This window comes from Apteryx mantelli, chromosome 6 (genome assembly GCF_036417845.1).
Source record: "Apteryx mantelli isolate bAptMan1 chromosome 6, bAptMan1.hap1, whole genome shotgun sequence".
In the NCBI taxonomy this organism is placed as follows: Eukaryota; Metazoa; Chordata; class Aves; order Apterygiformes; family Apterygidae; genus Apteryx; species Apteryx mantelli.
This window is the reverse complement of record NC_089983.1, coordinates 19,406,384-19,547,738: the sequence shown is the minus strand read 5'-3', so window position 1 is coordinate 19,547,738 and position 141,355 is coordinate 19,406,384. Positions and strand designations below refer to the sequence as shown.

Genomic DNA, 141,355 nt, shown 5'->3' with positions numbered 1-141,355 from the left:
CTGCAAAGGGGCTGCCAAAGCAAGGTGTGTGCTGCCAAGACACCTGTCCTGGCAGGACTTTCTCGTCTGGCACACAAATGGGCTTCTCAGGCACAGAGCTCGCCGCAATTTCCTGCTAGGGTTAGGGTTAGGGTTAGGGTTGGTCTTGGGAGAAAGAGAAAGCCTAGAGGCAGCGTTGCAGTGCCTCTGCAAAGGGGCTGCCAAAGCAAGGTGTGTGCTGCCAAGACACCTGTCCTAAGAGGACTTTCTCGTCTGGCACACAAATGGGCTTCCCAGGCACAGAGCTCGCCGCAATTACTTTCTAGGGTTAGGGTTAGGGTTAGGGTTGGGCTTGGGAGAAAGAGAAAGCCTAGAGGCAGCGTTGCAGTGCCTCTGCAAAGGGGCTGCCAAAGCAAGGTGTGTGCTGCCAAGACACCTGTCCTGGCAGGACTTTCTCGTCTGGCACACAAATGGGCTTCTCAGGCACAGAGCTCGCCGCAATTTCTTGCTAGGGTTAGGGTTAGGGTTAGGGTTGGGCTTGGGAGAAAGAGAAAGCCTAGAGGCAGCGTTGCAGTGCCTCTGCAAAGGGGCTGCCAAAGGAAGGTGTGTGCTGCCAAAACACCTGTCCTGGCAGGACTTTCTCGTCTGGCACACAAATGGGCTTCTCAGGCACAGAGCTCGCCGCAATTTCCTGCTAGGGTTAGGGTTAGGGTTAGGGTTGGGCTTGGGAGAAAGAGAAAGCCTAGAGGCAGCGTTGCAGTGCCTCTGCAAAGGGGCTGCCAAAGGAAGGTGTGTGCTGCCAAGACACCTGTCCTAAGAGGACTTTCTCGTCTGGCACACAAATGGGCTTCTCAGGCACAGAGCTCGCCGCAATTTCCTGCTAGGGTTAGGGTTAGGGTTAGGGTTGGGCTTGGGAGAAAGAGAAAGCCTAGAGGCAGCGTTGCAGTGCCTCTGCAAAGGGGCTGCCAAAGCAAGGTGTGTGCTGCCAAGACACCTGTCCTGGCAGGACTTTCTCGTCTGGCACACAAATGGGCTTCTCAGGCACAGAGCTCGCCGCAATTTCCTGCTAGGGTTAGGGTTAGGGTTAGGGTTGGGCTTGGGAGAAAGAGAAAGCCTAGAGGCAGCGTTGCAGTGCCTCTGCAAAGGGGCTGCCAAAGCAAGGTGTGTGCTGCCAAGACACCTGTCCTGGCAGGACTTTCTCGTCTGGCACACAAATGGGCTTCTCAGGCACAGAGCTCGCCGCAATTTCTTGCTAGGGTTAGGGTTAGGGTTAGGGTTGGGCTTGGGAGAAAGAGAAAGCCTAGAGGCAGCATTGCAGTGCCTCTGCAAAGGGGCTGCCAAAGGAAGGTGTGTGCTGCCAAGACACCTGTCCTGGCAGGACTTTCTCGTCTGGCACACAAATGGGCTTCTCAGGCACAGAGCTCGCCGCAATTTCCTGCTAGGGTTAGGGTTAGGGTTAGGGTTGGTCTTGGGAGAAAGAGAAAGCCTAGAGGCAGCGTTGCAGTGCCTCTGCAAAGGGGCTGCCAAAGGAAGGTGTGTGCTGCCAAGACACCTGTCCTGGGAGGACTGTCTCGTCTGGCACACAAATGGGCTTCTCAGGCCCAGAGCTCGCCGCAATTTCCTGCTAGGGTTAGGGTTAGGGTTAGGGTTGGGCTTGGGAGAAAGAGAAAGCCTAGAGGCAGCGTTGCAGTGCCTCTGCAAAGGGGCTGCCAAAGGAAGGTGTGTGCTGCCAAGACACCTGTCCTGGCAGGACTTTCTCGTCTGGCACACAAATGGGCTTCTCAGGCACAGAGCTCGCCGCAGTTTCTTGCTAGGGTTAGGGTTAGGGTTAGGGTTGGTCTTGGGAGAAAGAGAAAGCCTAGAGGCAGCGTTGCAGTGCCTCTGCAAAGGGGCTGCCAAAGGAAGGTGTGTGCTGCCAAGACACCTGTCCTAAGAGGACTTTCTCGTCTGGCACACAAATGGGCTTCTCAGGCACAGAGCTCACCGCAATTTCTTGCTAGGGTTAGGGTTAGGGTTAGGGTTGGGCTTGGGAGAAAGAGAAAGCCTAGAGGCAGCGTTGCAGTGCCTCTGCAAAGGGGCTGCCAAAGCAAGGTGTGTGCTGCCAAGACACCTGTCCTGGGAGGACTTTCTCGTCTGGCACACAAATGGGCTTCTCAGGCACAGAGCTCACCGCAATTTCCTGCTAGGGTTAGGGTTAGGGTTAGGGTTGGGCTTGGGAGAAAGAGAAAGCCTAGAGGCAGCGTTGCAGTGCCTCTGCAAAGGGGCTGCCAAAGGAAGGTGTGTGCTGCCAAAACACCTGTCCTGGCAGGACTTTCTCGTCTGGCACACAAATGGGCTTCTCAGGCACAGAGCTCGCCGCAATTTCCTGCTAGGGTTAGGGTTAGGGTTAGGGTTGGTCTTGGGAGAAAGAGAAAGCCTAGAGGCAGCGTTGCAGTGCCTCTGCAAAGGGGCTGCCAAAGCAAGGTGTGTGCTGCCAAGACACCTGTCCTGGCAGGACTTTCTCGTCTGGCACACAAATGGGCTTCTCAGGCACAGAGCTCGCCGCAGTTTCTTGCTAGGGTTAGGGTTAGGGTTAGGGTTGGGCTTGGGAGAAAGAGAAAGCCTAGAGGCAGCGTTGCAGTGCCTCTGCAAAGGGGCTGCCAAAGGAAGGTGTGTGCTGCCAAGACACCTGTCCTGGGAGGACTTTCTCGTCTGGCACACAAATGGGCTTCTCAGGCACAGAGCTCGCCGCAATTTCCTGCTAGGGTTAGGGTTAGGGTTAGGGTTGGGCTTGGGAGAAAGAGAAAGCCTGGAGGCAGCGTTGCAGTGCCTCTGCAAAGGGGCTGCCAAAGGAAGGTGTGTGCTGCCAAGACACCTGTCCTGGCAGGACTTTCTCGTCTGGCACACAAATGGGCTTCTCAGGCACAGAGCTCGCCGCAATTTCCTGCTAGGGTTAGGGTTAGGGTTAGGGTTGGTCTTGGGAGAAAGAGAAAGCCTAGAGGCAGCGTTGCAGTGCCTCTGCAAAGGGGCTGCCAAAGCAAGGTGTGTGCTGCCAAGACACCTGTCCTGGGAGGACTTTCTCATCTGGCACACAAATGGGCTTCTCAGGCACAGAGCTCGCCGCAATTTCCTGCTAGGGTTAGGGTTAGGGTTGGGCTTGGGAGAAAGAGAAAGCCTAGAGGCAGCGTTGCAGTGCCTCTGCAAAGGGGCTGCCAAAGCAAGGTGTGTGCTGCCAAGACACCTGTCCTGGCAGGACTTTCTCGTCTGGCACACAAATGGGCTTCTCAGGCACAGAGCTCGCTGCAATTTCCTGCTAGGGTTAGGGTTAGGGTTAGGGTTGGTCTTGGGAGAAAGAGAAAGCCTAGAGGCAGCGTTGCAGTGCCTCTGCAAAGGGGCTGCCAAAGCAAGGTGTGTGCTGCCAAGACACCTGTCCTAAGAGGACTTTCTCGTCTGGCACACAAATGGGCTTCTCAGGCACAGAGCTCGCCGCAATTTCCTGCTAGGGTTAGGGTTAGGGTTAGGGTTGGTCTTGGGAGAAAGAGAAAGCCTAGAGGCAGCGTTGCAGTGCCTCTGCAAAGGGGCTGCCAAAGCAAGGTGTGTGCTGCCAAGACACCTGTCCTGGCAGGACTTTCTCGTCTGGCACACAAATGGGATTCTCAGGCCCAGAGCTCGCCGCAATTTTTTGCTAGGGTTAGGGTTAGGGTTAGGGTTGGGCTTGGGAGAAAGAGAAAGCCTAGAGGCAGCGTTGCAGTGCCTCTGCAAAGGGGCTGCCAAAGGAAGGTGTGTGCTGCCAAGACACCTGTCCTGGCAGGACTTTCTCGTCTGGCACACAAATGGGCTTCTCAGGCACAGAGCTCGCCGCAATTTCCTGCTAGGGTTAGGGTTAGGGTTAGGGTTGGGCTTGGGAGAAAGAGAAAGCCTAGAGGCAGCGTTGCAGTGCCTCTGCAAAGGGGCTGCCAAAGCAAGGTGTGTGCTGCCAAGACACCTGTCCTGGCAGGACTTTCTCGTCTGGCACACAAATGGGCTTCTCAGGCACAGAGCTCGCCGCAATTTCCTGCTAGGGTTAGGGTTAGGGTTAGGGTTAGGGTTGGGAGAAAGAGAAAGCCTAGAGGCAGTGTTGCAGTGCCTCTGCAAAGGGGCTGCCAAAGGAAGGTGTGTGCTGCCAAGACACCTGTCCTAAGAGGACTTTCTCGTCTGGCACACAAATGGGCTTCTCAGGCACAGAGCTCGCCGCAATTTCCTGCTAGGGTTAGGGTTAGGGTTAGGGTTGGGCTTGGGAGAAAGAGAAAGCCTAGAGGCAGCGTTGCAGTGCCTCTGCAAAGGGGCTGCCAAAGGAAGGTGTGTGCTGCCAAGACACCTGTCCTGGGAGGACTTTCTCGTCTGGCACACAAATGGGCTTCTCAGGCACAGAGCTCGCCGCAATTTCTTGCTAGGGTTAGCGTTAGGGTTGGGCTTGGGAGAAAGAGAAAGCCTAGAGGCAGCGTTGCAGTGCCTCTGCAAAGGGGCTGCCAAAGGAAGGTGTGTGCTGCCAAGACACCTGTCCTGGCAGGACTTTCTCGTCTGGCACACAAATGGGCTTCTCAGGCCCAGAGCTCGCCGCAGTTTCCTGCTAGGGTTAGGGTTAGGGTTAGGGTTGGTCTTGGGAGAAAGAGAAAGCCTAGAGGCAGCGTTGCAGTGCCTCTGCAAAGGGGCTGCCAAAGCAAGGTGTGTGCTGCCAAGACACCTGTCCTGGCAGGACTTTCTCGTCTGGCACACAAATGGGCTTCTCAGGCCCAGAGCTCGCCGCAGTTTCTTGCTAGGGTTAGGGTTAGGGTTAGGGTTGGGCTTGGGAGAAAGAGAAAGCCTAGAGGCAGCGTTGCAGTGCCTCTGCAAAGGGGCTGCCAAAGGAAGGTGTGTGCTGCCAAAACACCTGTCCTGGCAGGACTTTCTCGTCTGGCACACAAATGGGCTTCTCAGGCACAGAGCTCGCCGCAATTTCCTGCTAGGGTTAGGGTTAGGGTTAGGGTTGGTCTTGGGAGAAAGAGAAAGCCTAGAGGCAGCGTTGCAGTGCCTCTGCAAAGGGGCTGCAAAAGGAAGGTGTGTGCTGCCAAGACACCTGTCCTGGCAGGACTGTCTCGTCTGGCACACAAATGGGCTTCTCAGGCACAGAGCTCGCCGCAATTTCCTGCTAGGGTTAGGGTTAGGGTTAGGGTTGGGCTTGGGAGAAAGAGAAAGCCTGGAGGCAGCGTTGCAGTGCCTCTGCAAAGGGGCTGCCAAAGCAAGGTGTGTGCTGCCAAGACACCTGTCCTGGCAGGACTTTCTCGTCTGGCACACAAATGGGCTTCTCAGGCACAGAGCTCGCCACAGTTTCTTGCTAGGGTTAGGGTTAGGGTTAGGGTTGGGCTTGGGAGAAAGAGAAAGCCTAGAGGCAGCGTTGCAGTGCCTCTGCAAAGGGGCTGCCAAAGGAAGGTGTGTGCTGCCAAGACACCTGTCCTGGGAGGACTGTCTCGTCTGGCACACAAATGGGATTCTCAGGCACAGAGCTCGCCGCAATTTCCTGCTAGGGTTAGGGTTAGGGTTAGGGTTGGTCTTGGGAGAAAGAGAAAGCCTAGAGGCAGCGTTGCAGTGCCTCTGCAAAGGGGCTGCCAAAGGAAGGTGTGTGCTGCCAAGACACCTGTCCTGGGAGGACTGTCTCGTCTGGCACACAAATGGGATTCTCAGGCACAGAGCTCGCCGCAATTTCCTGCTAGGGTTAGGGTTAGGGTTAGGGTTGGTCTTGGGAGAAAGAGAAAGCCTAGAGGCAGCGTTGCAGTGCCTCTGCAAAGGGGCTGCCAAAGGAAGGTGTGTGCTGCCAAGACACCTGTCCTAAGAGGACTTTCTCGTCTGGCACACAAATGGGCTTCTCAGGCACAGAGCTCGCCACAGTTTCTTGCTAGGGTTAGGGTTAGGGTTAGGGTTGGGCTTGGGAGAAAGAGAAAGCCTAGAGGCAGCGTTGCAGTGCCTCTGCAAAGGGGCTGCCAAAGCAAGGTGTGTGCTGCCAAGACACCTGTCCTAAGAGGACTTTCTCGTCTGGCACACAAATGGGCTTCTCAGGCACAGAGCTCGCCGCAATTTCCTGCTAGGGTTAGGGTTAGGGTTAGGGTTGGGCTTGGGAGAAAGAGAAAGCCTGGAGGCAGCGTTGCAGTGCCTCTGCAAAGGGGCTGCCAAAGCAAGGTGTGTGCTGCCAAGACACCTGTCCTGGCAGGACTTTCTTGTCTGGCACACAAATGGGCTTCTCAGGCCCAGAGCTCGCCGCAATTTCCTGCTAGGGTTAGGGTTAGGGTTAGGGTTGGTCTTGGGAGAAAGAGAAAGCCTAGAGGCAGCGTTGCAGTGCCTCTGCAAAGGGGCTGCCAAAGCAAGGTGTGTGCTGCCAAGACAGCTGTCCTGGCAGGACTTTCTCGTCTGGCACACAAATGGGCTTCTCAGGCACAGAGCTCGCCGCAATTTCCTGCTAGGGTTTGGGTTAGGGTTAGGGTTGGGCTTGGGAGAAAGAGAAAGCCTAGAGGCAGCGTTGCAGTGCCTCTGCAAAGGGGCTGCCAAAGGAAGGTGTGTGCTGCCAAGACACCTGTCCTGGGAGGACTTTCTCGTCTGGCACACAAATGGGCTTCTCAGGCACAGAGCTCGCCGCAATTTCTTGCTAGGGTTACGGTTAGGGTTAGGGTTGGTCTTGGGAGAAAGAGAAAGCCTAGAGGCATCGTTGCAGTGCCTCTGCAAAGGGGCTGCCAAAGGAAGGTGTGTGCTGCCAAGACAGCTGTCCTGGCAGGACTGTCTTGTCTGGCACACAAATGGGCTTCTCAGGCACAGAGCTCGCCGCAATTTCCTGCTAGGGTTAGGGTTAGGGTTAGGGTTGGTCTTGGGAGAAAGAGAAAGCCTAGAGGCAGCGTTGCAGTGCCTCTGCAAAGGGGCTGCCAAAGCAAGGTGTGTGCTGCCAAGACACCTGTCCTGGCAGGACTTTCTCGTCTGGCACACAAATGGGATTCTCAGGCCCAGAGCTCGCCGCAATTTTTTGCTAGGGTTAGGGTTAGGGTTAGGGTTGGGCTTGGGAGAAAGAGAAAGCCTAGAGGCAGCGTTGCAGTGCCTCTGCAAAGGGGCTGCCAAAGCAAGGTGTGTGCTGCCAAGACACCTGTCCTAAGAGGACTTTCTCGTCTGGCACACAAATGGGCTTCTCAGGCCCAGAGCTCGCCGCAATTTCCTGCTAGGGTTAGGGTTAGGGTTAGGGTTGGGCTTGGGAGAAAGAGAAAGCCTAGAGGCAGCATTGCAGTGCCTCTGCAAAGGGGCTGCCAAAGGAAGGTGTGTGCTGCCAAGACAGCTGTCCTGGCAGGACTTTCTCGTCTGGCACACAAATGGGCTTCTCAGGCACAGAGCTCGCCGCAATTTCCTGCTAGGGTTAGGGTTAGGGTTAGGGTTGGGCTTGGGAGAAAGAGAAAGCCTAGAGGCAGCGTTGCAGTGCCTCTGCAAAGGGGCTGCCAAAGGAAGGTGTGTGCTGCCAAGACACCTGTCCTAAGAGGACTTTCTCGTCTGGCACACAAATGGGCTTCTCAGGCACAGAGCTCGCCGCAATTTCCTGCTAGGGTTAGGGTTAGGGTTAGGGTTGGGCTTGGGAGAAAGAGAAAGCCTAGAGGCAGCGTTGCAGTGCCTCTGCAAAGGGGCTGCCAAAGCAAGGTGTGTGCTGCCAAGACACCTGTCCTGGGAGGACTTTCTCATCTGGCACACAAATGGGCTTCTCAGGCACAGAGCTCGCCGCAATTTCCTGCTAGGGTTAGGGTTAGGGTTAGGGTTAGGGTTGGGAGAAAGAGAAAGCCTAGAGGCAGCGTTGCAGTGCCTCTGCAAAGGGGCTGCCAAAGGAAGGTGTGTGCTGCCAAGACACCTGTCCTAAGAGGACTTTCTCGTCTGGCACACAAATGGGCTTCTCAGGCCCAGAGCTCGCCGCAATTTTTTGCTAGGGTTAGGGTTAGGGTTAGGGTTGGGCTTGGGAAAAAGAGAAAGCCTAGAGGCAGCGTTGCAGTGCCTCTGCAAAGGGGCTGCCAAAGCAAGGTGTGTGCTGCCAAGACACCTGTCCTGGCAGGACTTTCTCGTCTGGCACACAAATGGGCTTCTCAGGCACAGAGCTCGCCGCAATTTTTTGCTAGGGTTAGGGTTAGGGTTAGGGTTGGTCTTGGGAGAAAGAGAAAGCCTAGAGGCAGCGTTGCAGTGCCTCTGCAAAGGGGCTGCCAAAGGAAGGTGTGTGCTGCCAAGACACCTGTCCTGGGAGGACTTTCTCGTCTGGCACACAAATGGGCTTCTCAGGCACAGAGCTCGCCGCAATTTCTTGCTAGGGTTACGGTTAGGGTTAGGGTTGGTCTTGGGAGAAAGAGAAAGCCTAGAGGCATCGTTGCAGTGCCTCTGCAAAGGGGCTGCCAAAGGAAGGTGTGTGCTGCCAAGACACCTGTCCTAAGAGGACTTTCTCGTCTGGCACACAAATGGGCTTCTCAGGCACAGAGCTCGCCGCAATTTCTTGCTAGGGTTAGGGTTAGGGTTAGGGTTGGGCTTGGGAGAAAGAGAAAGCCTAGAGGCAGCGTTGCAGTGCCTCTGCAAAGGGGCTGCCAAAGGAAGGTGTGTGCTGCCAAGACAGCTGTCCTGGCAGGACTTTCTCGTCTGGCACACAAATGGGCTTCTCAGGCACAGAGCTCGCCGCAATTTCCTGCTAGGGTTAGGGTTAGGGTTAGGGTTGGGCTTGGGAGAAAGAGAAAGCCTAGAGGCAGCGTTGCAGTGCCTCTGCAAAGGGGCTGCCAAAGCAAGGTGTGTGCTGCCAAGACACCTGTCCTGGGAGGACTGTCTCGTCTGGCACACAAATGGGCTTCTCAGGCACAGAGCTCGCCGCAATTTCTTGCTAGGGTTAGGGTTAGGGTTAGGGTTGGGCTTGGGAGAAAGAGAAAGCCTAGAGGCAGCGTTGCAGTGCCTCTGCAAAGGGGCTGCCAAAGGAAGGTGTGTGCTGCCAAGACACCTGTCCTGGGAGGACTTTCTCGTCTGGCACACAAATGGGCTTCTCAGGCACAGAGCTCGCCGCAATTTCTTGCTAGGGTTAGGGTTAGGGTTAGGGTTGGGCTTGGGAGAAAGAGAAAGCCTAGAGGCAGCGTTGCAGTGCCTCTGCAAAGGGGCTGCCAAAGGAAGGTGTGTGCTGCCAAGACAGCTGTCCTGGCAGGACTTTCTCGTCTGGCACACAAATGGGCTTCTCAGGCACAGAGCTCGCCGCAATTTCCTGCTAGGGTTAGGGTTAGGGTTGGTCTTGGGAGAAAGAGAAAGCCTAGAGGCATTGTTGCAGTGCCTCTGCAAAGGGGCTGCCAAAGCAAGGTGTGTGCTGCCAAGACACCTGTCCTAAGAGGACTTTCTCGTCTGGCACACAAATGGGCTTCTCAGGCACAGAGCTCGCCGCAATTTCCTGCTAGGGTTAGGGTTAGGGTTAGGGTTGGGCTTGGGAAAAAGAGAAAGCCTAGAGGCAGCGTTGCAGTGCCTCTGCAAAGGGGCTGCCAAAGCAAGGTGTGTGCTGCCAAGACACCTGTCCTAAGAGGACTTTCTCGTCTGGCACACAAATGGGCTTCTCAGGCACAGAGCTCGCCGCAATTTCCTGCTAGGGTTAGGGTTAGGGTTAGGGTTGGGCTTGGGAGAAAGAGAAAGCCTAGAGGCAGCGTTGCAGTGCCTCTGCAAAGGGGCTGCCAAAGGAAGGTGTGTGCTGCCAAGACACCTGTCCTGGGAGGACTTTCTCGTCTGGCACACAAATGGGCTTCTCAGGCACAGAGCTCGCCGCAATTTCCTGCTAGGGTTAGGGTTAGGGTTAGGGTTGGGCTTGGGAGAAAGAGAAAGCCTAGAGGCAGCGTTGCAGTGCCTCTGCAAAGGGGCTGCCAAAGGAAGGTGTGTGCTGCCAAGACACCTGTCCTGGCAGGACTTTCTTGTCTGGCACACAAATGGGCTTCTCAGGCACAGAGCTCGCCGCAATTTCCTGCTAGGGTTAGGGTTAGGGTTAGGGTTGGGCTTGGGAGAAAGAGAAAGCCTAGAGGCAGCGTTGCAGTGCCTCTGCAAAGGGGCTGCCAAAGGAAGGTGTGTGCTGCCAAGACACCTGTCCTGGCAGGACTTTCTCGTCTGGCACACAAATGGGCTTCTCAGGCACAGAGATCGCCGCAATTTCTTGCTAGGGTTAGGGTTAGGGTTAGGGTTGGGCTTGGGAGAAAGAGAAAGCCTAGAGGCAGCGTTGCAGTGCCTCTGCAAAGGGGCTGCCAAAGCAAGGTGTGTGCTGCCAAGACACCTGTCCTAAGAGGACTTTCTCGTCTGGCACACAAATGGGCTTCTCAGGCCCAGAGCTCGCCGCAATTTCCTGCTAGGGTTAGGGTTAGGGTTAGGGTTGGGCTTGGGAGAAAGAGAAAGCCTAGAGGCAGCGTTGCAGTGCCTCTGCAAAGGGGCTGCCAAAGCAAGGTGTGTGCTGCCAAGACACCTGTCCTGGCAGGACTTTCTCGTCTGGCACACAAATGGGCTTCTCAGGCACAGAGCTCGCCGCAATTTCCTGCTAGGGTTAGGGTTAGGGTTAGGGTTGGGCTTGCGAGAAAGAGAAAGCCTGGAGGCAGCGTTGCAGTGCCTCTGCAAAGGGGCTGCCAAAGCAAGGTGTGTGCTGCCAAGACACCTGTCCTGGGAGGACTTTCTCGTCTGGCACACAAATGGGCTTCTCAGGCACAGAGCTCGCCGCAATTTCTTGCTAGGGTTAGGGTTAGGGTTAGGGTTGGGCTTGGGAGAAAGAGAAAGCCTAGAGGCAGCGTTGCAGTGCCTCTGCAAAGGGGCTGCCAAAGCAAGGTGTGTGCTGCCAAGACACCTGTCCTGGCAGGACTGCCTCATCTGGCACACAAATGGGCTTCTCAGGCACAGAGCTCGCCGCAGTTTCTTGCTAGGGTTAGGGTTAGGGTTAGGGTTGGGCTTGGGAGAAAGAGAAAGCCTAGAGGCAGCGTTGCAGTGCCTCTGCAAAGGGGCTGCCAAAGGAAGGTGTGTGCTGCCAAGACACCTGTCCTGGGAGGACTTTCTCGTCTGGCACACAAATGGGCTTCTCAGGCACAGAGCTCGCCGCAGTTTCTTGCTAGGGTTAGGGTTAGGGTTAGGGTTGGGCTTGGGAGAAAGAGAAAGCCTAGAGGCAGTGTTGCAGTGCCTCTGCAAAGGGGCTGCCAAAGCAAGGTGTGTGCTGCCAAGACACCTGTCCTGGCAGGACTTTCTCGTCTGGCACACAAATGGGCTTCTCAGGCACAGAGCTCACCGCAATTTCCTGCTAGGGTTAGGGTTAGGGTTAGGGTTAGGGTTGGGAGAAAGAGAAAGCCTAGAGGCAGCGTTGCAGTGCCTCTGCAAAGGGGCTGCCAAAGCAAGGTGTGTGCTGCCAAGACACCTGTCCTGGGAGGACTTTCTCGTCTGGCACACAAATGGGCTTCTCAGGCACAGAGCTCGCCGCAATTTCCTGCTAGGGTTAGGGTTAGGGTTAGGGTTGGGCTTGGGAGAAAGAGAAAGCCTAGAGGCAGCGTTGCAGTGCCTCTGCAAAGGGGCTGCCAAAGCAAGGTGTGTGCTGCCAAGACACCTGTCCTGGCAGGACTTTCTCGTCTGGCACACAAATGGGCTTCTCAGGCACAGAGCTCGCCGCAATTTCTTGCTAGGGTTAGGGTTAGGGTTAGGGTTGGGCTTGGGAGAAAGAGAAAGCCTAGAGGCAGCGTTGCAGTGCCTCTGCAAAGGGGCTGCCAAAGCAAGGTGTGTGCTGCCAAGACACCTGTCCTAAGAGGACTTTCTCGTCTGGCACACAAATGGGCTTCTCAGGCACAGAGCTCGCCGCAATTTCTTGCTAGGGTTAGGGTTAGGGTTAGGGTTGGTCTTGGGAGAAAGAGAAAGCCTAGAGGCAGCGTTGCAGTGCCTCTGCAAAGGGGCTGCCAAAGCAAGGTGTGTGCTGCCAAGACACCTGTCCTGGGAGGACTTTCTCGTCTGGCACACAAATGGGCTTCTCAGGCACAGAGCTCACTGCAATTTCCTGCTAGGGTTAGGGTTAGGGTTAGGGTTGGTCTTGGGAGAAAGAGAAAGCCTAGAGGCAGCGTTGCAGTGCCTCTGCAAAGGGGCTGCCAAAGGAAGGTGTGTGCTGCCAAGACACCTGTCCTAAGAGGACTTTCTCGTCTGGCACACAAATGGGCTTCTCAGGCACAGAGCTCACCGCAATTTCCTGCTAGGGTTAGGGTTAGGGTTGGGCTTGGGAGAAAGAGAAAGCCTAGAGGCAGCGTTGCAGTGCCTCTGCAAAGGGGCTGCCAAAGGAAGGTGTGTGCTGCCAAGACACCTGTCCTGGCAGGACTTTCTCGTCTGGCACACAAATGGGCTTCTCAGGCACAGAGCTCGCCGCAATTTCCTGCTAGGGTTAGGGTTAGGGTTAGGGTTGGTCTTGGGAGAAAGAGAAAGCCTAGAGGCAGCGTTGCAGTGCCTCTGCAAAGGGGCTGCCAAAGGAAGGTGTGTGCTGCCAAGACAGCTGTCCTGGCAGGACTGTCTCGTCTGGCACACAAATGGGCTTCTCAGGCACAGAGCTCGCCGCAATTTCCTGCTAGGGTTAGGGTTAGGGTTAGGGTTGGGCTTGGGAGAAAGAGAAAGCCTAGAGGCAGCGTTGCAGTGCCTCTGCAAAGGGGCTGCCAAAGCAAGGTGTGTGCTGCCAAGACACCTGTCCTGGCAGGACTGTCTCGTCTGGCACACAAATGGGCTTCTCAGGCACAGAGCTCGCCGCAATTTCCTGCTAGGGTTAGGGTTAGGGTTAGGGTTGGGCTTGGGAGAAAGAGAAAGCCTAGAGGCAGCGTTGCAGTGCCTCTGCAAAGGGGCTGCCAAAGCAAGGTGTGTGCTGCCAAGACACCTGTCCTGGCAGGACTTTCTCATCTGGCACACAAATGGGCTTCTCAGGCACAGAGCTCGCCGCAATTTCCTGCTAGGGTTAGGGTTAGGGTTAGGGTTGGGCTTGGGAGAAAGAGAAAGCCTAGAGGCAGCGTTGCAGTGCCTCTGCAAAGGGGCTGCCAAAGGAAGGTGTGTGCTGCCAAGACACCTGTCCTGGCAGGACTTTCTCGTCTGGCACACAAATGGGCTTCTCAGGCACAGAGCTCGCTGCAATTTCCTGCTAGGGTTAGGGTTAGGGTTAGGGTTGGTCTTGGGAGAAAGAGAAAGCCTAGAGGCAGCGTTGCAGTGCCTCTGCAAAGGGGCTGCCAAAGCAAGGTGTGTGCTGCCAAGACACCTGTCCTGGCAGGACTTTCTCGTCTGGCACACAAATGGGCTTCTCAGGCACAGAGCTCGCCGCAATTTCCTGCTAGGGTTAGGGTTAGGGTTAGGGTTGGTCTTGGGAGAAAGAGAAAGCCTAGAGGCAGCGTTGCAGTGCCTCTGCAAAGGGGCTGCCAAAGCAAGGTGTGTGCTGCCAAGACACCTGTCCTGGCAGGACTTTCTCGTCTGGCACACAAATGGGATTCTCAGGCCCAGAGCTCGCCGCAATTTTTTGCTAGGGTTAGGGTTAGGGTTAGGGTTGGGCTTGGGAGAAAGAGAAAGCCTAGAGGCAGCGTTGCAGTGCCTCTGCAAAGGGGCTGCCAAAGCAAGGTGTGTGCTGCCAAGACACCTGTCCTGGCAGGACTTTCTCGTCTGGCACACAAATGGGCTTCTCAGGCACAGAGCTCGCCGCAATTTCCTGCTAGGGTTAGGGTTAGGGTTAGGGTTGGGCTTGGGAGAAAGAGAAAGCCTAGAGGCAGCGTTGCAGTGCCTCTGCAAAGGGGCTGCCAAAGGAAGGTGTGTGCTGCCAAGACACCTGTCCTGGCAGGACTTTCTCGTCTGGCACACAAATGGGCTTCTCAGGCACAGAGCTCGCCGCAATTTCCTGCTAGGGTTAGGGTTAGGGTTAGGGTTGGGCTTGGGAGAAAGAGAAAGCCTAGAGGCAGCGTTGCAGTGCCTCTGCAAAGGGGCTGCCAAAGCAAGGTGTGTGCTGCCAAGACACCTGTCCTGGGAGGACTTTCTCATCTGGCACACAAATGGGCTTCTCAGGCACAGAGCTCGCCGCAATTTCCTGCTAGGGTTAGGGTTAGGGTTAGGGTTAGGGTTGGGAGAAAGAGAAAGCCTAGAGGCAGCGTTGCAGTGCCTCTGCAAAGGGGCTGCCAAAGGAAGGTGTGTGCTGCCAAGACACCTGTCCTAAGAGGACTTTCTCGTCTGGCACACAAATGGGCTTCTCAGGCACAGAGCTCGCCGCAATTTCTTGCTAGGGTTAGGGTTAGGGTTAGGGTTGGGCTTGGGAGAAAGAGAAAGCCTAGAGGCAGCGTTGCAGTGCCTCTGCAAAGGGGCTGCCAAAGGAAGGTGTGTGCTGCCAAGACAGCTGTCCTGGCAGGACTTTCTCGTCTGGCACACAAATGGGCTTCTCAGGCACAGAGCTCGCCGCAATTTCCTGCTAGGGTTAGGGTTAGGGTTAGGGTTGGGCTTGGGAGAAAGAGAAAGCCTAGAGGCAGCGTTGCAGTGCCTCTGCAAAGGGGCTGCCAAAGCAAGGTGTGTGCTGCCAAGACACCTGTCCTGGGAGGACTGTCTCGTCTGGCACACAAATGGGCTTCTCAGGCCCAGAGCTCGCCGCAATTTCTTGCTAGGGTTAGGGTTAGGGTTAGGGTTGGGCTTGGGAGAAAGAGAAAGCCTAGAGGCAGCGTTGCAGTGCCTCTGCAAAGGGGCTGCCAAAGGAAGGTGTGTGCTGCCAAGACACCTGTCCTGGGAGGACTTTCTCGTCTGGCACACAAATGGGCTTCTCAGGCACAGAGCTCGCCGCAATTTCTTGCTAGGGTTAGGGTTAGGGTTAGGGTTGGGCTTGGGAGAAAGAGAAAGCCTAGAGGCAGCGTTGCAGTGCCTCTGCAAAGGGGCTGCCAAAGGAAGGTGTGTGCTGCCAAGACAGCTGTCCTAAGAGGACTTTCTCGTCTGGCACACAAATGGGCTTCTCAGGCACAGAGCTCGCCGCAATTTCCTGCTAGGGTTAGGGTTAGGGTTAGGGTTGGGCTTGGGAAAAAGAGAAAGCCTAGAGGCAGCGTTGCAGTGCCTCTGCAAAGGGGCTGCCAAAGCAAGGTGTGTGCTGCCAAGACACCTGTCCTAAGAGGACTTTCTCGTCTGGCACACAAATGGGCTTCTCAGGCACAGAGCTCGCCGCAATTTCCTGCTAGGGTTAGGGTTAGGGTTAGGGTTGGGCTTGGGAGAAAGAGAAAGCCTAGAGGCAGCGTTGCAGTGCCTCTGCAAAGGGGCTGCAAAAGGAAGGTGTGTGCTGCCAAGACACCTGTCCTGGGAGGACTTTCTCGTCTGGCACACAAATGGGCTTCTCAGGCACAGAGCTCGCCGCAATTTCCTGCTAGGGTTAGGGTTAGGGTTAGGGTTGGGCTTGGGAGAAAGAGAAAGCCTAGAGGCAGCGTTGCAGTGCCTCTGCAAAGGGGCTGCCAAAGGAAGGTGTGTGCTGCCAAGACACCTGTCCTGGCAGGACTTTCTTGTCTGGCACACAAATGGGCTTCTCAGGCACAGAGCTCGCCGCAATTTCCTGCTAGGGTTAGGGTTAGGGTTAGGGTTGGGCTTGGGAGAAAGAGAAAGCCTAGAGGCAGCGTTGCAGTGCCTCTGCAAAGGGGCTGCCAAAGGAAGGTGTGTGCTGCCAAGACACCTGTCCTGGCAGGACTTTCTCGTCTGGCACACAAATGGGCTTCTCAGGCACAGAGATCGCCGCAATTTCTTGCTAGGGTTAGGGTTAGGGTTAGGGTTGGGCTTGGGAGAAAGAGAAAGCCTAGAGGCAGCGTTGCAGTGCCTCTGCAAAGGGGCTGCCAAAGCAAGGTGTGTGCTGCCAAGACACCTGTCCTAAGAGGACTTTCTCGTCTGGCACACAAATGGGCTTCTCAGGCACAGAGCTCGCCGCAATTTCCTGCTAGGGTTAGGGTTAGGGTTAGGGTTGGGCTTGGGAGAAAGAGAAAGCCTAGAGGCAGCGTTGCAGTGCCTCTGCAAAGGGGCTGCCAAAGCAAGGTGTGTGCTGCCAAGACACCTGTCCTGGGAGGACTTTCTCGTCTGGCACACAAATGGGCTTCTCAGGCACAGAGCTCGCCGCAATTTCCTGCTAGGGTTAGGGTTAGGGTTAGGGTTGGGCTTGCGAGAAAGAGAAAGCCTGGAGGCAGCGTTGCAGTGCCTCTGCAAAGGGGCTGCCAAAGCAAGGTGTGTGCTGCCAAGACACCTGTCCTGGGAGGACTTTCTCGTCTGGCACACAAATGGGCTTCTCAGGCACAGAGCTCGCCGCAATTTCTTGCTAGGGTTAGGGTTAGGGTTAGGGTTGGGCTTGGGAGAAAGAGAAAGCCTAGAGGCAGCGTTGCAGTGCCTCTGCAAAGGGGCTGCCAAAGCAAGGTGTGTGCTGCCAAGACACCTGTCCTGGCAGGACTGCCTCATCTGGCACACAAATGGGCTTCTCAGGCACAGAGCTCGCCGCAGTTTCTTGCTAGGGTTAGGGTTAGGGTTAGGGTTGGGCTTGGGAGAAAGAGAAAGCCTAGAGGCAGCGTTGCAGTGCCTCTGCAAAGGGGCTGCCAAAGGAAGGTGTGTGCTGCCAAGACACCTGTCCTGGCAGGACTTTCTCGTCTGGCACACAAATGGGCTTCTCAGGCACAGAGCTCGCCGCAGTTTCTTGCTAGGGTTAGGGTTAGGGTTAGGGTTGGGCTTGGGAGAAAGAGAAAGCCTAGAGGCAGCGTTGCAGTGCCTCTGCAAAGGGGCTGCCAAAGCAAGGTGTGTGCTGCCAAGACACCTGTCCTGGCAGGACTTTCTCGTCTGGCACACAAATGGGCTTCTCAGGCACAGAGCTCGCCGCAATTTCCTGCTAGGGTTAGGGTTAGGGTTAGGGTTGGGCTTGGGAGAAAGAGAAAGCCTAGAGGCAGCGTTGCAGTGCCTCTGCAAAGGGGCTGCCAAAGCAAGGTGTGTGCTGCCAAGACAGCTGTCCTGGCAGGACTGTCTCGTCTGGCACACAAATGGGCTTCTCAGGCACAGAGCTCGCCGCAATTTCCTGCTAGGGTTAGGGTTAGGGTTAGGGTTGGGCTTGGGAGAAAGAGAAAGCCTAGAGGCAGTGTTGCAGTGCCTCTGCAAAGGGGCTGCCAAAGCAAGGTGTGTGCTGCCAAGACACCTGTCCTGGCAGGACTTTCTCGTCTGGCACACAAATGGGCTTCTCAGGCACAGAGCTCACCGCAATTTCCTGCTAGGGTTAGGGTTAGGGTTAGGGTTAGGGTTGGGAGAAAGAGAAAGCCTAGAGGCAGCGTTGCAGTGCCTCTGCAAAGGGGCTGCCAAAGCAAGGTGTGTGCTGCCAAGACACCTGTCCTGGGAGGACTTTCTCGTCTGGCACACAAATGGGCTTCTCAGGCACAGAGCTCGCCGCAATTTCCTGCTAGGGTTAGGGTTAGGGTTAGGGTTGGGCTTGGGAGAAAGAGAAAGCCTAGAGGCAGCGTTGCAGTGCCTCTGCAAAGGGGCTGCCAAAGGAAGGTGTGTGCTGCCAAGACACCTGTCCTGGCAGGACTTTCTCGTCTGGCACACAAATGGGCTTCTCAGGCACAGAGCTCGCCGCAATTTCCTGCTAGGGTTAGGGTTAGGGTTGGGCTTGGGAGAAAGAGAAAGCCTAGAGGCAGCGTTGCAGTGCCTCTGCAAAGGGGCTGCCAAAGGAAGGTGTGTGCTGCCAAGACACCTGTCCTGGCAGGACTTTCTCGTCTGGCACACAAATGGGCTTCTCAGGCACAGAGCTCGCCGCAATTTCCTGCTAGGGTTAGGGTTAGGGTTAGGGTTGGGCTTGGGAGAAAGAGAAAGCCTAGAGGCAGCGTTGCAGTGCCTCTGCAAAGGGGCTGCCAAAGCAAGGTGTGTGCTGCCAAGACACCTGTCCTGGCAGGACTTTCTCGTCTGGCACACAAATGGGCTTCTCAGGCACAGAGCTCGCCGCAATTTCTTGCTAGGGTTAGGGTTAGGGTTAGGGTTGGGCTTGGGAGAAAGAGAAAGCCTAGAGGCAGCGTTGCAGTGCCTCTGCAAAGGGGCTGCCAAAGCAAGGTGTGTGCTGCCAAGACACCTGTCCTAAGAGGACTTTCTCGTCTGGCACACAAATGGGCTTCTCAGGCACAGAGCTCGCCGCAATTTCTTGCTAGGGTTAGGGTTAGGGTTAGGGTTGGTCTTGGGAGAAAGAGAAAGCCTAGAGGCAGCGTTGCAGTGCCTCTGCAAAGGGGCTGCCAAAGGAAGGTGTGTGCTGCCAAGACACCTGTCCTGGGAGGACTTTCTCGTCTGGCACACAAATGGGCTTCTCAGGCACAGAGCTCACCGCAATTTTTTGCTAGGGTTAGGGTTAGGGTTAGGGTTAGGGTTGGGAGAAAGAGAAAGCCTAGAGGCAGCGTTGCAGTGCCTCTGCAAAGGGGCTGCCAAAGCAAGGTGTGTGCTGCCAAGACACCTGTCCTGGCAGGACTTTCTCGTCTGGCACACAAATGGGCTTCTCAGGCACAGAGCTCGCCGCAATTTCTTGCTAGGGTTAGGGTTAGGGTTAGGGTTGGGCTTGGGAGAAAGAGAAAGCCTAGAGGCAGCGTTGCAGTGCCTCTGCAAAGGGGCTGCCAAAGCAAGGTGTGTGCTGCCAAGACACCTGTCCTAAGAGGACTTTCTCGTCTGGCACACAAATGGGCTTCTCAGGCACAGAGCTCGCCGCAATTTCTTGCTAGGGTTAGGGTTAGGGTTAGGGTTGGTCTTGGGAGAAAGAGAAAGCCTAGAGGCAGCGTTGCAGTGCCTCTGCAAAGGGGCTGCCAAAGGAAGGTGTGTGCTGCCAAGACACCTGTCCTGGGAGGACTTTCTCGTCTGGCACACAAATGGGCTTCTCAGGCACAGAGCTCACTGCAATTTCCTGCTAGGGTTAGGGTTAGGGTTAGGGTTGGTCTTGGGAGAAAGAGAAAGCCTAGAGGCAGCGTTGCAGTGCCTCTGCAAAGGGGCTGCCAAAGGAAGGTGTGTGCTGCCAAGACACCTGTCCTAAGAGGACTTTCTCGTCTGGCACACAAATGGGCTTCTCAGGCACAGAGCTCACCGCAATTTCTTGCTAGGGTTAGGGTTAGGGTTAGGGTTGGGCTTGGGAGAAAGAGAAAGCCTAGAGGCAGCGTTGCAGTGCCTCTGCAAAGGGGCTGCCAAAGCAAGGTGTGTGCTGCCAAGACACCTGTCCTGGCAGGACTTTCTCGTCTGGCACACAAATGGGCTTCTCAGGCACAGAGCTCGCCGCAATTTCCTGCTAGGGTTAGGGTTAGGGTTAGGGTTGGTCTTGGGAGAAAGAGAAAGCCTAGAGGCAGCGTTGCAGTGCCTCTGCAAAGGGGCTGCCAAAGCAAGGTGTGTGCTGCCAAGACAGCTGTCCTGGCAGGACTGTCTCGTCTGGCACACAAATGGGCTTCTCAGGCACAGAGCTCGCCGCAATTTCCTGCTAGGGTTAGGGTTAGGGTTAGGGTTGGGCTTGGGAGAAAGAGAAAGCCTAGAGGCATCGTTGCAGTGCCTCTGCAAAGGGGCTGCCAAAGGAAGGTGTGTGCTGCCAAGACACCTGTCCTAAGAGGACTTTCTCGTCTGGCACACAAATGGGATTCTCAGGCCCAGAGCTCGCCGCAATTTTTTGCTAGGGTTAGGGTTAGGGTTAGGGTTGGGCTTGGGAGAAAGAGAAAGCCTAGAGGCAGCGTTGCAGTGCCTCTGCAAAGGGGCTGCCAAAGCAAGGTGTGTGCTGCCAAGACACCTGTCCTAAGAGGACTTTCTCGTCTGGCACACAAATGGGCTTCTCAGGCACAGAGCTCGCCGCAATTTCCTGCTAGGGTTAGGGTTAGGGTTAGGGTTGGGCTTGGGAGAAAGAGAAAGCCTAGAGGCAGCGTTGCAGTGCCTCTGCAAAGGGGCTGCCAAAGCAAGGTGTGTGCTGCCAAGACACCTGTCCTGGCAGGACTTTCTCGTCTGGCACACAAATGGGCTTCTCAGGCACAGAGCTCGCCGCAATTTCCTGCTAGGGTTAGGGTTAGGGTTAGGGTTGGGCTTGGGAGAAAGAGAAAGCCTAGAGGCAGCGTTGCAGTGCCTCTGCAAAGGGGCTGCCAAAGCAAGGTGTGTGCTGCCAAGACACCTGTCCTGGCAGGACTGCCTCATCTGGCACACAAATGGGCTTCTCAGGCACAGAGCTCGCCGCAGTTTCTTGCTAGGGTTAGGGTTAGGGTTAGGGTTGGGCTTGGGAGAAAGAGAAAGCCTAGAGGCAGCGTTGCAGTGCCTCTGCAAAGGGGCTGCCAAAGCAAGGTGTGTGCTGCCAAGACACCTGTCCTGGCAGGACTGTCTCGTCTGGCACACAAATGGCCTTCTCAGGCACAGAGCTCGCCGCAATTTCCTGCTAGGGTTAGGGTTAGGGTTGGGCTTGGGAGAAAGAGAAAGCCTAGAGGCAGCGTTGCAGTGCCTCTGCAAAGGGGCTGCCAAAGCAAGGTGTGTGCTGCCAAGACACCTGTCCTAAGAGGACTTTCTCGTCTGGCACACAAATGGGCTTCTCAGGCACAGAGCTCGCCGCAATTTCCTGCTAGGGTTAGGGTTAGGGTTAGGGTTGGGCTTGGGAGAAAGAGAAAGCCTAGAGGCATCGTTGCAGTGCCTCTGCAAAGGGGCTGCCAAAGCAAGGTGTGTGCTGCCAAGACACCTGTCCTGGCAGGACTTTCTCGTCTGGCACACAAATGGGCTTCTCAGGCACAGAGCTCGCCGCAATTTCTTGCTAGGGTTAGGGTTAGGGTTAGGGTTGGTCTTGGGAGAAAGAGAAAGCCTAGAGGCATCGTTGCAGTGCCTCTGCAAAGGGGCTGCCAAAGCAAGGTGTGTGCTGCCAAGACACCTGTCCTAAGAGGACTTTCTCGTCTGGCACACAAATGGGCTTCTCAGGCCCAGAGCTCGCCGCAATTTCCTGCTAGGGTTAGGGTTAGGGTTAGGGTTGGGCTTGGGAGAAAGAGAAAGCCTAGAGGCAGCGTTGCAGTGCCTCTGCAAAGGGGCTGCCAAAGCAAGGTGTGTGCTGCCAAGACACCTGTCCTGGCAGGACTTTCTCGTCTGGCACACAAATGGGCTTCTCAGGCACAGAGCTCGCCGCAATTTCCTGCTAGGGTTAGGGTTAGGGTTAGGGTTGGGCTTGGGAGAAAGAGAAAGCCTAGAGGCAGCGTTGCAGTGCCTCTGCAAAGGGGCTGCCAAAGCAAGGTGTGTGCTGCCAAGACACCTGTCCTGGCAGGACTGCCTCATCTGGCACACAAATGGGCTTCTCAGGCACAGAGCTCGCCGCAGTTTCTTGCTAGGGTTAGGGTTAGGGTTAGGGTTGGGCTTGGGAGAAAGAGAAAGCCTAGAGGCAGCGTTGCAGTGCCTCTGCAAAGGGGCTGCCAAAGCAAGGTGTGTGCTGCCAAGACAGCTGTCCTGGCAGGACTGTCTCGTCTGGCACACAAATGGCCTTCTCAGGCACAGAGCTCGCCGCAATTTCCTGCTAGGGTTAGGGTTAGGGTTGGGCTTGGGAGAAAGAGAAAGCCTAGAGGCAGCGTTGCAGTGCCTCTGCAAAGGGGCTGCCAAAGCAAGGTGTGTGCTGCCAAGACACCTGTCCTAAGAGGACTTTCTCGTCTGGCACACAAATGGGCTTCTCAGGCACAGAGCTCGCCGCAATTTCCTGCTAGGGTTAGGGTTAGGGTTAGGGTTGGGCTTGGGAGAAAGAGAAAGCCTAGAGGCATCGTTGCAGTGCCTCTGCAAAGGGGCTGCCAAAGCAAGGTGTGTGCTGCCAAGACACCTGTCCTGGCAGGACTTTCTCGTCTGGCACACAAATGGGCTTCTCAGGCACAGAGCTCGCCGCAATTTCTTGCTAGGGTTAGGGTTAGGGTTAGGGTTGGTCTTGGGAGAAAGAGAAAGCCTAGAGGCATCGTTGCAGTGCCTCTGCAAAGGGGCTGCCAAAGCAAGGTGTGTGCTGCCAAGACACCTGTCCTAAGAGGACTTTCTCGTCTGGCACACAAATGGGCTTCTCAGGCACAGAGCTCGCCGCAATTTCCTGCTAGGGTTAGGGTTAGGGTTAGGGTTGGGCTTGGGAGAAAGAGAAAGCCTAGAGGCAGCGTTGCAGTGCCTCTGCAAAGGGGCTGCCAAAGCAAGGTGTGTGCTGCCAAGACACCTGTCCTGGCAGGACTTTCTCGTCTGGCACACAAATGGGCTTCTCAGGCACAGAGCTCACCGCAGTTTCCTGCTAGGGTTAGGGTTAGGGTTAGGGTTGGGCTTGGGAGAAAGAGAAAGCCTAGAGGCAGCATTGCAGTGCCTCTGCAAAGGGGCTGCCAAAGCAAGGTGTGTGCTGCCAAGACACCTGTCCTGGGAGGACTTTCTCGTCTGGCACACAAATGGGCTTCTCAGGCACAGAGCTCGCCGCAATTTCTTGCTAGGGTTAGGGTTAGGGTTAGGGTTGGGCTTGGGAGAAAGAGAAAGCCTAGAGGCAGCGTTGCAGTGCCTCTGCAAAGGGGCTGCCAAAGGAAGGTGTGTGCTGCCAAGACAGCTGTCCTGGCAGGACTTTCTCGTCTGGCACACAAATGGGCTTCTCAGGCACAGAGCTCGCCGCAATTTCCTGCTAGGGTTAGGGTTAGGGTTAGGGTTGGGCTTGGGAGAAAGAGAAAGCCTAGAGGCAGCGTTGCAGTGCCTCTGCAAAGGGGCTGCCAAAGCAAGGTGTGTGCTGCCAAGACACCTGTCCTAAGAGGACTTTCTCGTCTGGCACACAAATGGGCTTCTCAGGCACAGAGCTCGCCGCAATCTCCTGCTAGGGTTAGGGTTAGGGTTAGGGTTGGGCTTGGGAGAAAGAGAAAGCCTAGAGGCAGCGTTGCAGTGCCTCTGCAAAGGGGCTGCCAAAGGAAGGTGTGTGCTGCCAAGACACCTGTCCTGGGAGGACTTTCTCGTCTGGCACACAAATGGGCTTCTCAGGCACAGAGCTCGCCGCAATTTCCTGCTAGGGTTAGGGTTAGGGTTGGGCTTGGGAGAAAGAGAAAGCCTAGAGGCAGCGTTGCAGTGCCTCTGCAAAGGGGCTGCCAAAGCAAGGTGTGTGCTGCCAAGACACCTGTCCTGGCAGGACTTTCTCGTCTGGCACACAAATGGGCTTCTCAGGCACAGAGCTCGCCGCAATTTCCTGCTAGGGTTAGGGTTAGGGTTGGGCTTGGGAGAAAGAGAAAGCCTAGAGGCATTGTTGCAGTGCCTCTGCAAAGGGGCTGCCAAAGCAAGGTGTGTGCTGCCAAGACACCTGTCCTGGCAGGACTTTCTCGTCTGGCACACAAATGGGCTTCTCAGGCACAGAGCTCGCCGCAATTTCTTGCTAGGGTTAGGGTTAGGGTTAGGGTTGGGCTTGGGAGAAAGAGAAAGCCTAGAGGCAGCGTTGCAGTGCCTCTGCAAAGGGGCTGCCAAAGGAAGCTGTGTGCTGCCAAGACACCTGTCCTGGGAGGACTGTCTCGTCTGGCACACAAATGGGCTTCTCAGGCACAGAGCTCGCCGCAATTTCTTGCTAGGGTTAGGGTTAGGGTTAGGGTTGGGCTTGGGAGAAAGAGAAAGCCTAGAGGCAGCGTTGCAGTGCCTCTGCAAAGGGGCTGCCAAAGCAAGGTGTGTGCTGCCAAGACACCTGTCCTAAGAGGACTTTCTCGTCTGGCACTCAAATGGGCTTCTCAGGCACAGAGCTCGCCGCAATTTCCTGCTAGGGTTAGGGTTAGGGTTAGGGTTGGGCTTGGGAGAAAGAGAAAGCCTAGAGGCATCGTTGCAGTGCCTCTGCAAAGGGGCTGCCAAAGCAAGGTGTGTGCTGCCAAGACACCTGTCCTGGCAGGACTTTCTCATCTGGCACACAAATGGGCTTCTCAGGCACAGAGCTCGCCGCAATTTCTTGCTAGGGTTAGGGTTAGGGTTAGGGTTGGGCTTGGGAGAAAGAGAAAGCCTAGAGGCAGCGTTGCAGTGCCTCTGCAAAGGGGCTGCCAAAGCAAGGTGTGTGCTGCCAAGACACCTGTCCTGGGAGGACTGTCTCATCTGGCACACAAATGGGCTTCTCAGGCACAGAGCTCGCCGCAATTTCTTGCTAGGGTTAGGGTTAGGGTTAGGGTTGGTCTTGGGAGAAAGAGAAAGCCTGGAGGCAGCGTTGCAGTGCCTCTGCAAAGGGGCTGCCAAAGGAAGGTGTGTGCTGCCAAGACACCTGTCCTAAGAGGACTTTCTCGTCTGGCACACAAATGGGCTTCTCAGGCACAGAGCTCGCCGCAATTTCCTGCTAGGGTTAGGGTTAGGGTTAGGGTTGGGCTTGGGAGAAAGAGAAAGCCTAGAGGCAGCGTTGCAGTGCCTCTGCAAAGGGGCTGCCAAAGCAAGGTGTGTGCTGCCAAGACACCTGTCCTGGAAGGACTTTCTCGTCTGGCACACAAATGGGCTTCTCAGGCACAGAGCTCGCCGAAATTTCTTGCTAGGGTTAGGGTTAGGGTTAGGGTTGGGCTTGGGAGAAAGAGAAAGCCTAGAGGCAGCGTTGCAGTGCCTCTGCAAAGGGGCTGCCAAAGGAAGGTGTGTGCTGCCAAGACACCTGTCCTGGGAGGACTTTCTCGTCTGGCACACAAATGGGCTTCTCAGGCACAGAGCTCGCCGCAATTTCCTGCTAGGGTTAGGGTTAGGGTTAGGGTTGGGCTTGGGAGAAAGAGAAAGCCTAGAGGCAGCGTTGCAGTGCCTCTGCAAAGGGGCTGCCAAAGGAAGGTGTGTGCTGCCAAGACACCTGTCCTGGGAGGACTTTCTCGTCTGGCACACAAATGGGCTTCTCAGGCACAGAGCTCGCCGCAGTTTCTTGCTAGGGTTAGGGTTAGGGTTAGGGTTGGTCTTGGGAGAAAGAGAAAGCCTAGAGGCATCGTTGCAGTGCCTCTGCAAAGGGGCTGCCAAAGCAAGGTGTGTGCTGCCAAGACACCTGTCCTGGGAGGACTTTCTCGTCTGGCACACAAATGGGCTTCTCAGGCACAGAGCTCGCCGCAATTTCTTGCTAGGGTTAGGGTTAGGGTTAGGGTTGGGCTTGGGAGAAAGAGAAAGCCTAGAGGCAGCGTTGCAGTGCCTCTGCAAAGGGGCTGCCAAAGGAAGGTGTGTGCTGCCAAGACACCTGTCCTGGCAGGACTTTCTCGTCTGGCACACAAATGGGCTTCTCAGGCACAGAGCTCGCCGCAATTTCTTGCTAGGGTTAGGGTTAGGGTTAGGGTTGGGCTTGGGAGAAAGAGAAAGCCTAGAGGCAGCGTTGCAGTGCCTCTGCAAAGGGGCTGCCAAAGCAAGGTGTGTGCTGCCAAGACACCTGTCCTGGGAGGACTTTCTCGTCTGGCACACAAATGGGCTTCTCAGGCACAGAGCTCGCCGCAATTACTTTCTAGGGTTAGGGTTAGGGTTAGGGTTGGGCTTGGGAGAAAGAGAAAGCCTAGAGGCAGCGTTGCAGTGCCTCTGCAAAGGGGCTGCCAAAGGAAGGTGTGTGCTGCCAAGACACCTGTCCTGGCAGGACTTTCTCGTCTGGCACACAAATGGGCTTCTCAGGCACAGAGCTCGCCGAAATTTCTTGCTAGGGTTAGGGTTAGGGTTAGGGTTGGGCTTGGGAGAAAGAGAAAGCCTAGAGGCAGCGTTGCAGTGCCTCTGCAAAGGGGCTGCCAAAGCAAGGTGTGTGCTGCCAAGACACCTGTCCTGGCAGGACTTTCTCGTCTGGCACACAAATGGGCTTCTCAGGCACAGAGCTCGCCGCAATTTCTTGCTAGGGTTAGGGTTAGGGTTAGGGTTAGGGTTAGGGTTGGGCTTGGCAGAAAGAGAAAGCTTAGAGGCATCGTTGCAGTGCCTCTGCACAGGGAGAGGAATAAGTCTTATGGATAAATGGGAACCCCTCAGCATAGCATAATGCACATAAAATCAAGTATTAAAATAAGTGAAGTTCGTCAAATTGTGAATTCACCTGATGTGTCCTCCAGCAAATTAGAATTTGACAACCTCAGTTTCCTTTCAAATCACTTTCCTTGCGACATCTGGAAAAAACAATTTTTTTCACCTTTGTGTCCAAGGGGCAGTATTTGCTCACCAGGAAGCATTAAGTCCAAATATTTGTAACAGAAAGAGGAAAGGGACAGAAAGCACTTTAGAACACCGAATTTTTTAAGTCCTTCTATGCAAGATCCTAATTCAACTGGGTGTCTTAGAAAAAGCCTTGCCTTCTCTCTTGCCTCGGAGAGCCTTGCAAAGGTATTAGCCATTCCCCTTCTCTCCACCCCACTCAGAATTGTTCTGGTTTGCCTAGGCTTACACTCCAGGCAGGTCCATTTTGTGTCTGAAGGAACGTGCTTTATGGGACCGTAACCTATCTCAGCTGAAATGACTGAGGCCGATTCTAGGAGACCTACATTAGAATACCAGAAGTAAGCTGCTACTTCTGTTCTTCAGCCCATCCTGCTCAGGTCTGGCTGCTCCTTCAAAGCAATCTAATCTGTGTGTTTTATCTTCAAGAAAATATCAGTAGTACATAATATTTCAGAGTACTTACTGTCAGGGAGGCACTCCCAACAGGAAATAGAAGCAAGCACATTATTATCTCCCTAATCTTCTCCAGGCTTCCTATCCCAACTTTGCACAAAACAGACTACTGATCAGGCTGACTCTTTTCTCTAAGTGTACTTGGTGCAGTTCTCTTTTCCTTTCATTACTAGACAGAAATATCAGCAGTGATCAGATTTGGAACCAAGATGCCCCAATCCAGGCCAATGCAAATGAGGCATAGGTCAATCTGGCATTCACAAGCAGTTCTAAGCTGCTCACACCCCTGTTCCTTAACAGCATCAGCAGAAGGGCTTCCAGCCCTTCCATGCTGACACCCCAAATCCTACAATTTCCCCCCCACCAACCCACAGTCCCTCTCCCGGGTGTGCCACAGCAGTGGGTAGCATTCCCAGTCCCATCTCCTCTCCAAAATTTGCTGTACCAGGCTTACATCTTCCTTCTTTAAACAAAATTTTGCTGTTGTAGGACTGCAGACTTGATTTTTCAAGACATCTGAACATCCACAGCTCAAAAGGTATACCTGGAAATCTGATCCCGCATTCAAACTAGACAGTTACTGTAATAAGCCTGTGTACTCATTATTCAATGTTCATGACATTGCCAGTTTTATAAACTTTGTATGGCAGAAAAGACAAAACAAAGTTTTTTGTTCTACCTTCTTAAGTACCATTCACATGAACTTCTCAACTCTTTTTTAAATTCAAGCACAGTGCACAACAAGGTGTTCTGCATTAAGGCAGGAAAGATTATGAGAATGAAAGGCCAAACTGTGTTATCAGCTACAGTGACAGCAACCTGGAGAAAGGCCACTGTATTCATTAGAGTTATTTCAATTTTACACTGTAAAATAGAGAGAGGACTTGAAAAAGATTATTTCTAAACCCTCTGTTATTTAAACTGTCAGCCAAAAGACTATGCTGAGAATGCCTTTACAAACAAGCTGCTTGGCCCATCACTCTCAGGTTTTAAGCAACTCAATCGGAATGTAGAAAGTATTAATAGGATCAATGCTATGCAAATTCTCAGCTATTTTCACAACAGTCTGAAAATCTTCCATGTAAAAGTATCAAAATTTTGCCTTTAATTAGAAAATTAAGAATTGTATACATCTGACCTATGCAGAAGTTTTGTGCAAAGGAGAAATTCTCTGACTGCTTTAAAAATATATCAAGAATAAATATTGAAAAAAGCGACTGTACCACAAGCTCATAAGAGTGCTTGGAGTTTCTGTTTTGTTTTTCAGTAGTAGAATTTTAAAGCAGAGTGACTAGAGGGTTTGCACTGCTTCTTATGCAATTGTTAATCCAGATACTTAGTCTAAGGAAACACAACACAACTTTACATAGATCCAGATCGCTGGGTTGTGTAAACTAACCTAACTCCCTTCAAATCCCAATTTCTCAATCAGATTAACAGATGATTACCATAGGGCAAAATGGATTGATTTCAGCAATTTGAATTTTCTTGGACTACCCTGGAATGAATTAATAAATTATTAAAATATAGATTCAACAGAGAAATTAACATAGAGATCATTGCATCTAAGAATTTAATCTCATGGATTCTGAAGTAACAAGGTCTGAATACAAAACCGCCCATGATTTGAATGGAAAATATTCCAGAAAAGACAAACATAAATGCAAACACCTTCTGACCATGCTCTCTCCCTTCTAGCCTTTTCTAGAGACCTCTTCCACCTGTTGTGTATCCCAGACTCCATTCTAACTTTGACTAGCTCTGGACTACCCTGGACAGCTGGCAAGGTTTCAGCTGCTCTCTTGTGGCCAACATTAGAGCTGCAATTGTCCTGGTACTGTTCAGTTCCAAGGACATTCAAGAGTGCTTCTTTTAAAGCACTACAAATTTCTTCAGATTACAATAATTTACAGTTGAATCCAGTAAATTATTCAAGTTCAAACTCCCAGTCATGTTATCATGGCTTAGCACGTTACCAAGCATCAGTTTAGACACAGAACTGAGTACATGTAGATTCTTAGCCCACAGTGAAGCATGGCAACTCAGCACAACTTAGCCCCGAAGGCAGAATCAATGCTAACCTGTACCTCTCACATCTGTAAAAACATCTGACACAAATGTACTGCCAATACCTTGAAAAGAGGACTTCAAGGTTGATAGCAGTTTTCAGAAGGATGACCCAAGATTCTCAGTATGCTTTTAACAGCAGCCTGTTGGAGCTGGAGTTTGTTCATTTGAGCATACTGTTCTGGTCAAGTGCTTGCTAATCAATATTGTCTGCTGACAGCATAATGGCAACTTCAAATATTTTCTGGCATCAGTAGTGACTGCTTGTTTTGTAACTGTTTACATTGTTGAGTAACGTGTGTTATTTTGTATATTTTTAAAGATCCTTTATGTGGAAAAGATGGGAACTTTGAAAGATTCTTAAATACTACTTAGTACTTAATTAAAATTGTGTCCAGGTATTATATTTTGTTTCCCTTGACCAAGTTTGTATCAACATTTCCCTTTTATTAAAAAACAAAAAACCCACAATGATAGAGTATCCTAAAGTGCAGAAGTCAAAACATTCATACATGCACAAAGCAGAACTTTGTCAGGAAATACACTCAAATGAAATTAAATTTAACTTCTCTTGGTTACTTCTCAAGGCTGCTCTTTGGGGATAAAATAATTACCTACAAACCCTTTGCTCAAAAAATCTGCATACCCCTGCCCCAGCTGAGTACTTCCTTTTCTCTTACACTTGTCTGCCCCACTCTCAGAACTGACTAAACTTTGAAAAAACAGATGAAAATTAACCTACCAAAAAAAGAAAACAGTTTTATGCTAGAAATAGTTTAGAGCACCTGAGCTGGCACAAGGGAAGTTCACATGCATAAGAATGCATAGATTGACCTAAGATATATCACTGAACTACAATTGCTAATTGTCAGCCAGATCAGCTCCTACCTCACCACCTATCTCATGAAGACCAGTACAAGGACATAGCAAATGGTGGGACTGCAGCAGCCCTGAGTAAAGTTGATTTAAGATGTCATAGACCTGCACCTGAGACATAAGGTGCAGACCTCTTCCCCTATTAAGCACAGCTACTCTTATGGGTATGAATGAAAGTAATTTCAGGTGTAATCATATGGTAGGAATCCATCCATTTTAAAGAAGACTTGTCAAAAGCACATTCCATATCAATAGAAATATCTGTAATTTGTGGTAAGACCAGAAGTTGAAAATAATGCTCACATTCACTATTATGCTGTAAAACCATTATCACCGCTCTTACAAACCGATCAATGAAACCTTCTCAGGAACACAGTGATGAATTGTTGATTCATAAACATTAACTGTATTTATTACTGAACATGAAAAGGATCATCAGTAAGGAAATTATACTTTGACTACTGGGTTACTTGATCATCAACCTTTGTAACACAGCAACAACAAATAAATTACTGAGGCGGCAGAGTGCTGGGAGGCACTCAGATTGAATGAATTGCTCCACAGAACATGAGTGACAAATTACAAAGTGTATTAATCAATAGCATCAAAACTGTTCTGTGTGATCCAGGTATGTGTATTTCTCACAGAATTTGAAGGACAAGGCCCAGAACCCCTCCAGTGCCAATTTCAGTTAAGCTGAGTTTGGGCTGCCAGGTTCATATAAGCACTGGTACACTACAGAGAAACCTGGATCAGCTGCCTAAACTGGCTCACCGCACAGTCCCACAAGCAGCTATGCCGAAGCAAGGGTGGAGGCAGGGAAGCGTGGCTGAAGATGGAGGGAAGTGTCAGACTGACCTTTTATGATTCTATATCCTCAGTTTCTTTTTCCGTTGAAGGTAAACATAGTAATGCTAACAGTGTAATGTTTGCAATTTATTGTATTGTTAAATATTCTTAAACACAAATTGGCTTTTCTCATACCTCTACTAGGAGCCAGAATCCTCGTTCTCCCTATTTCACTGCCAAAAATTCCAATGAACTTCAGAAAGGCTGATGGACACCATCAAAACAAGGTGCAATCTTGCTCACAAGCTGAAAGAATTATCAGAATACATAACATCTATCATTATGTGTGCTACAAACCATGAAGCAGGAAAAGTCAACATTCTTAGTTCACTTACTAAAGTAACAAACATTTCAGATAATTTATCAAAATTTGCACAATGTTTGCAGTGCAGTAAATAGCAAAAGGACTTGTGGATTTTTATGAGATTTCTATACAACTGAGCTGTCAGTAGCAGTTTGTAAGTTTGGAATAGCTCTCCTGAGTCTTTAGAATGAGGTACAATATTTAAAAAGAGGGAAAGGGATAAAATGAGACAAATAAAAACCCTGTAATGTTCCTACATTAACTTCCTTGATAACATCTTACCAAATTCCCCAGATACTTATCAATAAATATATGAACTAATTTCCTTGAAAATCAGCACCATCACTGACGTTGACTTGATTCCTAAGTAGTGCGTGTTACTTGCTTGAGTTGCCCAGTTAGGAATATAGGATTAGAAGAGGCTTCCTGGGATACCAAGTTCACTCAGCAGTTAGCTCAGGGATTAGAGCATACAATTCCTTTCATAACTAAATCAAACTCTATCTTAAAAGAAAGAAATTTTTTTTCTTCATTGGTGCTATAGGATGATATTTTCAGAACTTTCTTGTCATAATAACTTGGCTCCTTTTTCCATTTCTTAGCCTAAATTTATAATAGTGAATCATGTTTATATGTACTATCATCCTGCTTGAATACTCTTCTCTCCCCTGCCGTATTTGTAAAGAAGGGAGGACAGATGCATCACTATGATATATATAGTAGTAGGGAAGAGGCAGAGAAATATTACTACCATCATATAAAAGAGTAAACTAAATAATCTTAATATCTGTAATATTATATAATTCCTGTCTCCTCTGGAATACTTTTACACAAATGCATGGGCTTACAAGGGAAAGCACTCATCTATTTTTCTTCCTATCTTGTCAAAGTAAACAGTTGCTTTTCTTGCAGGAGAGACATTACATCGTCATGAATGAGAAGTGGATCTTCAGACAATCTGACTACTGAATTTAAATGAAAAATGTTTAGTGAATCCAGACCGAATTAAACTATTTCAGAGATATCTTAGGGAAATGATCACCATTTTAAAAATCACTTCCATCTTTTCACATCATATAAAAATCCCCTGAAAGCAAAATATTGAAATATTCATTTCCTAAAGTGTTCTTCTTAATTTTTTTCCCTCTCAGTTCTTTAACAAAAAGTTTTTAGAGTGCCAATGGATGCCGAGCTGCTTGCAACCCAACCTACTACATTTCAAGTAAATGTCCTTATGACACCAGCCTTGTGTTTCTGTTACAGGTAATAAAAGAAACAATAACAAGGGATCACCAACAGCACACATTTCATTCAAAATAACAGTAGCAGTGTCATCAAACTACAGAAACAGCATATAAATTCATCACGTCCATCTTCCCATGCCAATTACATCATCACAGTGACTAAGCACTCAAACTCCTCATCACTTCACTGATAAGATGTTGCACATTCAGAAGTATCCATGCTTTCATCTGTACTTCCTAAGTAACTAAAGTAAAGTATTACTTGAGAAACAAGAGACAAGCTAAGCTTTTTCTGGCACACATAACAGGTCATAATAAAGATTCTGTGATTGTCAGCTTTGATGTTGTATGTATCAGACTGGGATTCATCCTTCTCTCACAGCTCATACTCCCTATGCTATGGTAATAGAAACATAACAATAAAAACTATTTTGGTATTGAAGCATGAAAATATGACAGATAGTATTTGATGACCATACAGTCTGACTCTTTCTCACATAAATTTTACAATAGAAGTTAGGTCCAGTTATTCGAGTTATTCATGTTTTCAGGTGTGATAGCAGAACGAAGCCCCAAGCCTGTATCAATAGAATAATTTTTTTCTAATATCTTGTGTGCTTCTATTAGTTGACACATTCTAAGGCTCTTTAAAAAACAGGCAATCAGAAAATTCCTCTCCGTTGAGGCACGTTGTCAATACAATAAAACTACTTAATATTAAAATTTATTTAAACAATTTCATTTCTTTTTGTGGCAACACTGTTGCTGTGGCGCATTAACTGATCAGCAGCCTGAGAAAATACAAGATCAGTGCATAAAGAAACTGCTGAGAAATTTTGCTTGTGATAACTTGTGTCTATTTTAGCAACTGCTGGTCTAACCTGATAGGGCAGAAATTCCTCTGATGCATACATGGGCTGCAGTTTATTCTTTCCTTCCTCTTAGATGCTGAATAACAGAATCTACTTGTTTTATGGGCTTTGTTCTCTCCATCATAACATTGATTTTTATTCAACAAATTTGGGGTTTGTTAACATTCTTTCGCTTTCCTGGAATCTTTTCATATAGCCTGCAAGGTCGGGGGGGTGGGAACGCAGCACGACAAGGCAAGCAGGGCAGTGGCCTCACCAGCAAGGGTGCAGTCCCACTGTAACGCAGCAAGACGAGCAGGGCAGGCCCTGCAATGGTAACCTGGTTCGGTCAACAGTCCGGTCCACCAGACAAGTCCACGGTGAGGATGCAGGTCCAAGGTCAAAACAGGAGAACACAGAAAGCAACAGGAGCCAGACACAGCGCAGCGATGGCCCAGCAAGCTCCCTGCTGATGAGGCAGGTCTGAGGTCATGCCAGTAGGTTGAGTCAGCGGGTCAGGGTTGGAGTACACGGCCAGGCACAGGCATGGCCACAGCATCACGACAACAGCTCAGGTGCGAGCTATGCACCAGGTCCTTGGTTTAAAAGCAGCTCCCACGCAGAAGGGGAGGGAGCCCCCAGGCTGGCTCTGAGCAGAGCTGCTCAGGACAGGCACCACTGGAGCCTCCTCCGGGCTCTTTCCCAGGTGCTCCAAGACCAGCAGGGTTTCCCAAGCAGCTTTCTCTGTCAGGGAGCAGGCCTGGAGCACTCCTAGGGGATGGGGAGTGTGCTCAGGGGCCTCACAGCAGAGTCCAACAATGTAGTAATATACTACGCATTAAATACAGTTGGATTCCAGTCACTCGTTGCACAAATTTGGCACAGATCCACTAAATCACTGGACAAGCTGTCCTGGACAATTCTTTGGACTCCAACAGCCCTCACAATACAAGTAATTTACCGGCTCCCCTTCCTGTTTTGACTGTCAACAAAGCATGACTTGAGGTCAGAAAGAGATCTCCAGTGTCAGAATTTAAATAGCTACTTTTGTTTTATACAAGCTCAGCATATTGAACTTGCTGAAATGATTTTTACTTGGAATCACTGCAATCAGAAAAAGTTTCCCTATGAGCACAAAGCTTTCTAACCCATTCCCTCCAAAATCATCCATGTGGTATTTTCTCAGACCTCCATCTGCTACAGCACTTCATAGCATCTCAAACTCTTATTCCACATCTAATGATTTTGTTTTCAGCACAAAGAAATATGAAGACAGGCAAAATGCATTTTACTGTATCAGCCAACCCAACTGTTCTCCACACTCTTCACATAATATGGTTTTTAACAGCTTACTTCCTTGTCTGTCATTAACAAACTAGGCCAACTGTAGATGAAGTATTTCTCTATTTTATTTATGCTGTCTCCTTTGATTCAGGTGATCTTTGTCACGCTCTTTTAGTCCAATCACTTAAGAACTTTTTGAAATATTTAGTTTTAGTTGACCCCAGTTACTGGTTCCACCTCTGATTTAGCACCAAGATGACACACTTCTGCCACTTTTCAGGCATCTATTTTGAGGGCTGCTACTAGCAGCAGCAAAATAATTTTAACAGGCCTTGCAAAAGTTAAAGCATTATACCATTATTCTTAATTACTGAACCAAGTCATTTAGCCAAGAAAAGGAGACTTCAAAAACCCCACTTGCTTAGCAACCTCTAAAAGCACCTGCTAAATCCTGGCACCCAGCTCGAGCACAGGGCAGCCACCACCTCCACACAAACTTTCCCAAACGGCTCCTGAGCAAAGCCTTTCTTTCCTGCTTGTTTTTCCCCTCTCCGCACTCCGCGGGGCGCCGCTTCCCGCCTTTGCTCCAACGGCCGGGCCCCTCCCCCCGCGCCCCCCGCCGCCCGCGCGGCCCGCGCGTGCTCGCTCGCCCCACGTGCGGGGTGGGGGGAGGGGCAAGCAGCTTGGTGCTCGCCGCGCGCAGGCGCGCGCACCTCCTCCAGTGCGGTGTGCGCGTGCTCAGCGTCAGCAGCTGCGAGGGGGAAGGCGGCGGTTGGCGCGGCGGTTGGCGGCAGGGCCGCGGGATGTCGGGGCCCGCGCCGCGGCCGGGGGAGGAGAGCGCGAAGCTGCGCCACAAGGAGGAGCTGAGCCGGAGGGTGAGCTGCGGGGCGGCGCGGCGCGGCGGCCCCGCGAGGAACCGGCCCCGCTCCGCCTGGCGGCGCCGGCGGGGAGCCCGCGCCTGCGCGCGGCTCTGTGGGCGCCTCCCCGCGGTGCCCGCGGCTGCGTGCGCCAAGCGGAGGCGTCCCAGGCTGGGCCGGGCGGCGGGGCCTGGCGCCCTGCAAAGCCTCTAGCCCTGGTGGTGCCCTGCTTAGCGAAACGGAGGGCGAATCCTACCAGGAAACGGAGTGAAGACCCCCGTGATGCTTGTTCTCGGTTTTACAGCTCAGGATAGAGCTGTAAAAAAGCTCTAACGAGCTTTAACTGACGTCTTGGTTAGCTATTTTAATAAAGAACTGAGTCAATGAGGTTGTTATTTAGTCCTTGCTGCTCCTGGTTTAGCTTGAATTATCCAGTGAGTTGGTGGGGTTTTCCTCGTAGTATCTACTTGTCCTGTAGCTGCTCAGAGAGTCCAAGCAGATTTCGGTCTGATTGATATTCCTCGTAAATCTGCTCTGTTTTCAGAAGAGCCAATAACTTCATTTAGTCTGAAATCTATCAAGTTCTAGGGAACTGCTTTCCCAAAAATAACTGGTTTCCTTTTCATATGATCATATTACCTAAAGTCAGTGATATTTTTTGATTGCCCAGAAAGCTATGAAGAGGGCAGGGATTAGACATAAGAGGATTGCAGCTTCTAAATTCTATTATACTTAAGTTGCTGGTTCAGTCTCCAGCAAAAGATGACACTGCTGTTTTGTCAGATGTCCACATGTTTCAATAAACATAAGATATTGATGTAGCTGCTGGAAAAGTTTTCTATATGCCAAGTTTAGTTTGGGTAACCTAGCTTTATGGCATTTTTCTGCTGTTGTACTAATTCCGGGTGATGCAAAGAAAGAACAGAGAAACCCATGTTTGTTTCTAACAAAAAGAAACAAGTGCCTGCTGAACAGTTTTTGCTGATCTTTTTGGTTTTATGAAGCTCCTCCTGATTGCTCTCTAGCATCGATAGTTTCTATTGTAATGGAAAGTGGGAAGACCTGCCACATCTGTCAGTGCAGCTGAACAGACTGATAGATCTCACTAATGAAGTTTGTGCAAAAGTTCAGAGCAACTGAAAGGCTTCCATTGCTTTTAATACAGTGGTAGGGTTGTTTTTTTGTTTATTTTTCACTTACTTCATTTAGAATCTGAAGGATAACTGTGATTATAAAGTGTATTGCAGAGCTTATAAAATAATCTTATGGGAAAAAATTAGCATGTTTTCTTTATTAGTTGCTTGCTTTTCTTTTTTTCTTCCAGGGGAAAAACGTGATCTCTGACTGAAAATAGCTAGAGGTGGCTGGCTTCCCAGTAATGATTGTTTTGAGGGATAGCCAAAATACCACTCCATGCAGAATGGCTGCTTTCTAAAGCAGTTATTTAATAATGCTTCACCAGCTCATAGGTGTATTAATATTTTTAATTAGTAATTCAAAAGAAGTCTATGTAGGTAGTTCAGTTGCATGGCCCAAAGTATTGTAGTGTCAGTTTGGAATATTGAGCAGTCTTGGAATATTGAGCAGCCTGTGGCATTTTTTTCATTCTTACACTTGCTTTCACTTTCTTTTCATTGGTTCATTCAGAGAACAGCAACTATATATGTGTGTAGCTGCCTTAAAATAGGAGTAGGGGGAATCCCAATAGGATTGTAACTTACTGGTTTATTTTTAATAACTAACTTGAAGTATGTCTTTTATCTTCCAGATTAAAGAGCAGAAAGTTGTAGTTGATGAGCTTTCTAATTTAAAGAAGAACCGGGTAAGTACTTACAAATTTGCTTTTGGCTATTTCATTTTAGCATCAGAGAAATAAGCATACAGGCAAGAGGAGAAACAGAAAATTAGACCAGCAAATAAATTGTACAAGTCTATTTTTTTCAATACAGGCTAAAAACTGCCTGGCATAGACATGGTCTGCTGTTCTCAAAATAATTTGCTCTCCAGATGATTTTATCACGTACGCTTCTGCAATGTAACACAGTACAATGCTTTTTTTTCCTCTTAAAATCTGCCATCTTTTTTCTCACCGTTTCCCCTTGCTTTGAATTTGTTTCCATATCTTCATTAAGTATACAGTTACACAAAGTCTATTATATGTTTATAATAGAATTTTGCATGTAATCCATTTTTTTATACATTGTGCAAAGAATTAACTCTTTCTGACATTTCATATATCACGTGTGTTTTTTAGCATGATGACTTTTAATATTAAGGAGCTGGTGGGTACTTGTCATTTAGAACAGAGTGAAAGACAATTTTTTCTTCAAGATTTTATGGTGCTTGCCTTTGTTTTATCTGGGGGGGGGTTGTTAATATGTTTGAATTGGCCACAAGAATTCATAAAATATTTGTACATTTGATGTGTATATGTTTTTAAATAGAATGTGCTCCTTCATATATGATGAAAAGGAAAGTGCAGAAAAGAAATGCAATCATGAAAAGCTTTTGATAGTACATTAGAATGCTGCTGTAGGCAGGCCAGAGCGCTCTGTTCTGGGACAAAAGTAAAGGGTATCTCAATGGATCAATGTCAGCTTCTGCTGCAGTATGGTTGCCTGAGTTTGTTGTTTTGACTTAGTGCAGTTTTGTTTTTGTTTTACAGAAAGTTTATAGGCAGCAACCCAATAGCAACATATTCTTCCTTGTAGACCGAACAGAAACATTATCTCAGTGCAAAAGTAAGTTCTCAGTGTGAAAGTTAATCTAATAGTTAACTATTTTAAAATTGCTTTTGTAGTTCAGGATTTCAGAAGAATATTAAAATGAAAACAGGCAACTGTTCATTAAATACAAAGTAGACTTCAGACACATGCTTGTTTTTCTGAATTGGATAAACATGAAAGTAATTCCACTTGATCTATGGATGTCATAAAGCAGCAAGTGCTGAAGATACAGGAAGAGGGAGAATGTATGCCCTGTAGAGGGTTCACTATCTTTGGTGCCCTTTAGGAAGCTGTATAGCACTTGATTCCTTGTAAAGAAAAGTAGACTGTCTAAAAACTATGTGGGATGGGTAAGAAAATAATAAGCAGCTAACCTGGAAGCTAAGCTAGAAATCTTTAGATGTTTGAAAGAATGGATTTATGGGGTTGTGAAAATAGGAGAACAGAGTATAAATGAAAAGAGCTGATGATTGAACAAAGATCAGAAAAATAAAGTTGAGGTGTATAAATTTAGACGTATAAACTTATTTTACTTTCTGAAATGAACAATTGCTAGTTTCTTTTTTTCTTTTGATTAGAGCTATTTTTGCAGTTTGTAGTGTTGACATTTTAATTGATAGTGGGTTTTTTTTAATTATTGCAAATGTATATTGTACTGATTATATAGGCAATAGCTGGCCATTCCCTGAGTCCTTGTATTTGTACAGTGGTTTTCTTGGGGGGGGGGGGAACTATAATCTTTGTGTAATTCAAGAGGAATTGGCTACAGCAAACTATTTTTTGTTATATCAATATTATAACACTTTTGTTTCTTATCATTTCTTGTATATCTCTTTATTGAACAAGTGACTGGAGTTGTTTGTTCCTTAGATATCCTCTCAAACTTACCTAGTTCATGAAACTGATTATTTATTTTCTCTATTTTGTTACACAGATACGTTAGATGAATTGAAGAAGGCACATCAGGAGATAGAAAATTCAGAAAAGACCAAAATCAAGAAATAGTCCCTTTGAATTCAAATTAGCAATGTGTGGTATTTGTTGTGTTGTTACCTTGTATAACCAGCATACTATTCATGATTTCTTTAACGAAGATGTGCTCTCCTGTCTTAGACGAAGAGGACCAGACAGTAGTCAACAGTTGATAAAAACTGTGTCTGATCTCTCTTATGAGTGTCTGTTTTCTGGTCATGTACTTCACTTGAGGGGATTGATGACTCCTCAGCCTCTGGAAGATGCCAATAACAATGTTTTCCTTTGGAATGGAGAAATTTTCGATGGAGTTCATGTTGGATCTCTAGAGAACGACACTGAAATTATGTTTCGTCGTCTTACCTTATGCAGTAGTGAAGCTGACATTTTGTCACTCTTTTCATCACTTCGGGGTCCATGGTCTTTTATTTATTATCAAGGATCTAGAGACTGTTTATGGTTTGGTAGGGATTATTTTGGTCGTCGTAGCTTGCTTTGGCAGTTCAGTAATGAGGTTGACAGGGCTGTCTGTCTCACATCTGTAAGTGTTTATTCTGAATCTGGTAACCAATGGCAAGAAGTCCCAGCATCTGGAATTTTCAAAATTGATCTCAAAGCTTGTGCAACAACTAAATCTTTGTCTTTAACATTGTTTCCATGGAAATACAGCTGCACAGAGAAAACAGTAGAAGAAATATTCATTAATGCTTTGGATCAAGTTTCAAAAGATTTGCCAAACTACATGCCTCTCATGACAAATGAATCAAAACTGTGTCTCACAGCACCAGTTATTCCCTTAAATAAAACAATTTCTGAAGCTTTAGGTGAATGTCAATGTACTAATGTTAGCAACATTAACCATGCAGTTTCTATAGAAACCCTTCAAGCATTTCTTGGAGTAGAACACAAGAAGAAATTAGTCCATCAATTTATTGATGTTTTAAGTGAAGCAGTGAAGAAACGGGTTTTAAGTCTGTTTAGAGGTGAAGATCAGAGAAGGAGAGACATTCCAAGCATGTCTACCAGTAAAGCACATGTTGCAGTGCTCTTCTCTGGAGGTATTGATTCTATGGTTATTGCAGCCCTTGCTGATCAACATGTTCCTACAGAAGAACCAATTGATCTTCTCAATGTAGCTTTCATGATTAAAGAACAAAGTAAGCAAAAATGTGCCTCTAAAAAACATATTGGCCAGGAAATACAGCTTGATTTGCTTTCTTGTCAAGAAAGCTGTAAAGATCTTGATGCTAAAACTGCTGATCACTTGGTTTGCTTTGATGTTCCTGACAGAATCACTGGTAGAGCAGGACTGAAAGAATTAAAAGCTCTTAACCCTTTAAGAACCTGGAACTTTGTGGAAATTAATGTTACGCTAGAGGAATTGAAAAGAATGAGACAACAGCGCATTAGTCACTTAATCTATCCGTTGGATACAGTCCTGGATGACAGCATTGGCTGTGCAGTTTGGTTTGCTTCCAGAGGGGAGGGTTTTATTAGTAACCAAGGAGAACTGAAACCATATAAAAGTTCTGCAAAGGTACAAATCTTTTGGTTTTTGCCTTATGCTTGACTTATACAAAAACAGTTCTGTTTTGTTTCAGGAATCAGTTAAGTGTATTTAACATTCATAAGACTTCTGAAATCCACTGGAAGAATGCAGAATAGTTTTGTTCTGATAATCTTTGTGTAAGTCTGAGGTTAAAAATTGTATTTGGTTCATTTGTTATGCAACTTGCATGGCTTTTCAAGAAGTTTGAATAGGCAACAATATGACTAGAAAAAAATAGCAACCAACACCTATCATTTTCAGTGTTATAACTCTAGTAGTAATAACTGCTATTCAGTCCAAACTGAGTAGGTTAATAAATTTAGTGACATAAATTCTAATGAGTTATTAAGCAATATTGTTTTGTGCCAGCATCTCCAGGCTTGCAAGTTATTGGCTTATTATTTAGGCATGTTATTTATGTGACAAAGTTAGCCATTACTAATGACAGACTATTTCTTGGAAACTTTTGTAATTACAATCTGAGTGAATGATTGTTCAAACTATAACAAGGAGCTTTTCCTTTTTGTTTTTATATATTTAGTTTTAAGTAAATAAGTCTTTTTTTTAATAACTAGATGTTTTCCTCAGGAATTCAGTTCTTTCTTCTCACTTCCCCCACCCCTTCACAATCTCCTAACGGTTCATGCAGGGAAAAATAAACTTTTTAAGTTCAGGAGTTCGCAGTCCATTGCTGCCCTTGCTTTTTGAGGTTCTTTTTATTTTTCTGCTAGTTACTAGGGTTTAAAAAAAAAAAAAAGCTGTTGGAGTGAAGCAGTAGCTTGCTTAAATAACATCACTGTAGAACAGAGTTGATTTAGTTGACTGATCTACTTAAAGCTGTATATCTCAGGTTTGGGGGAGAAAGAAAAAGTTTAGTTCATGTTCAGAATACATTGAAATGGGTCACGAGTTAGTAAACCGTGAAGAGACAGTGTCATTCTCCCCTCAATTACATGCTACTGTGCACAGGTAATTTTGTTTCATACATAAGTTGACCACTAGCAGGTGTTAGAATAGTAGTATGCACTTGACTGGTTATATTAAGAATTCTAATTTTATAGTGAATTGCTGTTGAAGGCATGATGATGGTTCGGGTGTATTAGTTTTTTTTCTCTTTATGAGATTTTATATATCTGTCATTGACTAGACGGAACAATTTGGCATGTTTTTACTTTGTATAAGATGGTTGTTAATTACCCAGTAGCCAATAAATTAATAATGATCTCTTTGTACGTTCAGATAATTATCTGAAAACATGACATGCAGCATAATCTATGATGATGATTTTCGATAAAGGCTGGCATATAAATGCTTATTAAATGCTTAATAGATAAATTAGGTAAATGTAAATAAATGCTTAATAGATCCTGATTATTGTAATAACAAATATTGTATAGCAACGCTGTTCTTCAAAGATACTGGTATATTTGTGACAGACATAACACTATTTCAGTGTTTTTCCTTGCATGGGTAGAAATGATTGTACTTTTAGATCTGATCATGAACCTATTAAATCAAGCTTTCCAGCGACTGGGAACTGTTTCAGGCTCTCTAAATGTGTAAGTCACATCACATTGTGCTAGTTCATATAGAGAAAACATGTACATTAAAGTTATTCTCCTTACAAAGTTGTAGTTAACTATTTTAAATCTGCTAAATATTACTTGACTGTGTGGATATTAATCTTTTTTCTTTTATTCTGTTTCCTTAGGTCGTACTTACAGGAATTGGGGCAGATGAGCAGCTTGCTGGGTATTCTCGACATCATGTTTGCTTCAAAAAATATGGCTTAGAGGGTCTAAATAAAGAAATTGGAATGGAGTTGGATCGCATTTCTTCTAGAAATCTTGGTAGAGATGACAGGATTATTGGCGATCATGGAAAAGAAGCCAGGTAGTATTGTCTTAATTTGAAGCAAAACTTTTAAATTCTGATTTTAACACTGCAGGAGAAAGTGTAATTGCAACTTGTATGCACTTTTTTGTCTCTAATTTCCTATTTAGTTGTGTTAGTATGTACTGTTAAAAAAGAAAGTCATCTATAGTACTGTAAAAGAGTTCTTTAAGAAAATATAACAACTTGAACATTGTATTTCTATCTGGAAATTTTAAGACGCAGCAACTGTTGGATGTTGGAATAAGCAAAATCAAGTTGTTTTTATCATTTTAAGTTCAACTGTCTTTTACACAACTTTGAAAAGTTCATTGTGCGGTGACTTGGGGGGTGATTTTGGAAAAAGACAACTACCTAACCTAGCCTTTACAGCGGCTGTGGTACAACAGCATAGAAGCCACATATTCCTGCTGAAGCAACAACAGCATGGTCATTATCCACTGGATTTCCTGGCTATTGAATCAGAATAGTTAAAGAACCAATTTAACCTTGTTTACCTCCTCCACACTAGCACCTACTTGCAAAAAATTCCTTATAGCTGTTGTCCAGTAGCAGGGACCGCTCAGATGCGTGAAGGTCTTTTCATGAGATCCTTGTGCCACAAAGTGTTTTTCCAAATCTATTCTTAATCATACATTTTCAGTTTAGCAATGGCAGACAGGCAGTGCTGTTAATCCTTTTTGTGATTAGATACAAATATCTGTAATTCTTTTACTCCAGAAGGTTGTCAGAATTTTTTGTGTAAATATTTTTGTTCAAAGTTATGATGTAGCTTTGTATACTATTCTTAACGTTTCTCAGGATAACTTTTAAATGTTATTTTAAAAATTATCTTGCTCTTGCATACTATTTTCTGATTTTCTGGGTTTGTTGTTGTTTTGGGTTTGGGTTGTTTTTTTTTTTAATAGAACAAGCATCAGAAATGCTAGTTTTTATTCTTTTCTTGAGTGCAATTTTGAAAATTTCCAGGGCTCTGAGTTTAAAGGTGATATGGTGTGTCATCCTCCAAGATAGCGTATCTGTCTTGAAGACTTGGTGCAGTACTGCAGCACTAACATTTAAAGTACATCTTTAATTAGGAACGGACATGGGCTTTGAAGTCTTTGCATGAGATAGGGGAGAAAGACCAAGATAGTTTGTATCAAGTTTGTAAAGGGTCTTTCCCCATGTGTATCTCTTCTTTAGGTTTCCTTTTCTTGATGAAGATGTTGTTTCGTTCCTCAATTCTCTGCCTATCTCAGAAAAAGCAGACCTGACTTTACCTCGAGGAATTGGTGAGAAATTGATTCTGCGCCTTGCAGCTGTGGAGTTTGGCCTTACAGCCTCGGCCATTTTGCCAAAGAGGGCTGTACAGTTTGGATGTCGCATTGCAAAACTGGAGAGCAACAGTGAAAAAGCCTCCGATACATGCAGCAGACTGAAGTTACTTTCAGTAGCTGAAGTATAAAGCTACGTCTTGAGAAACTGCCTGTATCCTGTATGCAAATTCAGTAAAACCTTGTGGTTGTTTTAGAATATTTGGTCTATTTTTTTTTTCTTTACACACTAGTGTATTATTATGGTCCTGCAGCTGGGAGGGCTGGAGGTTTGGGAAGCGGGAGGGAATGTGGCAGGTGGGGGAGCCTGGGGAGGGCAGCGTTGCCAGGGTGCTGCCGGGGCATTGCTGTTGCCGTGGACTGGGCTGGGGGTGAGGGTCGGAGCCGCTGTCACGGGGCCTGCGGGCCTGCCGCCTCCCAGGGCCTCCCACAGGCCTTGCGCTCAGGTCTGGCTACCTGAGAAGCAGCCACTCCAGGTGCTGGCGCTGGGCCGGGGGGGAGCCCCAGCCACAGGGAAGCTCCCCCTGGGCCCTCCCTTCCCCCCCCCCCCCCCCCCCCGGGCTCCATGGACTCACTGCTGCTCCTTTAGCTTTAGCTCTTCTTATTTTAAATTGCAAGGCATCCTTTGTGTAATGCAAGGAAGATCTCTTTGAAAAGATCAAGCAAAACAAAAAGTGTGTGGGGGGGGTTGTTTGTTTTTTTTTTTTAAACAAACAACAACAGCAAAAGTCAGACTGTGTCTGGGTGAGTACCTGAATGCAGTTGTGGAGGCAAAATAGAAACACAGAGGGATTCCTCTGAAGAGAAGCTTCAGTTAGTTTATTTTTCTAAGTGTAAATGGAAGGAAAACAATGGTAATGTTAGCAGAAAAACTGGATACTTGCTCTCCAGTGTTTTTTTTGTAAGGTGGGAGCTTGGTAGTCAACATGCTTCCTTACAGTTCTAGTTTCTTAGAAAGTTTGTCCAATTATATAGAAAAAGGAATGCTCATGCCAGACAAAATTAATTCGTTTTCATACAAAGCATATTATAGCTATTCCTATGAAGTATCACTAAGGGTGTAAGAGGATTTCCAAAATAACTCACTCAGACTGTAAAGAAATATTTATTAAAAAAATTAATTTTGCAGTGCTTCAGAGCACTGGTAGAATTATTTATTTATTTATTTATTTATTTTTTACTGGTGCTCTGAGGAAAACTGATGTCCCAGTACATTATCCTGTGACACCTGCTTGCAAGATTTCTTGCATCATTCTCTAAAGCAGCTGGAGTTTGGACCAAAGAAGACTATTAGTCTGATGAAATATGACCCTTTTTGTGTTACTTTTAATCTAAGAATAACGTAAGAGTATTACAGAAAAGTTATGTGTAGCCTAGAACACTAAAAAGATGTGGTGTACTATTATGGCAGGCAGGCCAATAGTTTCTTTTCTGCTGATTTTTAGGAAAGCATTAGAAATAGTTTTGAAAGACTTCTAAATAGGTTTAGGCATTAGCTTTAAAAAGAAACCATATAATTTGGTGTTGGCAAACTTCTCAGTTTATCCAGTTATTCATAGGAAAGGAATTTATTAAAGCTATGGACTTTCTTGACCAAATAGTTGTTTCTAGAGAAAATAACATTTTAAAATACTTAACATACTGAAATCACTTACATTCATTGACGTTTTAGAGCAACTTGTATGTTAGTAGCTTTTAATCTTGTCCTTAAGAAATGTATTATCTTCTTGTACATACTAATATAGTACTGGGTTAAGTAATAGTTCTCTTATTTTTGTTAGCCTTTCTTAAGTATCTTATTTTGGAAACGGAAGAAGAATATTCTTGGAGAATGCTCAGGCCTGTCAAAAAAGCGTTCCCGAGAGCTGAACAAGTTGATGAGGCAACCCATTTGTCAAACTTAGCGGTGCAGAAAAATGCCAGTGCCTTCTTCAAGAAGTATGACCAAACTGAGTTGCAGGAATTACTTACAACCATGTCGTCTAGTTGGCTGGCTTCAAAAGATGACATACACTGTCCGATAGAGCTTCCTACTGGACTGGTGAGCCAGCTAAGAAACATTAGTTCCTGGACTGCAATTTTGCTAGCACCAGTTGTTTCAGATATACCCTTGGACTGTAAAGAAGTCCATCAGATTTTGAGAGAATTGGCTGTTGGAATTTATTGTTTAAACTAGATACCTTCGATCAGTTGAGATGCTAATTATGATCAAAGCACTTCTTGTCAGCTTCCTCCAGCTTATGTTGATACCAGAATTGGACAAATTTTAATCAGTGTTGATTACATGCTAAAAGCACTGTGGCATGGGGCATACATACCCAAAGAGAAATGTGTCAGGTTTTCTAAGTTGTGGCGCTCTGAAATGGACATTGATGCAGATGGGAGACCCCAAACAGATGGAAATATTTTTTCAGAGTTTTGCTCAGGAGGTGAGTACAAAAATATCTTCCTTTGATATTTTCTGCTATTGCACTCCTAATAAGTCTAATGCTGCATATGAATATAAGTCTAATATGCATATATATACATGGCATTTCTAAAAACTGGGATCATTACTTGAAAAAATATAAATTGTTGGACCTCAGGTCAAATTATAAGCTGATACCAAAAATGGTCATTTGCCAAAATTCCAAAAGAGTTTAGCTTCCACTGCAGTACTTAAATGAGTGGTCAGATTTTCAAAAGTACTCAGAATGCCCTCTCTGAGAATAACAAGAGCTTCAGGCTTATGAATTTTTCTCAAAATACATCTCTAAAGACATTGGTATTTATTTTTTCTAATATCATTTTACATAGCTTTATTTATATTACTTGCCATGTCTGTATAACTAAGATTTAAAATCAGTTACCTTGTCATATGATAAATAAGGTGTAAGAGACAAAATATCTTTTAACCTTTACCAATATATAACTAATAATTTCCACTGTATTAGAATACTGTCATTTTATAGGTACACCAGCAAAGTGCTTCTGACAAATATATTTTTAAAACTGAAGAACAGCATTTGCATTTAAGTGGTACAAATATGTTTTTATGGCAGGCAACAAGTGTTTTTAAATGTTTCATTTGACCTTGTAGATTTTTGTATTTCTATGTTTTGCAGGTCTAATTGATATTTCTACTGAACATGATTTTGAGGGAATCTATGATGAGCATATGAATGAAGATCCAACTTACAATCCAAACAGTACAAAAGAAAAAAGTTTCTTCATGCAATATGCTGATAATATAGTACTTAAATTGACATTTGGTAGTACACAGGTTGAGCAACATGAAAAATTTTTTTAGGTTTGATGCAGTATATAGACTCACCAATGTTATAAGAACAGAGGACTATTTAGATACAGAAACGTATCAGAGATTGCAGCAGAGGTTAGCTCTTCACCAAAAGCTTCTGATGAAACAGTTAGAAAAAAACATCGCAATCCACAGGAATATAGAATACCTCAAGTTAATGAGATTTTTGATTCCGTTTTTACTGGGGTTTAAAAAGAAGATGGAAATCCCAAATTTAAGTAAACTTCTTCAGCCATATTCAAGTAAGAGAACTGTAATTTTACTGATTTTTTAAATTCAAATTCTACATTTTTATTTAAAAATACAAAGAAAACTATTTGAATATGTAGGATGCAATTTGTATTCTAAATGTAGTAACTCCAAATACCTGAAATTAAATTGTGATACATTATATAAAAGTGAGAGTCACCCCAGGTGTAATTCCATTGAAAGCAGCCATGCTGTACTAGTGATAAATTCGTCCTGATATAGTTATTCCAAAATAATATTAATATTCTATTTCCACTAAAATAAATTATAGTCTAATATTTTCAATATTAAAATAAGTTTATTTAGTGTTTTAAACTATTGTCATAATACTACTTCTCTTTAAAAAAAAAAAATTTTATAGATCATGAGCTTAAAACTGAAAGAGAATTGCCACCATTTTCTCTTGGACAACATTTTAAATGTCAGCATTTTCAATATGCACAGAATGAGTATTTTCATGCCCATGGAGGAATTGAATTTGATGTTGGTACTCTGATACAGGATATTTCAGAAGAGATCAAGGTTTTAGTTTGCTCTCTTTCATGTAATGTATGTGTGCATGTCTTTACAGCTAATAAGGTATGAGAAAATATTGTAGTTCAGATGCAGTTTACTTGTCCTTGAAGAGGGGAGAATGATAATGGTGTGTACCCCTTTCTCCAAAGCAAACATACAAATACTTCTCTGTCTGTCTTGCTGTGGCTCTGGATCAAGTTATGTAGTCTGAGGATACTTTCATTCCTGTCTTCACACTCTATTGGGAACTGAATCAGTATTTTGTCCTGGAATTGCATGTTGTAGAATAGGCAATACAGTGCTTATTCCAGTAGGGTGAAATTTTAACTATGGCTTTTGCTTTTTCTATGCAGCGTAGGATTTTGCCTTTAAAACCTCTACAGCGCCAGATATTGCCAGGTGTTAGATAGCTGCTGTTCTTAAAATGCTTGTCCTAAGTTAATAGGTTTCTCTAGATTATGTTAAATTGTAAGTTCAGCTTGATTATCCAAGCAGTTTTTATAGACCAGGCTACTACAGAGTTCAGTACTCATTTCTCAAATAAGTATGCTGTTAGAATATTTGCTGGTAATACTGAGCTGTACCTATTTGCCTAAGATACCTTCATCAGAAGGACAGCGTTGCCCTAAAAGATACATAGCCTTTAGGTATCACACTTCTTGTTTTAATATATAATATGTGGCATTTCTGGATGGCATAATGCCAGTTTGAGGAATCACCAAAACAGATTCACTATTCCCAGAGGAATGCTTCTCATTAGATATGGATTTAATTTGCTCTGTCATGTGAAAACAATCTGTATGAAGATGCAAAGCACTTTTAAACATGAAGAAAAATCAGAATTGTACTCCAGCTTGCACATTTGATGAGCGTTGGTATGACTGGTGAGGCTGTAATTCTAACAATCGTTTTATTAATGTAAAGATTTCCGTGTAGTCAATTTAACAACTGTTTTCTCATAGGCTGCCTATGAAAAAATACAACATAGTGTATCAAGCCATATGGCTCAGGTGTTTGACGTGGATATGCCATGTAGAGAACATTATCCTATTCCAATCATGGAATTTGATGGTGAGAGGTAAGGAATATATGCAGTAATATAGATAATATAATATAGTCTTTAAAATAATATAGGTCCTTTTTGTTTTCAGATTGGTTTTTACTTAACTGAAATTACTGAGTACACTATGAAAGTTTGACAGGAATAAAGATTTTTATAGCTTAATAGAGAAAATGTAATTTGATCCAAGTTTCATTTTAACAGCTTAACTCTATCAAATGCTACTTAAACTATTGTATATGCATCTAATTGGGTTGCTGGCTAAATTTTGTGCAACCACTGGTTTTGTATAATGTAGTTGCTATTCTGGAAATAATGAAAACCTAAAGTTCTGTAGAAACAAATGAAAAAAAATCATTAATTTTTTTCATTTAGATATATTAAAATACATTTAAAATATAAGATTCCTTAATTGTCTTTTTCAATGACTTAAATCCAAACATTTGAAGGTATTCTTACAAAAGCACTATAAAACTAATGTTTAAGTTTGAAAATAAGCAGAGGCTGTGGTTGTGTTTTGTCCTCTCTTATTTTCAAATTTCACAATGCTCAAATGTCCTATAGGAGGCCATGGTTATATCATTTCATGTAAAGAAAAGTGGTAGTCTTGATGAAGGTGTATTAAATTCCAAGTACTTTCATTTGTGCTAACTAATCTAAAACTATTACTCAAACATATTTCATAAATAGAGAATTTCAAGATGAAAATATTTTTAGGTTTAAAATCTTACCAATTGTTTGACTATTACAGTTACTGAAAATACTTTAAAAAACAAGTTGACTCCTGAGGTAATATAAACTAGTTACATTCTACTGGTTTCAGTAATACCCTGAAGATTAGCTAGGTGGAGGACAAGGCATATATATTTAATGCATACATTGTAACAGTGTAAGGCTGCAAGGGGCCTCTAGATGTCGTGTGTTTTATGACCTTGTTCTGAGTGAAGATGAAGTATTTGTAGACCATTCCTAACAGATATTTTACTTCATAACATTCAGTGGTTGAAGATTCTGTTTCAATAGGCAATGTGCTCCTATATTGCCCGTACTTAAAGTGGAAAGCTTTTCATTACATTTATTTAAGCCTTCTTTTCTGCAAATTTAGCTGAAAACTTTAATTCTTCCTGCAATGAAGAGCAACTAACACTGTTCTCTAACATATTACAGACTGGGAGTCCACTAGTATACCACCTTCATTCCTTTTTTCAGCTTCTTACTGCAGTAATAAAAAAATCCCCCATATTTCTTGTCTCTTATGGATGTAGTCTGTTATCACAGTTCACCAATAAGCCATCAATAACTAGTCATTAAGCACAGATTTCCAATCAGCTGTGTGTGCAGTCTGCTTTACTGTGATTTACTGAGAGCATATTTCCTCAGTTTGCTAATGATAAGTCGTGTGGGATGTTGTAAAAAGTTTTACCAAAATCAGCGTATGTCATGCATGTTCCTGTCTTTATCTATGTAAATTGCTATCCTGAGAAAAGAATATAAACCAAAAATGTTATGGAGAGTTTTTGAATATATTTTCTTTCTAACTTGGGGGTTTTGTTTTTTAATTACAGCTACTATGTGATCTGTATTGAATTTGAAGGGTTTTATCAGCAGCTATATAAGACACCACAGTGGGCAGCCATAAATGAAAGAATAAACACTCTTAAGCCTGAAGGAGTTGCCTTTACTGATTCACAGACTCTTGAGCAATTCAAAAAAAGATTTGGTTACAAGGAAGCTATTAAATGCAAGGTACTTAATTAATGAAAATATTTTTCTCTTAAAGTGCGTCTGCATTCAAGAAATATAAATACAAGCATTATGGTAGAATATATTTATGCAGTCTACAGTGAACTGTTTGTTTCCATGCCTGTGGAGTCCACCCGATATCAATAAATGGAATTATACTCTCTAGGCTTATGTATCATCACTGCTATTAATGTCTCTGCAGCCTTTATTCTAGCCTCATTAACATCTTCAAACCCTATTGTTTTCACATTTCTCATTCAGTTGCACATGAACAATGTTCCATTGTCTTCAACATTATGATATAAAGCTGATGAAGGGTAAAAAATTGATTGCAGATTTATACTTTAGCAGATCACACTACATGGATGATGTGAGCCACAGTAGAAGCCATTCACTTGGCTAGTGTACATCTGTTGTGGTTACTTCATTTCTGATATAAGTAAACTATAATAAAGTGATGTTTAGTCTCCGTAGCACATAGGTACAATGTGTAAACCTCAGGGACAAATCTGTAGAGATAGCATGGCAACATTTTTGCACAATCATTCTCAGAGACTGATCTTTAGCTGGTATAAATTTGATAGATTCATAAAGCCCTATTGTTATACAAATTTATACCAATTGAAAACTTTACCATCTAGGAAGATCTAAAATTAAAGAACTGAAGTTAATGCATTCTTGTTATCTTTTCCAAAGTGCAAATTATAATAAATTTCTTCTGAGATATTAATACTGTTTTATTTTCCATAAATTTTAGAGCTTGCCATATGGTATGAAATCAGCTGCCAAGAGAGGACTAGCTGCTATCTTCCTTAGGTTTTGTCATAAAGCATCTACCTCCAGTTTCAGTGTTATTGATGAATCTGGTTTCACCCTTCTTCACCATGCTTCCATGTACAACCGTGTTCCAATTATATATCAGCTGATTAAATCCCATGTGGATATCAATCAGAGATGCATTGTTCACATTAACCTTGGTAAGATATGATGTGCGTTGGGAGAGCAATGATTTTTAGGATCCTATTCTTTTTCACTCCTATTAGAAGAGGAGTTTTGTAAAAGGAGGGTATCAGTACAGAGAAATGTGCTCTTTTTCTAAACCTTGTGAAAACTTCAGTGAAGAAACTTCACAGGAAACCAGCTTTCTGATGTAAAAAATGGACCTGAGCAAGTCACTTTCTCCTCTTCTCTTCAAAACTTTACCCTTCTAGTTTAAACTATTCTAGGTTGAATACGCAATTGTGCACTGACCTGTAGAATATCTGTCCTTTATGGGCTGTAGGATTTGCAAGTTCAAAGAATGACTGTAATTGCATTATTTCTTTTGACAAGGAGCCAGCTATGCCAGGTGCCAGAATAGATTAAAAATTATTTCACATGACTGTCCTTGTCTGTAATAGACCTTTGAGAAAAATGAAATTAAATATTCATACTTTGTAAGCCCAGTAGGATGGTGAGGTCTGACTTTCTAAGAACGCCATCCATTCATTCCTGCAGCACTATGTTTTTTTTTACTTCATAGGTAAAGTACCAGTGAAGAAAAGTAAGCATAGTCAGGAACCATACTTAAATGATAAAGACTTGTTGAGGAAGGTCTCTGATACAGATTTTTAAAACTCTTAGGCAATTTGAGTTTACCGTTGCCCTTTCTAACTAGTTTGATAGTAGAGCTGGATCCCTGCCATCTTCTGTAGTGGAAAGAGAAATGGGAACAAATTCCTGTGCACTAGTATGTCTATTTGAACAGAAATATGCTGTTCTTTCTGTAAATTTTAGGCATCTCCTTTATTGGACTAGCTATGTAGAAGAGGGGGAAAATATGCTCTGTTCTTTGCAAATATATAAGGTTATTCATGAACTTCAGCCTCATTTTATAGTGGTCTTGATCATTTGTTTCAGTTAAATTTATGTCTGTTTATATTATTCCCTATGGGACTTTTTTTTTTTTAATAATATCTATGTATATACCTCTAGAATTATACATTTACCTACATCTTTTCTCTCATACATGTATGTATAAATATTTAGTGATATATGCAATATTTTTGTGTATAAAATTAAAGTAGAATATATTATAACATTTATAAAACTGATATTTTATTACAGGAAAACACTCACAGAAGAGTAAGACAGAAAAAGCAAGTAAGTATAGTACTAAGTTTATCAGTGTTTTATTTTCACTAACTTTTGTTGAATATATTAGCCCTGGATGTCAAATACATGTGTCTTGTAAAAACATAAATTAATAAATTGCTAAATGAATAATGTATGGGAAACAATAAAATTCACCACAAGAGAAATGAAAATTAGTCTTATCCCTTCTCAGTCTTCACAGAAAATAATTTACCTTAGAATAATAAATGTTGACTGGGTACTTCCAAGATTTTTAGTTTAAAAAAAAAAAAAAGTAGACATGGAAAAACAAACAGTGTTGTATTCAGAGTTTCGTTTGAAAGTAGTTCTGAGTCTGCAATAGTAAACATTACTCTGTGATAAACTAGTTCATATATGTAACATTTATTCCCATCTCTATTTATTCCCTGCCTAAGGAAAGGATTTCTTACCTTACTGGTTTATTGTCTGCTTACTTAGAGATAAATGAAGACCGTTAGTTCCCTGAATAGCTTAATATTTGATATTTTTGTATTTAAAATTATGTATCTTGAAATCTATGCCTAATATATGCAATGTTATTTTTCCTAACTTATTTCAAACTGCTTGCTGTGCTACATTCTCTTTCCACTTTTCAGAGAGAGTTGTTGATGCCAGTGGTCTTGGTTAGTTGCAAGAGCTGCCATGTTAGAGGGTGACTCTCTCCTTTCTGTGTTTCATTTCTATAGGGAAGTGGAGGTGGAATAGAACTTTATCCCATCGCAAAGGGGGATATTTTATTTCACAGCGGGATTAATTCTATACTTCTGGAGCTTGTTATTTAGCAGTAACTACTGTTCATCCATACAAATGTTGGCACTGCCAGGTCTTTAAGTGATGGTATTGTTTCTGATTGTATATTTTATGTTTATTGTCAGGAAAAAAAAGTGTGCAGACTTACGAAAAGTTTGGTAAGTTACCTATTACCCATGCTGTGTGGGGAAACATGGTACCATACACTAAGGAAAAAGGAAATACAGTATTCACATTTTAAATGAAGAAGATTTTAATCAGAGTCTTTGAAGGCTATAAAAATAAAATTTTCCAAAATATGCATCCTGTAGTACGAAGGTGGGATATTTTAGTTTTGTTTTTTGAGAAAAGTAGAATGTGATTGTGCTACCACTGAACTAACAGCTTTTATCAGTTGTTTCCATAAGCTGTTTCTGCAAATGCAATGAAAATAGCCTTACACACACACACACACACACACACAAAAACATTTTAATTCATTTACTTATTTAGGTCAGCATGTGAGATTTTGCTTGTGTATGTATATTAGTTCTAGGTCCTGCTGCCTTACACTTAGCAGCTCAGTGTGGATCCATTGAAGCACTTAACTGTCTCCTTGCCACGAAGGCAAATTATAAAGTGTCTGATCATCGAGGATGGCTGGCTGTCCATTATGCTGCATTCTATGATAACATTGCTTGTATCACAGTTCTCTGCAGAAAAGACCCTAATCTACTAGACCGTGAAACAACAGCTGAGTAAGTTACTAGAAGTGTTTTAAAGAATGCTGTATAACAAAAAAATCTCATTGTAAAATATTAATTATAATATGTGAGGTTAAGAGAGAAAAAAAACATTTCAAAATAAGGATAACAATACATTTTCAGCACTATCCTTAAATGTATGGAAGCAGATCCACCAGTGTTATCTCCAATTAAAAGTTTAGTTGCCTTGAAGGACGGAGTATCATCTCTTATTCTTTAGGCTGTACAATTTAAATATGGAAATATCAATTATTGTGATTTTATATTTTTATGATACATCTATGGACTGGATGATTGAAAGCATATTACAAGCATCAGCAATTGTGCCTTTTTCTACTGTTACTTATGGTGACTAGTATGTCATAGGTACATCCAAGCAGGTTGGTTGCTGGCTGTTTTCAGGGAACAGAAGAGAACAAGATGTAGAGCTTGTCATGTGCAAGTCTGCTCCAATGACCATTCTTTCAGTGTGGAACAGATATGGATTATTTGTCCATATGAAAGTAAAATAACTTATTTGAAAGTGTTCATGTCTTTAACTTGTAGAATTAAAATGTATTTTGAACAATAGTCAAAGGAGAAGAGATAGGGTTTTGTGCAACTGCTGATGTGCTGAGATTTGTTCTTGGCCTCACGATACTGTGCCGTATATCTATGAGCAACAGAAATTGAAAGATCTTTTATAACATTCATTGAAGTTGACAGAAAATCAAGCATTGTCAATCCAATTTGAAGTTTCCTTGTTAGCCTCAGTTCAGCCTAATGCAAATAAGCAAATAAAAACTGAACAGACAAAATTTGTTAAATAAGGTAAATTAATATATTGGAATAGAAAGCTTCCTATTTGCATCTTTTTGGCTTTCATTTAAAAGTACTGTTTTAATATTTAAGTGAAATACTTTTTAAGTGACCATGTCTTAAATAACTTTTTCTATGTCAGATTTTATTATGTGTATTTATATTAGAATGTCTTCATGTGTCTCAAAGGTATCGAGTTACTCCACTACTGCTCGCTGCCATATCTGGAACGTTAGACACACTTCAGTATTTGTTTTCTCTTGGTGCCAACTGCAAAAAAACTAACAGTGAAGGAAACAATGTAATTCATTTAGCAGTGCTTTACTTTCACACAGAAATTCTTAAGCATCTGTTAGAGATAAATCATCCAGATCTTCCAGTACTATGGAGTACTATCGTAGGTAAGTACATAAGTGTGTCTCCAAGCAATTCATAGGTTAGAATTCTTATCTAACCACTTGCAGTTTCCCTACAGTTCTGAAATTGCATAACCCTCAAATTACAAGTAATGAAACCAAAGTGAGTACTTTGGGATCAGAATGTCTCTAGAGACATCACTCTTGAAGCTAAGCATTATTTGGGTTATTCCTTCTCTTTGATGTTTTGAATTTGATGGAAAAAGTATAACCTCTGCATGCTAAAAATCTAAATTTGTCACATGAATGCTGGACTTCATCTTCATTTCAAGACTGCTGTCCACTAAAGTACTGTTTATTTTTCCATTCTCAGGCATTTCTTTATTCTACAATGTTGAGGCTGTGATATGCTAACATTTAAGAATGTTTTTGAATTTTTATATGCGATTAATCTCATGCAGTGCAATAAAGCTATTCAAGTGACTGTTATATGCTTTCAGGATCAATATCTTCTAGTATTAATCAAAGATGTATCTGTAAGATAAGACAACTTGACAATGGAAAAGGTGTTGTCTTGGAGAAATGCGTGCTCTTTTTGGAAGAATGTTCCACATAATTGTGATCCTTTTGGCTTAACTGTAGTTTTAAACAGAACAAAGGATTTCATTATCTGCAAAGCTGTCACCCAAAATGGCACAAGTATACTTACTGTTGTTTCTAGCTTCTCTTTCTTGTGAAGAGGGCCTTGCAAAGGATAGATAGGCTATTATGTGTTATTCTTACTGCATTAAATGCTGAAAGATACAGACTATGAAAAGAGAGCTTGATTAAAGGTAAGAGCTAATATCTCTACATTGCTCCTACTGTTGCCAGAATAACATCTGAGCATTCTTCAGAGTTCGTGGTGCAGTCAGGAAAATTTTTCACAGGCCTTGCATAAGAATGACTTTTTTTTTTGCCTCTGAGAGGAGGATTTTTCCTCCAGTGACAAGCATACATGAACGCTTGAATATTAATTTCTGTCATAGCATGTCTGCCATTTTTTAAAAACAGTGTGTTATAAATTTTTAGTCTTAAAAATTGAGCTTCAGGAAAGGAAATTCTTTTTGGCCTACCAACAACAGAAATATACCTGGCATGAAAACTTGTTTAAGTTCATGGGAATTTTACTATTGATTTCATGAAATAGGAATTTGTGACTGAAATGGAATATCATTGTGGTGAAATACACTACATTGTTTTAAGGGTCTAGCAATCTTTACCTTTCCTATTCAAATGTATAATTGTTTTGTGGATCATTTTATGTGTAAAATGTGTTTAAATTCTGAATAGGAATGTTAAACTGTGAAGATACTACAAGGAGAGAAATGGCTATTAGGTCCTTGGAAGTACTTTGTTTAGCAAAAGATTACTACTGGAAGTGCATTTTGGATGCAGGTAATACAGTACATCAAATGTACTTGATATTTTACTTGAACATTACCATGTGATAAGGCATAAAATTAATTATGCTGTCATCTGTGGCTAGCAACAAAGCTACTGCAGAAACAAAGTTTTCATAAAGTGCTAAATGCAGCAAAACAGCAATAACTTCAGTTTTATTCAGAACAGAGATTAAAATGGCTGCTTGATGTATGTGTAATATGGATCACAAAGGTTAAATAACTACTTATCTTGGGGAATAATTTTCTTTCTGGTATCATAAAACAGAGTAAGTAAAAAGATTAAGCTCCAGCATATTAAATCTAAAGCTGTATAAAGACTAGATAAAAATATTTTGAAGAACAATGTGTAAAAGGTAAAAAGCTAATAATAATTTTAAAACTAAACTTGTCAGAAGCCGGAGAGTCAATGGGTTAGTACAGAATCAAGATGTTAACAGGTACAGCCAAGGCTTTTGCAGAAAGACTGAATGTCAGAACTATTTTTATAAAGGACAAGCATGAGAAACTGTCTGTGTGTCAGCTGTCAGTATGGAGCATCAATGAAATTATCCTGCAGCAAGTTTAAAAGCAACAAAGTTGAATGCTTTTTCAGGCATATTGTGGATTGTAAGTATTGTAAAAACTAAAAGTGTTAGAGATTAGTCTCTTTCCCATTCTCTTTTCTAAACATCAGCTACAAACTGGAGATAAAATGCTGGGCTAGACTGATCTTTGGTCTGATATGGTCTAACAGTTTTTATAAGTGGTAGTCTTATAAAGCTAGAGTAATTAGATGTGTGCAGAAGTGTACCTTCCTGAGGAATTTTGAAACCAGAGGTAGTTAGATGTCTTTAGGTTGGATAACATTTGAGCCATGCTTTTAGGCTAGCAATTTGGGATATATAGTCGTGATCGATATGTGCATCCCTTTTGTATTTGGCTGTAAGTTAGTATTCATTTGACAAAAGTAGTATACTTATCTTGAGAATCAGAAGAGTAGTATGCTTGTCTTGGCATGTTTCAAAATCTTGTATATATAATAAGAACAGGACTCAGGCTAACTCAGAGGCTTTTTTCATTACATTCTATAGTTGTGCACATGCTATAGCAAAATCATAGCTTTCAGATTTTTTTCCAGGAGAAGTTGCACATTTTTTTTATAAATATATTCAGATTTCTGATTAAGTTTTACATTATATTTATATTTCAAGAGGTTAAATTTTAAAGGTAAGATATTTTCTACCTGTCTGTTTCTCTTATTTATCTGATATTCTGAATGTCAATTGAAAATAAATACTGTTTTGGATTTTATTGTCATAATGACTGAAAGTAATTGATGTGTCTTTTGTTTTTTGCAGGCACTATATCCCCTATAATAAATTTGTTAAAAAGCCAGGATATCAAGCTTGCATGCATAGCTTCAGGTGTTCTTAGTAATATTTCAACTCATGATGCCATTTCCAAAGCTTTTGCAGAAGCTGGGGGCATTTCTGTATTGGTTGATTTATTGGGCTGTGGTGAACCTGAATTGCAGTCTCGCTGTGTTGTTATCTTATATGACATTGCTCATTTGGACAATTATCAGAATGTCATTGCTGAGCTGGTAAGCCAGAATCCAGAATTATTAATTAAGCTTAACTGATAAAGCTGCTGTCAGCCTGCCCTCACACACACACATACTATCAGGTCTTTCTCTGGGTAGTTTCATATAACAGACATACTCTCTTTTTTTCTACTTTAGGGTGGAATCCCATCTTTGGTAAATCTTTTGGAAAGTAAAATGGATGATTTGTTGGTAAATGTAATAAATTGTATCTGAGTGTTATGTGTTCAGAACAAAAGTAATCAAGAGGAAGTGAAGGAACATGAGAGTATTCCATTACTTATTCAGTTTCTAACTTCATATTCAGGTAAAAATTAATCTATATAGACTCCTTTTTTGTGTGTGTGTCATATTCTTGTTGTAAACATTTGAAAAGCATAAGCTTTTATTATTGATTGCAATGTGGCTGTTATTTGTTTGCTCATGGGATCTGAGAGAAAGCTACCAAAGTTAATTGAAAGAAATTAGATCAGTTCCTTATCGAATATGGATTTTTCTTTTCTTTCACATCAGACTAGTTTAAGCAGCATACTTGTATGTAAGGTACATGTAAATGCTTTAATGTCTTGTATAAGATGATTCACAAACTAAATTTTAATACACAAACATCGAAGGAAATATATAATGAATTAAGTGGAGAGAGAACTCTTCCCCCCGGCCTCCCTCTCAGCTGCAGCCCACATAGCTCGATCACTTATTTTGGGGGGTTTTGGTTGATATTATTGTGTGGAGTTGCCTGTCAGGTAAATCAGCGTTGTTTTTCTTATATTGGTTTTGAATGATTGTCTAACATACAGTGTATAAGTACAAGCATCAGATGTACAACATGTTGGTAACAGTTATGTGTGAATGAAATTTTAAGAGTAAAAACTTTATGTGCAAGTAGCATAAAAGTATCATCTTTAATTCCACACTTGATCAAAAAAACATTTTCATCTTGCATGAAATCAAGATAAAATCACCATTTAAAGCAAAGCATTTATAACTACAATAAAATTTGTTTTGGTACATGAATGCAGATACTGTAAAATTTTAGAGCATCTGATAGTCCTCAGTGATGACATTTGGACTTGAAAGCCATTCAGAATACATAGGGATCAGATACATTGAACAGGAATCTGGGCAAAATAACTAAATATTTTGTTGATTTTTGTTTATCTGTATTAGTTCACTTAAAAACTGTCAATGCTAACATCTATTTGAAACAGAATCTGTTTAGTTTAGATTACATGAGTTTCTATATGTAAAAATGATAGATGGTTGCACTGGTTCTTACCTCTAACTGATAAATACTTATTGCATTTAAAGGTGTACTACAGGCTGTATCTTCTGCAGCTATTGCAGAACTTGCTCGAGGGAATAAAAAAATGCAGGATGCCATTGCAAATGCAGAGGCAATTGATCCTCTAGTTGAACTCCTAAAAAGAAGGAATGTCAATGTACAAATAGAAGGTGCTATGGCTATAGAGGCACTGTGTGAAAACAACACTCATGTGCAGAAGGCATTCCTGGAGAAATTGGTAACAAAGGATCTGTTGAAGCTCTTAAAGGCAAGAATTTCTCTTGTGTTTATTGGATTGTTTGACATCAATTTGTTCAGGAGAAAAGAGTGTAGAAAATGCAGCTACCTTGAAGTTTTGGAAAACTTTTAATTTCATGGAGTAGATAGTTGAGGCTTTTAATATGCACATCTTAAAATACTGCTATATATAAAAAGCTTTTTTATTATCATTATGCAGGCATTTCACTTGAAAGTTAAGGAACAGGGTGCAACAGCTTTGTGGGCGTTGGCAGGAAAAAAACTGAAGCAGCAAAAGTTTGTGGCAGAGCAGATTGGATATAACTTAATTACTGATATGCTTTTATCACCATCTGATAAAATGCAGCACGTTGGTAAGATACTTCTTTGTGCAAGTTTGTAAGAATACTGGACAGTTTATTAAAAAGAACTTCAATAAAATTTTCAAATTTTTTTGTTGGAAGGAGGAGAAGCAGTTGTTGCTCTTTGCAAAGAGAGCAGACATCATCAAAATCAAATATGTGAAGGGAATGGAATCAGCCCTTTAGCTTGGTTGTTGAGAAATGTAAAAATAGCAGAGGGGACACTCCTGAATGTCATCAGAGCCCTGGGGACCATATGCATTGGTTTGTAGAATCTATTGAATTTGTTTGTTTGAAGCAAAAGATTCTGAATAGAAAAATGGACTAAATAGAAGTTGTATCAATTAACAGATTGTATTTTCTTTTGTACAGTATGTAGCAGAACCATTATGTGTCACTGAATATATGATGCCATAAATGACACTCTTGTTTTATCCACTTATGATAAATTTCGGAACCTGTGATGTGTCCATGAAAAGCTATCTGCCCAACATTATTGAGGTGTAAATGTGACTACCTTATCACATTTAGACACCATATTGTTTTTGTTCTCACCAGTCTCTAATGCTGCTTTTTGTCAGCTGATATACAGCAGTAAATCACCGTGACTTCCTAATGCGTTTGATGTCTTTTGCCTGTATGTTTAAAGGCGTACATTCATTAGTTATGCTTTTTAACAGTCTAGTTATGCTTTTTAATAGTCTGGGCTTTAAAATTCTTCAAGAGTAAAGATGATAGTTCAGGTATACTTAGATAGTTTGCTTCTACTATATATTGTATACGTGTGTGTTTTGCATATTATTTGTCAATATGTATACACTAATGTATGCATACTAATATATACATACACATACACCCATCTGCAAATTCCACTGCCCTTGTTTCTTCCCCTCACCACACGCACAAATTCCTTATATAAGAGAAATATTTTGTTATGTGAACTCTTACAGGTGTGGCTCATACAAACAATCCTGTCAGCCAGAAAAGCATATTGAAGGAACAGGCCTTACCAATCCTAGTGCATATGCTGAAACATCACAGTTCACTTCAGATAAAAGTGTGGAGTAAGAAATTTCATGCATATGTGTATGTGTGTACATGTATGTGTTTGTCTTCCTTGCCTGGTAGAGCAACAATAGGGGCATAAAAATACTTCTTGTCTTTTCTGCAGTGTAGTCAGAAGTGAGACAGAAAGGAAGAATGTAAAACACCTTAAAAAATCAGCTACTAAGAAGTTATCTGTAAAGCCGTTTTATAGTCAGTCTTGATTTTACAGATGGTTGCTGTAAACAATGACCAGTTTTATTTTTAATTGTATGGAGGATTGAATTGTAGGAGGAGCTGAAGAATACGTACATATGTATGTATTCTTCTGTAAACAGAAAATAATGTAAAACTTCAGAGATTTGGTGGAATGATTCTCTTATTTGAATGGTTCTCCTGAGCATGTTAGGTACATGTTATTTGTTGTTTGTGGTGGTGGGTTTTTTTTTCCCCGAAATAGTTGCTCATGAATGTGATATTACTCTGTAGTAACTCATAACCTAGTTCTTTAAAGAGTTATGTAGGGAATAATAGATAACAGATATGTTAAACTTACCTTTCACTCACATTAAGCAAATGGGACCAAATCTGGCTGCTAACATGATCCTGTGAGATCACATGAATACTCTCCTTCTAGGAGGTTAGAGTAAATACAGTAAGTTCGTAGTTTAAGCATATTCCTTAGCATTACCTCATTTAGAATTTTGGAATGTGCGTAGTTTGTGGTGTGGATTTTTTTAAGATTGTCAAAGCTCTGATAAGGAAAAGGTTTAAAACTTTTGAATCTGATAACGTACAGAAGCGTAGTCTTCTGTAGGTGGGTCTGTTATTGATATCTTCAAGAGAGTTACAAGAAAGTATATTTTAATCCTAATGCACAGATAAGATTTATTAAATCACAGAATAAAAAGCTAGTTAAGCAGGCATCTCTACAGAGTAATGAGGGCAGTATTACATTTATCTGTTTTTTAATTATATATTAAAAATATATAGATATTATGTATAATATATTTATATATTTATATATATATTTATATATATATATACACACACCGGATAATCCTTGTAGTGTGTGTGTGTGTATCTGTTCTCATACTACATGGCACAAAGAGGTTGATTTGAGGTTAGGAACATAGCCATTAATTTACCAAATCGTAGCAGAAATCCGTGTTCTCTGACATCCTAGAACAGTAAGTAGTCACAGATTCTTTGGAAGAAGATGCAAAAAGCCTATTAGTGGGCATTTAAGTAGTTATCTGACCATTGGAGAAATCTTTTTCTGATTCCTCCAGGTCACTGAAATGAAAAGAGATTTTAGTATTTTCAAACATGTATTTTATAAATCCTATGTTCTGTAACTGGATCTTTTCATTACCTGGATAAATAGCTAATACTTTAAAACTTGCTAAATCCTTGGCCTCTCTGATATTGTAGTTATGAATTCAATGTGTGAATTATAAGTTATGTAAATGTATTTTTTTTATCTAAAGTTGTTGCCTATTGCCTCTCAGTTACATTAATTGTCCTTGTTACAAGGATAGATTGCTAGGCTTACCATTTTTCTATCTTCTATTATTTTCAATGTGTCTATCATACCCCCTTCTTTAACTTCACCTTCTCCTCCCAAAATATGGTTAAAATTTTGTGCGACAGAGTAAATTACAGCTTCATATTTTTCATTTCCTGTATTTTTTCAAATGTGTGAAGTCTTACTTTTTCCTGTGATAGAAGTAGTAATGATTTGTTCCAATATGACAACTCTCATATTTGGAAGTGTGCACACTTTGGTAATAGAAAAGATAAATTGTTTATTCCCTGTAAAGTGTCTTTAATTATTTTGTTGTGCAGAGTAACTGCCTCTTTCATAATGTTTAGGCTGAAGTTGCATATTCCTTGGCTTGTATTGTTTTAAGAAACAGTAAGTTACAGAAGGTGTTACAAGAGGAAGAAGGTTTTGTTTATTCTGATGTTCTTGAACTTCTTCACGCACCGAATAAGGTATGTTTTTTTCTATAAAATAACAATATCAATTTAGGAGCAAGAATTTGCCTTTCATAATGTCACAGCAAGTTTAATATGCACAAAGTTTACTATACAATAGCTCCTTGTATTTTCTGTATGAATTTTTTTCATGTTAGCCGTAATCAAAACTGTCTCATCTTTAACCGGACTATTATTTTCTGATAATGAAATTATTCATTTATATTTGGACATGTTTTGAGGTAAAAACTATACAATAGTCTGGTATGTTTTCAGAAGATTTAAAGACATAAATACTGTTACAGTCTAAGCACACACTACATTTAAGGCAACTAGACCTTAAGTTCCGGAAGATAAACCCCACATTTCCAGAACAGGTTTTACAGAAAGGCATTTCCTTTAAAGATATTTCTGTTGCAAGATTCCTGATGAGCTGACTGCCCACAGAGTCCCTTCAACCAGCCCACCTGTAGGGGAATTAAAATGCTGGACGTGATCATTGTAGCTATTAATGGCATCATCCAGTATCGTAGCATGCAGTGTCAGGAGCTGGACAGGCACGCACATGTCTGGTGTAATCTTAGCACAGAGGAAAAAACAAACCAAGAGCTGCCATTCGTCAAAGCTTTCTGCTGCACAACATTAGCTATTTTATCTTTTTTTTTTTTTTTCTTTCTCTCTTGCCCCTTTGTCCCTGTTGCAATGAAGAAGTCTTAGTGGACGTTATCAAAGCCTTCCTTGGAGGTAAAAGTAAAATATCCTTTGGTAGGATGAATTGTTTTTCTTATAAATATTACAGATTTTATTTTAGGTTTACTTGTTTTACTACTTAGTTTTGCTGTATTTTATTTGCTGTTTTTTTGCTTTAAGTAATAAAGGTTCCTTGATGTTAAGTGTTCATACTTTATTATTTTTCAATCTCTGAAGACTTTGGTCTGGAATACATTTATAGAAATCCCTAAAAATAAGGTAAGTGGAGTGGCAAGAAGAGATGTATGTTTGATAGAGTGCAGGGATAGTAACTATTCTAGCATACCTAAAAAAGCCACAAACAGTCTGGGGAGAGGCTGATAGTATGAAAATACGAATTTATGTGGTTTTCTGACTTTTATTTTAAGGATATTTGTTTACGAGCAGCATATGCTCTAGCCCTTTTTGCATACAATAACTGTGTCCAACAACTCCAGATCCTGGAGAGTGGAGCAATTACAATATCTGTATTTGAACCTTTTCTGCAGTCAGAAATTGAAACAGATAAAGCATGGGCAGCATTTCAGGTATGAGATTAGGGAGTATTCTCAAAGCACTGGCTTTAGATATTTGAAACTAGAAAAAAATTTCTGCATAATGTTATGTTCATATATATAGTTTATAGAAGCTTAGGTGCCTTTGTGTAATCACATATGATGGTATAGTAATATTTATAAGTTTTTCTTTTTGAGTGTCTGTAATGAACTATTTAAAGAACATTTTGTACTTTTTTCATGCTTATTACACCATGTTGACTTATTCTGTACCCTTCATTCATCTGGAAAATTAGATTTTTGCCTTAAAGCATGCAGCATTCTTTCTGTGTTTTAATTAATTTAGCGTTAAATAAAATGTATTATATTATAATTCTTCCAATAAAGTAGTATGATATGAAGTAAGCAAAAAACAGTATTACTTGAGGACATTAGATATTAGCTAGCTAAAACCTGATGTACTGTATTGTTTGTCTTGCACTCTTACATCCATAGAGAAACCAGTTATCTTTTTCACAGTTGGTATTGCTTATGAGTGTATCACATTGCTTGTGATGTTTAAATTTAGAGCAACATGTATAATTTTTTTTCCAATAATAAAGAGAAGGATAAGGAAATATGAGGCTTACCTAAATCAAGTTGTCTTTTGATTTCAAACTGTTGTGTTAGCCAGAGTTATAGTGGATGTTGATCAGGTTACTTTATCTGCTAGAGGTGTTACTACGTTAGTTGAACTGCTAACTTCTGAGAACACAGCTGCTCTTATTCTTACAGGTAGGAAATAGAGAAAATGAACAGCGTATTTTTATAGTAGCAAAAGTTAAGCGTATGCATTTCCAAAAAGGACTATTTTTCCTCTAGGATAATGTAGTAAATGATATGATAATTGAACATGTGCAATGTTAGATGCAAAGTCAGGAGATTACAACATGCCCAAGTTACTTGCATGAGAAGTTTAAAAAAAAATAAAAAAATAAGTAACCCCTTATCTGATGGCAAAGTACCATTAACATCTTGTACTGTAACATAAAGTGTAACCAGCCTCTGTATAGCTGCTACTCCACCTCCTGGGGAAATGTGGAGAAATGAATACCTAATTCATCTTAAAAAAACCTTTAATGGGGGGTGGGGGGAAGGTTTTGTCTTAGCAATGAAAAATAAAACTGAGTAAGGATTTCAACAGCTTGTCAAAAGATTGGCGATTAGAGGAAAAAAAGTATTGATAGCTATAGAATGATTTTTTTTCTTCCCAAGGCAGATTTCTTAGAGAAATATAATATTTTACATTAAAAAATCACTGAGAGTTTGCATAGAAATAATGGTGGCAAGTTTGTTGATATTACAACCAGTTAACAGTTTCTGTAGTTGTTTCAGAAAGAGTATTGATGTATATCATTAAGACTATGAAGAAGATAGAATATGCTTACAGTTCGTTTGTACACTTGTCATGTCTCATTTCCAGGGAAGTTACTGGCCAGCTTGGCTCATACAAGGGCAGGAATTCCAGAAGCCATTACTACATTAGGAACTATCCAGCATCTTTGTTATCATCTGTACTCAGATGATGAAGAGATAAAATGCTAGAAAAGTAGCATTTGTGTTGTGTGTTTCTGTTTATTTTTGCTCTGTGTTAAATTCAACTTGTACAGCTGGCTGACAGTACAGCTCATGCTAACAGGAGTATTTTGGAAAAACCTCAAGAAATAGGATAATTAAATGGCAATCAATGGTTTCTTATCTTCATTGAAATCAGGGATTTCAGAAGAGGGCAGTCTTTCAGCTAAATGTTTCAGTATATGTCAGCTACCCATCAGATTCAGCCCGTGAAGACTCCTGTTGACTTGAAAGTAGTGCTTTGGAACAACAGTGATACTGAATTACCAATTATAGTAAAGATTTACCATTTTCAATTTTAGCTAGTATAGTAGGTATGTTTTCTTTTTCACTTTTCTTGGTCTCTGTAGACTGTAGAACATACTTTCCATATGTTCTATGGATTTTAAGTCTGTCAGCACTTTATTTGTGCATCTTTCCCTGAATTTTCGCTTAGTCTGTTATTCAATAATCAAAAGTTAGTCTTGTTATCTTTGTAAAACTTAAGCAGATATAGTCCACCTTTTTATCTAAGTTTACAAATTCCATATGGAGGCAGGATTTAGTTTTCTGTTTTGTTTAAATGGGTCGTGTATTGGGAGAAGCACCCAGCCTTTGCAAAAGACCATAACATATTTACTACTGTAATCAAAGCTTTAGTTTTTGCTGTCCAATCAAAACAGCAGTGGTAATAGCAGATAATCTCCAGTACTATGTGGTTCAACATTAATTCAGTGAAGAATTGATTAATTACCAACAGTGCTTCTTACAACACTTGTAGGTTGACTGTATGACTAGTGATGACTGTGTGACTATGATTATATGACTAGCCTGGGGTGTCTTAGGAAACTAGCATAAGGTATTTAGTTATCTTCTATTACATGTCTCTCTTGGAAAATTCTGTATGTTATAAAGTTGTATATGGAGATAGTGAAGTAATAATGTTAATAATTGACCAAACAGTGACTTGAAAAATTTGACTACTGAAGAGCCTCATTTGTCATCACATGTGTCACACAAATCAAAATTGTATACTTTTTCCCATCTCTCTATGAATATTCGTTGCTTTCAGATACATGTGAGTACAGGAGCTTCACTCTTTCTTTCAGTAAAGTAGGTTGCAGATCTCCCATTACTTGGCCCAAAGTAGAGCAGCTTTTCAGTTATAGAACCAAATTTATGTTCATTTAACAGGAATGTTTTTCACTTTTTCATTCACACCATTGTTTTTTTGACCCATTTTGGAATTCTGTTGGGTGATTGGAGAGCTGCTTCTATGCACTTGCTTTATTTTGACAAAATGGTCTCTTTATTTACTAAAAAGAATATCCTTTGACCTAAGGGTGAGAATTGTTTTTCTTCTAGGTTTGTATGGCCTCTGCCACTGCACTGGGATACTTAACATTTAACCAGACTGCGTACCGCCATCTATTAGTAGAGTGCAGGAATAAACCAAAGCAGTTTAGCTGTCTAATGAATAACCTCAGCAGAGATGCACAAATAGACCAGAATTTTGTAAATGAGTTCCAGTGAGAAAGACGAGTGGGACTGCCTTCTCTAAGGTACTCTCTACTGTACTTTTACAGGTGTATGTTTTACTAAATTTAAAATAATGTATTATAAAAACCCTAAAACTATTTTTTAATTATTTTAAGGGCGCATTAAGGAGATTGTTGTGGAAGAAATGTTTTCATATATGCCCACAGACAAAGTAGTGATACATGCAATATGATCTTTGTAAATGCAAGTACTTTTTTGATGTAGCCAACTTATATTTGTAAATATACAGATGTATCTGTAGCCATATATAAAACCAACTTTATGAAAATGTTTCTTAAACACTAAATACTTCCTTTATGTTCTTCATCCCTTCTTAAAAGGGTGATATATGTTGTCATAACTAGTCATATGAGGTCATCTGGATTTTCTAATCTCAAAATGTTAGCATATTATTTTAATTTTGAATTTTCTAGAAAATCTGATCAATGGGACAAAGTTTGAAGTAATAATCTAATTAATCCTGGTGGGATTCTTGGTGTTAGCCAAACAGAGGTTGCATATTTCAGGAAGTGTACTTAATTGAATTTCTATATTACTAATATGACATCTTCAATCTTAGAGTTCTTTGGGGACTCACAGCTAGGAAATATAGTCTGATTTTTTTTAATAAATATCTGGTTTAGCATAAGCCATGTATTTTGCATGAACTGAGAAGAAGGAATTATTCTGTATGGATAGCGTTTGTATTTCACCATGCTAGTCAAAACATGTTAGTGTTTCCTTGTACCATATTTATTGATGGCGGTTCATTTGGTGCCATTGCTCCATGGAAGTTGGAGGTTGTTGCTTGTTCAAAAAAACCCTGCTCTATATCTAATTTGTCTGTTCTATTTATCTGTAACATTTAAAAATACACTCATTCAGTACTCAGAACTATTGAGAAAAATTTAGGATGAATCGATTGTAGTAGTCCATGGATGTGCTAGTCAGTGTGAAAAAAGCATTTAAAAATAAGATTAGTGTCATAGCAAAGGAAAATGTTAAGAATCTAATTTCTAAACAGTGAAATTAATTTGTTAATGATATTATAATAACACAAAACTTAAACTTAATCAAAGATACAGCCCACATTGTACTAAGAATAAACAAGAAAGGTATAGAATGCCTCCCAGAGCAAATTGTTCTGTAAAACAGTCCAGTGTAAGGTGCAATAGGAAAATCGGCACAGTCAAATTTAGTTGACCAATTTGTCAGTCCATATTATCGTTCTAAACAAACTAACACCATGCAGAGGAAGCTGCCATTAAAAAGCAAAAAAAGGAACAAAAGAGTCTTTGATCTTAAAGCATAACTTTAACGGTTGTAACATGAGTATGTATCAGGACTTCCCGAGAATTTTTACAGTCTCTCTCATTTTGTAGTTCAGAGTCTTCATGAGCTAGAGATGGTGTCTTTCTGTTTAATAACATTCAGTAGATTTTTTTCATCTTCCATTAGCTTATTCTGTCCTTTTTTTTTTTTTTTTGAAGCTGTCAGCAACAGCTCCACAAATTTCTTCAATTTCCAGCATTCCTAAACTTCCTATTGTTTGTTTTCAACCTGCTATCTATTCATTTCAACTGATTCTTTCTTCTTGTATTGGAACAGACTGCGAACAATCATGCTGCTCCATTTTTAGAGGCTGAGAGGGCTCTAATTTAATAATTTCCCTCATTTCTGTTGAATATGGGGATTACTTTCAACTACAGGTATTAGTATTATTCAGCAATTCACTCCAATGCTAATAAATTCTACTATTGAACCAAGTGCCAGCAGTTCCAAGAAACGTAGTAATTACCTATTCCCTCTTGAAGAATGATCTGATTCATCTATGTTAGTGATAAAAGATCTTTTGTAGTTAAACAAAACTTGATAGAAGTATTTTTTGCCTTCATTATGTGTTCAAGGGGAATTTTTTTTTGACTACTTGGGATTTTTATATTCTAAAGTAATTTTACTTTAATCATTCTGTTATGATAGCATCTCCACTTCCTTGTGACAGTTTTGTAAAAAGAACCATGTTTGGGAAGACTGTAAGGCATCGAAGTATCATTTTTGCCTGCGTAAAGTTCCAAACACTTAATCAGGATGAGATAAATCTAATAGTGATCTGCTAACCATATCTTTTGTTGAATTACACAAGAAAATTTTTGTGGCCTGATAGAATCAAGCTTTTGTAAGGCTTGGGACATACTAGAACCAATCTAGATCCAGTGCATGAGGCTGTGTCCCTGATGGGAAATCTGCAACGGGTTTTGTCTCTCTTTCTTGTATGACAGAACACAGCTGTCTAGGGATTCCCTCTTCCTCAGTGTGCAGAAAGTTTGGAAGCAGGGACAGACTTTTTCTGCAGCTAGACTGACTTGTTGATCCGGAGAAGGGTATGACCAGCGCTAAGATCTGGGATAACTGAGACCAGATCAGGTATCATACAGAAAGAGAAAGGGTTTTGCTCACTGTTGGTTTCACAAAGTCCAGTCTGATCTGTGGTGAAATCAGTGAGCAGGGTGTATAAACGTGCTGCACTGGGCCTAGGCAATGTGATAGTTGACTCTATTAAAAGATAACTTACTGAGAGGATAAACTACTTTAAGATAAATTACTCAAACACTTTGAAAATAGTGCATTTTACTGTGAATTCTGCTGTAACTTTTCTTTAAGGTGTGCAGAGATTCCTTTTTTTCTTTTTAATAAAACTTTAAGATTTTAAAGATGTGTGCAGGTGTATGGGTGAATGGTTAAAAAAAGGGGGATTTTTCAGAAGTGCTGTGCTCCCCTTAATAGAAGTTGTTTTTCACCAACTGTTGCAGTTTTCACAGGAGTGTAGTATAAAATATGTAACTGCAAGTTCTGAATAGTCTTATTACTTGTAAATGATAAAAGTTCAGCTGTAATTAAAATCTTTTTTCAAAATTGGAAAAACTTGACAACAAAAAGGTATGATGCCAGCATCATTTCGTTTTGTACACTTAAGTTGTTCAATCGTACATAGTTATTTATCAGAAATTCTTCATATTTTTGCCAACTGAGTATTGAATACACAGCTTAAACACAAATATTGAGAGAAATGCTTTCCTATTGTATTACTTCTCCCTCATCTTTTGAATTACATATAGACCCTGTTTAGCTCCCAGTGAAGTCAATGAAATCTGCCATTTGACTTCAGTAGTTCAGACAAGATTTTAGTATCTTGCAATACCAGAAATGCTCCGGGAATAAGATTCTGCTTAATACCAGTAAATATGTAGGAACGAGTTCCTCTTAGAAGTAATGGCCAGGGGCTATGGTCAATGGTCAGGCAAGCAAGGGTTGCACTGGATAACCTTCATCTACCTAGAACCTGCCCCCAAATGCCAACTATTCTTAGTAGTTATGTAGATAAAAACTTACCTTAAAACAAAACAGGCAAGTTTACATTTTTAAACTGTGAAAAATCTGACTGAGTTTCCTAATAAGTAAGTGTATAAGGAAAGCTGAAACAAAAAAAAAAGGCTGAAGGGCTCCTTTTCATTAGTACAAGAATGTGTTGAGTACTTTAAAATAAACCACTCATTTTGAAGATGTCGCTCTTCCATTTGCAGTTTGATGATAAACGGAGGACCACCTGCAGTTCCAACTTACTCTAGAGGTATGTTATTTCTCAGCTCACTTTGAATAGCGGAGTCAGGTAAGCAGTTTACTGGTGCATCCCCAAAGTAAGGATCTGCAAAGCAACTCCAGAATCGGTTTGTATTTTCTATGGCCATGAGATATGTATTAGTCATAAACTATTAATACTTTTTTGTCCCTGCACAGCAAACCAGTACCAGTTTGTACTAAATACAGTTTCCTACTGGAGAAACTAAGCGGAAAAATTTAACCACTGTATTAAAAAAAGCAAGCCATTTTCCTAATTTTGCTAAACAATGAAGATGATGGGTAAATTCAAAAAGGTCACAAAAGTCATCAGTGCAGATGTAAAATACTTTATTTGGGTCATACATAACTTTAGTTTGAGGTCTTTTTTTTAGAAGTCTCAAACCTATAGCTTATGTTGTTCAGAACACAGTTGCAATATATTACATATGATATAAATTCTAACAAAATAATTTACTATATTTTTCAGAGAGGTTGTGGAGTTGTAGAGGAAGACATCCCCGGACTAAATGTCAACCCAAGGATTCACTACTTTTAATATCTACCCCTGCTCACTTAAGGGGAAAACTCAGGAGAGCAAATATGTTCCATAGACAAACTTCTAGAATATATTCATTTACATATGCAGTTTCGTCAGACATCACAAAAGTTTAAAGACCAAGAATTGTTAATGTCAGTAAGATTTAAGCACTGCACCAGGAGAAAAGTTTAAGTCCTGTGTCAACGATGGAGTTGAAAAGCACTTAATGTAATTATGCAATGTTCTGTTACTTTGTATTTACAAAGTTTCTTATGTCAGTTATTTCACAAACATGTTTTGTGAAATCTCAGTTCTTGAGACTGTGTTAGATGAAGGAAGACCATCTATGAATACTTTAAAAAGAGCTACAGTGCTAAAGAATAAATGCATTAAAAATTTAAAAACTGTGAAGTAATCATTCAAAGAGGACTTAGCAGGTTTAGAGGGTTTAAGCTTCTATTTCTAATCAAGTAAGTGCACTCTATCCCTCAAAGTGGTCTCTGAAGTTTTTATATGGCAGAATTGGAAAATAACCTTTGAGAGTGTCTGAACCTATTTTACAGAGCATATGTCAACATTTACAGCCATCTTAGATCATTGGAGCTATTGTGCTTAAAAATCCCATAAAATTATACAAAAATATGCCTCCTAAAACACTATGTGACAAACTGTGAATACTGAGTATGCATTCTTCAAATACCACCTTCTGTTTAATGAGGGATCTTCACCTTTTTACAAAAAGCACTGGCAACAATAATGCACATAACTTGTTAATTTGTGTTAAATCTTGCATTAAAGTTTAAAAAAAGAAAAGAAGAAAAAACAAATCTGGTCCAAACATATGCCTCCTTTACCACAGGAGGGAAATTGATCTTTTGTCTGTAACTGTCTCAGATATCCCAATTACTTTTGCTTCTATTTAAATAGAGGTAACTTTAAATATATGCATTATGTATTAAAACATTTTGTTAATTGTCATCTAGAACTAAGAGGTGCTTAATACATATTCCAGTAAACACCAGTGCAGTGAACAGTAATGTAAAAAAGCATCTACTACTGATTGTCAAAAGGCAAGGTAAAAGTAACCCATTATTCACATCAAAACTTGCACCTTGATATCCCCACTTACACTGTTAATAGCTATACTGAGCTGTTTTTAAAAAGGAGAAAATTAAACAGCACTAGTAGCCATGTACTCCAAAATTCAAAGGTTGCATTAATGGGCTGCTTAAACCAAAAGAAGAAAAGTAGGTACTGTTGAAATTCAACTGTATTTGCACAGCCAATACATTGGGACCCTTATGAAAATCTATGATCGCTCTTGTTTACTTTCTCCAACTTTTTCATCACAGAAGGTATGATTTTATGTATAATGTGAATGATAAAAATACAAATACATGTAAACCAATGAGATATTTTGTTTAGTGTAAATTTACATTAACTAGAAAACACATTTTTAATTTTCATTTTTTATTTTGCTTTGATACCTAGAACTTACACATTTGTGGAACAGCACCTTGAAACATTTTGGTGATATTACACAGCATTTATTTCTATGACGTGATTTTCAACAACTGTAAACCAAGTATTGATACTAAATGTAACAGCATTCAAACAGTTCTTACTGAAGAATTTGTAGTTGGAATTTTATTTAGTTGCTTCTTAATTTGATGTCAACCATCAAATCTTCATTTTTAGTCTTGGCACTTTGATGGAATCTTCTTCAACTCTTTTTGAGATATCAATGCCAAGGGGAGCGCTAGAAAATAATAATACTTGTTACCTGTTTTTAACAAATGTCATTTTTACTGCAGTAAGAGGACAGCTCAGGAAACACAGCAGTGATTTCAAAGTTTTCTTTTTGGAAAGTCACTTTATTTAGATTCCAGTATTAGCTGGTAATTCATCTTGCATCTCACTGATGAATGCAAGACACACTAGCGGTTCATAGGTATGTTTTTAGTGATAATCCTAAAGGAGGTATAGCCTACAGCAAAGAAAACTTCATTAAGATTTTATTCATTAAGACATATAAAGCAAGTTTCTTTTGAAGAATAGTACTTTATCATTTTTTTCAGTGACAACTATAAAACAAAATTCTTGTCCTGAGACCTTCCACATCTATCTTACTGGCAGTGGAAAGGGAAAAACTGAAAAACTATTTCATAAGTTTAAGTCCCAGCTGGCATTTTTGAAATACTGAAAACTCAAAATACTACCTATAATTTTATTCAACCCTAAAGCCCCAGAATCTACTTAAATCCATAAAACAAGACCTATCTAAGATTACTACTGGTCTACCAAACATAGTAAATTCAATCAACATTATCAGCTGTTGTATGTCAAATATGTATTTTTATTTAAACTTGATTGGTGATTATGAATACACAGTTTGGCTCAGCCTTTAGATTTATTCTGGTAAGAGTTGCTGAGAAGCTAGGGGAAGTGTACTGCTTAACTTATTTCTATTTTTCCATATTAAAATGGTAATAGTGAAATACAAATTTTATGATGTGTGATAATTAAGATTTCTGAGCCAAAATAAAAATAAATCCCAAGCATGATGATCTGTATTTCACAACTACATAGAAAAGGAAGTGCTTGTAACTTTTAAAGCTCTTATGCAATGCAAAGACATTCCACATCAGCTTCTGCTAGTCTTTTAAGTCTATATCTCCTTCTGTTTTCATTGACTATAGTAAGAAATGGACTGTAAATGAATTTAGTCACTTACTTTGCTTCATAGCGGATGCCATCAGTACAGTGTAAAACACCAAGTCCTGCACGTAACCTTTCAATGCCATTCCTAAGCAAGAAAGCAATTATATGAAAATGCACATCATAAATTATCTGAATACATATATGTGATTCAGTCACAATAAACAAATTCTTCACTCTGATGTTAAGTTTTAAAGAACACACAAAGAAAAACAGTCCTTACCATGCAATCATAACACCATTATCAGTGCATAGTCTTGGAGGAGGACACAGAAAAGCAAAACCATTTGCATCTGCCAAAATCTGCAGACCTTTTCGGATATACTGATTACTTGCAACTCCTCCCGATACAACCTGACACCAGTTTTGAAAACAAAAAAGGCATAACTCAAAAATAAGCAAGTAAGAGGGCTTTTAAGTACAGTAGTGGACCATACTCAATTACCATCCTATTAAAAAAGGATATCAGATCAAAGTTCTGAGGACAGCAATAAATAACAAGTTTGAAGATTAAAACATATCAGAAAAGAATGAGAAGTGAGCATATTATGCTAACAACATGCTATAAATAGAACAGCTGTCAAGTACTGGGCAGCACTACATCAAATTATGTCGCCTGAGTTGTTATGGAAGGTTAGATTGGTTTGTAAGAAAATCTATTTCTAACTTAAGACAAAACTATGAAAGACTTCATTTTAAGTATTTACATGACCATTGTTTTAATTCTGTATTTTAACTGAATGTAAAATGTTATTGATATCTTCCTCACCTGTAAATTCTTTATGCAATTGCTGTTAGAAACATTATTTTTCTATTTTTGCCTCAACTGCTTTGTAGTGTGCTGTGTTCACTGAAACAAGTAGTGCGTTTCATTCCAGAAGGAGCTGTGCTGTGGTGGAAGGTGATGCTGCTAGTCCTACCTGTAATTTGCATAGCACACTAAATTTTATAAAAAAGTGCTTTGAAGTCCTTGGGAGTAAAAAGTGTGTCCATAAGAACATGCCATATATCTAAATACAATCTACATAGTTGTAAGCTTTAAATAACAAAAAATCTTAAATTTAGTATTACTTTAACAACACACCATTGTGCATAAACACTAATGCACTACTGTTTAATTCAGTAACTATACTTAAGGTACAATTAAATACTTGTTTTCATTTATTTTGAAATAGCTCTGTTGAAGGAGAAAGTACCAAAAGGCACCTGCACCTTCAAGTGATATTATACAGTCAAATATAAAATGGAACGTTCCCTTCACATACACAAGAAGAAAATAATGTATACCCACCAAAGTTGCATTTTTTGGTGATAATATGCTATGTTTTATGCAGAACAGCATGGCTCGATATGTCCGCTTGACAATATGAACAGCCACTGCGTGCTGTGCAGCAGCAGCAATATCCTTAATGCAAGAGAGCAGCTCTCCCTTCTGAAGACCTGTAAAAATGTATGACCAATGGTTTTTCCTGAGTATAGCTCATCAAGAATATAGTTTATATCTGACTTTGTTTAAAAATACCTTCTTCTTTTTCTTTCTGTATAATTACTTTATTGACAAGATTCTGAAGTCCAGAAAAAGAAAAATCACAGTTACGATAATGTTGCATGGGAACTCTGAATGTGTAATGCTGCCGGTTTCCAGTTTGAGCCAAGTGCTCTATAGCCTTCCCCCCAGCCATGCTGTGGCACTCTGGGTGTTTGCTTAAGGAGAGTCTTCTTGCTACCTGAGGAGGAAATAATAAAAAACAGACTCAGAATGAAGAGCTAAATTAATTCTTCCTGTAACTGCATCACTGTATTGAAGTTAGTGGAGTTAAATTAGATGAATAATTAAATACCACAAAATCCAACATTCCTAACATGAAAGTATGAACAGGGCAAAATAAGGGCAAGACTCTGTGGGATGGTAGTGTAGGGGATTGTTTTGCTAGCATAATTAGAAGTGCAGTTCTAGAATGACTTAGGCAAATATGAGGGTCAGCAAATTTTGCAAGAAACATAATTTGCTCAGTTTTTGTGCTGTGGGAAATAGATGTGGGCAGCCACATTGCATTATCAGGTAAATAAAAACAAAGCTGATTTCATAACAATCCTCTTTTCCTTTCCATTCCACTCACCTCCACCCCTTTTTTTAATACACACATGTTTAAAAACTCTGCTTGTGTTTGAAAATAATTGGAAGTAGCCAATTTTACAGATTACGCTCAGTGACCCAAACAACTTGGATTCTGAAAGCCAAACCAACCTTTTTAAACTACACAATAAAACTGGTAACACAAAGGTTTTAGCAGGTATTGTTTTAAATTGGACATTATGTTTTAAATATTATTGATCTTCTCAGTACTACTCATTTTTACAATGGGTACCACTGAACCTTCCAACCTTCCAATTTTGGTTGTCGAATTTGTCTATTTGTTAAAATATAATTAATAGATATAATTTACTACTGATGCTCTAAAATGCATAGATTTTTAACAGCCTCTTGCCTCCTAAATCTATGATATTTCAATACACACAAAAACCATTGACTAAAGCTCATACTGTTTTTTATTACTGTCTTCAGGCTGATGTTAATACTACTACTTTGTAGTATAATTACAGTAACAAAAAAAGTAGACTGATGTATGCATAGAAATATTACCTTGTCCAACATGTCACCTGGTGCTATATCTATTGACTGTCCAAGCAGAAGGAAATCTGAAACTCCTTGTGCTACCGCCAAAATACAGTGGCCTCCAGATAGTAAAAGAACTAAGAAAGGAAATTCCACTTGATTTGTCAGTCTAATGGTAAGTGCGTGAGCCTCCATGTGATGAATGGGTATGAAAGGCTTCTTATACTTGTTCACCAATTTTAAGCTGTATTCCAGTCCCACTCCAAGACTTAACGCAAGTCCTGGTTTTACCGTAGTTGCAATAGCAGCGAGTTCATTTACAGAAACTCCACTGATGCTAAGCGCTTCTTTTACTATTTGCTCAATATTTTCTCTGTGAAGTTGCTGTGCCACCAGAGGAATTATCCCACCTGTTCTAGTTAAAAACAAAGAATTATAATACATTTGTATTTCATAACAGATAGAATCACAGAAAAAGCAAATTTAAAACACCTCTTAACCTTGACATATCTTGCCTGTTTCCTTAGTACATTCTCAAATGCTTTGTTTAATGTAAAGGACACCTATGTAGTGAAGAAATCATCATTTTCACTGGGGGGGCAGAAAAGTACTTTACTTGCTCAAGTTTGATATATATTTCTCTTAAATGTAGCCATACATTGTAGCAAAACAATTTCTGTAACTGAATATTCAAAATCACTGACCCCTAACTGTCAGTTCAGGTATTTAGCCACCGGTGCCTATTTTCATTAATTTTCTCTTATAACATTGGAGACATTGAGTGATTATAACTAATAATAATTTGATGTTTAATTAAGCTAAAAAAAATAAAGTTAAATAACCTATCTCTTTTTGAAAAAATAAATAAACAAACACTAGAGGAAACTCCTTAAATACACAGCATTTCTTACTCTCACCCTTACTAGAAAAATGTGTTGGGGCCCAAAAGACACGTCTTTACACCCACACAATTCATATCAAGTATTTTGGAGAAGAGAACAGTTTTGTGCTGACAATGTTACAAGTAAGAATAAGATCATTAGTAAGCATATGTAACCACAGTTACAGTTACATAATAAAGCACTGAGAGCAGTACGTCCTTACTTCAAATGGACTTCCTTTTGACAGTGTAGTGCTTCTCCCAGAATATTGCCGGCATCATCCACCACAGCAGCACCAGTATCATCGCAGCTTGTTTCTATTCCCAGAACTAGTTTCGGAAGACACTGTTTTCCAGAGTGAGTAGAGCTGCTTCTTAGCCATGCAGCTTGGCCATGTTTAATTGATTTCAAAAGGCTTTTAGTAATGCTGTTCATTGTTAAAAATTTGTCTTGTAGTTACATCTAGAAAGGAACTGTACAGAGATCATCTCTTCAGAATTCAGGTTTTACAAAGGTCTTTTTATCAAGGCCAATAACCAGCAATTACTGAGGTATCAGCAATATTCATCCAGACTGTAATTTACTGAGGATTAATTTAATCCATTACTTTAAAGGTGGTTTACATACTATTCATTTGTTACATCCAGCAGCACAAGGGTGATAAAATACTCCACCTGTATTTTGCTGGCTGCTATGCTCTCCAGTCTTCTCTCACCTTCTTTCACCTAGACCACTGCTTAAGGAAGTGCCATGTCTGACCATGGAGCAGGAGACAGGCATGGGTCAAGTGCCAAGAGGGAGGACATTTCACGTCCACTTGAAACCTCTTTCTTTCTTTGAGTTTTCTTGTGCCTACTCAATTAATACTGAAGGATTTTAAAGCATGTTCTCTTTCAGATATATGAAAAGTAATGAATTTGGCAATTTTTAGGTAAAATATACCATATGTGTATTTAATTCTCTGAAAGTCAGGATTTTTAAACCTACATTGCTCTGAAGGGGTGTTTTTACTTTTACAAGTATGAACTACTACCCATGATTTATAAGACTATAGGAAAAGGAAAAGTGTTATTTTTCTTACAAGAGCTGGGAGCTAATGTCTTTGTTTTACCTTAACCATGCTCCAAAAATAGTTTCTTCGCTCCTGCTTGCTATCACGCTTCCTACTGTCCTAAGGAAGGGACACAAACCACAGAGTAAATCAGATTCACAGGAAGACGGAAACGTTAGCGAGCCTCTTATCGCAGGCAGCGCGTGGCCCGACCCCCGTTTGCTGTTAGTTTCGCCTTTAAGGAAGTCCCGCTGCTCTCGCCGTCCTCGGGCCGCGGCAAGGCGGGCGCCGACGGCAGGACGCCGGCGGCAGGACGGCTGCACGAAGGCGGGGGCAGCTCCCCCTCGCAGCTTCGCCAGCCGCCGGCGAGGGGCGGCTCGGCTCCCCCCGGTCGCTCCCCTGCCTCGTACCGGTACGTTTTTTCGCGCGGCTTTGCGCTACCCCTTCCCTTGGGGCTGAACGCGGCGGCCTCACGCAGGCCCGGCCGCGGGCCCCCCTCCCGCCGCCCGGGCCACGCTCGCGCAGGCCGCCGCCATCTCAGCGCCCCACGGCCCCGCCCCGCGCCCCGACCGTGCCCCCGCCTCACGCGTCACGTGGCGCCGCCCGCAACGGCCCGGCCGCTGTCGTCCCTGACGGGGCGCCGCCGCCCGCCCCCCGCGCCCGCCGTTTCTCCCGCCTCCCCGGGGGGCCGCGGCGAGGGGCGCACGAAGGGCGGAGGAGGCGGCGCGGCCGGGGGCGGCCCCGCAGCGCCCCTCGCCCCCGCCGCGGCCGGGCTGCAGCACCACAGAGGAAAGGCGGCTGGGCGGCGGCGAAGGACTTTATTCCGTCCACGACGTGAGTCAGCGAGCCTGGTACAACCGCCAGAAGGGAACTCCCGCCCCCTTCTAGACAAGCTTTACCGGGCCGTAACACCGATCGACACGCTGCCATCAGTCCGTGCTGATAAGTTCTGTCCCTGTCTTAAAGCCATTGGCACTTGTATACAAAACACTGATTTTTCAGAAACAGCACTTTCAGAGGGCTAACATAGCCGTGTGATGGACGTTATTTTAAAAGTAGCCAGTTATCACATTGTGCACAAATAACTTGAAAATTTATTTACTTGTAAGACCTATCCAATTGCTAAAATTTTTTTTGTAACTAACTCATTAGCTATTTTTTTTAAACAGCATCTTTATCAAATTAGTAACCCGAAAATTCTCTAACATGAAAAGAAACACACCACTGTGGGGTTTGTTTGTTTGTTTTTTGCTCACAGGCTGTGTCGTTGCAACCAAAATGTAAATCAGGGCCATGATACTAGAAATTAAAAAGTCACCTTTGAAGTCTTGAATGGAGTTTTCTATCTAATCTGTTTTCAGCTGGCAGCCACTCGGTAGATTTAAAATTCACCTTTTTTTTGAAGATACAGGAATAAGTGCTCAGTGCTCTAGATGTAACTCCTTCGCTCTAGTTCCAGAGTCGATTATATACAAGACTACTCAATACCACACAGTACCCTTAAAATGCTGCATTCCTGCACATTTCCCAGACACACAGATTATTTACATCTTTTTCTGCAAACACATACAGTTAGGCCATACAATTTGCCTACTCACCTATTTCTGGTAGGGCTTCTACTCTAACTTATGATCTACACAGTTTCTCTTACATATTCTAACACTGTTATTCTCTAACGGAGCTGCTTCTCCTACAACAGCAGCAACTGTTCCCCCACCATCACAGGCCTCTCGACTATTGAAATACAATCTGTAAGTCAAGTACCAGAGAAAATAATCAAATATCCACACCTTAACAGAAATTTCAGCTTTTCAGAATGTCTCATTTACACACAGAAAATCAATGACAATTTTTGCTGAAAAGCAAAAATGAAACAGAACAAAAACAACATCGGCAATTTGTAGCATAAGTAAATTGAGCTAATCAGGTTGATATAGAAATCCCCTGAGTTGACAGTTAAGGACTTTCAGTCTTTGTGACAAAGATCACAGGAAAAAATAAGGCATTGATTATACCATCAGGTTATACTAGCAGTCACAATATTTACTGAGACAAACTTTTCCCATGCAATAACAAAACAAAACCATTTACAATCCAAAAAGCAATAACTAGCTACTTTTACGTAATCCAAGAATGCCACCTCACCAGTCCTTTAAATTAAGGATTCTGGATTCAAATATTAAGTTACCATTTGTACTATGGTGATTGGGTGGTTGTGAAACATTGCTCTCCATTTCAACAATTATTCCTACCCCTTTACCAGTCACTTGCATCAGCCAGACATATGCATCATCTTAGTGTTGATTACGCTATAGAGCTGGGCCTACCCAGTTCCTCATGGAAATCTTTCTTCTAGAGGTTTCCAATTCACATTTAAGTATTTGGAGGCATCTTTTTATAAACTCAACTTTCATTCCAGACAGGGTCGCAAGAAGTAGTAATTGGATCCCAGAGGTAAAAGCATCTGAGTATTATTAGATAAGCGGCACAGCAGCAGACTACTCTTTTCCTTCTCCGGAGGAGAAGCAGCAGCAGTGCCGGGGCTGGTTGGTGTCGCACCTTCTGCTCAGTATTTATTGATGCCAAAGATTCTGACACCATGCAGCTGCGGCAGCTTGGGGATGAGCACCGTCAGGAGAGAGGCCGTGTTCAGGATAAAGTGCGTTGGATCATACTTCGTGTAGAAACTCGCCAGGAAGTACCTGCAAGAAAAAGAAGGAAGCGAGCTTAGCTGATAACAACCTCGTCTAAAAACAAGCAAACAAACAGAGCATAGTTTAACAAGGGGTTTAGTTAATCAGTAGTAGTTTACTCATGTATTCCTGCACTAGAAATTTCACTTTAGATTCTAGGTTTTACAGCAAAGCGATGGTCCAAGTATCTTCTTCCCATGCTTGTCACAGTGCTAAAAAGTACCTCTCAGCTGGTATTTTCCTCCAACATTTCTCCCCTCCAACTTGGGAGTCTCTAAAGTCTTAAGTTACAAGCCTAATTTGTGATACAGGTTTTAAATGGTATAAGACCCATTAGTGACATATATGCATCACAGCTACCCTGACAAGCTCAGTGACAAAACATTTGGCATTTTTCAATGCAAAGGTCATTTATGCTGAGCACATCTGTGATCAGCATCATCTTGAAATGCTTCCAGTCTAGCAGATGTTTCCAGGACAATTATCTTTTAAGCTAGTCTATAACCTGTCCAACTGGGAAAATAGGGGAACATGCCTCAGAATCCAGTTCACATCCAAATTTCTTACACTTCGAACCAATAATCCCATCTAATTCTTTGCAAAAACTAGTCACAGAAATAAGACTATCAGATTGCTTCTTTGGCAGCAAAAGGAAAGCGTTTGTTCAGCTTCTTGCACATTACTGGTGCGTGCAGAGAACCGTATACCTGGGTTATGATTATAAAAGTCCCACTGGAAAGTGGCAAGCTATCTCTAAAGAAAGATCTTTTTGTAGAGTTTTATATTGTTTCAGTTTCCATCCCTTGTGAGACAGCTTTCTAAACTTGATGCAGGAGCTTACCTTTCTCCCCCTTCCCAGCCATGCAAATGGCCAGCTTAACAAAAAAACAGCATGGCTTTTTAGAATTGGCTGTTAAATACTTATCTGATTTCCTGTAGTTACACAACCGTATTTTTGTCAAGAGACATGAGGTGTAGAATTTCTATCAGAGTTCTGCTTACATAACTCATGTAAACAGAAGACAGTCTGTACAAAGTAAAACTGGCAGGCAAAATCACGGAGGATCCCGTTCACCGAGCACTGCCACATTCCTCATAGCTCGCAAGCTGCAAAACGGTTAATAAGTGCCATAAAGTAAGGTACATGTAACTAAGGGTATTTACATTAGTTTAGATTTTAAATATTTACAACTTCTCAATCTCTTAAAAAAAATCAAGAGTTAATAGCAAGTTTCCTTGTGAGGTTTCTAATCTTTAAAGCCTGTCCCATTAAAAACTGTTAACAAACTTTGACTTCAGTATTTGAATTAGAGAGTGTTGAAAGCTAGGTGAGGAAAGAGTGTTGACTGTATAGCCTGTAAATATGTACTCCCTAAATCTATGATGTAGAAAAAAACAAAAAATCAAGAGAGAAAAATACTTTTAAAAAGTAAAATGCAACTCATTTAATTGCAGCATCTGAAATCATGGTTTTAGGATTCAATTCATGCATAATATAGTTGAGAACTCACAGTATTATAGGAGAGATTGTGAAGAATTTTCTTGAAGATGTAAATTGTACTCCATAATCCAGTTGCTCCCAGTGTGTTAGTAGCCTAGCTTTCCCCTGATCAGGTGTTTCAAAAGGAGTTCCCTTAACTGCATGCAAAAACACATACATTCCCTGGGAAAAATAAAGAGCAAATATAATGGCACTGTTATTTATGTTTTATATAATTGTTGCATTGTTCAAGGTATTGGGAAAGAAAAAAAAAAGAAAAAAGAAAGGTTACACAATCAGTGGCATAGCCAGAGTCAGAACCAAAGTCTATGTGACATCCAGTCCAGTGCCTTGTCCTCTACATTAGATGGCAAAGATTGAATGAACTCAACCAATTTTAGTAAGCACAAGTTTAGGGCTGCCAAGTTAATTTTACTGCTTTTCTAACACTGTGGTAAACTGAGTGACATAGAGTCTGTGCAAAGTAAAAAAATCTATATAAAGTACCTACCTATCTACTATCTAAAATCTATCTATCTACTAGCAATATCACAAGGAGAAATTTTGAAAGCGCTCTCAACCCACCATTAGTTTCAAATGCTCAGAAGCTACTACCTGTTGAATACTATCTATCTCCTTTCCACACTGGATTGTTCTTTGTTTTTAATTGATGGGCCCAAGCCATGTCTAATCTGCTCTGAAATATAAATTTTAGCCCACTGTTTTCAGATAGTGGTGTCTGCTCTTTTCCAGTTTTCATAAACATTTTCTCCTCTATCCATGAGATACACAAGAATCTCTATCAGCAAATGTCAAAGACCTCAGTTTTCTTTCTTTCAAGTGCATTTATTTCTTATGACATATACGTAAATTGCTAGAAAAAACTTTATATAGAAAAATCACAGTCTTTCACAGTTCTTATAGAGGAAGCAAAGGTTAAGCAAGTCACTTCAAGTCTTATTCCACTTTATTAGGAACAGCCTTCTTGACTGGTGGCATATTACCATGGATAAGAGAATTAATTTGCTTAACTAATTCTTTGATCCATGATGTTTGCTGCATCTCAGTTTTAATAACCCAATCAAACAGGCATTTTATTTTTGTCACTTTTTAGGATGAAACCAAATGCTTACTACCTGTCTTATTTTGCACTGGTGCTTGCGGTAAGGACAACCAAAAGTGCTTCTGAGGTCAGCTAAGAGTTATCCAATAGTGGAAATGCAAGGGTTTTTTTTTTTTTTTTTTTTTGGTCAAACCATTCAAGGTTATGTTTCAAAATAAGTTCTGTTTAAATACTGACATATCCAAAGTATGGTTTATACCCATCTTCTGTTGCTCCATTGGAAAAGTACTTGCCAGTGCTTGTTCTCATCCCTGTTGCTAACTATAGCTACTTGCAATGAATTCACTAATGTATTTGGGAAATCCTTAGTAATTCCTGTGTCTGCCAATATCTTCCAAAGTCAGGCATGCCTGATGCTATCAAAAAGAATGCACAAAATGCTATAATAATACTTACAAGCTCACTACTAGTTTTAAGCCTAGCTAGAAAAATAGAGAGTCCTTGAGGAAAAAAAATAGAAGTTTTACAAGCTTACAGAGGACATCACCTAACCTTTGTATTTAAGGTGACTATCATTTTCCTAAATAGAGAAGAAGCTACCTTTTCGTCAAGACTTCTTTGTTGTTAATCTTAGAAAGCTGAGTTAGCAAATCTCAAGTATGATGTAAACTGCTGGATTATGGCCCTCTTTTCTTTGAGCTTGGCAGGACCACTATTCAGACTTGCATTACTTTAAATGATCACAACAGAATTATAGCATCCGGGGGAGAGGAAGGGGAAAGACTTTCCAAGGTCTTCAGCTTCCGAACGCATTTTTGCATGCAAAGGACATCATATGCACCAGAATCCACTGAATAACAAATGGCTTCAGAGCTTGGGTCAGTGTGGTCCAGCTTTTCCTCACTGCTTTCAAATCAGATTTGTATTATGTCATGTATAGTGACAGAGTTGTATGTTGAAGTAATTCTGAGCTAAAACTTACCTAGCTTGACCAAAAATCAAAACAAGAAGAAAAAGAACACAAGCATTTCCATCCAAAGAACAGGTATCTAAAGTAATAAATTTAACATTTTGGGGTTACTAACAGATTTATGCAGAAACATTAGTAGATAATATCCACTAATCACAAACACAGTGGCTCTCTATCCTGGGAGTGGTATGTCTGCTTACCAACACAACAAAGCACTGTAAGAGTCAGTTGGCTCGCTGATTTTTATGCCTGTAAAAGATTCTAGCATAACTAAATGCCTTTAAGTAGAGTACACAGAATACAAAAGGAATCTTTCATGACTTTTGTGCTTAAGTCCAAAGCAATAATCAATCATTCCTCCTCTCAAAAACACCCAACCCATTTAATAGCAAATAAGCCAAACAGAGAAGGTGTTTCGGCTAGCTAGCTTTCATTATCTATATATCTATTTTTCTCTTCGCCTGCTTCTAAAAATATAACAACTTTTTAAAATGTTGTTATAAGACCGGATACTCACCAGATTGTGAATGACATTTGTTAAAGTCCATGCAATGGGGACACTGAAGAAAGGAATGCTGAGCAAGACAATGTGCAGCAAGCCAACTCCAAGCGCATATGTCAGCCACATTCCTCGACTGTTCATCACCCGCGTGTTTGGATTTACCTCACTGTGGGCAACTCCTACGTTCATTTTTGCCCTATAAAACAGAACTACTTGGAGATTGAGACTGTTGTAACATAGAGGTACTTAATAAAGCTTAGCTTTAGAAAAAAGTATGTTTTAAGTAAGTTTGGAAGGAACACTGTGCATAAGCTAAGATGCACTTCAAGATCTTCAAGTGTTGTATGATTCATACAGAAGTCAGTGCAAAGGGGGTGTGGGGGATTGTTTGCTCAAAAAAAAGAAAAGAAAAGAAAACCTGCCACATAAGCAGCATTTGAAAAAAAGAAAGTAAGATGTTCTGGGAGAAGCTGAAGTAACAAAGCTTTGTCTCCTACAGATCTGCAACCTTTTTTCCTCTAAATTTCTTTCTGCTTCCGCTACAATACCCACAGTTCTCCCCCACTTCCCATATCAGGCTGTTTCTCCTCCTGTCCTTCACTCATGTTATAGCTAATCTGTAATTTTTCATACACCAATTACCCAGCTACCTACTGCTAGAAAGAATGAATAAGGACTAATTTCTGCCTGCTTTTCTTGCAGCAGAGTACAGATTTCAGATTTTCCACCTCTCCCTAGCTATTTATTTTCTGCAAGTTTTGGAAGACTTATCTTTGACACTTCTATCTTGCAAATCTGGCTGAAACCAGCCATTGCGTTCAGAAAGTTTGTGACATACATATGCATATACATACATAGCACAAATTCATAAACCTGTTTTCTTTAGGAGATTCACAGAATTTACTGGAGGTGACCCTTTCTCATGGCCTGGGGTATTAAACTTTGTAATCACTATTAAAATATACTACTGTATAGTTCACGCTCACATAACCTGCAGGACTTTACATTTGTTTACAGGACTGGGATGGAGAATTTTTAACTTCTTTCTCAATCATTCTACAAAAGTGTTGCTTAACTGGCAGAAACAGTTTGCTTTTTGATAAGGAGTTTGTTTCTTATACTTGCTTAGTGCCGTAAAGCACTGCAATACCTAAGCATTTTGTAATAACAACAGTAGGTTGTAGAATAAAAATAGATGCGATGAACCTGGAACTGAACTGAAGCAATGCTGATTACAGTCAATACTTGTGCAAAGCGTTTCAAAGCATGTGCATGCAAGGAACATGTTACTTGGGACTGGTAAAATGAGATTTTTTCCTCCCTCCCTAGGAGGGAGCATGGCAGGTTGGCACCTATGGAGGCCGGTCAGCATACGCACTGTGGAAATCAAACGTCGCTTCCTATTTTTCCCCACGTTTTTTGTTCGATCAAATGAACACATGTTAGTTTGCTGTATCCACATGCTTTCCTTCTTATGGCCAGAAGCCCGGCCAAATTTTGGCTTACGAAATTTGAACGGACTTCTGCATCTCCTCACCAGGGTCATCCTCATTCGCAGGCTTGCAGTGAGCGTGCGCCTGCCCCCTTCCCACCCCGGGGCGCGCCCCGAAGCGGCAAAAGGCGCCGCCGCGGGGGGCACAAGCGGAACAAAGCCGGCGGCAGCGCGGCTCCTGCAAGGCGGCTGCCGCCCGCCGGGCTCCCCCGGTCCCGGGGACACCTGCTGCGGAGGCTGCAACCACCCCCAAACCCCCAAGCCTTCCCGGGGCCGCGCAGCCCGGCCCGGCCCGGCCCCCGCACCGCCGCCGCCGCCACGGCCCGGCCCCGCTCCGGCCCCGCTCCGCTGCGGGCGCCGCAGCGGGTCCTGGCGGCGCGGCGCGGAGCCGCCGGGGCCTGCTAGGAAGCCGCCGCGGCCCCCCGCGCCCGGGCGCGACCCCACCTGTGCCGGAGCCTGGCCGCGCCGAGCGCCGCGGCTCTGGCTGTGGCTGCCGCCGCCGCCGCAGCTGGGGGCCGCCGGCCGCCCGGGGGCTGGGTGCCGGGGGCGGGGCGCGCTGCCGGGGGCGGGGCTGAGGGCAGGGGCGGGGCCAGCGGCGGGAGCGGCGGCGGGGCCGCAGGTAGCGCAGGCGCGTGGCGGCGGGGCCGCAGGTAGCGCAGGCGCGTGGCGCCGGTGCGCGGGGCGGCGGCGGGCGCGGGCGGGCTGGGGGCCGCGGGGCGGCGGCGGGAAGGGGCGGCCGGGCCCGCCGCGCCCCCCGCTGCGGCCTGCGCTGCCGCGGGCATAGCGGGGCCGGGCCGGGCCGGGCCTGGAGGCGGCCCCGGGTTGGGGAGGCCGCGGGGGCTGCGGGGCCGGGCCGGGCCGGGCTGGGCTGGGCGGGGGGCGGCGGCGGGCAGCGCTGGGAGGGGGCCGAGGCCGAGGCCCTCGCAGGTGCTTTCCCTAACGGTAGGCGCGGCTGGGAGTTAGGGACCGTTCGTGTGTTTTTACGTGAATTCACGGGTCAATCTCAGAAGATTTTATTCACAGTTTTCCTCTTTTTTTTTTTTCTTATACAACTGAAAATTCATGTGAATGCATGTTCCGGGGAACTCTTAAGAGCAGTGGCTGTTGAAACGGAGTTTGACTGCTGCTACAGAAATCTGTGAGGCTGCAGCTGTAACTGGCAGGATTTAAAATATATAACTGTGAGGGCTTAAAAGATTTTTTTTTTAATCACAGTTTACCTAACAGTATGTAATGCTACACCTCTTTAGAGAGTGCCTATTGCCACAATACCTGTCTTCATCTGGAAGGGTAAAAAATACATAAGTGACACTCCTAAAACACAGAAAATATTAAGCCCTCCTACTGATTACAGGTTATAATATATTCAGGCAGCAAAGAATTGTGGTTGCTGTGTGGCTCGGGCTGAAAAGTGTTTCTTCTGGCTAAAAGTAGACAGGGTTTGAGTGCACGTCCACAGGTAGCAAGTACCACAGGTACCTCCCTCCCTGAAACCCAGGCAAACCTAAAAACCCATCATACTGTTTAATCTTCACTTTTGGCTCTGCACCCTCTAGATATTTTAAATTAATCTTTGTAAACAAACACTTACATTTTGTAATATATTCCATTGCAAGGTGCAGGAGATGTAAGATCCAGTTTGGCAGAGTACTGAGTACACTGTGTTTGCATTGCTTGCATGGAGGACCCTGCTTCTAGCAGACTGTGTGCCTATCACTTTTTTTTTTTCTTTTTTTTGACAGGGTGAGCCCCAGGAGCTTTACTAAGAGGATGCCTCAGTACTTCTGAGATTTGGACAAACACGCATGTATGACTACACTTATTTTCACTCTTTGATGTGGTGAATAGTGGACAGCACTGTGTATGATGCTTTGGGTCCAGGGGGAGAGGAGGGATCACAGAGCTGTTCCCTCTCTCCCAAAACACTTGCATCAGTGACACCTCATAGAAAAATTGTCTTTGCAATGTGCAGCTTTTCTGCTTTAAGATCCTCCCTTGTCTTAGTCAGTTTTCTTTAATAACAATATCCAGCTCCAATTTGTCATTAGTAAATCGTAAAACAGTTCAAACAGGAGTCCTATATCATGTTGATTGCATGAGGAAACTTGCTTTTCTGAAAATGATTTATATTGATGTTTCCTCAACAACCACTCATCTTCCCATGTTCCTTTTCTGCTTTGTTTGGTGAAAAAACACTTTGTCAGATCTTGTAACCACATCTGAAAGGCGAATTTCTTTTGAAATGTAAATAAGTATAAATCGATTTGTAGCTGCTCATAGAAAAGTTCTGATTCTGCTGCTGCTTCAAAGTATTGTGGTGGGTTTTTTTTCCAAGTAACTGCATTTTTTGTTTAGTCCTCCATGTTTAGAGTGACACTCTTTAGAAGGATGTCAGTGTGGAAAAGTGTCCTATAATTGTTGTATCAGCTCCATGTACCCTGCAGGATAGTTGTGCTCTGTGGTGTTGGCTGCCCCCCTTGCCACGCACACCCTTGCCGTGTGCCAACTGTGTCAACAGGCGGAAATATGGGTTTGCTCCATCCTCCGCAAATGCTCATGTCCTATGGAAGGATGCGGAGTGTGCAGTCCGGGGCCAGCCACAGTACTCGCCAACAGATCGCTTGGACTGGACTGATCAGAAAACCAGGACTGCAGGGTCACTGGCCTTTTGGTGTAAATGCAGCTATTCTGCCTGTCACAGTACAGAGGGTTGTTGTGGGGAGAAGAAGCCTTCCTCGCAGGGCAGAGAGGAACATCATGCTTGTATCAGTCCTGAGGTGTAAAGAGCTGTCTGGTAATGCTCTTTCTCCCCCCATCATCTGAAGCCACAGCCTGGAGCCTGCTACCTGGCATGCTACCTTATATTTTTTTCGTAGAAGTTTAGTCTGCATAAAATAATATTTTCTAGTCTAGAGCTCCACGTACTGTTTGTTTCTTACACAAGTCAACGTCCATTGACTTCAGTGAAAGCTGGATCCTAGTGTATCTTGAAAAATGTACTCTGTAGCTATAATGTATTTATTTAAAAGTCACTGAAAAACAGTTCTTTTAAAATGTGTCTTTGTAATGTGCTTTTTACATTCTTTTTCTATTATCTTTCTGTGCAGCTTCTCTGATCCTAATTCCATGATGAAACAGTTGTCAGCAGAAACTATTCGTCTCCTTTCAAGTTCTCAGGTGATTACATCAGTTGTCAGCGTAGTAAAGGAGCTGATAGAAAATTCCTTGGATGCCAGTGCCACAAGTGTTGATGTTAAACTGGTAAGTCCTCTCTCTTACCCTTACACTTATTACAGAAATTGGATGTCATATAAGATGCAGGGGAAATTGTTCCACTGTCAGCGTATTTTTTAGGGCATAGTAGTTTTGTGGAGGGGTTTGATATCATTTATATATATGTATTTTAACCTCAGATAAAAATGGTCCAAGATCAGTCCCCCTTAATGTTTTTCAAGGCTCCACTGGGACTGTAAGGCATATTTGTGCTGAATGCATCTTCAGAAAAAAATGCTAACTTCTTTAATACTTCTTCTCTTACTTACAATTTACTTTTTCTGACTGATAGCTTATTTTAAAAGATGTTGGACTTCTGTTTCACTGCTAGACTGGTATAGCTGGTTCTCACTATAAAATACTGGCAAGAAGATGAAAATGGAAACTGTGGAAAAAGTTTATGATATCCATGCTGGACATTTTTGTAATATAAATCATCATATGCGCCCTAATCAACATGATGTGCTCCGGCTACTATTAACATTTCAGTTTTATAAGATATTACAAAAAAAAGTTGGCATATCACTCAAGGATGCTTTCTGAAACAAGAAAATACTGACTATAATTTAAAAAAAAAAAGTGTTTTTCCCCTAAATTTGGAAAATAACAAACCGATCAGCTTCTCTTCCTTCCATTAGTATTTCTGGTTTTGCAGTATTTTGTCAACAACTGCATAATAACATTATCTCCTGCTTACTAAGAAATTGTGTTGTTACAATGTGTATAAATAGATGTATCCAGAAATGCAGTCCATTTCTTTTTCTACAAATAACAGTGAATGTATAAGCTATTCTCAAGTTTCCAGTCAAAAAAATAAATGTTAGACTCATTTAGTTAATACTTGTAATTGAGAGAGTAGTCTAATTTCTACTTGTTCCTTTGTCCATGTCCAAGCCACAAATATCACTGCTGTCTTTTCTGTATGAGTCTCAAGCAGTTTCCATCTGAGTATGGTTTCCTGCGGCTGCTGAGGAAGATGCTTATTTGTTATTTGCCTTATCTGAACTGAAGGTACTGTGTCTTCACAATGATCTGTGATGGCCTGTGTCTTCCCAATACTTAGACTGCATAATATCTTGCTCCATGAGTAACTCCAAAGTGAGTAGTATATGTGCAGTTTGGGGGATAAAAGTATCAGAAACTGCTTTTGTCAGCTGCTCCGTAATTGATGGAAGCCCACAGGTTTTGGAGCCTTCAGTAATTGTTAGAACAGACCTTGTCTTTTTTACTGGGATGACAATACTGAACCTTGCTGAATTCTACCCAGTGCGAGTTTCACAGTGCAATAAATGGCTCTTTCCATAGAGAGAGGTCCCAAATCAACCGAAGAGCAATTTTGACCGCAGTCTGTTGCATAAATCATCTGCACTAATGTTACTCCTTGTCAGTTCAGCCCAATCCAAATAGCTGTATTTCTAAAACAAATAAATAATATGTTACTTGACTTTACTCCGGTTGTCAATGACTAAATGAGATTTGCTGATTATTATTCAGTGAGTACTAGGGTAGAGAAGAAAACCTGCAACATGCACAGCTATACTAAATAATATTGTGAAACAGTGGATTCTTTTTCTGGGAATTTCTTGTGATAAGAATATTTTTATATTAAAATGTTATTTTTGTTGAGTGAAATTTAAGTAAGATTGGCTGCATAATAGAACTCAACAATCTCATTAACTCTGGATTGGTTCCAAGTCCAAGTTTGGAGGAGCCCTCTAACAAATAAGCAGGAAGAACTGACTTCATGTTCTTGATATTTCTTAGGTAAAAATATGGGTAGAATATAAATGTAGAAATGTCTTCCTTCTTCTGAACACCTCCCCAGCCCTGCCCCAAATATCCAGTTTCCCTCCAGCCTAATCAGGAAAGAAAAAAAGACTCAAATATGTTTTTTTCTAAATGCTCTCCTTCAAAATTTTGTAAGTTATGGCCCACTGACTTTAAAGGATGCAGGGTTGCATTTGTGATTTGAAAAAATCAATGCCAAACAGGTAAGAGAGGTGGAAAAAGAATGGACAGTCTTTAGTTTTCCAGCCATAGATCGTTTTTTGAGTTTAAGTTTTACAAGTTGCAAGGTAGTTAAATTACTTCCACAAACATATATAGGGTAAAACTGAAAATTGGAATTGTGTTGTTTCCAAACTACAGGGTATAAATTATATAATTTAACTAGAGAAACCATCACTACAATCTTAACATGTACATATATTTTTTTAACTGAGACATTTTCTGGTTGTTCAGTTTCTCCAAATAAGCAAAATTCTCACTTCTACGCTGATGTCTACAGGCTGGACCCTCAGCTGTTTCAAACTTGTATCTTAATTCATTTAGGTTGCTGTTTTAGTGATCAATATGTTTTTGTCCTCTTTTAGGAGAACTATGGGTTTGACAAAGTAGAAGTGAGAGACAACGGCAATGGAATCAAGGTTGCTGATGTTCCAGTTATGGCAATTAAACACTACACCTCAAAAATAAGCTCTTCTGAGGACCTTGAAAGCTTGACAACATACGGTTTCCGTGGGGAAGCTTTGGGATCAATTTGCTGTATATCGGAGGTGAGAGTTCCTGTAAATGTGTCAGATCTTTTGTGTTGTTTTGTTGTCGGGGTGTGTGTGTGTGTGTGCACGCACGTGCAAATTATATCAAAATATAAGTGCAAAGACATTAAATTGATCTGGCATACTGTTAGGGGTATGTTTCCTGAACAGTTTGTTTTGTGTGTGCTGCCTTTTTTTCCACCTAGAAGTCATGTGATATGGTTAGAAAGCAATGTGGATTTCTTGTTAGGATCAGTCCTGCCTTTCTGTCGCATTGGTTTGGTAGTTGGTGATGCTGTATTTCCTTCCTTCCATCAGAGCAGGTCAGACTACTTAGTGTTTCCTTGTCCTTTTCTTTTGTATCAGGGTATAGAGAGTTGGTTCCTTACAACAGTGGCTTATCCTTTGTGATTTTGTCTATCAGAAAGGATAATGTGCAAGAGAGTGGTCGAGTTTGCTGCTTGAATTAAGCTAAATCAAAATGAGAAAGAAGAGGAGAGGGCCAGCAGAAATCACTTCAGAGGACTGTCTCTTCAGAGAACTGATGGTCCCCACAGCTCCAGTTTCAGTGAGGGTTTCTGCCTTGATGTTATCTAGGTGATCAGCAGTCATGGGATCTTGCTGGGCTCCATATTGCTCCTTGACAAGTACGTAACTGCTGTTGCACAAACATATTGTTCTCCTTATGAGTAAACAGGAACCTGCTCCCTGTCCTGAGTCTGATCCATATGTTGGTGTTAACAGGGCTGACTGTGACAGTGTGTGGATATTTAGGAATTAACTTGCTAACCTTTTAAGTTGGTTCAAAAGTGACTTAAAAGATGATCAAACCGTTTAGAGCGCAGCATCTACATGTTCCGCTGCACTCTGCCTTTTGGTCTCCATGCTGTGTCACAGCCAAGTTTTGGGTTCTGCTTTCTAAGTCTCTGGCGGATTCAGTCCTGCAACAAGATAGTGATATCTGCATCTGCTTGGAACTGTCATGGTCGGGAGAGATGCTAGAGGGTGGGAGTGCTCGACTCCGTGCTACCTTGGGCTACGTTCACGTTACCCTGCGCAGGACTGGCCTATGTGTTTGGACGGAGATTTCCAAAGAAGGATGCTTTTAGAAGCATTGCTGTTTTGACAGATGATGACAGACCTTGATCAGGGGTTCGTTCTGATGAGTTGCAAGCAGGATGCCATCTCTTCTGAGCAGCTAATCGGCTCTGTGGTACATTTCATAAGAGAGGGGAGGTGGCCTGAGTGTGCTGTGTACTTTAATAGGTGTTAATTACTGATCCAAGAATTAAAGTATGTTAATTAAACACTCCTGGCCTTAGTTGCATTCTGTCTATGTAAATTGCCCCCCTGTAGTTTCAGTTAAGAGGTACTATGCTATTGGCCCTTAACTGGGTCTGTAATATTGTCATTGCCAATTAATCAATTACTGTTTTTTCTCTTCAGAGGCATGGTTGAACTCAGAATTATTCATATGGGAAATGAAAATAAACCAAAATATCCTAAAGCTCTGTATGAATGATAACCTTTATGTCCTTTCAGATGGTTATAGTGGCTTTATCATTCAGAATATTAATATCTGATATATCAGATATTAGAATATCTAGATATATTAGATATCAGAATATTAATATCAGGGAGTTGCAGTTTTATTAAACTCCTGGTGTGTGTTTGGTCTTGCTAAAGCTGATCTGTGTATTACCTGCATAGCTTACAAAACATACCATGACTGATTGCTAGATATGGTGGGTGTGGAAAGATAACATACTGTTTGTTTGATAATAGTTGTTATGTGTGTGGAATCCAACGTGAATTAAAAGAGTTGTCATATTGTATCTTCTCTCATGAAGGACAAAAATGCAAAAATATCAATTGATTTAGTTGTTTAAATGAACAGTGTTTAGAATAGAAAATACAGAAGTGTGTGTGTTTTCGATATTAAGGCTAGCTATGCTTTATGTAGTATTGTAATAGAAATGTGTGGCTTTTAGTTGAATGGTTGGAAAAATCAGATATAATGCAGAATGTGTCTGTGACTGTAAGCAACACCAGTGGAAGAAATATTTTATAAACTCATTAAATATAATTGCTATAGCTAAAATAAGTTGATGTTGAGAATGGCAGCAAAGCTTATATGAGCCCATTTTGAAACTTTGTGAATCTTTGATTAACATGGATTTTTTTTTTTATTCTTTATAGGTTTTGATCACAACAAAGACAGCTCTTGATGACTTCAGTACTCAGTATGTTTTGGATAGCAGTGGGCATATAACTTCTCAAAAGCCTTCCCATCTTGGGCAAGGTAGGATATCGTTATTGCAGTTTTGCATTGCGAAACAAGTATTTAATGTTTCTTTGCGGCTCCATTTGATGTTGAAATACCTGTTCTCTACTTGAAGCCGGAGTATGAAATCTTAGTAGCTGTAAACATTTCTTGCCTTATGTCCGTCAACTGAGGACATATTAGCATAAGAAATAATGTATCTTGGAAGTTGCTTTAGATGGTAATTGTACTAGTTTCTACTTCTCTGACTCTCTCCCTCAAGCTGGCAGAGCTCAAATAAAAGCTATATAAATTCTGTGCTGCAGGTCCAGGCAGACTTACTCTTTAGATATATAAAAGATTTGTTCAGGGCTAAAATAATGTTTCTGCACAGAGCAAAATCCTTGCTTAAAGGAGGAAGAATTACCATGCTATATGAGAGGGAGTTGCTGGAAATAGTGTGCCTGTAGGACCCAGAAAGTCACAGTTCTTTGTAACCTTCAGGGAAGGGTGTGTGCACTAGAAATTCCTGCTACCTGTTTATGTAAAAAATAACAGGCTCTCCTCACCTCAGCTTTGGCCTTGGTTTTTCAGACTTGGTGCAGGTTTGGGGTAGCATTTCCTCTATTCCGTGCTCCGTTCAGCTAGTTCTTGCCCAGAGAGGACTGTTAAAGACCACTGTATCCTTGCATTCGCATTTCAGCAGTTGCGCGTTCCCAAAAAATACTGTTTATTCCTTCCTTGTTACTAGAGCGTGCTTCTGGGGAAGCAGTTTAAAGTTGCATCTGTTCTCACCCTTAGTACCTCCTAGCTGAGCCATAGAAGCTACCACTGCTTGCCAATATTCTGTGCCCATTCAACACCATGGCTGGCCACGCTGTGTTTTGTGTGGGCAAAGTGGAGCCCTGCTACCAGACTTGTCTCTCTTCCTCTACTAGCTGGCAGTAGGGAGCCATTCAGTCAGAGGCTAGCTGCCTGGAGCTAGTCAGTGGACAGGTACTGAAGAAAGAGTTGAATCTGAAAACTCCACAACGTGGGATCTGGACATCCAGTTTTGACCAGAGAAATTCTTTTAGATTTAGGTTGTAGCATTTTCCACAGCTGGAAGGCCTGTTCTGGAGGTTGAGTCTCATTGACATGGTTTTGTCAAAGCTGTGGGATGGTTGACTGCTATTGAAAAATGAATTTTGTGGTGTCTATTTAATACTTTGCAATGTCCTTTTAGTCTAAGAATTTGTATGATTGTATTGGTAGAGTCATTCTCTTCTACAGATTATATACTACGCCTTGAACAGAGGTGTCTGGCCTTTCAGGTCTCTATGCAAATAATAGTGAAGGGCTTTAATGAGGCTCTGTATTCCCCTGCCTCCTGATATATCTGGTTGTGTTCTGGTCTGTTACTCATTTCGGGAATGAAAGTTAACTTAATATGCACCAAAAGAGTCTTTAGCTTTATTTAGTGGCTGATTCTTACTACTGTCAGTATGTACGGAAAAAAGCTTCACGATGCAATCATAACTAAAAGGATGGAGGTTGGAGCTTGTGAGGTTTATTAGTATGTATTTTGGGAAGATGACTGCTAACTTAGTATATTTTTGTCTTCATGCTAATGTAATTTAATTTAGTGTTATTTGGGATTGTCTGTGTGCAGCTGTATACAGACAGGTCTCTTCCAGTAAAAAATAGTTTCCTTTATATCCAGTCAGTGGTATGCTTTCAATGTTAACTCTGCTCGTTTTTTACCACCTGCTTGCAGGTACTACAGTAACAGTCCTAAAGTTGTTTAAGAATCTTCCTGTAAGAAAACAGTTTTACTCAACAACTAAAAAATGTAAGGAGGAGCTGAAAAAAATCCAAGATCTTCTGATAGCCTATGGCATCATAAAACCAGACCTACGGATAATCTTTACACATAATAAGGTAATAGTGAATTTTTCTGTATCAGCTATCATAAGATTCAGTTTCTGATGAATTTATGCAGTTCACCAATGCTTTATTACATAAAACTTGTCATTCCTAGGACTTTTCTGTTATCATAGGTTTCTTTTGGACTTCCACTTCATTCTTCCCTCCATAAATGCGTATACCTATGATGGTTACAGGTCTTGACCCTAAGCTTCTAAAACTCAGAAGAGACTCAGATCTGCCTTTTGATTTGCTCCAACAGATACTAGGTTAGATATGTGAAGTGTAAAAATTATTCTACATGCCTGTAGTTACTAAAGATGTTGGTGTTCTACAGAACAAAGTAGTGGGATCTTATTAGGCCTAAGGGGCTGATCAAGTGTTAACCTAAGCTAATTGAATAAACTCTTGAAAATGTTATTTGGCTTTCCTTACCTGGATAGACACTATAGCGCATGCAGGTAGTTTATTGTATGCTGAGTCATCGGAGCACAATACACAATGATGGCTTCATTTAAAAAAGTTTAAAAAATTCAAAACAGTTTGCTACATTGGTTTAAGTAAGAGTAACATACGTTATAACAACAAGTTTTAGTTGAGCTAGTTGTTATTTATTTAGACTTGGGAGTACAAATTAAGAGGCTACTTGGAGGCTGCTTTGACTTCACAGGATACTGAACAGTAATCTTACAACACAGCTACAGAAATATCACATTGAGCCATTCTCCTTTCCCTGAGCCCAGTTTAACGTAGCTAATTCTGTTGGCTCTACTCCTGACTTTTGACACATGTGAGGGGAAAATTATGCTAATGACTTTCCATTTTGCCACAAAGTAGAGGGTGACATTTTGTGGACAGATCCCTCAGCAATTCTTTTTCTGTTCTAAAATACTATGTTAATTTTGCTATTTTCCCAGTTTCTGGAACAATTTTGATCAATTAGACTCTTCATTAACTAAACATTCGTGCTTCAGTTCCCTTCCAGTGGAAACAATGATTGACTCTGCTTTCTTGAGAAGAAAACAATTCTTTCATCCTCTTCTAGGGTTGTTTAACATGCTCTGATTATATATATGTATGTATTTTTAAATATCCAAATATAGATATTGCAAAAAAGCAAAAAGTCAGCCCTGTGGCTATAGAATTAGTACTCTGAAACTGAGTAAGTATAACTGCTTTCAGTCTTTCATTTGAGACTACAGAAAGTTTGAAACCAAAGATCTTGGAGGTGTGCACTTCTTAGGTTGCATTAATCTCCCTGACATATCTAGCAGTGCTTTACAGTATTGGTCTTAACTATAGGTTCATAAAAATAATTTCATCTTTTATTGGTGGTTTTTGCTCATTCTCAAGGATGTGGTATAATTATTTTGTGATTAAGCTGCAGCTTTCATTTAATGTCCTTGGCTACTGCAAGAGCTTAGTACAATGCATTGCCGGTTTCTTCTACTGACGTTTTTCTCCCCTTCTGCGGCAACTGTAGCTTGTTATCTTCTATTACAGATCTTAAGTTTGATATGGTGTATTGGGAAATATCTTGTTTATTGTGGTTCATGCAGGAGTTTCTCAGTTGGCCTTTCTGCACTAGACATCTATGCATGTTTGGTTACAGTACCTGTGTGATCCTTTCCAGACTGTTTGGAAATTCCTGTTGACGTCTCTGGGTGCTGGGAGAGAGGCTTGGGAATGTGATTGCTAGGTAAGAAAGCAGTGATTTGGGGGGGAAGAGGAATGAGGAAAAGGGCTGCAGCAGTGAGATTACTACAGACAAGTTGTAACTGATATTTAATGACATTTTGATTTCATCCTCTTTTGATTTGTTTAGACTATTACGTCTTGTTTTTCTTTTTTTCTATATTTATTTTAATACAGTAGAAATATATGCAGGAAGCTGATCACATCTCTCTTTCACACTACTTACTGAAAATACGGCATGGAGAGAAGCACAAGAGTAGCTATTGCACGTTGGTTTTGGTGTTGGCTGTGCTCAAGTGACAAAGTAAAATAGATAGAACAGCTTTATAAATTCATTCTGTGGCTCAAGAGTATGGTTCTTTCACTGATATGCAGCCTTTTGAGCAATGGTCTGAGTCTGCAAAATCACTGTTACGCTCTTCGTGTGTTCTAAAGCCCAGTGAAAGCTAAAGTAAATGCACAGAGAAAGAAATGGCTATGTCTTACCAACTTATCCTTTTGCTGATGAACAAGAAGGAACACAACCAATGTGCTTTAAACTCTGTTGGTTCTGTGGGAGATAATGGTGGTAAAATTCATTATGAGGGTATTTTGTTGCCAGAATAACTCAACACACATGAAAACATTCTGTTAAAAAGATGACATTTTAGAATATTTTTTAACAGTGAAGTTGCACTCTGAAGTCTGGGTAAGCTCAGCAAGTTGGAAGAAAGAAAAACCTTAAGGTGGGGAGAACAATGGTCAAGACATATATACATTATGGTTTACAGAGAAGCAGAGATAGCTGAAAGTCATTGATCATGTAAGCAAAGAACTCAAGAACATAATAAGAATTGGTGTTATCTGCTCACATGCGTGATGTTCCTTCAGACTAGTAATCTCTTGGTCAGAGGATATTGCGTGCATTTAAAATGAGTCTCTGATACAGAACAAGGACAAGAAGAAAACAAGATTGCTTGAACTGGCACTACCTACCTAATGAGAAGGTAGTAGTAATTGAAAACCTGTCTCATTTAATAGCTACTTGAACCTCATTTCAGGTAATAGTCTCAACCCAGCTTTGGAAGAAAAACATCCATATTACAACCCAAACAGTTTCCAGTTTCTAGAAAGATATGAAGATTACCTATCCTTTTGGCTTCATGGGTGAATTCATTAATACACAGTTTGGGTAGGCTCGTCTGGTAAAACAAATCAATACAAATGCTGTCTGCAGTCTGTATTTATTCACTGTAGTGGTAGAATGGTGCTAATTTTAGGCTCTTCATTTTACACTGCCAGTTTATATGTTCATTTAATTTATTTAAAAAAAAACAACACTGCTCAGACACGTTTTGACACAAGAGGTCGCTCAGTAGCTATTGCTGATCTGGAAAAATCAAGGACTAAAATCCTACAGAAAGTGTAGTCTATGTATGTGTAAATGTTTTAAAATAGTCTGTAAAATGTTTTAAAGCTCTGAACACAGATTCCTGTATTTCTACTGCTGTTGTCTTTCCTTCCAAAATAAAAGTTACTTATTGAGTTGTATTTTTTAAGAAATTTAAAATTCTGTAATTCCAATGCATAACAACTTTCAGCAGGTCTACATGCATCTGTTTTACCGTAATATCAAAGGACATGAATAGTCATTAATTTTTTTTCTTTCATATGCTAAACATTATTGTCACTAAATTATTATTTCAGATCAGAAGGCATTTCTCCTATGGTGATCCTACAGTGTATTTGTGCTAGAACTGTACTCTACTGAATAGTATTGCCTGTGATTTTTCCTTTTTTCTTTCCCTTTTTTTTTGTTGTTACATTTCTGTTTGAAATGTACTAGGAGAATGAATCGAGTTCTGAGAACAGCTGTGTTTTTCATGGAGCTCATGACTTATATATTAGTTAAAAAAAAATTATATGGCCAATCATTCAAAGGAGTTCCTAGAATCCCAGATTCTTGAGGCTGAGCCAATACTTTCTGTTGCAATGGAAGAAGATACACATCAGGATCAGGTTCCAAGGCTTAAAAGAGCAAGAAGGTAGCAGAGATGAGGTAGTGCAAGACGTGGAAAGATGGGTCGAAAGAGTAGTAAGGATAGTACAATACAGTATATTTCAAAGAAACCTTGAAAATAAGTGACAAAACCAGTACTTTTTTAAAAAAAATCCTTCTTCTAAGTCCTGCATTTTAAAAGAAATGAAAGGAGTGTGAAGGAATGCATAGTTCTAGTTTTACTGAGGAAGAATATATATAATGAGGGCAAAACTTTCATAAAAGTTTGAGGTTAGGCATGTTGAAAATGGTTGTCTGATTCTAGCAGAAACTAATTTTAGAAAATCAGGCCTCTTATTGAGCTGTTGAATGTATATGCATTTTTAGGGTCCACAATGCATTGCATGTTTTATTTCCACCACTTTTTTTTTTTTTTATGGTGTGCTTCTTGCTGCTTCTACAGGTTCTGGAAATCATTCTTGCTGTTATACCATATTTCATATCTGTGTTAGTTTGTATGAATATATTACCATTAAATGTCAGGGTTTTTTTTCTATGAAGAACCATGATGCTCTTCCTGCCTTTGGTTGTTTTCTAGTAAGTAAGAAAAATGTATGTCCTTTTATCAGTTGTCTTAGGGTTCATTTATAGTGTACCTTTTGTCAGTAAATTTCTGAGATAGGAAATACTGAATTACTTTTGTTTCTACTCACAATGTTTTGTTTGTATTAGCAATAAATAATGAATCACTTTGCAGATCAACCCTTGAAGTACTATTGCTATTTTGACAACTTGGATTAGCTAGTGCTCCTTCTTTTTATGAAGGTTTATCCTGCCAAGACATTCTTTGAATACTGATAATGTTGATCCTCTTGCCAGTATGGTTATGTTAGAAAGAGGTATTTTTCTTCTTTCATCACCATGTTCCTTGAAAGCATATTGAATAATGAGACAGCCAAATGGAAATAATTTACATGAGTATTCAGCAAGTTTATTTAAAGTTAACATTATCTGAAGGAGTGCTAAAAACATTCCAAAGTCAGCTACTGTTTAAACAGCGTCAAATTCTTCAGCCCAAAATGCCACATTCTAGCCACCTCTGAGCTCTGGCTGTTTTTTACACTAGGTGCTGGAGGGCTTTTCCCTGGAATGACAGTTTCCATATTCTTTCCTGTTTAACATCAACAGTCCTTGGCTCAGCCTTATAAGCATGGTGAACATTTGTATGAACAGATACCAGTGTTCAAGAAATGCCGTTGTATGTTGAAAGACTGATGATATGAAATTGCTTTAATTCTGTTTAGTTGCCTGAATTCCACAAACACCAAAATGAGAGAGGTGTTTCAGATTACACACAGTAACTGTACCTGTTCTAACAATGGCAGATACAGTAGGGCTTGAACAAGTTATGGCAAAAGGTGGTTTAGATGGTACCGTACACAACTGCTCCCACATCTTGCACTAGGCACAGGTGGGCTGTAAGTAGACTCAATACATTTTCCAGTTCTTTTTTAGAAAAATCTGTGTAAGGGAAAAGCTTTCTTGTTTTTCATGCATAGTATTCTGAAGCCTCACACAGTTCTCTGTCTCGAACTATTTACTGTATCTTGAGAGAAACATGAATTAGAGCTTCTGGGTGCAAGCAATCCATTTTAGAGCTGCTATTGTAACTGTGAATGGTATTCTTGCCGAAACCCGCTTTGCATTTTTGGTTGGTGTTGGCCTCAAGGATGCCGCGAAGCGATGAGCCTAACTATGTACCATGTGGGGAAATGGTAATTCAAATAATTAAGAAGAAACATTTTATTTAATATTTGGAAACAGCCTTTTTTGCAGGAATCTAGTGCCTTATCCTGTTTGGTTTCAGTGATTTACCATTCTAGTTCCTTTTGAAGAAATGTCACTTGATTCTCTGCTATATATATATTTTTTTTTTTTTTTTTAAGTTTCCTCTTATTTCCAAAGTTGAATAATCTCAGCCTTCTACAATCTGTATCTGTTTGTCCAACAACAGTTTGTTTTCTGTCTCCGAGTCCTCTATAATAAGTGCTTTTTGAGATGGAGTAGCTAGAACTTACTGGTAAGGTAAACTTACTGTTTTTAATAATTGAATTATAATACTTTATTTTTGAATCCATTCATTATGCTTCCAATTGTTGTTATAGCTGCATGTTTAAAAAAAAAAAAACTGCATTGAGCAGAAATAGCAGCACGTAACCTCTTTCCTGAGTTGGAAGGGCTACTCCATTTGTGTTGATGATGATACAAAACAGGAGTGCAATGATGATAAATTAAGTCCCTCCCTAATCTGTGTCCCATAAAGGGAAATTATGGTTAAGAATCTGCAGTGTTCTTCAACCAACATGCCTTCATGCTGACCTGGAGCATAGTTCAGTCTTTACTTCCACTTGCTGTTCAGTGGCTTTGCTGAGAAAGCCAAACAGAGAGTTAATTATGGTGTTTTCTGTGATGTGGACACCTGTCCACTAGGAAATGCGCTGAGACCCTCAACTCAGTTTACATCAGCCAGTGAACAGCTGCCAGATGGTAACGGCTTTTGGTCACTACCAACCTGGCTGAATTTGAACTGGTGACCTAGAGGTGAAATACTTTATATCCTATTACTAATTCCTTGAGGTTTCCAGTTTCTCATCCATCACACTTTTCAAATGACAGCACCATATATGTCTGAAATCTCAAAACAATTACTGTTTCAAATATGCAGCGTATGTTGCAGTATCCAAGATGTGCCTTTAGCTCCTGAACGGCTTTCAGATTCACTTTGTGTGCTTAAGAAAGGTTAGCAGAAGAAGGATGCTTCCAAAACTTTCTGGGAGTTTTGCCTCTTTGTTAGCAATATACTTTGTCATAGTCTCTCTTGCTTTTATTAACCACTACTTTACAAAAGGCTTTTAAGCCCCCCCCCCTTTTTTTTAAATAGAATTCACTGTAATGATGTAATGATTTTTTCTGTTATGGAAGTGGAATTTCTCTGACTATCCACAGCTGAACTGGCGTGGTTAGAGCAGTTGAAAACCTGACAGTTCTCTCTATCATGTTTGTAACTCTCCAAAGCCTCCGAAGAGATGTTACAACAGGAAGGTCCTTGGCTCCTGTAATATCCCTTCGTTCCTCTCATCGCTTATCTTCCAGCTCCCGACTCCTGCTGCCAAGCAGTGCTCCACTGCACGATGCTCGAAGATGCCTTTCCACTGGGAGGGTGCTCTGGTGTTGCTAAAGGGAAACCTGAGAAAGCTATTGCCAGTGCAGTAGGCATTAACTAAAGCAGGAAATACTTCAGAATTCGTAGGATGAACAGTGCTGTGGAAAATGACTGTCCTTCAGCCTTTCCCAGAGCAAATCGCTTTCTTAGCTGTCATGCCTGAGGCCTGCAGAGATAGGTGTGGCGAGTGCATCTGACAAAGGAAAACCCAGTGCCTTGAGTTGCTCTATTCCATCCCTCCGCTGACAGTTGTGTCCCCATCGCTTATAAAGTGGATGAGACAACGGATTCCTCAGAGGCCAATATAAAATATTCGGGGAAAATAGTTACGGTTATGTACAGTTGCATTATTTTTCTTTAAGCTAAATTGCAATACTGCCATGATTTCTATTTTCAAGGGAAGGTTATGCAAGGGCTGTCATTTAGTAAGATAACTTACTATTGATTCTAAAACAAGGCACCAGTTATGGTTTGGAGCAAATAGAACAGTATTGATGCTTTTCAAAGCTGGGATTTTAAATAATGTGGTTATTAAGACTTTGTCTTGGAGTCTTTTTGGTCTTAGCTGATAGCTGTTCTTCCACTGCAGTGAACAGGCCTGCCCTTGCAGCTAAGTGTCTGTGTATCGTAAGCCAAAGACATTATATACATTGTACAAGAAGATTTCTCTTTGTTTCCCTTTTTCCTGAATTCAAACTTATGATTTTGCTGCCTGGTTTTGTTCCAGTTTGAATCTCCTCTTAACAGGTAGGCAGTGGTCTTTTCAGTTACCTTGGAGCCCGATATACTATCAGGTTTGAAGTCAGGAGAGCTAAGAACCGTCCTGGCCCGAAGAGTTAGCTCACCGAAGCGAGATCTCAGATGCCAGGGTGGTGTGAAACAGAACGGTTAGAGAGACTTTGACATACGCCTTCTTACAGAGCTATGATAGGTTACGTTTCCAATCTCCAGTTCACATACAGTGCTTTGCACCACTGGAGTTTTACACCTTCAAACTTTATTACAGGATAACTAAAACAGTGATTATCACAGAATAAAAAAGAAAAAAGTCATTCTTTGCATAGTAAAAGTAAGGTATTAATAACATGTTACCTTTCACCTGAAAATCTTGATGTGCCAAGAAAGCTTGGTTGTGTTACTACCATTATGTAGTGAGGTAAACTGAAGGGATATGTTTAACTCAGAGACACCCTTGCACTGAACTGGGAACAGTCAGAAACAGCATCCTGTCCCCAGCTCTAATTAAGAGCTTTCTTCTGTCTGTGTTGGCAGCATAAAATATGTGTATGCCTATATCCTAGACGGGGGGGAATGATACACACACACACACACACACACACACACACACACACAGATGTACTTGTCTTCTGTATATGTGAAATAGATTTTATATATGGTACAACTTCTTATAAGATCTCGTTAATGTAATCCCCTTCAATGAAGTGGGGAGGGAGATGGGTATATTTGGCTAGCTCCAGCAAAACCTAAGATGGGTCGTATGTAATAATATATCTTTGAGTAGGCTGTTTTTGCAGTGTCATCATACTGACTAGAGTCAGGTTCTTCCTTGGCTCATCCTGGACACCAGGTTTATATGACCTAAAAAAAAATATGGGTGTGTGTGTCTGTATTTTTAGCTTAACTTAAGGGTATAATCAAGGTTAAAAAATAGAGTATTGCAGGAACCACATGGAAACTGACATTTTCTAAAACAAATGAAATGGAAGGGGCATTGTCTCATAGTAGCTTTTATTTGTTTTTTCTTTTAAGCCTGTTGATACATCTGGAGAATCTAGAAAATGATTTTCTTTAGATTACCGGATATTCCTGTGTTGTTCTTTCAAAATATACAGTCAGGCTTACAAACGAATACACAATCTATACTGTGTTTACTTAGTATAGAAATTTAGGAGCTGACTGGCCTCTTCCATGTGGGCTTTAATTTAACCTATGGTGGTAACTAGTTCCTAAAATTTTGTCTGTAGTTTCTAATATTAGTATTTGATAAATAACATGCTAATTAAAAAAATATTCCCTGTACTTATTAACAGTATCCACTTTTACCAAGATTGCATTTAATCAGTTCTCATGTTCCACAGCTTTCTTAAAAGCAGTTTACCGAAGTGATCTTTTTACAGTCATGTGTATCAGCCATTCAGCAGGTCAAGCAGTGTAATAACAACCTTGCATTAATCAGCAGCTAAGATTTATATCTGTACCTGTGGCATCACCCTAGTATAACCTAAAATAAACAGCGTGATGTTTATATTAGTCACGTAACAAGTATCTTTCTCAGTTTGGTCACGAGCATTTAATTTGAAATATATCTAGTAAAGAAAAAATTGTTTGGCACTTTGTGTTTCCATTTTAAGTAATCGCTTTTAAAATAGAAGCAGTACAGGATATGTTTTATAAGATGAGCTCTAAAGGAGGGGACAAATTCTTTCATCACTCCAAAATGTCTTTGAGGAGATTTACAGCAGGTGTAGCAAGAGGCGGGAGGCAGCATCCCGCGGGCGGCCCTGCTGCGGCCGTCCCTCGCCGCTGCCTGTGGCATGGGCTGGGGCAGGGGTGCTGCTCCTGTGGCCCTGTTGCCTTTCTCCTCCTCCTCCTCCTCCTCCCCCCCCCCTTCTCTGGATTCCCAGCCTCCCCCCCAGAAACACTGTCTTTTGTGTTGGGGGGTCCAGGCTCGCTGGAGGATGGCAGAGATGTGATCACTGCAAATGTGCTGTAGGTGAGGTAGAGTCAGGCAGGACTGGGACACCCCTCCTTGCAAACAGTGCAGAGTGTATTTGGAAATGGAAAATTAAGGATTGGGGAACAGTTTTAGGCTCCACAGTCTTGAAGCTTTAAAATTCCACCTGTCCTGTAAGGAGGGAGTATCATTTTGCAGGAGCACCGTGTTCTTCAGTGACATTCACCCTTCCAGGCCGGCGAATATCCTTGTGGACAGGTGGAATTTTAAGGCTATGTATTGCATTTCTTGAGATTGGTGCATGTATGTTCTGTGCTCCCTCACCATGCTTTCACAGAGCAGCCTGTGCCAGCGTACCCTGAACTTGGTTTGAATATATTGGCTGCTTAGCAGCTTTTTAAAACATTTATTTCTAACCCAGCATTGTAATGTCGGGTTTCATTTGCAACTTACTGCATTTTTTTTCCTTTTGTGTTTGAACGTTGCACGTTGAAATACACTTAGTCAACTATCAATGACAGAAATAGATATAAAGCAGATCTGATTCTAGCAGTCTCGGTTGCTCAGAAGCAGAAAGTTAACTAAGCACTTTTTTTTAGCTATACAGTGATAAAAGTAAGCAGATTCAAAGTTAAATTCGTGGCTGTTTAATACAGGACTTCTTGTCAATGAGAGACAGAATTTCATCTCCCAGAGTAGTTAATACTCTCTGTATAAGTGGACTGAACAGGTAAAGTTTTTCTGATGCAAGTCACAGTTCATCCTGCTTTACTATATTTTTCAAAAGCTTTACAACGGTATTGCAAGTTATGTAGCTAACAGAGTAAGCTGTCCTCCCCCTTTTTATCCTTCTATCTTAAAATATTTTACAAAGTTTTCAGTAAAAACAAAACTGCTTTTCTTATGACTACTTCCTTAGAAACTTCTTTCCTTTCTAAATAATAGACTTGTGATAGCTCTGATCTGGAGACTTAGGGTCTGTGGATGGTCATCTAATATCCTGATTTCTACCTAAATGGCTTATCTTTTGAGTACCGTAAGTATTGCAGTGCCCAACTTCAAATCCTGACCAACATGCCAGAAACTTGTCATATTTATATGCTCAGTAAAAACACATAGCTTACTGCTATATATCTAAGAGAAGAAGTTGCATTCTTTATTGATTTGTTTTTAACAATTCTTTGTTTCAATTGCAGAAGTTCAGATAAGCATTGTAACATTCATAAATAATTGGAAACACTTTTCTTAATTTTCTGATCACTGCTCATCTAAGCAAGTAATATCATATGAGGAGACATGCTGAAAAGTACCATATTGTGTGTGTTAACACTGAAAGTTGTGAATGTAAGAGGGTCAAAGTACAGAATGTTACATATACAGTATGTGTGCAGTTGCGTATACATGTTCATAGACATGACTTGAGTTCAACAAATATAAATATAAAGTCAAAAATTTGACTCTGTGCCATTTGTTTCAGGCAGTTATTTGGCAAAAGACCAGGGTGTCAGATCACAAAATGGCCTGTATGTCAGTTCTGGGAACAGCCGTTATGGGCAGTATGGTACCTTTTCAACACTGCTCTGAAGACCCTGAGGTGAGTCTAAGCTTCTTTCTCCCAAATCCACATAAAGGCTGTCAATGAAGAGCTAAATCGGTATTCAAAAAGAAGAGGAGACTTTTAAAAAAGAGAATATTATCTCCAGGCTGACATCTGATTAATACATTTGATTCTTTTACTGCTCTCTCTGTAAAATTAATTGGTTTGGTGATTGAAAATGCACTCCAAGACTCATCTAGTCAGGACTCATGTGGCACTGATCAAATGGCAGTAAAAACAGTTGTGATGACAAATGCAGAACTGCTGATTGCTCAGAGCTGTCTAAGTTAGGATTCCTGGCCCTCAGGCAGGTTGTGGTCTGACTGATATGTAAGCATTTATGTCGTTCTTATCCTCATGGCCTCTTAGCCTTTTAGTCTAAAGAATATCCCCTTGATTTCAGTCAGAGGTACCTGAACAGTAAAATAAGCAGGTATTTGTAAAGCAAGTTATGCAAAATTTCTGCTAAACCTTGATTTCAAGGAAATACTCATTAGCTTTAAAAAAATTCAGTGCACTGAGCTCTCTTTGCTCCTACTGACATTAAGGAGACAGTTCCCCATGTTATTCTCCTCTCTGCTATATTTTCAAAAACATTTTATTTGTTCTGCTTCCATTTTTGTTATAGACATTCTCACAAAAGAGAGTCTTACTCCTTATGATCCTTCAAAGTTAATTTTGTTCCGTATTTTGTAGCAATAAATCTTGACCAGAATAACATAGATGAGTTGAATCACCCTCTGTAAAGTCACAATGTCTATTAAGCACAACTTGTCATGCTGCCAGAAATTGTTTTTTCAGACAACTTGAATAAGTTGTCTAAGTTATCTTGACCTTGTAAGAAGGCTTATAGTGTATATATGCAGGGAAATGAGAAAGAAGTGGTGTTGCTTCTCAGAGTTTACAAAGTTTTTGATGTTTATCAGTTTATTAGCTTTATTTATATATTTATATTTAATAATATAAATAAAATCAAATAATGTAAATAATATAAATATATAAAATATAAATAATATAAAATAATATAAATAAAATAATACAAAATATAATGTAAAAATATAAAAAATATAATATTTATAGTATTATTATTTAGTATTTGATGTCAGAACAGAACATCTAGAAACTTCTCACCTGAATACACGCTGGGGGTGTGCCCCATGTGACAAGTGCTCTGCAGGGAAGACGGGTATTTAGAAGGGACTGGCTGGAAGGAGGCAGTCAGGTCTCACGTTACCACTTTGCTATATCATGAGGCATCCATATTCCTTGAATAGAAGTTGGGGAACATTCCATCTCTCTCTCTGTCTCTAAATAGTGTGTAAAATACCTCATGTATCATTTATAGGTATATAAATGATCTATATGTATTGCTCATATGCAAATCTGTGTTCAGAAACCATGGGTATTTCTAAATTAAGCAGCCAAAGACTATGAAATGACTGAATTAAAGTTGTCTAATCTTAACTAAGGTAACCCTAATCTTTCTCCCTTGTGTGCAGGTATTGGGATAGGTATTCAAATGAAAAGCAGCATATGCTACTTTTTTCCTTCCCATTAGGTCCGTCCCTCATTCAGTACCCAGACCTGAGAGCAGCTGTTTAATTCTTTTCCTCTCCCACTTGCTCATTGTGTGGCTTCATACTCCATTTACTGCAAAGTCTACTCTGAAGACAAAATTAGTGTTAACTATAAACAGCTCTGCAAGCTGTGCCTTATTAGTTGCACAGTTAAAACTTCTGCAACAAATGATCCAGGGGTTGTAAAGACTGGCTTTCTCCAAAACACCTCCATTCTGAGCACTGAATGAAACAAGAACACAATTCAAGCCAGCTCCAAAGCATGGAAACCAAGGAGCTACTCACCAAATAAATAGAAAAACAAAGAAATTAAAGAAATGGCACAATTTTTAACATGTGCAAAACAGCATCTAAGTTTTTCATATCCCCATTCTTGGAAATGGATGGATCCATTTTGGCTGAAAACTTTCACACAGGAAACTTTGCTAGTCTCCTATAAAGCACTTGGCAGATACAGTTTTTCTGGGAAGGCAGAGTTTAACAGATATGCAAGCTGCTGGGAAAAGGTAAATGCTGGGGAAAGAGTTTATGCTGTCTTCCCAACATAAATACATTTTTAACACCTGTATAAGGTGGGTTTTTTTAATTAAAGCCTTAACAATTGATCTAGTTTAAAAACAGAATTTCTTGACTATTTTCCCATCTTCTATAATTTTGTCTTTATAAAAAATGCACTTTCATATATGGCAATTTTAACAATTAAGACTAGTTCTAGAAATTGTAATTAACTTTTAAAGAGCATACTGATATTCCGTATGCCTTTAAATAGTAACAGCAGTCAGCCATTTCTAAATCTGGCAACTTCTTAAATGACTTATTCAGAGACTTTCAGTTTTGTTTTAAAGTTGTCTGTATGTAAAAATATTCTTTGAAGTGAGTGACTTATTTGTACAAATATTTGCAAATTAGAAGAGGAAACGGAAGCATAAAGGAAGAACATTCAGATGGGATGTGACAAAATTGCAGAATAAAATCTAGAAGTGCTGCATGTTGTTTTCTGATAATCACCCAACAGACATTTGACACCTCTTTAGCTTGTCCAGTGGTGTTTGGTTATGTGCAGCGTTGCTGACCAGACCGCTCCAGCTTTAGCACAGAATGCTTCTTGCAAGGTCAAGAGGGAATAAGGGAGCCCACGAACAGATAGCTGGGGTGATGTAGGTGAATGGGAGCGATGGCCAAATCACAGGGATTTTATGCTCTGTTTCAAATGCATGGTAGTTTGGTTTTAAGTAAACACAAATGGTTCTGCCAAACTAATGACGCTTGATTTCTGTGATCCCCCCTGCTGCCAAAATATTCTCGACACCTTCCCAAAATCCTCCTTCTCACTACACCCCAGTCTTCCCTTTCCTGTTGTTGGGCAAGTGGCTATGGGGCAATATGTGGGCTGGTTGGCAAATCAGCGCTTGAACACTGATGGATCCTGTCTTTTGAAAAGGTACAATGCCTTTTCCTCAGTGAGGCCATTATTTTGAGGCTCTTCTCTCCAAACAGCTGTCAGTTATCACAAATTGTGGAAATATAATCTCTTTGGGATTTCTGCTTCTTCATCAGATTGAACTGAAATTGATCCAACAGTTTAAGTTATTTGGTGGGGGAGAGAGGGAGTGATGGGACAGACGGCACAAGTCATCAGCCTCATTTTGGCCTAGAAAAAAAGAGCTAAAGAAAGCTAAGAGAAAAAAATTAAAACTTGGAGTTAATGTTAGGCACTTAAAATGTGATTTTTCCTAGGCTCCTTGGCAGTGTCCTGTGCTCACAGGTTCTGCTGCAGCCTGTGAATTATGGGTGATCAGCACTCTTGAAAGTCAGATGATTTGGGTACAGGTGTTGTAGGTAAATTTAGGTTTCCTGAATAAATGCCTGATGGCAGGCTATTTAAGGCCCTGGGTGTAGAAAGGAAGGGACTATATGTGTTTTGGTTTTCCCCATCTAAAGTCATTTACTACTGCCTTCACCACCTTGGGCAGCAACACATGCCTTTAGCTGATACAGAGTTAAGCTGGCAGCCATCAAGTGCGCAAGTATAAAGCTGGCGCCCTTCCCTGGAGCCCTCCGTTGTACGCCGCCCCCAAGGCTGATTCAAGGATGAGAGGGAGGACATGGGAAGTGACGCTGTTCTGCTGTTCCCCTCCATAACCATCACATTGCACCACCTCGTGCAACAGACACTCCAAATGGGAAATTTCTCAATAAATTGATCAGGGAAAATGCGTACATCCATCCTTCTCAACATTTTTTTTTTAAGTGCTTTTGTTGTTTGAATCATAACTTTCAAGGAGCAAGGTGTGTGTTTGACCAGGACACCTGTACAATTTCATTTTAATATTCCTCCTCAAAAAAGCCTTTTGGGGATTCTCTTTTAATGACCTTTGTATTGTGCTTGTTTTATTATTACAGGTACATCTTTCTGGATTTCTCCCAAAAGCCGAGTCAGACAGTTCTTTGACAAGTCTTTCATGTTCAGAAAGGAGTTTCATTTTTATAAATAATCGTCCAGTCCATCAGAAGGAAATACTGAAGGTAACATCCTCTATCTTTTTAGTCAAGGAATAAAAACTTAACTTCGAGAACTGAGAGACCTATCAGCAGGCTTTTGCCCACATAAAATAACTAGAAAAAAATCATTACAGGTGAAGATACTAGCATTTATGATAGCAACCTCTTCCACAAGTCTGATATTTCTGGTCTCTCAATTCTGTTACATTTGCTGCGTTCACTTGTGGCCACCGAGCTGGAGGTTATATTTATAGCTGCTTGAAAAAATACAATTTTAAATATACCATGTAAGGAGCAGAATAGTTGATTATTCCTTCATATTAACGTAACTCCTGTGCAGTTTCCTCTGAGGGAGCTTTATGTGGTTTCCTCTAAGAGAATTCTTTTGAAAATGAAGTTTTGATTCTGTCTACTTCTTACTGTGGGCTTATCAAGCAAACTTGCATACTTTCCCTTTAAATTTGCATGTGAATTCAATAAAAAGTGATAGTGAAAGTGATAGTCAGCTAGTATTGGCTACAGCCAGTCATTGTGTAGGCAGAATTTGATACTCTTAGGTTTCTCACACTCCCGAACCTTGCAGCACCTCGCTTGGAGCACCATTGCTATTCCAGTCCTAGCCCTCCCCAGGAAAGAAAATTGTATGTGCAGGTTTTAAAGTGGAGACAGTGAAATAGTCTTCACCGGACAATCAAAACCTTGTGGAAGTAAAACCTGAAATGGTGTTCATCTTCTAAGTGACAAATAAGGCCAACTCTGTGCTCCATCTCCCCATGGTATTTGACTGTGCCTGGTTCTTGACATAGTTTAAAGCTCAGCTTGAATCTCTTGAAGCAGACAGCTTTTAAACCAGAGCACAGAGGCCGGGATTCTAGGAGGGATGGAGGATACAGTAATATATATAGTAAAAATACACTGCCCTTCACTTAGAGCTGGCCTTGTAGTGGTGTGATAGTCTCCTATTTCCTTTTTTTTTTTTTGCCCAATTTTTTAGTTGGTTTTAGGCCAAGGGAGAATGAAGTACATGTGTAAGAACACATTTTGACGGGCTTGAAAAACAAACTATAAACTGCTTATTTTTAGCTTCGTGCTCTGTTGCTGTATGAGGGAAGAAGTGCTGGTAGCCCTCATTACTATAATTCAGTGTCTGATAAGGCCAGACTATAAAAATTACTTTAAAAATTAAAATATAATCTACAGCAGCTCCTCCTTATTTTTTATGTTAACTCTTTAGTTTTCTATTGTGTTATCACAGTGTTTTCTCCAGTGTGTATGTCTGTTGAATGATCTGTGATACTAGAGGAAAATGCAAACATCTTTATTTGATCTTTCTAGTTAGCAAGACTTAAACTCTGAAACAACTAAATAATTGTGTAGTCCTTTAGTAGGAGTTTTCAAGAGTATTGTAGAGAAAATATTAAGGGCAAGCAGAGTTTGAGAGTAGTCGTAAACTTGTAATTGGGTTAAAAAATGGAACAAATTAATCCTTGTTCTGGGAAAAGGGCACTTGTGGTGCAAGTGCTACTTTCTCAAACAGACTTTATTTTGGCTGAAGGAGGTAATAATGTAAAAAATAGTTGTGTGCTATGTAAGTAGAGCTTTAAAAAAAAAAAACAAGCACAGAAATAATAGCATTTGTGTTGAAAAAGGATTGGAATTGCTGTCCACTTTGGGCATTTTTAAGTACAAGCATATCATATCTTTTCTCCAAGTGTGATCAGCAACTTCATTCAGAATGTCAAAGTAACTACCATTAGTGTCTTGGAGCAGGTTTTTTTTTTTTTAATTTAGCTCTGAAGACTTGGGAATCACCAGTAAGTGCCATTTTGATAATTATTCTGGCATGCATATGTACCCATGAGGATCTTTTTAGAGTTTCTTTAATATGGGAAAACAGACACAAAAAATGTTTTTATATTGTCAGATTTTTATATTGTCAAATATTGTTTCTATGCTTTTGTGTCTATTTTAATGCCTTTGCTGATATCTCTTTACTAAATGAATCTGTAGTTAATTCGACAGTACTACAGTCTGGTGACGCCTAAGGACTGTACTCGTTTATACCCTGTTTTCTTTTTGAATATTACTGTACCTGCCTCTGCTGTGGATGTGAATTTAACACCTGATAAAACACAAGTTCTACTGCATTATAAGGTAATTAATGTCTTGATCTCTTTATGAATTGTCACCTTTTTACTTACGTAAGTGTAATAAGAGCCTCTTGGACTACTGAAATGGTTGAAAGTAAACAATGTCCCTTCAGTGTTTTTAGTTACGTGATAGCTTGCCTTTGTGTCAGCACTGTTTTATCTGAAAGTTCTTGAACACACAAAGTGGAGGATTGTTTGAAACTCATTTCCCAGCTGATTTCAAAGATCATTTGTACGCTGTCAGATACATGCGTGCATCACTTGGTTTCCAGGTGGCTTTACAGTGACCAAACCTAAATAGAATTATGATGTGAGTCCTTAAACAAATTGCGCGCTTAGCTTTATAACTACACTAAGTAGGGTAATCAACTTTTTAACACTGCATGGGTTTGGGGGGGAGGGGGAAAGTTGAATCCTTCTGCTGAAAGCAACATTTTGCCATTATGTGTATAGATTACTGTTGACATCACTAAGTTTCAGGTTTTCCTGTTCATGCCATCAAGACTGAAATTTAGACCATATTTGCCCTGATGTTAGAGGCTGTGCAGCGACAAATTTTTTCATAAACTCACTTAAACTGATTGGCACTTCATATCAAAAACAGTGCCACAGAAACTAAGAAGGCTACGTGGGTAGTGCCGTCATTCACAATGAATGTAGGTGATACAATCACACCAGTACACTTATCCTTTTCTTCACTGAAAGTCTTTGTATTTGTGTATGTTAATCTTGCAAATGTATTGCCTGTTTAGTGTCACTTATATGAAAATTATCATAGCATTCTCACATTTGACCTAATTTAAAACTTTCCTTTGGCTTTAGAGAACTTCCCCCCCACCCCATCACTTAGTACAAAACCACCTTGGAAACGGGCACTGTGAGAGCACCTGCACAGCATGCTTATGTGATGCTGTTGGTGCTTCTGTCTTGACTATGTGCTTTTAACTCCATATTAGGTGGGAATAGCTGTATTTGAGGTTTGCTTGTTTTTTAAGCAATCAGTACACATTTTGTGATACCAGAATAAACCAGCGAAGCAAAATACTTAGAAAATGCTTAAAGCTAAAGATTTCCACTTCAGAGACTTTTAGACTGTGTATGAACAACAGAAGTGCAATAATCTGGATAAATTATTTGAAAAATATGCTGAATAAGATCGCTTTCCTTATTATTGTTTTGTATTCTTAATATCTGTCAATTACATTCTCATTTTTTTTCTTCATGCTTGTGTGTGTGGTTTGTGTGTGTGTTGTTTTTTTTTCCAGGAATCTGTCTTATTTGCTGTTGAAAATGTGTTAAAATCACTGTATGGGCCACTACCTGCTACAGTCTCTAGTGAAACTAATAAAACAGGTGTTACCTCAGAAGACATGTTTGTTCATAAAACAGAACAAACAGATGTGGTTGTTAATGAAATGGAGCCATCTGGAACCAATGATCTCCATGCTCATACTTCATTCCTTTCATTCAGCAGTGATGTGCAAAATTGTCAAGCAGGAAAAAACACAGAGATCTGCTTAAATCATCAGACGTTTTGTGGTGATAATATGCACAGTCGCCTTGACAAAGAGGAGGTTACTGAGAGTGATGTCTTTCAAGACAATTCCTTAAAAAGTGTATTGTGTCAGAAGAAACAGGACGGACAGAATATAACCAATATTCTCAACAGTGTTCCAGTGGACCCTAAGACTAAAAATGCTGATGAGCATCTTTTGAGAACTGATGATATTAATGAAATAGAAAAAAATGAAGAAGTCTCAGTCCTTAAAGACTTACCTGAAATCTCTGCTGATAATTGGAGTATGGGAAATGGATTTAAAAACTGTATGGGAGACAACCTGGAACCTGTTAAGATTTTGATTCCTGAAGTTGGAGGAGCAATTAATAAGCAAAATGAATATACTGGTGACCAAAGCCATAACCCCCAGGGCTCAAATCAAAGTATAAAGAAAGTGAGCGTAATAAATGATAAATCAGGACAAGTAATGGCTTATGACTTAATTAGTAGTCAAATAATAAGGAAACCGAAGTCTGCAATAGCACTTTTCACCCAAGAATATCGTTCAAAATTGCTAACTGATAATCCAAGGGCCAGCATGGAGGACATCCTGCTGAAAATTGAAGAGCAGTGGAAGAATTTGAATGAAGAGGAAAGAAAGAAGTAAGTTTCCAGGCTGCGTCTTGCTTCTAAATCTGGTAGTTGCCAATGAGTCATTGGCAGTGAATAAAAAAAACTTAAAAATTACTTCCTAGTGATTTATGAAAACAGAACAGAAAATGATTTTGGCTTTTCAAGATCAGCACTGATATTGTGAGTTGTCATGTTAGCTGTGTGCATGCATCCTATTCACTGATGCATTCATTTTGCTACTGTATTTACCATTAAGCAGTTAAGTAGGAACAGTTTTGCTGAATTGTGTTTAGAGATAATGGGCAAGAATACGTACTTTTTGAATCCTATGATCTTCAGTTTTCTACGGGCTACCTGTATATCCAGATGCAGTGTCAATGAAAACCAGCACGGTGATGGATGAGGCATTGTATAGTTCCTCCAGAACTTCTTCCAACCCACGGTTCTTTCTTTTATTGCTATAAAGTTAGAATTCTTTTTCAGGATCTTTAGTACTTGAACATTTGGTAAACTCCTTTCCTAAATTTAGTAAGTATCCCAACCCAGGATACCCCATAATTGTATTTATAAAACCCAATCAAATGACACAAGGAATTTCTTTTTCCCCCAAACAGCTATTCCAGTGCTGGTTCAGAGAATATAGTACAGTCTGAACTTTATACTGTCTTTTCCATTTTATTCTAAATCAAATCATTTTTCAGATTACAACCTGAATAGCTAAATTTTGTATTCTCTAAAATAAATTCTGGCTTTGAGTTTTTGAAATTCATCTGAAAGCAAGGGAAGTATTTTAAATTGCTGCTTGTCTAATTAGGGGGCAAGGGGATGGATTAGTTAAAATATATGTATGTATGATCCACTACATGGGATTTATGTTATGGTAAAAGATAAATCAGAAAAACAGATTTTGAGACATCCTAAGAGAATTAAAAAAAAAAAAAAAACCCTCCACTTTTCACTTCTATTTTTATGAAATGTAAAAAGATTATGGGGCATAATACAAATGAGGAAAAGTAGTTCTTCATGGATAATGATTAGTAGTTTTACATATAGTGATTTGAATGTGAATTATGATTGAAGCAGAAAGTTTGGGAAATGAAATTTGTTTCTGAAAAACAAAGTCATTGGAAGTGTTATGAAAAAAAATTTTTTTTAATGGATGGAAGTAAGGTTTGGGGTATTCCACTGAAAAGGAAATTACACTAGCCTAAGCAGAGGGTAATGGTAACACTAACAAGAAATTTTGTTAGGAGAATGGTAAGAAAGAGAAGTTATACCTATTGAATTACTGTTAATGCATCTGGTTCTTCCTTGATCCTATGCTTCTTGACTTTCTTTTATTTGAAAACATCTGCATTGTTTTGATTGAAAGTACTGGGTATGTCAGAGTTAAGCAAAGCTTTTATATTTTGTTTCTGATTTACCTAATTTAAAGGTCACTAAGCAAGCAACATGTGCTGATGATCACAAAACTCTACATTTTGGCCATCTCTGTACTAGCAGAAATATTAATGTTATAGTAGAAATCTCCTCCAATTATATTCATGCTTTTAATGAAATGAAACAAAAGGTTCTGCCAGCTGTTTCAGCAAATTATAATTTTCTCTGCTTTAGCTTTTGAGATTTCATGGTTGCTTTCCTGGTACTACTGTTATGTTTAAGAGTGTGCCTACAGATTAACTTTGTATTAGTTCAGGAAGGAGACCTATCTGCTAGTGATATTTTGCTTCTATATAGGAATGAGTACAATATGGTCCAGTGGATGTTGAAGTGAATGAAAATTTTACCATTAATTGTACTAATATATTTCACATTTGGTGTACCTCTTTTGCACTTTTAAACTTCGCATCTTTTACCACTGTCCCTGAAAATAAGAAATATGAAGAAATATGCAGTTATCTTTTCTTCAAAGGCAACCATTCAGAAGAATTGTTATATGTCTGGCAGAGAATGCAAGTCTTGCCTACTAGATACTCTGGATAGACTGGGCCACCTAGAGGTAACAAGAAATGTATATGCAACAGGGCAGCCAAAGTGCCACAGTCTGCTGAGCATGCGGTACCTCCAACTTCATGCAACCTTTCTGGCAAGACACCACTTTTCCTGGGCTCTTGACTCCATCTTTCTGTGATAAAAAGTCACGTGTCTGCGACAATGGGTGTGCTTGGCTTCAGCATCTCTGTTTCTCTCTGTGGCTCCTCCAGCAGGTCTAAATGAGCTTAAATCCCTTTTGGGAGCAGTACAACCAACAGATGGCTCACAGTGGCATAGGATAGCCTTTTCAAAACAAGCCAGCATTTATTACTCAACCGGAATGTAAAATGTTATGGTCTTTATGTTATAATAGAAGAGGAAAGCTTCCATGCATGTCCATGTTGGCAGCTTTGCATATCCTTCTGCTTCACAAAGCCAGGACTTAATTTCTTACACTCGCTCTGCTCTTACTTAATACAGCTTGTGTGTGTTTCTCGCCTTAGTATTTATTGTATATCATGCTCAGGTAGGAGGGAGTGGGGGGGGGGGAGGGGGAACGGGACTCCCAACTGCCATGACAGTGGAAGCAGAAATTATCCTGAAGGTGTAGGAAAGGTTCAGAGCTACGGACACATTACCATGGGGCTAACAAATTACCTTGTCAGTGCTCTACAGTAATTCTTCATGGATGTATTTGTATGTTGGGGGAAATATAAGATCATTTCAGGTAGCATGGCCTTTGCTGTCTGTTGACAGATAAGAGCATGTGCATAGACAGTCACTGCAGACTAACAGTAACTAGATCATGTGTGGTAGCTTTCTATTGCCTGATAGCCTTTTCATGCATCTCAGCCCGCACCTTGCTTTGCGTGTGTATATATACATATGTGTGTGTGTGTGAATATATATATATATATATATATATATATGCGTGTGTATGTATGATTTATTAAGCCTTATTTGCAACTCTTTCGGTGTAAGTTATACTGGGGAAAATAGGCTTGCTAAGCAGTTTCAGAAAAAAATCTTTTTAGTATGTTTTAACCTTCTAGTCAAGCTGTTCTCTTTCCTTTGGATGTTCATTAGATGGTAATGTCTGATCATTGGCCATCCATTGTATCTCTCGACAGCTCCATTCATATGCTGCCAGATACTAATAATTGGTATCAATCCTTCCATACTGTTCTTGTCCCCAGCATCTCTTCACTCCTAATAGTAGGTCCCTGTTCTCCACTCTTAAGAAGCAATGCTTGTCACCTGAAACCTGTGCATTTCAGCAGCCGCTCGTGCTGCTGAGAGTGTAACGCCTCTCTGTTCTGGGCATACGCGAGCCAATGCAAGAGGCTCTGTCTCGTCAGGGTTTACTACAAGTTGTCAAATTCAAGTAAACTTATTTGTCTTCTCGGTGTAACAGTCTCAGAGACCTTATGTTTAAACTTCATTTGCTAAATATTTCATTTGGGTTTAAGATGCAAGGGGAAAGTAATAAATCGTGGGGTCCATTTTTCCATTTAAAGCAAAGCTACCTTTGAAACTAGACTTCATTCTAGCCTTCCACTTTCCTCCTTCCACCCAGTTTTGCAAATTTCCTTTGCTTTACAGTTTTGCAGTTTGAGAGAAGGATCCTGAATTTACAGTCTTAACTCACAAAACAGAGATGAAACCTAACTGTTCTTGTAGCCCTTCCTGATTGTACTTGCCTCTGTTGAAGGATTTTTTGAAAAGGGAAAGGAGTTCCCTTGTAGTTTGTAAACCTGCTGTTTTATTTGATTCTGGACAAATACTGTTAGTGGTATGAACTTGCATAAATCCTCCTGGTCAACCTTTGTAAGACTAGATTGTTTTTTCTGATGGAAGCCTAAAACAATAGCCAAGTTGGGCTTTCTTTGGAAGTGGCTTTGTTTTGGATTATCAGTGTATCACTGAAAGCTCAGTACTCTTGTAATTAAATATTCTCCTTCATAACAATTGGGTCATTTCAAAACAAAGGATTTATTGATCTGGTCAAAGCTGTAAGTGTATTCTGGATAAAAATTTTCTGTTCAAGTGATTTCATACATTCATTTTAAAAGGAGCAGATGTTTTTTATCTTAACATTTACTCCATATTTTCTAGGACATGATTTATTGCAAGAAACTACTTAAGCTGACTTTTTTAGTTAACTAAATATTGGTACCATATGTGAATGCTAGCACATCATAATTAATTGCAAATGGTGACCCTTTTGTTGACCTTAATTTTCCAGCATGCATACACATAATTGAATCAAACTGTTCCAGCAAGTAGCAATAAATAAATATGACCAGCTAAAATACTTATTTCCAATACTTATATATGATAGTACTACTTTTTATTGAAGATTGGGCTGGTTTGAATTACCTGACAGAATTTAGAATATCGAATGAGGGAAATAGGAGGGAGTTGAGCAAATCAGTACTTTGGCCTTCTAAAAGTAAGATTCATATGCACTAGGCAAGCATAAACCTGGCATCTATAAAACTTAAGCTCTCCTCCTGACATTCGCAAACTCATTAAGAGTCCAATCAGATCATAGAGCTTTACCATATAATAATGAATTGGACAGCATTTAGGAGTAGTTTGTTATCAAGTACTTGTTGAAAAATCTGTAATTTGATTAAGGACATGGTAATCATACCAGTTCTGGATTCTCAGGCTTTGTATTTATGTGGCTAATTGCAGGCCCTTTGAACTGAAATGTATTTCTTTATATTAAACAAAGGATGAGGCTTATGCAACTATTTTTGCTCCAGACTCTCAGGTAAGCACTTGGACTCCTCTGGAAATTTGTAGAGCTCTAGAAGCTTAAATGACTTTGTGAATCAGGTTGTGTGCGCCTATGACAAAACTCCTTCCAAAACTATATATTTGATTACAAATTAGGATTAAACACAGTCTTTAGGACTCAGGTCAAAAGTAACTTGCTGTAGCTCTTTGTATGATGCAATTTACTCCTCCCCCTTCAGCAATTCAGGTTTTGCTGGCTGTCATGATGAAGGAAAATTTCCAACTTGCCATATTCACAGGGTAATGTAGCAGGGGCTCCGTCCCTGATCTCCGTCCCACCTCAGTCATCATGGAAAGCGTATTAATGTAAGCAGTGTGCCCTTGTGGCCAAGAAGGCCAATGGTATCCTGGGGTGCATCAGGAAGAGTGTTGCCAGCAGGTCGAGGGAGGTGATTCTCCCCCTCTACTCAGCTCTGGTGAGGCCACATCTGGAGTACTGTGTCCAGTTCTGGGCTCCCCAGTACAAGAGGGATGTGGCACTACTGGAGCAAGTCCAGCGAAGGGCCACAAAGATGATTAGGGGACTGGAGCACCTCTCTTATGAGGAAAGGCTGAGAGAGCTGGGCCTGTTTAGCCTGGAGAAGAGAAGGCTGAGAGGAGATCTTATCAACGTGTACAAGTATCTGAAGGGAGGGTGTCGAGAGGATGGAGCCAGACTCTTTTCAGTGGTGCCCAGCAGCAGGATGCGAGGCAACGGGCACAAACTGAAACACAGGCAGTTCCATCTGAACATGAGGAAAAACTTCTTCACTGTGAGGGTGACAGAGCACTGGAACAGGTTGCCCCGAGAGGTGGTGGAGTCTCCTTCTCTGGAGATATTCAAAACGCGCCTGGATGCAATCCTGTGCAATGTGCTCTAGGTGACCCTGCTTGAGCAGGGGGGTTGGACTAGATGATCTCCAGAGGTCCCTTCCAACCTCAGCCATTCTGTGATTCTGTGATTAACATGGCAACTTAAATGGGCCATAGAAATCCATGTCTATATTGGTAGGGTTACCTTGCCTTTTGGTATAATATACTAGGAGTTGGTTGGGGTTTTTGTCTGATTGTGCTCCTGTTTGGTTCTCTCTTTTAAGTTATGAAATGAAAGCCGCTAAAGACCTGGAGCGGTACAACAGGCAGACCAGGAAAGCCCTGGAGCAGAGCAGCCACAGGGCAGCGAAGGAGACGGCAAGGGGACAGAAACCCAGGCTGAAGGCTTCCCTGTCTGACCAGCAGAAGCTTGACGACATGTTTCATTCGCAGATTGAAAAGAAGCGGAAATCTGACCAGCCTGTGAAAACTGTGACAGTGCCCTTCTCTCTGGGGTCCTGTAAACGTGCATTCCCGAGGCACGAGAAAAACCACATGGATGAACACGAGCTTTGCCTCATCCGTCGTCAGAGTTTTCCTGATGTCTGGATATTTGCTACTGAGGAAAAGATAATGTTGCTGAATCCATATAGATTGGAAGAAGCTCTGCTGCATAAAAGATTACTGATGAATCATAAGCTTCCAGTAGAGAAACTGGACAAGCCAATTTTACTAACAGACAGGTATAATAGAAATTACCAAAAAGTTGTACATCCTTTAAAGTATCATTTGATAATGATCTGTAGTAAACTCTGGTAAGGCCCTCTTTGCAAAATCTGTGATTTTTTTTTTTGCCTTTATCTTTATGACCATGCTTTTTTTTTGGGGGGGGGGGGGGGTTGTATAATTTTAGCTTATATTAATGAGCAGGCCTGGTCATGCTCCAGCTGAAATAAGTATGAATTTTGGTGAATTTCATTGGTAGTACAGTGAAGACAAATTTCTTCCCTCAGAGAAAGATTGAATGTTCTGCATTTTCACAGCTTCACTCTAGCTAACTTTCCCCCGTGGATTAGAAAATGTCTGATGTGATTATTTTTATGTCTGCATTTGGTTACTCTTTAATATATGTGAATGGTTGATATTTTATGTTTCTTCTTTAAACAAATTACTCTTTCAGAATATTTTTTATAAATCTAACTCACTCTTGGGCATCCAGTTTTTTTCTGTATTTTCTCACAGTTTTAATTTGCAAATTAAGGATTTTTTTCCCTTTGGGGACTCTTTTTTTTTTTTTTTCAGTCTTCTTGGTGGATCTCACTATATGGCTACTCTATATAAAATGCAGAAGGATTACCAGAGATTCAATGGATCAAGTTATTTGTTGGATCCAAGGCTTGTAGCAAATGGATTTCAGATAAAAGTGGTACAAGGTATGATGATTTAAAAATCTCTTTTGGTATGATTGGGGCTTGTTTCTTCTGTTTCAATGATTTGAATGATTGTTAATCTATATTATCTTGCTATTCTAGATCACCTTATCTTTTAAAGCACTAACATCCAGGTTTTCTTAACCTTCAGATTTTCTTACTTGGCAAAGAATGTAATCTTCTGCACAGAACCTTGAATAATGGAAACTGATAACTGAACAAAAAACGTTAATGAAAAAAAGGAAATGTCTATAGATGACACTATAGTGAGCACTTCCTATTTCTACATCTCAGTGTTTCAAAGAAAGCGCTGAAATCCATGCTTTTCTGTCATTTTATTCTTTCTTTTTTCAAAACTCTGAATGCCAATATCCAGAATTGCCATCTGTGACAGAACTTAAATTAAACTGATGAGACTTCCTTAGCCCAGTGGCTTCTGCCAGTGATGCTTGCTTGCTCCTGCGAGTCCTGCTTTAGCTTGGTATTCCTCTGCTGCTCCGCAGGTGAGGCGGTCCAGTAAGGAACTGGATCAGGATACTGCCTTACTGTCATATCAGGATTGTAACACAGTAAAGGGAGTGTTACAAGATCACCATCATGCTTTTGATAGAATTCAGCCTGAAGGAATTTGAAGAGAGATCTCACACAATCTCGCTCTTTCGCTCTCTTTCTCACTCTCTTCTCTGATACTTTTATCACAGAATAATGCAGAATAAGATGATCCTCTTAGGTTAGCAAGAGAGATCAAATGTTTATACATTTTTCTCGAGCATGACTTGGAGTGGTACTGCTGGCAATGCAGAGGAAGCCCTCTCGGAGTCAGCTTTGCAGAAGAGGTTTCTGCTAGCAGAATTCCAAGGAAAGACAGCTTCTTTGGGGGTACTACCTAGCTGACAGCTCAGAGAAAAGGCTTGCTGTAAGAGCTGTTAGAAATGCTATAGCTTCATGTGTTACAGCACCCTGCATATGTACAGTGATGACAGATCTACTGTAACATATGGGATCTTTTAAGGGTAGGTACAAAAAAGGGATGCAGAGCAACTCCCTCCGTCAGAAGCTAGCAGTTCTCTTGGGAAGAACAGAGCCTAAACTGTTTTCTGATTCACGTACGGCATAATTGAGGACACCTCTTCCTGGCTGGCTAAGTCCCATGATAAATAGGAAGAACTTTGCAGAAGAGGTGTTCATGGAATATAATCATAGTTTGAATGAATAGAGGAATAAAGTGCCTATTTTAAAAGAAGGCTTTAGAAAGGCTTATCCAGTCTATCAGAACAAAAGCTGAGCAGGTCTATGATTTGTCTGTAGAAATACGAGGGAGGAAGAGACTAGAGCATAGCCTTTTTGCTCAAATACTTTTTTTTTTTCCTTCCACCACCTGATATCTAAGTTTGCACAAAATCTAATTATCGTAAACTGGGTGTGAATAAATTTAATGTGAAAATTTGAAGACAGTTCCTAGGCAGCAAAGGAGGAGAGTTGTTAAGCAGTCTTGTGTTACTGGAGATGAGAAACTTGCTTTAAAATGGAGTTTAAGATCAGAATGAATAATGTATTAAGAATATAATTATAATTAATTATTTATAAATAATATATTAATAATAGAACTGCCTGTTACAACAAGCGACTGGACTTAGTGACACAGAGGTTTTATTCTAATCCTACATTACTAACTGTGTAAAATTAAGGTCATGAAAACTTGTAAGGAAATTTGTTCTCGTTAGGTTTAAAGTTATGGAAGGTAAAAACACTGCTCAGTTGACTTTGTATGCACTATACAAGTTGAAGAGCCATGGTAGATTTGTCAAGGACTTGATCAATATCATATGGCTGGCCCATATGAAGACTGGGAATCTAATTTGAGTTTTTCTCCCAGTCTTACATTTTAACTACTTGAATGAAATGTTAATAATATCTGAGGCTTGTCAGTCATATTTATAAGCTTCTGCTGATGACATTAAAGCAGTTACAGCCTCCGTTATTAAAAGAGCATACTATTGCAGACAAAGGAAAAAAAACAGCAAACAAATGGAATTTCATCCAACCTATTTTCCAACTGACCCAAGGATTTTTGCTTGATACTTCCCCCGTTCCTCCTTTCCTTTCTTCTTTTTTCTTAAACTAGTCTCTGAAATATGCTGTCATCTACTTCTGTTACAAATGCTCATTAAAGCTATTTTTCAGAAACACAGGTATTGATTATTAACACTCCTTATTTGTTCTTGTCTGGGACTTTCACTATGTAGTTTGGGGTTCTTTAATTTATAGGTACTTGTTTTATATAATGTAGAATGACCTGCAGACCAGACATGATTTGTCCAGCTTACATCTGAGTATTCTGTAGCATTTCTCAATTTCGAAGGCATAAGTTTATTTCATAATACCTTCTTCACTACCCTTATAGAAGCATTTTTGTTTGTCTTCCGAGTTCAGTGTCTATTTTTGTGATTCTTGAATCTCAGACACAGCCTAAAAGGAGCCTAAAATGTTCAACTAGAAGTGGCCTCAGAAAAGCTGTTTCTTTAGTATGTGTTGTTAATTGTTTGGGGGGGGGGCCTGCACCTTTATACAGCGGACGATTATTATAGTTTGGTGCCATTCATGGAGCGGTGCACAAAATGCAAATGTGCATTTAACCCATAGTAGCTAGGGCATTTCACCTTAGCAGTATTCATACGAGCACACCTGAACGCCCTTCTTTGTACCTTTATAACTCATTTTTTTCAAAGCTGGTTGATCAGATTGGGTCAGGCCTAGTATTTGTTGTTTTCTCAACTGAACTATCAATTCTTTCTTGCTGTCAAGGTCCACTGCACTATATTTGAAGGTCTATACTTTCCCTGGGGGCTTCAGCCCTGGTGTGGTCGTGCTAGATGTCCCTTTCTGATTGCTGGTTGATTTCTTATTAATGGCCACTGGTGCACGGCTTCCTTCTTCATCCTGGGATTAAGAGTTTTATTTCCTGTGGTAGAAAACTTCCATTTTTTGACGGACATTCTCTTCTATGTTAGCAGCAAAGGTTCTGTTTCTTTAGCTTTTAAGTTGAATGTGAAAGTGGTATCTCTAGTAATTTCTTCTGGCAAAATAATAAACTCTTCTGTTGATCCATATGGATAAGATAGGGTTACTGATGGCATCACAGACTAAGATACCCACCAAAAAAAGAACAAAGGAAACTTAGCTGTTCCAGTGCTACATTTGGCAGTGCTGGCCACAGTAGAGGAGGCTTTCCTTGAGCCTTGGTGACGTCTGAAGAGGATTTTCAGTCTAGTAGGTTGCACTGATTATTTGCTTAAAGCGCCACACATTCTACCAAAGGAAGAGAAGCAACCTGAGTATTGCTGCCCATTATGACAAATTAAGTCTACCCATGATACCTGGATATTTATTGGTAACGCAGGACCTCTTGCTTTGGTATTGAAGACTTCACTAGGACTGTTTTCTGGGTGAGTGTAATGATCTCAAGCTTGCATTTGGATACAGGGGTCTTGAGGTATTGATAGGTTGTCCCATTACTGTCTTTAATTTGTCAGCTCTGTTGAGTTTTTTTATGACCAAAGTTTTTTTTAAATAGACTTTATTCAGCACCTGTGACAACTTCACACCTCCTCTAAGGACAGTCTGAATGCCTTGGGAGGCAATAAATGAAAAAATCGTAGATTTTCATCCCTATATTATTTAATCCTTACAGTAATTCTCCATTCAGGGCTAAACATTGGTGTTTTCCAGGCAGCCTTGTAAGAGGAATCATGAGAGAAGACTGAGATGGGCTTGGGAAGCCATAACTTACCATATGTTTTATCACCAGCAGATGCTCAAGTTGATTCCTCAGCTATACCCTCTAATAGTTGCCATAGCTCCCAACTTTTAGGATCATTCTAGAAGTTGTTACTATTCCCATGAGCCTTTTCTTTCATTAGTAGAACAGGCTATAACTCCTGGCTGTACTATTTCACCTTTTCTCAGTCATCTCTCAGGAGATGAAACCAAGGGAAGTCTCTCCCACATTTCAGTCAACCTCCAGAGGCCTCAGTCCCTTTGTTTTCAAGCTGATACTGAGAAGCCAACAGCAATGGTTGCTGTAATCATGGTTTTTTTCTGAACTGGTAATAGAGCTAGAACTTAAACACAAAATTCTTGAGCATTTTTCTGTGGGAATATTCTTAGCCAACACAACAGATTGTACATTCCCCACAGTGCCTCAGTCACTGAAGTCTACTTACATGTTAATGCAGGGCCTTTACACTAGTATGTCTAATTTAGCAAGACCCAGCTACTTCTGTGGCAGTGCATAGATGAATAGGCAGAGGATGCTTTATTCCATAGGAGCACTGGTTTCTTTTCTTACCTACCATAGCACTCTTCCCTTGTAGTTACTGTAGGTACATGGAAAAGCAATCAAGCTAGGGTTTTATCCATGACAAGGACTACAAACATGTTGACTCTTTTCAGATAAGATATATTTTTCAGTTATGCTCTAATTTTAAATGACTTTGTCACTTACATTTCTTGCTCAGTTTTCTTCTTTCAGTTTCTACCAGAAGAATTTGGAAATAGAGGGCAATATAAAATAGTGCCATTCTTCAAGAATCCCTAGTTCCCTTTGACACTACTGCTAAATTGATTGCAATGACTATGCATGTTCAAAGATGGTCCTGGTTGATGGTCCTAGATTTTTTGAAGTACAGGCTTGAAATTCCCCCAAGCTGGGATGGTGATGGGGGGATTCTTTTATTTTATTCTTAAAGTTGATGTATAGACAAGGTGCTCTGTTAAAAATTGCAAAGCAATCCCATGGTCTCTAGGTGTTTTATTGCCAAAAAGGAAATCTCTATTTCACATTGTACAATACACTCCAAACAAGCTAGACATCGGGAGCTGCCAAAACGTGGTCTGTGTGGGATTGAGTGTATTAACACGGCAACTTTTGGTTTGGAGGCAGGCTTTTGAGAGTCTTGCCATGGAGAAATGAAGCCTCACTTCTCTAACACAGTTGCAGCATATCCTACCTAGTACAGCACCTTTTTACTGGCAGGCTTTTACATCATTTGGCAGTCCTGTGTTCCATTCTGTTCTCCCACGTCCCAGGTCATGAATATCTGCTAAAGTACAAAGTAAAGACACAACTCAACTGTGGGACCCTAGATCCATTCCTTATTTTCTCTTGGTGAGGTGAAGGGAGGGTTTTACAGGAACTATTGTTTGTTTAACAACAACAACAACAAAAATCTGGGCATCTGATTCAATTTGGAAAGGTGACTTTGGTAATTCCTTTGCTGCATTGAGCTTTCATCTCAACTGGTCTTTATTCAAGATACTTCTTTGCTGTTTAAATTCCTGCCTTTTGGCATCATATGGCACTGAGGAACTCTATAAAGATTTTGATCCTGATAGTTGCTTACCTGCAAAAAGATGTAGAATTGATTTATCTTTACTTGGATGATTGGTCTGTAAGGGACAGCTCGTCTCTTAGCATAAATAATTTTGTTAGTCTTGCTCTAAATTTGGGAAGTCTTAGAATGAATACGCAGAAATCGAATGTTGTTCCCTCTGAGTGCTTGGAATTCATAGAAGTACAACTAGACTCTTCAGCGGTCAACAGCTTTTAGCCAGTGGGGTGGTTCTGAACTTCAGTTACTCTAATAACCTACCTGAAGTCTTTCTCACAGGTGCAGCACAGATCCATCTCACTCTGAACCCTCTTGCACCATATGACACCAAATGCACAAGCAGGCAGAAATTTACATGTTGCTTTGAGCAGCCCATCTTCCCAGTATTCAACTGCAAACAATAATGTCTGTCCTAAGTCATGTTTTCAGTTGTCTGTTTTGTCAGGTACTGGTAACTTCTGTATAGCAATGCCATTTTGTTCCCCTCCTCATCCTCTTCCCCCTTATGGTCCACGTGCTTAATCACAGATACATCTCTTTCTGACAGGGAGCCCATTCTGCTGATTTGGAGGCTTAGGGCGTACCATCTGCAGGCAGTGCCAATCCTCATAATAGCACACTGGAATTGTGAGTTTTATGCTTACTTTGCCTTTCAACCTGACATCACAAGACAACATACTTGGGTGATTACAGACAATACCATCACCTTAAACTGTAAACAGGATGATGCAGGGTCAGTCCTGCTATGCAGAAAGGAAGTCAGTCTCTGGAGTTGGAATGTAGACCATTCATCTCAAAGCTGTTCACCTTGTGGAGACTTTGTATGCTCTCTTTCAGAGTGATGGAACATGATTTGAATGTACACCATTTCAGTGACTATTTTTAGAACTTGATATGCCTTGAGTTGTACCTTGACTTTAGAGGCTAAGAAAAATTGTCAGGTTTTGAAGGTTTGGTGGTTTGGGGGGGAAGGGTTGTTTGTTTTCCTAGAGCTTTCTTTTCCTTAGGATCCATCTGATGCATTTCTGATCCCGTGGACAAGGGAGACTGATATATTTGATTTCACTTTGAGCATTGCCAATATGGTTAGCTGACCAGTGCTCCAGGCAGTTTTCAGTTCAGAATTCTGTGTCTTCTGGTTAGAAACCCAGATCCCTGCACTCATTGCCATATCTTTTGTTACTGCACATGGGCCAGCTGCTGCCATCTTAGAGTCTGGATTTTGAGTTGCTCTTGAAGTTAGAATGGAACTGGTCATCTTTCATCACAGATGATCTTTTCAATCAGAGAAAGCTGTCAACTATTTATTTATTAGATTTATTTGCCTAAATGGTTAAAATTTTCAGTTATATCAGCCTTCTTCCCAAGCTGTTTTTCTCTGCCTACTCCTAGTAGGTTTTTGAAAGGTCTAATAGACCTTCCTAAGAAGGACTTAGTTACATGTGGAATTTAGATCTTGCTTGATCATCTTGATGGGAAAACTGCTTGAACTTCTGGCAAAGTTTTCCCTCTTCATTTGCCGTGAAAACAGCCTTTGGATAGTTACCATTTCTACAAGAGTGGAAGAGTTTTATACCCTACTTTCCTATTGTTTCCTTTAAAGATAACTCGGGCCTTTGAATATGCCCTTGTTGTAAGACAAGAAAGTAATTTACCTTTGTGCCATATTGTTCCAAGACTCTGTATGACTGCAACAGAAGCGGGTTTTAGTATCCTAGATATTGGACATGCCGTATCTTCTATATTGGTAGACCAAGATCTTCTGGAATGTCTCCTTGTCTCTCTTTATATTGATTACTCAGCAGCTTAAGGAGTTTTTCACTAGATTTTTCACTGGATACCTGACAGTGAAAAATAAGTTGTGAAATAGCTCAGAAAAAGCCTCCTGGTGTAAACACATCCTAGTTAGGCAAAAACAGTGGTTTCTTTCTGGAATGTGCTGGTTGTTGTGATCTGCAAAGCTGTGACGCTGAGCTCCAGTCTGTCTTCCACCACCCATGGTCTGGCCTTGCAGAGGCTTCGTGGAGTGATGCTGCCTCTGGGAGGGGAGAGGAGAGAAGTCTGTGCTGACTTAATTCTGAGTTCTGGGATCTTCCAGGCACTTGTTTGCTGGGTGTAGCTTGTAATGACCCTTGCATACCGACAAGCATTCAAAGAAGTAAGATGGATTACTTTGTCTGCTCTTTTTAAGATGTTTGCTGTATATACCTTCAGAGCACATCTGTCTGTTTCCCTCTGTGAAAGTCCAGGAGAGAGATGTGAATTCTTGGGGGGAAAGAAACTGAGAGCTCTCGCCGTATTTTGTAACTATGGTGAGCCTCGAGTCATGCTCCTAGGCATGCTCCAGGTTAGGCTAGAATTGTCTGCCTGATAGAATATGTGAAACCAACATGGGTATATATAAAGACTGTGCTTACGTGTACTTACCAAGGGCTCAAAGAATACTAATTGGTAAATAATGCATCTTTCTTTGTAATAGAAGCAGCCTGAGTTCTTGTAACTTGCCACTGGAAAATCATGCTGCTACTTTATTTCAGTTTGATTTTGATCACAGACTGGAAGATAGATGGTCTTATAGTGTCACCTAATCTAGGTGGCAGCTGGAAGAGAACGATTTTTCCTGGCCATCAAGAAGGAATTATCCAAAGATGATTGTGAATGCTTTGTTTGGAAAGAGAAAGGGGAAATTTGTAGCAATGAGAAATCCACATTTTTTAGTCAGTTGAAAACTAGTTTATTTGTTCACTGAAATATTTTCCTTGGAAGTTGCAAGGCATTTCGCAGAAATTGCCATGGAAACTGCTTGAAGACTGCTGTTTGAATACTCAAACATCTTAATGTATAAGTTGTCAAAAATTTACAAGTACACTGAGGTTTGGGCATCTGGTTATATCATCAAATGTTGCCAATATCTGAATCCTTGCAAGGACTTGCAGATAGATGTATATTAATCAGCATGCAATGGGCTACTTTTCAATCTAAAGAATGGAAGTGGAAAGGGAGAATGACACACAAACATAAGTACCAAAATGGGAAATTTCTGTTAACTGGTGTTTGTATTGTTTGTTTGTAAGTTAGGCTGCTTAAGGTCCCCTTTGGCTTTCTAGTGAACAGTATTATGAAGTCAAATCTGGCTGTCAAAATTTGCAGGCAGGGAAATTGCTATTGGTAATATCAGAGAGTTTTGAGCGTTAGCAATTTTATTGGCAAGCATGTCCAACTGGTTTACAATTTAAAAAAGTTGTTTTACAAAACCAGAACCTCACTGTTCTGAAATTTTAAGTTGGAGCACTGGAAATACAAACTTTTAAACTGAAAATCTTAAAAAAATTAAAATTCTGTGTAGTATATAGAGCTTTTTATTGAAAGGCTGTCAAATAGAAGGTGTTCTTATTAGTATTGACTGTTCATTTTAGAGAGAAAGAAGCATAGGCAAGTGGTCTGAAACAGCTACTCGAGTCTAGTCTTACTTCCATTAAAACAAAATTTGGATAAAAATGAAGAGAAGAGAGCTGAAGGAGATTAAAAACAGATTTTATCTTTGCTGCTGTCTCTTACTGGCAGCCTTTCTCTTGGAGAAATATTGCTATAGTACATGGTCGTATCTCACCTTTAATAAACTGGTAAACTCTCAGATAGCTTAAAGTTTTGCTTTCAGCTGATTCTGATCATAGGCTTACAGCAATACCTAAAAAATATAACTAGTTTTTCTGGCCAAGATTAGGGAAAAACCATCTAAAAAGGAGAAGGAAGACAGTTCTAGGTGAAAAAGGAAATCAAGTCTCAAATTTAAAGTGGCGTTAAATATGTAGCTGGAAGGAGGTTATGTGATTTTTTTTGTTGTTGTTGTTTTGTTCCCAATACCAAATTCCTACTGTGGTCAAAGTAAGTAAAAAAAGTTTAAAAAAAAAAAAAAAAAAAAAGCAGTAAAGCTTGAAAACATCCAGCAGCGGTATTTACCTGGTGACACACCTATATTTACAAAACTCTTTACAATCTGTACAATCAGTCTATTCATCTATGCTCTCATTTAATGACTGTCAAATAAACAGTGCCTGGTAGTAGATAACCATCCTATTCCACTAGCTTATGAAAAGCTAGTGAGTTATGTTGCAAATATTTCTCTTGTTTCTAAAATCTTTCAGACTGCTGATTATATTAGCCTGTATCTTTATTAGGAGTGTGAATCATTGCTTATTGCTTAATGCACTTTGTACCAATCTATTTGTCTCCAGCGTTTTTTGACCTTGTAAAAACAGTTCATGATGTAGGCTGAATGTGATTCATCCTACCTTGGACAGCTTAGTCTGGGCCATTACACAAAAGTGGATTTATTTTCATGATAAATCATGTTCTTCCATGGTCTCCCTGTTAAGTTCTTGTTTCTTAGACTTGTAGTGGAGGAAAAGGGAAGATGCCATGCTGGTTGGGTTGAGATTTCTATGCACCCAACATGAATGAGGTGAGGAGCTCTGAAGGACTCTGTGAGGACTTACGAGCCTGACCCCTGAAGAAGCTATTTCTGATCAATAGTTAGCTGTACAGTAGGAGTTTCATTAAAATTTTTGGTAGGCAGTGTGAATGAGAAGTGAAATCTCTTATGCCCCAAAGACTGAATAGCTAATTTGTTGGGAAGTTTATTTAACTGTTTTCTTCAGCATCCCTGTTCATGTATTGAGCTGCAGCAGTGGCATTATATGAATGAGTATGAATGTTGTCGTGGAGCCTATAGTTATATGAGCCTGGATTCTTCCTTTGCTGTGGTAGGAGTAAGAACTACTTCTCATTCCAGTGGAAGCTGAATTTACCATGATAACATTTGAAGTATACAGATGTTTAAACCAATTGTGTAGGAAGTAGTGCCAATACTGTAAGAGGTGTTTTTTTTTTCCCTCAGACTAAATTGTAATTTATTACTAGCTTCTACTTTAATTTTGTGTGTTTTAATTAAAGCTATAGAAGCTTTAATTAAAGCTGTGCTTAACACTGGGAACGCTGCAAAAAGCTTTAAGCATTTGAACCATGCCAACTAGGATTTGAATTAAATAAATTGAAACACTCGTGATGTGAAAAAGCAGACGTCATCATTATGATACCTTGGACAAAGAAATGCTTTTCACTCCAAGAGAGGAGCAAAAAAAGTTTTCTAGTTGTATTGAAATCTTGAGACTAATTTCCTAAAGTGATTTTTATATCAGTTTAATTTTCTCTGAATTTAGACATCAACGCAATATATAAAATAGATTGTTTTGTTTTTGTATTTTCAGGTGCTTCAGCTACAGAAAGTCATCTGGAAATAGAAGGACTGGCTAATTGTCTGTCATACTATGGTATTTCTGATTTGAAAGAAATTCTGAATGCAATAGTTAATAAAAATGCAAAGGAAGTATATGAATGTAGACCTCTCAAAGTGATAAATTACTTGGAGGTAAGACATAATAGTTTGCTTTTAAGTATTGGCCATCTAAGCTTGTAATAAATTCTTAAACCGCTTGAAAATCTTTCTTCAACTTTCTGTTTTAATTAAGTGTAGTTCCATTCTGAACAGAAATTACTGTTAAAAGGAAACAGAATGCCATATCCTCTCTGAGGTGTATGGGTTCTGCATGGCTTACCAAAATACTTCCATCAAACATGTCCAAAACCAGCAGTCATCCAGCATGACGACGTGCATGCTGAGAGCTGGTCTTCACCAGATATTTCTATGCAGGCAGTTTTCAGACTAGAAAGGCAATCTGAATGAATTCAGTATTCCTCTATATTATTCTGAAACATTATAGACAGGCATTTCTCCATGTTAGCATACAGAACTATCATAAAATTGTGTACAAACACTGGAATGCAGTTGATTCCAGAACAGTCAGGAAGATTTAACTCCTTTATAAATAAATCTGTGGGGAAAAAAAATATAAAATGACTTAAGGTACTAGCTTATGAAAATTGGGCATTAATTGAAGCTTAACTTTCCTATAAACCTTAGTGAGATGCACACCTCAACAATCAGAAAGCACACCGTTTCCACTTACAGAAGAAAAATTTCTGAGAGTCATTCAAAGGGAGGGTAGAGATACGTAAAGGGGAGCTTTTGCCAGAAAAGCAAGCTGTCACTGAAATGAAGGCATTGAATTAAAAAAGTCTCGCATGCAATGAGACTCATATGCTTCTGCATGATATTGAGACAAATGCTTGTATTTAGTTAACATCAATAACTTCTGCAGTTACAGGAACTTGAGCATATGCTGACAGCCAAGTGGGTCTTAGAAGAAATTGACTCTATTCAATGCAAGAGTGAATCAGTTGGGTAGTGCACTGGCAGAGAGGAAACCATGCATTCTTCACAAGCAGGCAGCATTATTAGTTGCTAGAAATACGATCCTAGAGTAAAAGAATTTCTAATCTGTTTTCTTACAGAAGACACTATGCGACAGTTGGAACTGGAATGACTCTTGCTAATATTTGATTATGCAAACAGATAAAATTATTTGTCCAGAGACAGTTATTGGCATGAAGTTTCAGAGACAGCTATTTTATGTGGTTCTAGGTAAAGCTGGAGTAACTAACAGTAATAGTTCTCCTGTCTAGATATTCTGCTAATGCTGCCTTAAATCCCAATTCTTAAGATCTCTGTTCAAAAAAAAATTGTGAAAAAAAAATTGTGAAGTCCATTCTTACTCGGGCACTTTCTAACATACTTTTCTGAATTGAGCTATTCCAAGATGGCACCTAGGCATTTACACTAGAGCATCTGTTTTAGCTTTTAAGCATTAATTGTACAAATCTTGCCCTGTCTTTTTGGGACAGTAAGTGTGCAGCTCCATTGGAGCCAGTGTGGTTCTGTTGTGTACTGTTGAACCATCCTGGTGCACCCATGGAAGAAGTTTAATGAAGGGGTGGGATAAGTGTTGAAACTGTTTTTTTTTTTTACCATTATGGTGAGCTAAACACTGTGGAAACACAGTTCACTATGTTCAGATTTGCAACTTGTATCGTAAGGTTCACATTTGAGCAGTCAGTGTGTCTGCATCTTTTGCCATCTTTTGGGAGACTCAGAAGAAAGAATACATGAATGGTTAAATGTTTACCTTCCTAGGTAGAGAGTAGTCCACAGTGCTTGGAAGAGGGGAAACCTTGGAAGAGGGGGAGGAAAAACACAATATCCAGATTAAAATATTATGAACACTGCCTCAAGTTTGTACAAGGTGAAGGAAGAGTGTTTTCCTCATCCATTCCTGTCTAGGCAGCATTACTGAAGTACAGGAGAGAAGGCAGTAGCAGGAAGGCCCATCTTGGGAGAGGAACCAAAAAAACTGGCAACTTCCTGTTGTAATTGTTTGGTTCTTTGTAGATGGGTGCTTCACTAAGTGTGTTTTACAGTCACTTCTGGTTTCCAGTATTATGAGATAACTGGATGCAATAGGCTGTGATTAATACAAGAGTCATCTTCTAAAATTTCAGTACAGTGTTTTCAAAACTTTTAATCAACTAAGTACAACTTCACAAGACACATTCTACATCGCAAAATTAAGACCCAACCTAAATGAACTGGTAAACATCTTCAGCTGCTACTGGTGCCAACAGGAAATAAGATATTCAGAAACATTGAGCATCTTGCCAGAGCGGACCTGAAAAGAAAAAGAGTGCAAGCATGAGCAGGAGACTGACTGTAGAAGTGTCATGGCATGACCAGTAAGATATGTTTAGAGTTACATTTGGGTTACTGGGATTCGGGTTTTTTGAGAGCAGGAGAGAGAAGAATGACCTATGAACAGTGAGTGCTCAGTTCCTGTTTCCTGGTAGCCCCAGGTAGTATGTTACAAAGTGGTACTTTAAAACTATTGGGGTTTTGTTTTGTTTTGTTTTTCCTTTCCACAGGGAGAAGCAGTGCGTTTAGCTCGGCAGCTGCCCTTACATTTGTCAAAAGAAGATGTTCAAAACACAATTTACAGGATGAAGCAACAGCTTGGAAAGGAAAATAAAGGCTGTGTTCATGGTCGTCCTTTCTTTCATCACTTAACAGATATTCCAGCAGTTAACAAGCACAAATCCAAGGAAATTATCCAGTAAATGGAACATTTTGTTTGGATCATATTTCTCTTGCTTAATTTTGATCATTACTTACTGTATAATTTCAACATGTTTTGTGCAAAGCTTTTGTATAATGACTTTATTATCATAAGTTCAGCTTTTAGAGTTTTTTGGGTTTAAATTTGAGTGCTACTTGAAAACTGAAAATAAACTCATACTGTATAGACCAACACATCACTATTTTTTCCATTACGAATTTATTAAAGAAATGTTCAAAACTGTTTTGATGCTTTTCTTGTTGCTGCAGGTTTAGGAAAATATCAGTATATCACAATATTTTAGATGTAAAATGGTTAGAAGTTGCTTTCAACAGAGCCTGGCAACGTTTATTGCACAAAGAACATATGTTAATTTCTAAAGGAATAGCTGAGGCATGTATGTATTTAAATATCATTGCCATATGTAGTTATTGTAGCTGCACTTTCATGGTGGAGCATTTCTACTTGGAAATTGTTTGCTCAGGTAGATAAGCATTGAAGTCCTAGGGTCCAGTAGTCACCAAAGAGCTTTTCTCTAAGCTATGCAAGTAACTCAGAACATTTCAAACTTTGGCTTGACATGAAAATTTCTATCATCCCCCAAGTGTTGTGTCGTAGCAGATGTAGGGAAGGGAGCGCGAGGCTGGGTGCCGTTAGGTGACCGTTACGGCGGCAGGTGCCGCGGTTGCCATGGGAGCGCGCCAACGGCCGGCACTGCCAGGGCAGGTGCGCAGGGTGCGCGCTTGAGCGCCGGGTCTCCCTTCCTCCTCTCCTCCTCGGCCCCCTTTACCTCAGGGGTTTCCCGCGGGCCTCTGCCCCGGTGCACGCCGGCACGGGCCGCTCCCGCGCGCTTGCTGGCCGTTGCTGCGTGAGGGGCGCCCGCTGCGCAGCTTCGGCGCCGCGGGTTAAACGGAGGACTGCTCCGCTGCCGCGCTGGGGGCAGATGGCTCAAGGTAGGGCGTCCTCTCCTCGCTTCCCGCAGCCGAGCAGCGACCGGGGCCTCTCCGCCGGCCGGCCGGTCGGCCTGCTGGCGCTTGCGTTGCCCTCTGCCGGCATCTTGTTTGTGTACCGTTTTGTACAGTTGGAGTGGGTCGGGAGGTGGCGGTGAGGTTGGCCATGAGCGGGCACCGTCGCTTTCTTGCCTCCCGGCGGCGGTGCGCCTTCCCCGCGGCGACACGGGCCTGGAGCCCTCAGCGGCGGCCGCCGTCCGGGCTTTCCAGGCTGGGGCGTCGTCCTTAATAACAACAAATAAAAAACAAACCCTTTGGTTGTACGCCGCTTTGCATCTTGCGAGGGAGCGTTCGTTGTGTGGTCAGTTTGCGCAGTTTTGGAGATCCTGTACCGTAGTTCGAGCTCGAGTGTCTGCTCCAGCCAAATTCTGAAAAGCTGTGTGTTTTGGGTTTCTTTTTTAAGTATAAAAGCATTGGATGCTAACTTTCTTTTTAAATACAGGAAGATCTCTTGAGTGAAGAATGACTTTTGCCTGCATGTAAATATGAGTATAAACATGAATTGGAGATAACGCCTCTTTAACTTTTCTCTTCTAAATGTATTAATAATCTTAATAATGAAGTTGCTGTTTCCTCTGTGTTAAGAAATATGTGTGTGTGAAGGATTTGGAGTATTTCCATGGATTTCTTTCTTCCTTTAATGTGAATAGTAGCGGTTCAGAGGATAATAACAAAAACAGAGGAACACTGAGTTTATTTCAGAAACACTTAGCAAGGCATTGGCAGCAGTAAAATCTTTATGATGTATGTTGTTAAAATGGGCTCTTCATCTATATTTCCGTATTTAAAATGGAATATTAAAATTTTTAGTAGTAGACTCAATACCGCCAAGTACCTTACTGTAGTTAGTTATACAAGCGGTTATTCCTTGGTCACAATATATGTGAGTGGTTTCATTTCAGGGCTTTTTTGCTTGTTGTTTTATTTCTAAATACGTATTGGCATTACCCGCATCAAAGTAATCATCAAAGACCAGCCTATTTTTTTGAAAGGGTTGTAGTATCGATCTTCAGAGATCTGATGTAAAGCAGGTCTAATTCTGTGTTTTGTAGGTTTTTTTTTTTTTTTTAAGCAAACCTGTAACTCCAAATTAATTTTTCGGCCATGATAGCGATATTTAAAATAAAGCATGAAGGATTCTAGATTTTTTGGTCTCTTTTGTACCTAGCATTTAAAAGACTGCATTAGCAATTGTCTTGCAAGAAACTTATGGTACATTCATTTAATTTTGCAAATGGAAAGCTACCAGATGTAGCTTTTATTTTCTCTATGGTGTATCGTATCTAAAATTATGAAGAGTATAAATGTGGAAATGTTAAATCTTTTGTTAATGGCTTCGAATTAAGCACACATTGTTGCAGATGATTTGGAAGACTTATTTAAAGTAAATATACAATTTCAAGCTCAATTATCATTCGTAGTTTGACTAAACATAGTGAGATATTAGTTCTGTGAATTTGATACAGTGTTACTTCATAATTACGATGCTTTTTTGCAGTAAATTTGATATAGAACAGTTGCTAAAGGAAAGCTGCTGAATAGTGTGACCAAACATTTTATGGAAAACATCTGGTGAATTAGTTCAGGATGTGCACTGCATAAGAACAGAGTCTTTTGCACAAAGTGAGAAGGAAGCTAACGCCACATGTATATGTTTTGTGGACATGAGAAGAGGTTAAACAATTATAAGTTAATTGTGTAAGCTAATAGGAGTGGTGCTCACAATGTCATTTTGAAATAGTTAAAGAGGAAATGGATGAGAATTATTGTTTTAAAATCTCAAATGAATGGTTTACACCTGTTAATGTTAGGTTTAGAACAGCTGTTTCTTTTATTATCAGTAAACAGATGCAGAAAGTAATGGAATGTTTTAAAGCAATATGTTAATCCTGTCTTCCACTACTGAACATTCTCACAATATCATGATTAAATATTAACTGTAATGCTGCTGTCATCTGCAGTTACAGAATTCTTAGGTATTTTTTAAATCATTTATATATCTGAAGTTCTAAATGTTTATCCACAGTTGTTGTAGTCTTTCATCAATGATTTGTAAATACTTTTGCATATCAGTAATTTTATTAATGATTCCATTGGGCGATATTACTCAGTCAAAGCAACCCTAAATTTGGTTTTGTTCAAAGGATTTCTCTGTATTTGTAATTTTACTTTGAAATGATATGAAACAAACTATAATGGGATTAAAAAAAAAAAGCTTTTGAGGGCTCAGGCTAACAAATATGGTTTGTATGAACTCTGTATGTGGTTGGTTGGTACTGCATGTAAGGCTTAGCCAGAGCATGCTCGGTTAGGGCCAACACTTCAAGTTACTGCCTATTAGAACAGTGCCAATAAGTAAGGTTCTTTAGTGCTAGGGTTTCTTGTTTTCTGTGAAGATAGCTGTGGTAAAGTGTATCTTAGTATATCTCAGATTTTCTGAATGTCTTACAACAAATGTATTATGCTGCTAAGGTATTGAAATACATAACCACTATGATTATGACAGCCTCTTGGAAAAAATACCTTAAAATTGCGGATACAATAGCCCATGTAGTTTGAGAAAGGTATTTCAAAATATTTAAAAATTAGTGCCTTATTTGGCCTGAAGCTTCTTAGAAACCTGTAACTGTTCAAAGGCAATGATAGTTTGTCTTCAACTGAAAATATATCTGTCTTAATTTTAAAATTATAGTATCTGTGAATGTTCTAAAAAAATAAAAGTAGCATTTCAGTGAAATAACATGCAATTGAGGAGCATTACTAACTCAGCACTCAAAGAACGGAAGCGCAGAAGATTAATACTGTAAAACTTGTTTGGCAGATTAGTTTTCAGGAAACGTAGAGACCAATGAATATGGCAGCTGCATTATTAAAATACTGTATTCAAGCCCACGTCAAATTGTTCATTCATGCATGGAGTAACTCAGCATTAATTGAATCATTACATTTTTTAGGTATTTTAGATCACCAACACTTTGTGATTCAACACTTAAAATGCTTGTTTAAATTAAAATATTCAGAAGGAGCAAGCATTTTGACCGGAACACTGTATTAAGCATTTATACATGATCGTTCATTTGTCAGATCATTACAGTAATAAAATTGCAGGGGTAGACCTAAGGTTCTGCCTCCTTTCTAATGCCTGGACAACTTATTTTGGGAGTTTTTTTAAGATGCTAAGTCAAGTAAAGTCACATAAGCTAACATAAAATAATAAAGAAGTTGTGACTTCCCTTGTTCTTGTTAGCCTGGTACTGGTCATATTAGATAAATAACAGAGAGTGTTCCTGATGAAAGGTAAGAGTATTTATTTTCTCAATAAGAAAAGGGGGGGAAAAAACCCTCATGTTCATTAGGTAGGTTTTGAAAAGAGTCCTTTTATTTCACTTCCAGAGAATGTAAATGAATATTCTTTTGGAGTTAATTTGAGTTTATTTCATATAAAGTAGTTGCTGGAGGGCAAATTGCTGTAAAGAGCTGATT

General features: G+C 40.9%; 6 protein-coding genes across 13 annotated transcripts; 4 read left to right on the top strand and 2 right to left on the bottom strand.

The window, feature by feature from the left end:
* The first annotated feature begins 34,703 nt into the window (after positions 1 to 34,703).
* On the top strand, positions 34,704 to 43,485 carry LOC106492471 (asparagine synthetase domain-containing protein 1). Of its 3 annotated transcripts, XM_067298953.1 has the most exons (5): positions 34,704 to 34,846; positions 36,597 to 36,650; positions 37,494 to 37,569; positions 38,489 to 38,583; positions 41,787 to 41,871. In XM_067298953.1, the coding sequence occupies exons 1-4, from the start codon at positions 34,775 to 34,777 to the stop codon at positions 38,557 to 38,559; spliced, it is 273 nt and encodes a 90-aa protein (XP_067155054.1). In that variant the 5' UTR covers positions 34,704 to 34,774; the 3' UTR covers positions 38,560 to 38,583; positions 41,787 to 41,871. The 3 variants fall into 3 exon arrangements, 2 of the variants coding, with proteins under 2 accessions (XP_067155054.1, XP_013807772.2); XM_013952318.2 differs by lacking the exons at positions 34,704 to 34,846; positions 36,597 to 36,650; positions 37,494 to 37,569 and adding an exon at positions 43,154 to 43,485 and having other exon boundaries at positions 38,582 to 40,063; positions 41,787 to 41,968; XR_010884547.1 differs by lacking the exons at positions 34,704 to 34,846; positions 36,597 to 36,650; positions 37,494 to 37,569; positions 38,489 to 38,583 and adding an exon at positions 40,222 to 41,634 and having other exon boundaries at positions 41,787 to 41,872.
* Positions 43,486 to 45,115: 1,630 nt separating this feature from the next.
* LOC136992335 (ankyrin and armadillo repeat-containing protein-like) lies at positions 45,116 to 47,416 on the top strand. The gene is given in 4 exon segments (XM_067298622.1): positions 45,116 to 45,713; positions 46,389 to 46,561; positions 46,563 to 46,824; positions 47,193 to 47,416. Coding segments are annotated over 4 exon segments (1,257 nt in total).
* A 932-nt stretch (positions 47,417 to 48,348) lies between these two features.
* ANKAR (ankyrin and armadillo repeat containing) lies at positions 48,349 to 71,549 on the top strand. Its single transcript, XM_013952295.2, is given in 19 exon segments — positions 48,349 to 48,425; positions 49,973 to 50,153; positions 50,908 to 51,127; positions 53,590 to 53,791; positions 54,785 to 54,996; positions 56,284 to 56,388; positions 57,734 to 57,978; positions 58,117 to 58,285; positions 59,287 to 59,528; positions 59,718 to 59,871; positions 59,962 to 60,123; positions 60,810 to 60,916; positions 62,779 to 62,901; positions 64,002 to 64,162; positions 64,786 to 64,901; positions 65,590 to 65,726; positions 67,086 to 67,282; positions 70,841 to 70,887; positions 71,365 to 71,549. Coding segments are annotated over 19 exon segments (3,042 nt in total).
* OSGEPL1 (O-sialoglycoprotein endopeptidase like 1) lies at positions 71,209 to 79,230 on the bottom strand. 4 transcript variants are annotated; one of them, XM_013952296.2, is made up of 8 exons: positions 78,743 to 79,230; positions 77,855 to 78,104; positions 76,778 to 77,165; positions 75,656 to 75,860; positions 75,425 to 75,573; positions 74,357 to 74,487; positions 74,150 to 74,221; positions 71,209 to 73,174 (listed from the first exon to the last, which is right to left on the bottom strand). In XM_013952296.2, exons 2-8 carry the CDS (start codon positions 78,064 to 78,066, stop codon positions 73,096 to 73,098), a joined length of 1,236 nt encoding a protein of 411 aa, XP_013807750.2. In that variant the 5' UTR covers positions 78,067 to 78,104; positions 78,743 to 79,230; the 3' UTR covers positions 71,209 to 73,095. The 4 variants fall into 4 exon arrangements, 2 of the variants coding, with proteins under 2 accessions (XP_013807750.2, XP_013807751.2); XM_013952297.2 differs by having other exon boundaries at positions 73,086 to 73,402; XR_001293997.2 differs by lacking the exons at positions 71,209 to 73,174; positions 74,357 to 74,487 and adding an exon at positions 74,903 to 75,053 and having other exon boundaries at positions 74,149 to 74,221.
* A 1,253-nt stretch (positions 79,231 to 80,483) lies between these two features.
* On the bottom strand, positions 80,484 to 87,419 carry ORMDL1 (ORMDL sphingolipid biosynthesis regulator 1). Its single transcript, XM_067298952.1, has 4 exons — positions 87,327 to 87,419; positions 85,406 to 85,586; positions 82,887 to 83,038; positions 80,484 to 81,384 (listed from the first exon to the last, which is right to left on the bottom strand). Exons 2-4 carry the CDS (start codon positions 85,577 to 85,579, stop codon positions 81,249 to 81,251), a joined length of 462 nt encoding a protein of 153 aa, XP_067155053.1. The 5' UTR covers positions 85,580 to 85,586; positions 87,327 to 87,419; the 3' UTR covers positions 80,484 to 81,248.
* Positions 87,420 to 87,808: 389 nt separating this feature from the next.
* On the top strand, positions 87,809 to 137,096 carry PMS1 (PMS1 homolog 1, mismatch repair system component). Of its 3 annotated transcripts, none has more exons than XM_067298951.1 (14): positions 87,809 to 87,824; positions 88,625 to 88,689; positions 89,990 to 90,143; positions 92,528 to 92,710; positions 94,892 to 94,994; positions 96,712 to 96,875; positions 107,929 to 108,045; positions 112,029 to 112,151; positions 114,138 to 114,281; positions 115,543 to 116,438; positions 122,264 to 122,722; positions 123,282 to 123,412; positions 134,067 to 134,227; positions 136,672 to 137,096. In XM_067298951.1, exons 3-14 carry the CDS (start codon positions 90,009 to 90,011, stop codon positions 136,861 to 136,863), a joined length of 2,808 nt encoding a protein of 935 aa, XP_067155052.1. In that variant the 5' UTR covers positions 87,809 to 87,824; positions 88,625 to 88,689; positions 89,990 to 90,008; the 3' UTR covers positions 136,864 to 137,096. The 3 variants fall into 3 exon arrangements, with proteins under 3 accessions (XP_067155052.1, XP_067155051.1, XP_067155050.1); XM_067298950.1 differs by lacking the exon at positions 87,809 to 87,824 and adding an exon at positions 87,861 to 88,020; XM_067298949.1 differs by lacking the exon at positions 87,809 to 87,824 and adding an exon at positions 87,861 to 88,063.
* Positions 137,097 to 141,355: the final 4,259 nt, after the last annotated feature.

What these genes read in the sequence shown, in the direction of transcription:
- LOC106492471 (XM_013952318.2), top strand. Translation starts at nt 38,582, where the DNA reads ATGTGTGGTATTTGTTGTGTTGTTACCTTGTATAACCAGCATACTATT. An exon ending in CATATAAAAGTTCTGCAAAG is followed by an intron (nt 40,064 to 41,786) that starts GTACAAATCTTT and finishes CTGTTTCCTTAG; the next exon opens with GTCGTACTTACAGGAATTGG. An exon ending in GATCATGGAAAAGAAGCCAG is followed by an intron (nt 41,969 to 43,153) that starts GTAGTATTGTCT and finishes TCTCTTCTTTAG; the next exon opens with GTTTCCTTTTCTTGATGAAG.
- OSGEPL1 (XM_013952296.2), bottom strand. Translation starts at nt 78,066, where the DNA reads ATGAACAGCATTACTAAAAGCCTTTTGAAATCAATTAAACATGGCCAA. An exon ending in CAGGTGACATGTTGGACAAG is followed by an intron (nt 75,861 to 76,777) that starts GTAATATTTCTA and finishes TTTCCTCCTCAG; the next exon opens with GTAGCAAGAAGACTCTCCTT. An exon ending in AATGGTGTTATGATTGCATG is followed by an intron (nt 74,222 to 74,356) that starts GTAAGGACTGTT and finishes TTTCTTGCTTAG; the next exon opens with GAATGGCATTGAAAGGTTAC.
- ORMDL1 (XM_067298952.1), bottom strand. Translation starts at nt 85,579, where the DNA reads ATGAACGTAGGAGTTGCCCACAGTGAGGTAAATCCAAACACGCGGGTG. An exon ending in CAAATGTCATTCACAATCTG is followed by an intron (nt 83,039 to 85,405) that starts GTGAGTATCCGG and finishes TATTTTTCCCAG; the next exon opens with GGAATGTATGTGTTTTTGCA. An exon ending in ACAATCTCTCCTATAATACT is followed by an intron (nt 81,385 to 82,886) that starts GTGAGTTCTCAA and finishes TTTTTCTTGCAG; the next exon opens with GTACTTCCTGGCGAGTTTCT.
- PMS1 (XM_067298951.1), top strand. Translation starts at nt 90,009, where the DNA reads ATGATGAAACAGTTGTCAGCAGAAACTATTCGTCTCCTTTCAAGTTCT. An exon ending in CAAGTGTTGATGTTAAACTG is followed by an intron (nt 90,144 to 92,527) that starts GTAAGTCCTCTC and finishes GTCCTCTTTTAG; the next exon opens with GAGAACTATGGGTTTGACAA. An exon ending in TCAGATAAAAGTGGTACAAG is followed by an intron (nt 123,413 to 134,066) that starts GTATGATGATTT and finishes TTGTATTTTCAG; the next exon opens with GTGCTTCAGCTACAGAAAGT.